At 50.6% G+C, this 138,975-nt stretch overlaps 9 protein-coding genes and 1 long non-coding RNA gene across 34 annotated transcripts in view; 7 read left to right on the top strand and 3 right to left on the bottom strand.

The window, feature by feature from the left end:
* LOC111860875 (rap1 GTPase-activating protein 2) overlaps positions 1–3,525 on the top strand; it is a 41,125-nt gene extending 37,600 nt beyond the window's left edge. For 9 of the 12 annotated variants that reach the window (XM_023845026.2, XM_023844997.2, XM_023844977.2 and 6 more), the window contains 8 exons: positions 273–395; positions 536–648; positions 745–843; positions 924–1,053; positions 1,174–1,270; positions 1,365–1,435; positions 1,828–1,866; positions 2,019–3,525. In XM_023845026.2, coding sequence (XP_023700794.1) covers positions 273–395; positions 536–648; positions 745–843; positions 924–1,053; positions 1,174–1,270; positions 1,365–1,435; positions 1,828–1,836 — 642 coding nt within the window. In that variant the 3' untranslated portion in view covers positions 1,837–1,866; positions 2,019–3,525. The remainder of the gene's footprint in view (positions 1–272; positions 396–535; positions 649–744; positions 844–923; positions 1,054–1,173; positions 1,271–1,364; positions 1,436–1,827; positions 1,867–2,018) is intronic. The other 3 variants (XR_002842113.2, XR_002842111.2, XM_023844986.2) reach the window with 3 other exon arrangements.
* Positions 3,526–4,186: 661 nt separating this feature from the next.
* Positions 4,187–12,077, top strand: ncbp3 (nuclear cap binding subunit 3). The gene is made up of 13 exons (XM_072701271.1): positions 4,187–4,433; positions 4,968–5,033; positions 5,314–5,419; positions 5,555–5,680; positions 6,663–6,797; positions 7,010–7,173; positions 7,449–7,557; positions 9,508–9,607; positions 9,690–9,799; positions 9,997–10,429; positions 10,619–10,785; positions 11,080–11,268; positions 11,473–12,077. Exons 1-13 carry the CDS (start codon positions 4,245–4,247, stop codon positions 11,727–11,729), a joined length of 2,151 nt encoding a protein of 716 aa, XP_072557372.1. The 5' UTR covers positions 4,187–4,244; the 3' UTR covers positions 11,730–12,077.
* Positions 12,078–13,242: 1,165 nt separating this feature from the next.
* Positions 13,243–17,646, bottom strand: LOC111861007 (uncharacterized). 2 transcript variants are annotated; one of them, XM_023845259.2, is made up of 5 exons: positions 17,512–17,646; positions 16,079–16,411; positions 15,460–15,618; positions 15,207–15,235; positions 13,243–13,871 (listed from the first exon to the last, which is right to left on the bottom strand). In XM_023845259.2, exons 1-5 carry the CDS (start codon positions 17,561–17,563, stop codon positions 13,725–13,727), a joined length of 720 nt encoding a protein of 239 aa, XP_023701027.2. In that variant the 5' UTR covers positions 17,564–17,646; the 3' UTR covers positions 13,243–13,724. The 2 variants fall into 2 exon arrangements, with proteins under 2 accessions (XP_023701027.2, XP_023701036.2); XM_023845268.2 differs by lacking the exon at positions 16,079–16,411.
* A 142-nt stretch (positions 17,647–17,788) lies between these two features.
* slc6a4a (solute carrier family 6 member 4a) lies at positions 17,789–47,595 on the top strand. 6 transcript variants are annotated; one of them, XM_072701274.1, is made up of 15 exons: positions 17,851–17,927; positions 24,194–24,216; positions 36,109–36,678; positions 37,290–37,424; positions 37,824–38,046; positions 38,760–38,898; positions 39,007–39,141; positions 39,273–39,376; positions 39,533–39,660; positions 40,126–40,238; positions 44,171–44,302; positions 44,592–44,691; positions 44,777–44,877; positions 44,975–45,142; positions 45,913–47,595. In XM_072701274.1, exons 3-15 carry the CDS (start codon positions 36,318–36,320, stop codon positions 45,988–45,990), a joined length of 1,917 nt encoding a protein of 638 aa, XP_072557375.1. In that variant the 5' UTR covers positions 17,851–17,927; positions 24,194–24,216; positions 36,109–36,317; the 3' UTR covers positions 45,991–47,595. The 6 variants fall into 6 exon arrangements, with proteins under 6 accessions (XP_072557377.1, XP_072557375.1, XP_072557378.1 ...); XM_072701275.1 differs by lacking the exon at positions 17,851–17,927 and adding an exon at positions 19,532–19,546; XM_072701276.1 differs by lacking the exon at positions 24,194–24,216 and having other exon boundaries at positions 17,789–17,927.
* A 7,598-nt stretch (positions 47,596–55,193) lies between these two features.
* Positions 55,194–56,367, top strand: LOC111861030 (uncharacterized). Its single transcript, XR_002842156.2, has 2 exons — positions 55,194–55,382; positions 55,578–56,367. It is a non-coding gene; the product is annotated as an uncharacterized lncRNA (long non-coding RNA).
* Positions 56,368–61,087: 4,720 nt separating this feature from the next.
* LOC111861016 (uncharacterized) lies at positions 61,088–62,526 on the bottom strand. Of its 2 annotated transcripts, none has more exons than XM_023845285.2 (4): positions 62,371–62,526; positions 61,829–62,103; positions 61,401–61,718; positions 61,088–61,320 (listed from the first exon to the last, which is right to left on the bottom strand). In XM_023845285.2, the coding sequence occupies exons 2-4, from the start codon at positions 62,017–62,019 to the stop codon at positions 61,194–61,196; spliced, it is 636 nt and encodes a 211-aa protein (XP_023701053.1). In that variant the 5' UTR covers positions 62,020–62,103; positions 62,371–62,526; the 3' UTR covers positions 61,088–61,193. The 2 variants fall into 2 exon arrangements, with proteins under 2 accessions (XP_023701053.1, XP_023701044.1); XM_023845276.2 differs by having other exon boundaries at positions 61,829–62,012.
* Positions 62,527–64,457: 1,931 nt separating this feature from the next.
* Positions 64,458–86,487, top strand: LOC111860987 (uncharacterized). 3 transcript variants are annotated; one of them, XM_023845216.2, is made up of 15 exons: positions 64,458–64,651; positions 68,726–68,769; positions 78,992–79,104; positions 79,517–79,581; positions 79,665–79,786; positions 79,901–79,966; positions 81,167–81,232; positions 81,317–81,511; positions 82,198–82,291; positions 82,544–82,672; positions 82,771–82,817; positions 82,911–83,057; positions 83,148–83,348; positions 83,722–84,622; positions 84,858–86,487. In XM_023845216.2, exons 1-15 carry the CDS (start codon positions 64,589–64,591, stop codon positions 86,043–86,045), a joined length of 3,441 nt encoding a protein of 1,146 aa, XP_023700984.1. In that variant the 5' UTR covers positions 64,458–64,588; the 3' UTR covers positions 86,046–86,487. The 3 variants fall into 3 exon arrangements, with proteins under 3 accessions (XP_023700984.1, XP_023700993.1, XP_023700975.1); XM_023845225.2 differs by lacking the exon at positions 64,458–64,651 and adding an exon at positions 65,091–65,248; XM_023845207.2 differs by lacking the exons at positions 64,458–64,651; positions 68,726–68,769 and adding an exon at positions 74,650–75,415.
* A 256-nt stretch (positions 86,488–86,743) lies between these two features.
* Positions 86,744–92,943, top strand: LOC111861000 (coronin-6-like). 2 transcript variants are annotated; one of them, XM_023845248.2, is made up of 11 exons: positions 86,744–87,070; positions 87,974–88,235; positions 89,661–89,783; positions 90,197–90,326; positions 90,545–90,723; positions 90,811–90,930; positions 91,299–91,403; positions 91,587–91,732; positions 91,808–91,865; positions 92,196–92,435; positions 92,564–92,943. In XM_023845248.2, exons 2-11 carry the CDS (start codon positions 88,038–88,040, stop codon positions 92,684–92,686), a joined length of 1,422 nt encoding a protein of 473 aa, XP_023701016.1. In that variant the 5' UTR covers positions 86,744–87,070; positions 87,974–88,037; the 3' UTR covers positions 92,687–92,943. The 2 variants fall into 2 exon arrangements, with proteins under 2 accessions (XP_023701016.1, XP_023701006.1); XM_023845238.2 differs by having other exon boundaries at positions 86,745–86,975.
* Positions 92,944–93,857: 914 nt separating this feature from the next.
* ankrd13b (ankyrin repeat domain 13B) lies at positions 93,858–111,697 on the bottom strand. Of its 2 annotated transcripts, none has more exons than XM_023844183.2 (15): positions 111,240–111,697; positions 102,864–102,999; positions 102,655–102,779; positions 101,311–101,356; positions 100,666–100,809; positions 100,171–100,405; positions 99,447–99,513; positions 98,761–98,842; positions 98,550–98,614; positions 98,317–98,450; positions 97,807–97,964; positions 96,184–96,357; positions 95,918–96,078; positions 95,767–95,843; positions 93,858–95,502 (listed from the first exon to the last, which is right to left on the bottom strand). In XM_023844183.2, the coding sequence occupies exons 1-15, from the start codon at positions 111,348–111,350 to the stop codon at positions 95,307–95,309; spliced, it is 1,911 nt and encodes a 636-aa protein (XP_023699951.1). In that variant the 5' UTR covers positions 111,351–111,697; the 3' UTR covers positions 93,858–95,306. The 2 variants fall into 2 exon arrangements, with proteins under 2 accessions (XP_023699951.1, XP_023699957.1); XM_023844189.2 differs by having other exon boundaries at positions 95,316–95,502; positions 95,760–95,843.
* Positions 111,698–112,376: 679 nt separating this feature from the next.
* git1 (G protein-coupled receptor kinase interacting ArfGAP 1) lies at positions 112,377–138,032 on the top strand. Of its 3 annotated transcripts, XM_072701549.1 has the most exons (21): positions 112,377–112,975; positions 118,679–118,812; positions 119,000–119,112; positions 120,848–120,953; positions 121,271–121,357; positions 121,737–121,867; positions 122,321–122,415; positions 122,667–122,709; positions 123,267–123,293; positions 123,821–123,869; positions 124,263–124,335; positions 124,689–124,786; positions 125,844–125,955; positions 126,073–126,200; positions 126,573–126,725; positions 127,367–127,636; positions 135,453–135,533; positions 135,709–135,785; positions 135,873–136,049; positions 137,600–137,663; positions 137,778–138,032. In XM_072701549.1, exons 1-21 carry the CDS (start codon positions 112,924–112,926, stop codon positions 138,003–138,005), a joined length of 2,298 nt encoding a protein of 765 aa, XP_072557650.1. In that variant the 5' UTR covers positions 112,377–112,923; the 3' UTR covers positions 138,006–138,032. The 3 variants fall into 3 exon arrangements, with proteins under 3 accessions (XP_072557650.1, XP_072557651.1, XP_072557652.1); XM_072701550.1 differs by lacking the exon at positions 123,267–123,293; XM_072701551.1 differs by lacking the exon at positions 127,367–127,636 and having other exon boundaries at positions 112,379–112,975.
* Positions 138,033–138,975: the final 943 nt, after the last annotated feature.

The following is a 138,975-nucleotide window of genomic DNA, read 5'->3' as shown; positions in this document are numbered from 1 at the left end:
ATCATGGCCGAGGAGATCAAAGTCTTGTGCTTCCTGCTTTAGATGCCCAGCTCACATGGTCCTGTACGAGCTAAACTGGCAGGTGGAAGATGGATGGACGGTTCTGATAGTTTGACATGTTTATGATGGTCGTTAAATGCTCATTAAAATTTTTACCCAAGAGGCAAAATATTTTTTCTTTCTGTCCATCACTTAACAGTGCAGTGTTTATAGAATGGTGAGTCACTTTACCCATAATCCTCTTCTCTGTCCCATTTCCCCTCCCTACCCAGAGAGCCATGCGGGTTCGTAGCCACTCCATGGAGACAGTGGCGGTGTCCCATCGCCACCGGGGCCCAGGCCTCGGAAGCGGGGTGCCACAGAACAGCATGGAGTGCACAAAAAGCACGTACACGGTGAGGCGGGGGGGGTGGCAGAGCAGGGCACAATGGGCCTACTTCTGGACTGAAGTTTGCTCAGGTGCTTTAGAGCTCGCAGGAATGGGTGCATCAGCAGATTGGTGAGACTCCGCCCTCCCCATCTTTTCCATATCCAGCCCCCTGTGATGTCGGCCAAGTCCCCACTAAGGAGCCCAGTAAAACGGAAGTCGGGGCTGTTCCCGCGCCTACACTCCAGCTCAGAGAGCCAGGCGGACAGGCATGCCCGCGGGTGGGTCCGTCACACCAGCATCTTCAAGGCGTTTCAAACCCAGTTCCCTGTGCTTGGCAGTATTTCAGTGCTGAGCAGCTCCATTTGTTTCCATAGTGACCAGAAGAGCTCAGACAGCAGCCCCATGTCACAGGAAGTGAGGTCAGATACCCTGTCTAACCCCAGCTCTCCAGAGATCTGCCCCAATAAGGAGAGGTGAATAGCCGTGTGTGAGTAATGAGCGAGTGACGTAGACGTGTCAGGGCTGAACAGTGGCCACGCTCCTCACCCCACAGGCCTCCAGGCAAGCTGAAGGACTGCATGGGCCGGACGAACATCTCCCGCTCTTCCAGCAGTACCAGCAGCTTCAGCAGCGCTGCCGGGGAGGGCGAGGTCCTCGATGAGCTGGACAGCAGCAGTGCAGGGGTGGGTTTGGCCTGGGGAGGAGCTTAACACTAGCTCTGAGGTGGGCGTGGCCTGGTGGCGATTATTAATAGCATCAGACACGGTTAATAACAAAAAGTACTGCCCCCCGCCCTCCCCCAGAGCAGCCAACCCTCCATGGCTTCTTCATCTGTGTACAGCCCCTGCCTCGTTGTGGACGGCCTGGTGGCACCAGCCATCATGTGCCGCAGCCCCACAGGTAACTCCACCCCCCCCCCCCCGACGCCAGCACACAGCAGTGACACGGCGGACAGGACTCCACTGATGATCATATGATCTTCTCTCCCTGAAAGATGCAAAGAGTAAGATGTCGCCGAGGTCCAACTTAAAGTTTCGCTTTGACAAGCTGAGCCACTCTACAGCAGTGAGTACAGACATGGAGTCTGTGTATGTGTGTCTGTCTCTGTGGGTCAGATATACATTACATTGTGGGGACCAAATCTCTCCTGGATGTTGCGGGGACCATTTTTTCTGTCCCCACAAGCAGAAATTCAGTTTTATAAAAATCTTTGACTGCATTCAAAAACAAATGCCAAAAGTCTTGTATTTTATTTGGTTACTTATGGTTAAGGTTAGGGCTGGGTAGGGATTAAAGTTGTCATTGTTGGGATTAGGGTTTTGCCCATAGAAATTAATGGATGGTCCCCACAAAGCACAGGTGTGGTTGTGTCTGAGTGTCTCTGTGTGTCTGTGTAGACTCTATACTGCAGCTCAGTACAAGACCATTTATTTAACTGATTTCACTTCATCCTCTAGGGACACTAGGGCACTTATGTACAAAAGGCAGAGTTGCTGGTAAGTCAGATCTTCTTCCCGTCCACGCTGTCTTTGCGCGGTCTGGTCCTGTGGTCTCCTTTGACACTCCTCGCTGTCCTGTGATTGTGACAGCTCCCCTGCTGTTCAGACTCAGCTTCAGTACACTGTCTCCATTTTCTTCACTGTCCCAGGCAGCTGGTGAGAATGGGGTGATGTCATACTAGAGGAGACCACTTCAGAAGCTGGAAGCACTGAAGAAGGAACTCTTAAGGTTAATGTAATTATCGCACTGTTCTCAACCAAGAACAGAAGAGGATCATCGTCCAAAATGTTTAGAAAGATATTGCGCGTCGGCAATGAAGCCATTGCCACAAATTTACTTGGCATTACCAATTTGGCTATGATTGTCCAAAACAATCTGACATGACATTGCCAAGTGAAAGAGCAACAGCAAGCAGTTAAAGACTTAATTAGATAATGCTCCAGTAGTCAGCTCTGCATTTTGTCAACCTAAGCTTCCTCTAGTTTCGTCTCTTAGTAACGTCTCAGATTTTGTGTAGCCTTGAATTCTTTGTGGTCTCATTGAACTTTTAGCTTTTAGCTGCTGCGACGATGTTCAGAGACAGTAGAGTGATGCGGTTGGAAATGTAACAAGCACAGAACCAGTCTCATTTCAGATCACACCAAAGACTTACAGAAATGACGGGGCGGGGGCTCAGTGTTAGGCCAGGTCTCCTATCAGCACAATCAGAACCTCAAATAGACTCCAGCTCATTCCTATCTCACAATCACGCTCTGTCTGATGCTCAGGGACATTGCTTCTTAATGGCCTAACTCTGGTCATTAAAACAAACACTATCTCCGTACATCACTTATAAAAGGAAACTCCCTGCAAAGTGCCATTAAAATGCCTTGAAACTTTATCCCTTGCTGCCGCTAATGTTGTTCCGCGTAAGTTCGGCCGCCATTGGCTTCACCCTGCGAAATGGCATGCAGCTATATGAACAATAAAGTGCAGTTCCTAGAGCTCCAGGTCCATCTAGTGGCCGCCAGTGCAAATTACACTAAAATGTAAACTGATGGGGAAAAAAGTTACGTCATTTAACATTCATTAAAAATTATCAGAATGAATGCATACCTGTAACATCTAAGCACGATTACATACGCGTATGATATTCAGTTATTTTAAAGAGATCGTATATATGAAAGTCAGTATACCTCAAATCTAGACAATTAAATTAAACAGCACATATACAGAAGGGACACTTTATGTTAAAGATGGCCGCAAACCATTTTTGTTTCTCATGTTGTATGTTACATAACATTTGTAATAACACCGTTCACTCTTTAGCGAGCTGTCCCAGTTGTCAAGAGGAAAATATAATTTTATTCAAAATCAGTGTGTGACCAAAATGAAACATGCTACTGTTGTATGAATAGAATGTAAGCACAGTTTCCAGGTCTTGGTTGGCGATGCAGAAATCTCATGCTGTCCTACAGAGAAAGTCCTTCTGCCTGCATTGTGTGTATAAAGAATATATTTATTGCTATTTTAGCTTATTTCCTTTTATGTTGTAATGTTAAAATGTAATTACAGAGTAAAAATTAATTTAAATAGAAAGGTAATGTAAATGTATATTTGGCTATGTAATGTGCAATGGAAATTTTACTACAAATAAAATGTTGTATTTTGTGTGAGCTTTTCTCTATTTTTCTTCTTCTGGCTCTGAACAGGGTTTCAGTGCAAAAGAATGTGAAAGAATATATGTCTAGTTATTTCATAGCTAAACATTTTGGGCCCCATGAAAGCATATCATAGTGGCCCCCCAACCCAGAACAATCCAGTTATGTTCCACATTGTTTAGAGACCTTAGAGACCCTGTCACTCAGACGCCCCTGAAATCCGAACTGCACCTCCAACACTCTGCACCTTTGCAAAGGCCGTTTGTTGTCACCCTAGCTAAAATAACAGATTATCATTATGTCTGCATCAGATACATGCGTTAACACATAAGGTAAACAAGATGCCGTTTTTTTGCCCCCGCCCCCGCGAGCAAACATCAAACTCTCCTTATGTATTTCAAAGTGTTCCATGTACCAGAACAGGAGTTTAATCTTGGTTAGTACAGTGATATCTAATGATATCATGTATAGTGCTTTCTTTATGTTTTAACCCTAGTAGAAATTACTATCTGTCATTCTTTCCTATTATAGCCAGTACGGCGATGTTTCCTTCTTTACCTGAGTTTTTGTAAAATCAGACGCACCGTCCAACTGAGAATGGCGCGCTGGGTATCACGCTACAACGGCGCGGCCTGCACCTGCGAGTGTCGCCGTTAGGCGGCGCTGTGCTTCCAGCTACAGATCACGCGCTCCGGCCTGCCGCGAGTCTGTGCGGAGCGGAGCGCAGCCAAGACATGGCGGCCGTACGCAGCTTGCGCGTTTCCGTGAAGCCGGAGGCCGCCTCCGATCGCCCGGATTCGGATTCCGACTCCGATTCTGAGCGAGATGCTCGCGAACCGGAGCCCATGGAGGTGGAGGAAGGGGAAATCGAGACTGAGAGTGAGGCCGTTCCGGTTCGGCGGGCCCTGAAAGAGTTCATGCCGGTAAGTTAGGCCTGGCTTCTTCCCTGCCCTCCTGGGTGAGCGGATCACGACGGCGCCATCAGCCCGGACGTGGAGGTGCTGGTTAGCCGCATGCTAAGCCTGGCTGTTAGCATGCTATCCGGCTAGCCTCCAGTCCCCCATTCATTGCTATGAGGGTAACGCTAGCCGGGCGCCGGGACGTCCTGCGATCAGTCTGCGTTCAGATCTGCCCTAATCCGTGACAAGCAATTAGTTAGCGACCAACTGCACGCGAGCTAGAGCTATAACCCGAGTTTAGCCGTTATCTACCAACGGACGCGCGTAGGTTGGTAGTTGGCGCTAGCTGCTGCGGGGTTGCGGGCTGCAGCACCGGCCGGTTTGAAGCGTCCCCGCGGGTCGCGCAGGCTGCTGCCATCTAACCGGCAAGCTGTCTGATGAGACAGTAAAGCAGTACCGGCTCGTCACGATGCCATGTTCTGTGGCCATGCTTGGCCTTGTTACGTTTTTATTTTCTCAATGGCATGACCGAATCCAAGCGTCCGTATGTTCTGCTAGGATCCCAGGAGGCGGTACGCAAACAAAGCCGGGACCTTCATCACGGGCATCGACGTTACATCTAAGGTAAGCTGACAAAACGGAGACCTTAAATGACACCAAATATCTACATTTCTTGTGTATTCAGTCAGTTCTCCAGGTGTTTGCACACCATTAAAAGCTCAGACAGGATGTTAAAACACCTGTTACTACAACTAGTGGTTTGGTACTTTGCTGGAGCAAACCTGTCGGACTTGGTGGCTTGGGTTTGCAAAACCTGGGAAGTGCTGTTATGGCAGGGTGAACTGGGCACCAGCGGTGGACTGTACTGGTATGCTGTTGAGGGGGGGTCTCTGTGTGGCCACAGGAGGCTGTGGAGAAGAAGGAGCAGCGGGCCAGGCGCTTTCACTTCCGTGCTGAGGTCAACCTGGCCCAGAGGACTGTGGTACTGGACAGGGACATGATGAAGAAAGGTAGGTCTGAGCATGGCTGATGGCAGATGGCGGGTTTCCAAAGGACGGTGGATATTGCGCTTCTGCTGTGACTGCATGGCTCGACGCTGGTGATTCCAGTTCTGACTTGCTGTCCTTTGCCCCCCTCCCATGCAGCCATCCCCAAGCTGCGGCCCGAAGCTCTGCATGTCTGCGGGGTGGACGAGATGAGCACCCAGGACATTTTTGGGTATTTCAAGGAGTACCCGCCAGCTCACATCGAGTGGATCGACGACACGTCCTGTGAGTTCCCCCTGGCGTCGTTCCTGTGCCGTCGCCATCCTTACTGAGCTCTGGTACTGAGACGGGACAGAACCAGAAGGATCTGGCAGGGTCTCAGTCAGCTGAAAGACAGACAGGTATCCATGGAAGTGGGTAACCTTTTAGGGATGGTCCTACAGACCCATCTGTGCTGGGTGTCCTTCAGCTTCAGTAGGTGACGTTAAACTTTGTGCTTAATGGTTATTATTTATACGTTTATCAGGGTTCCTCTGCAGTATGGTAAAAATATGCAGTTTGATTTTGCCGTTTTCCAGTTCTGGTATGGAAAAAGGAAGGACAATATGGAAATATTTTGACGTTTCCAGACTATTGCAAAAAAATTGTCCCACCGTGCGTTCTAAAGAAATCAGAATTTGCTTATGTATGTTATTACTGAAATCGTCAGTGTCAGCACTGAATGCGTATCGGGGATGGATTAGAGCGGTGTCCCGAACCAAGGAGTCACAGTGTCTGTGGGGTTTGCGCTTGGTTTATCTCCAGCAAGGAATACTGGTGTTTACAATGCTCATAATTGAGGAAGGCATGTTTACACCAGCTAGCATCGCCTGTCCCAGAATCGTAGTTGGAGAATGTTCTGTCCTGTGTCCCTCGGTGTGGGAGCGACCTCTAAAAACCCCAGGGAGAGCTAGCGATCTTTGGGCGTCGTCCCTGCCCTTCCCTGCCCTATGTTCCCTCATTTCCACTAACATTTTGTTAGTGCTATTATGCTAATTGACTTCTATCTCTGAATGTTTTGTCTGTTTTTTTTTTTTTTTTGCAGTTAAAGTCTAAGCAGAACATGTTTAAAATACATAAATAAAAATGTGTGTTCTTACATCCTTGACTCTAATACATGGTCAGTGGTTGCAGTTAGCTGGGATATCGCTGCCCCTTTAAGAAGTCAGGGGATGGAGGTGATGTCACTGCACCAGTGTTCTGCCTTTTGACGGTGCATGTCTCCTAGGCAACGTGGTCTGGCTGGATGACAACACTTCAACCCGAGCCCTTATCAACATCAGCCGCATGCCAGACCCCGAAGCTCCGCCCACGGTAACGGCCAGCTCCCCGGATGGCCACCAGCCAGCCCAAGAGCGCAGGGGTAAGTGCTGAGCCTGAACTTAAGTGAAAATTCCATGGAAACTGCTTGTCAAGTTAGTGTTGAGGTCCTCAGCCTGACCTGCTCCAGTGAGACATAGTTGATCGTCATAGTGAAGGGCATGGTGGAACCCGGCTTTTTTACTGCAAACCTCCACCCCCTCTCTACCAATCGAGGTCTCTTTTTGGATCGTTTTCAAAAGAATGTTCTTTCAGCACGAGGAGAACGAGACTCCGATGACGAGGAGGATGAGGAGGAAGGAGAGGTGGATGACGAAAATGAGGCGGCTAAGGAAGGGAAAAGTGTTGAGGAGAAAGCTGGCGAGAACAAAGGCGACGAGGACCAGGCGGGGACAAATGCCGAATCTGACAGTGTGCAGGTACGGACAGCAGGGGGCGCACTGAGCTGCTGCTGTGCCCCCAGAGAGGCCGGGGGCTGCTTCATTGATGCTACACTGTGCTGTATGAGGACACGAGAGCTTTGGGATGGCAGTAAACATCTTGTCCTTTACCTGCCATAGTCATTCTCTGTCCTTCTCACATAACTACCTAAACTAGCACTGTGTTGACTAACCACTCGGCACTTTCTAGCAGGGCACACTGGCTGCTTTCCAGCGGTGTACTTACTTCCTATCTGTGTGACCTCCCACCCCAGTCGGACCCTCTGTCACAGGCAGAGAAAGAGTCGCTCCTCCGTAATGACCTTCGTCCAGCGATCCGGCCGTTTGCTGGGAAGAAGCTCTTCCTGAGGTTTGCCACTCACGGTGAGTTCTGCGGGCAGGATAGTAGCCAGGGTTCATGGGCCCTGAATCCATGCAACACTAACTGTAGCGTGTGCCATTCTAATACCCTCAATATTTGTTCAATATTTAACACCTCCTGTCTCCTGCTTTCTCTAGTCACACACCTTCTAGTGGACAAATATGTCAATGTTGTGAATAAATGCTAGGAATGGGAGGTTGTAATGTGCAATGTGTACGTGTGCAGTACCACTTAAATGCAGTGGTGGGCAAGATTCTGCTAACCCACTAACCCCTAATAAGTGATAACTCTTGTTAGCAGATTAGCGTCTCCGTTAACTTTGAAAACTGTTAGCAGACGAATTAGCTTCTGCAAAATTTATTTCTGCTAACTGTAAATCCGCTAACATTTTTTGTAGGTAAACAAAGTTTAACAGTAAAAAATGTCTGTAACCCTTAAAATCATACTTATTTATTCCTATCTGTTGCAAGCATGTCTGCAAGAGTCTATCTGACACGCTGTTGGCCGACTACATTTAAACACAAGATGTGATTGGATGATAACTTGTTGGATTTAAGGTAGTCTGGGCCATTTATACTGGCGTACCCTGAACTAAGTGGAGAACAGGGGCCTGTATCACAAAACTGGATTTCTTGCTGGATAACTTGTTGGATTTAAGGTACCCTAGTTTAAATGGACTTGATCTTTGTTCACTTTCATTTAACCCAGAGTGCCTTAAATCCAACAAGCTATTTCACTAAGCAAGAAATCCTGCTTCATGATAGTGCTCCGGTTGTGTTTTCCGGGTTCTGATTGATAGAGCTATAGACCAATAAATGCTGCGTTCCATTTACCTCAGGGGTCAGAACTCAAAACTGGGAGTGAGTAACGTCACATTCGAGTTAACCGTGTTCCAGTACAGTCAGAAAGCCATTTAGCAATACCAGGGACCTGTTTCAAAAAGCAAGTTTTCATTCTTATCCAGATAATTTGCCAGATTTAATTTACTTACATTTAGCCCAGACTTACAGACTTACTTTAAATCTGACAAGTTGTCTGGCTAAGCAAGAAATTCTACTTTGAAACCCCCCGTAGTTTTAGTCCGGCTAATTGTTAGCCATTGTTAGCAATATCAGTTGATGAAAACACATTACGTGGGATTTTGCACATAACACTGCAGCAACACGTCCATAGACAGCACAAATAAATAATGAGCCACAAATAAAATGCAAGTGCTGATAAAACTAAAACTACTGCTTTAACTTCTGTTGATAAAGAGCGGAGCCATCTTGGATTCTGAGCTTGGGGTTGTGTCGATTCCTCCGAGTTCAGAATTCTGACTTTAGGGGGCGTTCTAGTTGAAATTTCCAACTAGGAACTCGGAATTTACGTGTTACGAGTTCAAATGGAACGTAGCAAAAGAGCGGAGACCCTCCTTCCTAGTTCTGGGTAAATGGTGCCATGTTTGTAGTCCCCAAGAGGCTTCACTGAGGGCAAAATGACAGCATGGGCCAGTCGTGGAGTAGGACCTCCGACAAAAGTGCTTATATCTCGCAAAAGGGAATATAATGGAAAGAAAATTTCAATGCTGCTCTATTACAGACTCTACAAAATCCAACAATACCCATGTGGGTAAATCCTAAATACCCCCAGGTAATCACTCCAGCCCTGCTGAACAGGTTAGAATTTCAGCTCTCTAGGTATGTTTTATGGTTTTCAGAGCCAAAAACCAAGCTGAAGCTAAATTCATATAAAAAAGTTAGCAGTTATCGTTTTTTTAAAGTGGTTTATCGGTTTAGCATTATCGAATTAAACTTTGGAGTTGGTGCATTAGCGGTTATCGAAGCTAACTTTTCAGTTAGCTGGCATTTAAATTTTTTTAGAGCGCTACACATCTAACTGCTGAGTGTTTTTACTCCCAACCAGTGAAAACGAGTTCTGAGAGTCATGTGACCTCTTTCTGTTATGTCCAGACGATAAGAAGGAGCTCGGAGCGGCCAGGCGCAGCCGTTACTACATGAAGTACGGGAACCCCAATTACGGCGGCATGAAGGGCATTCTGAGCAACTCCTGGTGAGATGCCGCCAGAACCACACGGCGCTCGTCTGTCCACAAAGATGGCCGCACGCTGACACCCACCCCCTCCTCTGTGCAGGAAGCGCAGGTTTCACACTCGCAAAATGCAGAGGGACGTCCTGAGGACCAAGAAGCCACTGATTGGAGACAGTATGGGCCACACACCCCCCTACACACACCGGCACTCGGGTGGGTACCAGCCAGAGAAGCTGTAGTACAATGCCAGTCACAGTATTGTTCCTACAGTAACTACTTACCTGGTTAGGTTTAAAATCACATGCTGTGCTGTTGGGTAACTAAGTCTCCAAAATCCACGCAAAATCTGGGTCTTAATCTTTTGCATATTTCCTGGTGTGTTGCATATTTAACATATTTTCTGTGGTCAGACCTGGTGAACTTACCTGAGGAACCAATTGAGGAAGAGGAGGAAGAGGAAGAAGATGGTGAGGAAGACATGGACTCGGATGACCGAGTTGTGGAGTACTGGGGGGAGAAGGAGAGCGAGCGCGACAGGGACAGGGAGAAGGACAGGGACAGGGAGAAGGACAGGGAGAAGGACAGGGACAGGGAGGAGGACAGGGAGGAGGACAGGGACAGGGAGGAGGACAGGGAGAGGGAGAAGGACAGGGACAGGGAGGAGGAGAGGGAGAAGGACAGGGGCAGGGGCCCACGTAAGCCTGCCCCGGCATCCGGATCATCCGACTCAGACGAGATGGATTACGACCTGGAGCTGAAGATGATCTCCACTCCGTCGCCCAAAAAGAGCATGAAGATGACCATGTATGCTGACGAGGTGGAGTCCAACCTCAAGAGCCTGCGGTGAGCCGTGACCTCGGGCTCACTGCCTTTCCCGTGACGTCCTGACTGTCCTCGGTCCTCATCACCTGAAATCGCTGTGTATCAGTCTGCTTGTTAGAGTCTCTTGGTCTTTGTTAATGGAGGTGGCTGGTGCCCTCAGCATGTTATCTGGTGCAGGGGACCTTTTGAACGTTGCTCTGTGTCGCTCAGGAGCTCCACACGTGCGGACAGTCTGTCCGGCTCCAGCCTGAGGAACCGGATTGGACCGGGGAGCGGGACCAAGGCAGAGAAGGTGACGGACGTCAGGCAACTGCTGGAGGAGAAACGCCAGGGCTTGTCCCAACAGCGCCCCCCGGTGGCGTCCAGCGGCAAGACAGGTTGGTGTGCGGCTGAAAAGAGCTGCTGTAATCAGATCTGGGATTATACAGCTTAAACCTGCTCATTCGTAGTTGAAAGTTCCTCCTTAAGACTGAGACGACCCTGTCCAATAGGAAAGAGGATCAGTATGCCTGTGGGCTCCATCAGCTGAGGATTAATGTCATTCAGGGACCTCAGCCAGTTCCCTGGTGATTCTTGTTTCAGCGTGATCGCCCCCACAGGCCTTCGTCCCAGTGCTTTCTGTGTCTTCATGTCTGTGATCCTCATCCATCTCCCTCATCTCCTGTGTCCAGATGTGAGGCAGAGGTTGGGAAAGAGGCCACACTCCCCGGAGAGTCGCCGCTCGCCCTCGCCCTCCCGTGCCCCCCAGAGGGACCCCCCTCCACGCCGGGAGCCCCTCACGGACGTCCGCAGCCGGCTGGGCGTGCCCAAACGTGAGCCGGTTCGGCAGCACTCCGAAACGACCAAGGACAGCAAGTCGGGTAAGGAGAGCTGTGTCACCTGGAAATGCCCCTCACCATACATGAGCTCCCCACCTTCGCCCCCACTTCCCCCATGATCACATGTGGGGGACATTAGTGGGCTTTCCTTTCGTGTGGTTCCCTGACTGGCCTCAGCGATATTTGCTGCCTGATGTGCCTCTGCGTATTACAAATGGTGTACAACGTCTCTCACCCCCCAAACAGGAGGCCTGTGGAGTCGACTGGGCACTTTGCCAAAAGACAGAGAGCCCGAAAGGAAGGAGGAGGCAGGCCGGCGTGGGCGGAGCGGCAGGCAGGGCGAGGAGGACGAGGAGGACTCTGACCTGCAGAAGGTGTGGGGCGCCATGATCAAGGAAAAGGAGGAGCAGTCTCACAAGAAGAAGAGCCGCCTGGACAGCCTCCCCTCCTTGCAGATAGAGATCAGCCGTGAGAGCAGCAACAGCTCAGACAGCGAGTCCTGAAGGGGGCGCCACACGCCCGGCGCATTGGGCCCACCGGCCTCCACACGGCTCTCCTCCTCAGCTTCAGACTGCCTGCTGTCGCTCTGTGGCGAGCGCCCCCTGCTGGAGGAATGTGCCTGTAAATAATACGACTCTTTCTGACAAAGCCAGAGAACTACTGGCGTAAATGTACCTGAAAGACGTCATTTTTTTTCTCTTTGTTTTTTGAAACGAAAGATCAGGATGGGGAACTTTCTTTTTAAAATTCTCCGTTATGAAAGTGTGCTAAGGGTGTCTGTGTGAGACGGGGACGCATCGTGCTCTGAATGTGCCCCGGTAACCTTTTTTTATAAAGTGTTGTCACGTTAATGAGCGTCTTGTTTGTTCAGCCTGTGAACATGATCTTCACACAGCCGCTCATGTCCAGTTCTGTGTCTGAGGAAGCTCTCTGTTTAGTGTCGCTCACGAAGCCATTGGCACGGATCTCGTTTCCCTTTCCTCTGTCTGGCTGTGCGTTCTCGACATGGAGACGCCCACACCCGGGCACTGTCTCCAGCCCAGTGGGAGTGTGGGTAATGACCAGGGTCCCACCACAGTGTGTGTGTGGTCTGTGTGTGCGTGCGTGCGTGTGTCTGTGTGTGCGTGCGTGCGTGTGTCTGTGTGTGTGTGTGTCTGTGCGTGTGTGTGTGTCTGTGTCTGCATGCTTCTGCGTGCATGCAAACTGCTCCTTTCCAATGCTGGTATTTTATATTGATGCGATGGAGGGATAGTGGCACAGCTAGTAAGATGTAAATGTTCTTGCCCCCCAAAAAAAATAATAAATTCCACCTTTTTATCGGTGGAGATGTTAAGAGAAAATCAATCGCAGTGTACCCTGACCTGTCTCTGCGCACTGAGTGCAGTGTGAAAACTGGCCTTAGTAGTGGTTTTAAAGTGGTGTAGCAAATGCCGATTGGTCAGAAGTGTGCCTCTCCAAGCTGCTCGTCTGCATCGTGGTGTATAATGGCGGTGAGGTGAGAGACAGAAGCCGTTACTTCAGGATCCGCCATCTTCGTCCCCGAGGTTCCCGGGTCCTGCCGATGTCCACCTGGTTTTACTCGAATGCCAGGCAGTCATGGTCTCTGCTATCACTGGTGCCCCCTTTCTCACATTGTCTTTGGTGTAACCCTGCTGTTACACTTATAAGGACCTTCCAGTAACATTCATTGTGATTGGATTGGACCAAGAGTTACGACCAGTTCTTTCACTTGATGGGACAGAGTCGGTTGGTTTGTCACACCCAGCCACGCATTTGGGTTAATTTTATCACTTAATTGCGAATTTTGTTTAGAGGATTCATTCCCTGTCCCCTTTTGCAGCTGTTGTCTTACAGGGTATGTTCATAATCTTACAAAACAGTATAATGGAAGGACCCAGATTTTGATCAGAAATCTGCAGTTTGTAATTGAATGTCCTTGACTAGCACTGTTAGGCATTTATCACACCAGTGCAATGAAAAGCATGTAACCCTTAGAAATGCATAGAAAAAATGGAATGGTGGACATCTTTGTTTATTTTACATTCACCATGGCATCGTGCAGAGTGAGTTACAGCTAGAGTTTTCTTTTGATGAAGAAACGTGGCTGAATTCTGGATCCTCATCAACACATCAGATAGGCAGCCTACAGGTCCCATACAGTCTGTGCTGTGGAGTCCATTCCTGCTGTTCCAGGCTCCCAGTACTTCCTGTTCAGTCACCCAATCACAGTCCATTCCTGCTGTTCCAGGCTCCCAGTACTTCCTGTTCAGTCACCCAATCACACTCCATTCCTGCTGTTCCAGGCTCCTAGTACTTCCTGTTCAGTCACCCAATCACACTCCATTCCTGCTGTTCCAGGCTCCCAGTACTTCCTGTTCAGTCACCCAATCACAGTCCATTCCTGCTGTTCCAGGCTCCCAGTACTTCCTGTTCAGTCACCCAATCACAGTCCATTCATGCTCTTGCAGGTTCTCGGTACTTCCTGTTCAGCCACTCAATTACAGGACCTCCTTTTTTAGCTGAGGCATGTGGGACTGTCTCAGTGGGAATTGCAGGGAGGAATATACCGTAGGAGGTGCTCTCTCTTGGTGTTCCTGTCTGGCTGCAGTCCTACCGCTGTCCAGCAGAACGGAGGTGTAGACCACCTGAAACAGCAGACAGACCTGTCACAGGGTAGGGACTTTCATGAATGTGTCGCAGTGTTTCTCAATACCAAGACCACAAAGGCCATACTTGTGGTCTTGGCAAATCCGGTCTTGCTAACTTGCCTCCCAAGAATGAACTTGGGGAGAAATGAATTACAGGATTGGTCTTGATTGGCATGGATGCAACCAATATATCCTTGTTATTTAAGGCGGGGCAAGAACGACATCTGGGGATTTTTACCATAATCTGTACTTCTGTTCTTGAGTATTGTAACTGGTGTTTAGCAGTGCAAGATGACCATTGCCGGGTTTGCTGTGTGCTCCAGCTTATACCCTCTCAACCCCGCACAGGGCAGCACAAGACTCAGATACACACTGATCTGGATGCCAGCAGCTTGGGCAATGTAGACAACATATGTCCTAGCGCAGGGGTGGCCAGTCTTACTGCAGTGGGCCGGTGTGTGTGCAGGTTTTTGGGGTAACCTTTAGGTCAGCTGTTCAAACCCAGGTGTGAGGACTCTTCAGCCAATCAATCCTCCAATTATCAATGTAATTAGGGAGTTGTAGCGAACATCTGCATACACAGCGGCCCTTTCAGCATAAGATTGCCCAACCCCTGTCCTGCCACCATGCCTTTAGTCCAGGGGTGCCAAATTATTTTTCGCCAAGGGCCAAATTTCATCAGGATCAGAAAACCAAGGGTCACCACCCTCAGTAATATCGGCAACTAAACTGTGGTTGAAATCCTGTGCATATTTCACCCCAAGGTCATGCAGAGTCGGGTTATGAGCCCATAACGCTGGAAGGGAAGTGACTAGGGTGACCACCTAATCCATGTCAGGAGGGACACTATGAGCTACTTCAGCTTTTACGAACTACTTTAAAGCTGAAAGGGTTCTGTGCTCTGCTAAAATGTTTGGTTAGTTCCTAGATTGAAAGACTCATCCAGCTGTTTCGCATTAACATTACTGACACATATGCATGATTATAGGAGACTGACCAATCAGCATACGGCAAGAACCCAGTGCTTAAGTGAAATCCTGGTCCTTTTAATTGAAATGTATGAAATGGTAGTTTACAAATCCTGTTGTAGCTCATAGTGTCCCTCCTGACATGGATTAGGTGGTCACCCTAGAAGTGACTGTCACCCACTGACACAGTCCCCTTCCACCCGCGACTTGACCTGTAGTTATTCTGGTGGAGAAATCATTAACAGGTGATTATTGTTACAGAAGTAGAGTGTTTTAGCTTTTTCAGGCTGTTACCCCCTGAAAAGCTTGCATTACCCCCCGAATAAATACCCCTGTGTCTCCAGGAAGCCGGGAGCTCCCTTACCTCTCCCTTCAGGTGAGCCGTCCCGGGTGCTGAAACAGGACAGCCAGAAGTGTCAGTATCATCTGTGCATTTACAATCTGCTCCTCTTTGTCTGTTTATAAGCAATGTCAGTTTGATGCTCAATCAGCAGACGAGTCCCCATATATGACACCTCTAGTCAGAGTGCTGGGCCAGGAACCCACTTCAATAACCCTTTTTGTTAAAACATGAGCGAGTTTAGCTCCAGATGAGTGTGGCAAAGGACTACGGACACCTGTGACATCTGGAGGCTGCTCTTCCGGAAGGTTCCTTGGGTGACAGGACTTCCTACAGGCAGGGCTCGGGAAACAGGTGAGCACCAGGATGAGAAGGATGTAGACACAGACCCCGAGGTACACGGCTACCCTGGACCGCACCTTCTCCCCTGCCACTGCTGAGAAGAGGTAGCTAGAGTTAACAGGGGGACATGCTGGATGTACCAACATTAAATATGTCCTAGTGTTTCCCAACCCAGTCCTCAGGGACCTCCAGTCAGTCCATGATTTTGGTCCCTCCCAGCTCCCTGCCAAACTGTTTGCATTTTGGGAGCTGGGATGGAGGTCCCCAAAGACCAGGATGTGAAATACTGATATATAAAATACACAAGCATTGCATTTTTGATCTTCCCCAGGACAGCAGCTGGCCTAAACATTCACAGTAAAATATGGCCAGCAGGGGGCATTATGGTTAAGGAACTGAACCCAGTCTGTCAGGTGAAACCACTGCAGATTTATACAGTAAATGAACTGAAGTTTATTCATCCCACATAACCTCCTACCAAATGCCACTCCGTCGGTGTCCCTCATCAGCAGCACAAGCAGACCTTTTGTGAGAAGGAGAGAAGCCTTACCTACCATCAGTGATATGCAGGGTTGTCACATGACCATTCATGGTTTGTGTACTCATCTTGACTCTGCACTGGTATAGCCCTGCATCTGACAGGTTGGTGTTGAGGATCTCGAGAAAGAGCATGGTAATGTTTGCTGAAAGGGTGCTGTTGTAAAGTTCGTGTCTGGGGGTGGGCTGTAGGACAACGAATGACTTGAGAATCCGCCCCCAGCCCCCACTCCAGTGGGCTTCCCCACAATGTTCGACAATACACTGCATCTTAGCTTTGGCACCCTCTGTTACGTTGAGTGTCGTTCGACTGCCTTTCACAGAAGGTTGGCAGGGATCAGCCTCACAGCCTGGTGGACAAATTGACATACATCAGACAGATCTGCCTCCCTCAGACTTCAGGCCTGCAGGCTGCAGCTGGCTGTGTATCCTGGTCTGGGTCTTCCAGGTTCACACATAAATAGCTGACCAGCCAGCGATCCAGAACAAAAGTGTCACTGCATTTGAAGAGAGCTGCTTTGATTTCAAATTCTTACACTTATTAAACAAACTAGTGGGCTCCAAGTTTCAATGTAAAAAAATCTGTCCAGTGCCTAGAGGGCTTACAGAGGAAGGAAGGAACTTTCGAAACAATGGTATGGTCTGCGTGTGGATGCCAGAGGTCTGCATGTCAAAGAGAAGTGGGGTAGCAGTGAAAGGAGGCAATGAGTCAGATTCCGGCAGGAAAAACCCAAACTTACTTTTCCTTATAGTACATACCGCATAATTTTGATTTTACCATAATGTAATTAATACTTTTCCTTAATCAATATTCCACTGTGACTCGTGAAGTTGGTTATACAACCCAGGAGGAATTGGGACAGTATAGAGAATGCAAATTGAAAAAGAAAGCAGAGATTTCTAAATGTTCCTTGACTTGTATTTCATTACAGACAGATATTTCATGGTTTGTCTGGTCAGCTTTATTTTACTGGTAAATACACATCAATTCCTTTCATTCAGGCCTGCAACACATTCCAAAAAAAGGTGGGATGGCAGTATTTAGGGCTGGGGGGGGGGGGGGGCAAAAAATAAGCAGAGGATCAAAAAACGCTTTTCCTCAAAGAAAAGAGATGTTTAGATGTTGCCCCATCTATGGTGCATAACATAATTAAAAGAGGAATCTCAAGGAATCTGGAGGAATTTCATAAAGGACAAGGGTCCTACATAATGAACCATAATTCATCTATAATTGACAAAAGCACACGTACTCAAGATAACTGACAAACCTTTGTCAAGCACCACAATACACGGTTACATCCACAACGTTAAGGAATCTTGTTTTGGGGTGAGACGTCTCTCTTTTTTTGGAAGAAATGGATGTTATGTGCTCCAGACCACAGAAGAAAAGGAGCAACATCAAGTCCAAGAGCCAGGGAGTGCGTTGTAATCGAGGCTTTCGTGGTCTTACCTGGAGTACAGATGATGATAAACAGGAGCACCAGAGCGCCTCCGATCTCCATGTGCTTTCCGGTTCTCAGCTCCTTCAGCTTTATTCTACACTTGCGGACTGCTGACAAATCCCGTTCACAGGTGAACGACAGAAAACTGGTCCGTAACGGATGACGATACTTATGTAGTAAGTGTGGAGACTGTTATTATCGTTGCCGTATTCTGAAAAGCCCACTGACTTGTGTCCATTCTCAGCTTCTCTGCCAAAAACGAGAAAACAACTGTCTGGTTTCCCAACTGCTGTAACAAAGGAAGGAAATAAGCACTTTTTATTCACTCATTTGAACTTCCCCAGTTTGCACAGTTTAAATGCTTCATTACGAAAATGTTTTGAGGAAGCTGATAATTCGATATCATGGAAAAGCACAAAGATAAGTAAGTATTATATATATAAAGTCTCATAATTTTAGTTTGTTTCACCCTACCACATTTCATACTCTTGGGTAAAATGATTTTAAAAAATCGATAATATAATATAATTTTTTAAATAATAATTTTCACCTTTATTTTCCACTTTGTCTGTTGAGAAATGTTTTAATGCTTATTTGTGATTTCATAATTTAAAAACTAATATTATCAAAACACATTACAATCTTCTAAAATGTAAGAATTATTTTTTCTCAGTGTTATTTAGACATTTGGTTGAAACCGTAGGAATGAAGTAACGCATCGAATCAGGGAGTTCATTTATAAAAGTGTTCGCATATTCTTGCGGACGAATTTATGTACGTACGAAAACTCAAATGATCATATACGAACAAAAGTGAGAGGTGGGTTTCTCGAAACCTTCTTAACGCTACTTCGTTCCTAAGTTTTCGTAAGGTGTTCCCCAAAACGTCCTTAGATAAGTATACCTTCCATAAGAGATGCTTTCGTAAGGTTGGTCCGAAGCACTCTTAGGCGTATCACTTAACGATGTCGTCAGCTCACACCGGTAGTGGCCCCCACTCTTCGGACCGCACACCTCTGAAGCCAGAAATTTAACATCTCAAGCTGTTAATCAGTTTGTACTCTAATAATATAGCAGTTGCAATTGGTCAATAACAATACAACATTAACATGAGTGTTTTCATACGAAGAATAGAATTGTAGGCCCCTACATTACGATGGATGTATGTTATTGAACATATAATTGCCTTTTAATGATATTTTCCAAAATGACATCAGCCGGCAAACAATTAGGGGTGAAATGGGTAGGAGTCAATAAAAAGGTGTATAAATTATTGATTTTTCTTACACATTTGCACATCATGGCTACCGTTATACCACACTCTATCTTTTTAATAACTTTTCCCTGTCAATTGGAAGCTCACATCACACAGTCATGCTCTTATTTCTTAACTCATTTCAGGCGGTAACACAACATTTATTTGGGCTATCCTGCCATCGCTCGTCTCAATGTCAATACACACATAGTGCATTACAGGTGTTTAACCCTTAAGCAGCCTCTTGAGAGATAGTTTGCACACTTCAGTTGCACTGCTATAGAAAGCATTTATTGCCCCACCACAAACCATAAGAACATAAGAAATTTACAAACAAGAGGAGGGTTTTAGCTTGCACTACACTAACAGGAAGACTATTCTCGCCGTGTAAAGTTCTTAAATCCAGCTTAAAATGTTCTCCTGCTAATTTCTACCTATGGCTACGAATTCTAGTATTTAAACTAATGTTGAAGTAACTATTTGGCTGAACAGCATCCAGACCTGTTAGAATCTTATATACGTGGATCATGTCCCCCCTTAGTCTCCTTTGCTCGAGGCTGAACAGATTCAGCTCAGCTAACCTCCTCCTTCTCCTCCTAAAAAAATCCAATTATGTTTCAATTTTGAAATAGTTTTAGAGCCGTGTAAATCGTTTACATCCCCCTTCACCGCGGCCATCGTTGATCTTTGACCGTCGTAGATGAAGTTGCCATTGCACCATGGGAACATTAGAGGGCGCTACAGGATCACAGGACGACGCGCAAAACCTCCCCAATGGGTCGCTGTGAGGTCCGTGTGCGAGAATAAGTAGGAAAAATTATTGTTACGTGTCAGCAAGTGGTGTTCGTTTATAATAATGTTAAACTTTAATGCTCAAATGGTTTACATTCGTTTATGGCAATAATTGAGAAAATTAAACTCAATTATGTTTTCAGTAGGTTTATACATATTTGCAATTGTTTAAACAAACTTTTAGTAGGCCTTTGTTGTGCTCTTGATTTTGCTGTAGGCCTGTTTTGTGTCGGGTCTGTAAATGATTCTGGTTGAGTCTCGTATGCGGCGTAAACGGTTTAACATTAGTTTTTGTAAATCGCTGATATTTAGCTGCATAACTTAGGCTTTTTAGAAAAATAATCTTAGTATAGAACCTTTAAATGTTTCTATAGAACGCGTCACGTTCTATATTAAATATATTAAACGTATTCCGTTTTAGTTGCTAACATCTAGAATTGACACGGGCCTACATCTATATTTATCTTCAAATACTAAAGAAAATTAAAGTGTAAAGATAACTGGGACATGAATCACATTTCTTGGTTCCCTGATTATTAACTTCCATATTATTGCTGTATACCCATTTATTTACGAAGCCATGCGATCCTTATTAATTTCATGTATTATGTAGTCTCGGTGTACAAAGGCTGTGATTAATTATACTTGATACAGAACTGAAGCCGTTCTTTTTAAATATTTTCTCTCTCTCACTCACTAATGTTAGAAATGCTGAACAGATGGGTCTAAGCAGAAGTTCAAATGGCACAAAAGAACAGATGGGAACATTTATACATTATACAACATTCGGTTTATTGTCTTTTATCTGTTTATTTTGTGAGACGCTCGAGTTGGCATTGAGAAACTGGACATACATGAAACCATAGGACACTTCTAAAGTAGCCGGGTCGGTCGTACTTTGTTTGGATAAAACAAACCTTGTTCACTGAATGAGTCTCCAGTGCTGTTGGTGTCGCGGTGCTGGCACAGGCGAGGGCGCAAGGCGCAGTGTAAATGCGCAGTTAATAATGAGGCTGGCGACAGGTTGCGATATTGTGTCCCCATTGTGAGCCAGCGACAGCAGCCGAGAGGGGCGGTGTGTGTGCATTTCTCCCAGCCGATGACAGATTGTTCCACAAACAAGATCTTTATCGAAGCAAGTCTGACACTAAACGTTGAAAGCAGCTTCGCCCGAGGCGTATAATAATGCCCGCCGATCTTCCAGAGGGGCGATGGCGCCGAAGGTGGTTCCGCTACCCGTGCTCCGGGTCCCGGCATCTGCGCTGTGGATCCGTGTGCGGAGTGCAGTGCTCTCCCCATCTGCTCGCCTAACCACCCATTCTCCCCCAGTTTTCTCTGCACATGCTGGATTCTTTTGGACATTTTTGTATGCCCACCTGGTTTTGACTTGTTTTTTTTTCCTGTTCGGCAAAGGTTATACAATGAGGAAGGTGTTTGGAGGCTATGTGCCAGGTTTCTCTAGTCCATGCAGGGCAGAGACCCTCAAGGTCTCCCGTCCCTCAGACTTTATGGCAATTAAATGAGTCATTCTTAAAAGGAGGTCAGGTCTTTGAGAACCCAACCCTCAGTACACTCAGGTTATATGTATCTGTGCTACTGTGAGGAGTGCTTATGTAAATTCAGGTAGATCTTATGAGACAATGGTAGCAGGACCAGGGGGGTATCTGTGTGCATGTGTGCAGGAGTGGGAGGTGTGTGCTTGCGTACTTCTGCCTGCTATCTTTCTTGTATGTTCCTGCGTAAGAAAGGCCCAGCCTTGTCCCTTTGTCAAACTGTGGGACATCAGGTCGAGTCAGGGGGGGGGCGGTTTGATACTGAGCACGGTGCCTGCGTAGTGTCACTTGGCTCTTGTTTGCAGGCCTGGCTGCAGAGCTGCTGCTCACGTGTCTGACGAGGCTTTTGTGAAGATCAAAGTGCCTTTTGTATTTCAGGTGGCCCCTGCTCTGCGTCTCCTGATGTTAAACACAGACTCCGTTACATGTTAACCGGCACGTTCGTCTGTTTTCCAGTGCGGTTCAGTCCCGTCATTGGCGCTGATTGAAGCTCTGTGTCTCTGTTTGCGCTGTAAGCTGCTCATACAGCCTCGGAGCCGGATGGCTCGCTCAGAGAGCGGTTACTGTTGGTGTGCTGAAAGTCCTGGGCTCAAGCCTGTGTCTGTCGTGTAGTTTTGGGGAGTGGAGTACAGCTCTCTGTGTTTGCAAATGGGAGGCTGTTGTTTCAAATCCCGTGATTGGCAAAATAGTCATATTGTCGTTGAGCCCTTGAGCAATATATTTAATGAATAATAATAAATAATGAAGTATCATTTCATTTCAGTGTGCTGTTCTAATGTTCCTCCTCCTATGAGTGCATAGGTGTTTGTCTGTGTGCTCAGTACCGTTTCCCTGCATCCCGAGACAAAGTTTGAATCATTTGACGAGTTTTCATACTCGTACGCCGCTGTCAGACGGCTGGCCTGTACGTTTATTTGTCATGAGGTGCTCAGTGCCAGTGATCCAGGAATGAAAAGGAATTTGTTTTGTGTTTTCGGTGAAACATAAATTCCAGAAAACCACTGTTTGTGCTATGATTGAGCGAGGAGCAAAAACACACAAACCCGTGTCACAGCAGCCCATGTGGCTCGGGCAAACGGAAAGGGGGGGCTTGCGCCCAGCTCCGGTGCACTCAGCGGCCTCATTTAATAACTGTGCAATTAGGCAGCCTGTCATCTGCTCCCAGGGCACGCTTAGCAAAGTCTCTTCTTCAGAAGCTTGACATGTGACCGAAATGGTTGCTGGTTCAAGACCCGACAGCGTCCCTGCTGGGACAGCCGCGAGAAGAGGTCCTTCCCTGTTTCAGTGAGAATGCCCAGCTGTAAGCGTGACTAGACGGGTGAGACTCTTTGGGTGAGACACCTTCAGTGACACACTAAGCACATCATAACCTCCGGGGATTCCTTCTTAATCAGTGATTGGGGTGAGATGGTAAGAAAAAAACAATGGCAGGTAAAATATTTTCCTGATTGACGTCCATCCATCTGCCCTTTCTGCCATGTGCGAATACCACTGTTTCTCCTGCATTGAGATTTCATTTCCTTTTTAAACATTTAATATCAGTCTCTGTTTTTCTGTCTGGCTCCCAAATCATCCAGTGACCTGGCTTCCAAGCACCGAGTGCCAATCTTAGACGGTCAGATAATTCAAAGCTGGTGGAATGAAAATCAGATGGATACGCCCTGTGCTTTACAAACACCCCTACCCTGTCTGGGGGCAGCTACTGCGCTGAATGCTGCTGGTTGTTCACTTATCCTGCTCTCTGCCAGAGGGTAGCCCAACTTAGGACCAGATGTGCCAGGGAGCCGTACGGGGAGGGGAGCCAGACTGGGCCGCGACGCGGGAGCCGTACGGGGAGGGGAGCCAGACTGGGCCGCGACATAAGAGCTGTACGGGGAGGGGAGCCAGACTGGGCCGCGACGCGGGAGCCGTACGGGGAGGGGAGCCAGACTGGGCCGCGACGCGGGAGCCGTACGGGGAGGGGAGCCAGACTGGGCCGCGACGCGGGAGCCGTACGGGAGGGGTGCCAGACTGGGCCGCGACGCTGGAGCCGTACGGGGAGGGGAGCCAGACTGGGCCGCGACGCTGGAGCCGTACGGGGAGGGGAGCCAGACTGGGCCGCGACGCGGGAGCCGTACGGGGAGGGGAGCCAGACTGGGCCGCGACGCTGGAGCCGTACGGGGAGGGGAGCCAGACTGGGCCGTGATGCGGGAGCCGTACGGGGAGGGGAGCCAGACTGGGGAGGAAAACAATAGGCTGGAATTGTGGGATTATCGTATGCCTGTTTTTATAGCGAATTGCCCATTCCACAGGGTTCTCCTGTCTGATGTCAGCTGGTTCCAGTTTTTTTTTAGGAATCTTTTCCAGTGGAGAGCTGGGATGCTCAGTTGTCTTTGCATAGGAGTGTGGTATACAGTATATTTACCCTGTGAAGTGGGATTGGTCTGTGTGTGTGTGTGTGTGTCTGTGTCTGTCTCTGTGGCCACAGAGGCAAGGCTGCAGCCTTCTTTGTGTGAATGGGGTGTGTGTGGCGCTGGGCTGGGTAAACATCAGGTGGGGGGGACAGGCGCGCTGTTTGCTCCACGCTGTGGGGCGGCGAGGCCCTGAAGGCAAACCGGGAGCGTGGCTGGGGGGACAGGGCGCGCCTCGACATGCGTCAGTGCGCTAGCGAGAAACACGACAGGGAAGCGGAGCGCTTTGGTCAGTCACACCCACTGCCGGCGGGGCGGCTGCTCAGCTTTACCAGCATGGTGTGACCCTTTCAAAGACTCATCATTCAAAGGTTAGCAGTTTGAGTCCCAGGTTAACGAGCTACTTAAGCTGTACTGCTGTGATGAAATGCCTTTATAAATGGGGGAAAAATGAAGTTGGTATGAGTGTAAGAAGCATCTCAGGAGTTAAGTAATGTAACAAAATTTGTTTCTGAAAACTGGAAAAGGACGTGAGGCGGAGGTGGAAGGCGAGCCAATGTCCTGCGTGAGATGGACGGCCGCCATCCCCGGGGGGGCAACTAGCCATGAGTTGGTCTCATACCGCCTGCTCTGTCTGCTTAAAGCCCCCAGTCCCCTCACACATTGCCTTTCTCTGTTTTTGCATGTGTTCCTGAGAACAGAAAGGAGGGCTGTGAGAATAAAGGTGAGCTTTCCCGGCTGCCCCCCTGTCTTCTGTGATGTACACCCAGTGTCGGCACCAGAGCAAATCAGACGACCAGGCCAGAGATTTTCAAAGGAGAGTACTGGGGGAGGGTGGCAGACCATGCTAATATGCTGATCTTATTTTAGCCTCTTTGCATGATCTTTTTTTTCGGGGGGTGGGAGAGAGGCAGTCATTTGAGGGTGCTAGTCCCCCCATGAGATTGTGTTCACCTAGTCTCTCTCTGCCTCTGTTTGCCACAATCTGTTCTCTGCTCCCCTTCTGTGGTCCTTATCTATAATCCCCTTCTCTGCTCAATATTTATGCTCCCCTTTCCTGCTCCCCATCTCTGCTCCCCTTCTCGGCTCAATATTTCTGCTCCCCTCCCCTGCACCCCATCCCTTTTCTTCTTTTCTGCTCCTTATCTCTGGTCCCTTTCCCTGCTCCCCTTTTCTGCACCCCATCCCTTTTCCCCTTCCCTGCACCTCCTCTCTTTTCACCTTTTCTGCTCTCCGTCTCTGCTCCCTGCCTCTGCTCCCTTTCCCTGCTCCCCTTCCCTGCACCCATCCCTTTTCCCCTTTTCTGCTCCCCTTCCCTGCACCCCGTCTTTTCCTCCTCTCCCCCTTTTCACTCCTGCTTGTATAATTCAGTTTGTTTACAAGGATTTATTTTTCCTTTCCTGTTTTGTCAGCCTAATTCATAACGTGATTAATTGTGCTGCACTTTTAGCTGTTTATACTTGACTTCTGGTTGGAAGGCTTTTTTTGCCCTCCCCCCCAGACACTGCGGGTGTCACTAGTTTATGTCCTTAGTTTATGTCCTTGCAAACACACATTGATTCCTTCTACAGAATTAGACTGTCTCCCCTACGTTTTTGCAAAAATCCCCCCCCCCCCACACATGACTGTCCCGTGCTCCGGCCTGCATTCCTGTATGGATTACCATGGCACATCTAGTCCCTCTGGCTTGGAAGTAGGTAGGTGCAGGGGGACAGGATTTGGGGCTCTACCCCGGCTCTCTGAAGAGGCCTCACATCTGCACAAGAGTCAGCTGGAAAATGCTGTTTACATCCTCATTGAAACCATCAAATTAGGATGACTAATGACCTTTTGCTCAAGATAGATTGGAAGCAGGTTTTGCATCTGAGAACATTTGTGGCCACCACATTGAAGAATGGGTTGTGTTTGTGAATGACCGGTCCACACAGGACTAGGAGGCGATTTTCATGTCACCATAGTAGGAAGGTACCTTTTATTCTTTCTTTTCAATAATGTGTCCCTTATGATGCGTGTCTCAGGTTCGTAGTGAATACAGAACTTCTCGCTAATCTTGCTCTCTGTCAGCACCAATCCCTCTCTGCCTTTTCGGCATAAATGTTCACCCTTCATCATCTTGTCTGGCCCCAAACCCTTTACCAAACCCTAGGGTGACAAAAGAGACGAGCCTCACGGCATATATCTTGACAGCAAAATGGAGTTCTCTGCCTTTTTGGCTTTACATATATGTATCTGAGCTCTTCCTGACAGTGTTATAACTTCACCCTCCACAAGAACTCCCCCCCCCCCCAGTACTCTAGTTCAAAAAGAAAAAACAAACAACTCTCAGTTCCAGCTTTGTTGCTTTTTTTCTGCCTCCCACATGGTGGCAGTCTTGAGTCTCCTTCCCTGTGACATAACCTCTCAAAAATGCCCCTTGTGTCACCCTTTGGGTGTTCTCCTCTTCTGTGGAGTTAATCTTCCCATCACCCGGAGTCCTGAGACTGAGTTCTCCAAGGACAGCCGGACATAGACATCAGTCTGTAGATACTTGAGAACAATGAGGGTAAAAGCGTCTTATCATTGCCGGCGTCCTGCAGGAGGTGGCCAAATCCTTCAGGCTGTTTTCCTAAAAATAAGTAATTTCTTCTGTTTTAACTTCCCCATCTGAAATGTGGATGTTGTTCGCTCCGTTGAGACCCCGACATTGAGTTGGTCAGCCTGACAGCTGAACTCCTCTACATTGAATTTAGGGAACTGGTCCGTGTCTTCTTGTGGGTAAGTCATGAGTGGTCCATCACAATGTTGTGCTTCTTGTTCTCACACAACTAGCGGGTAGCACATGACCTGTGATCAATGGATTCACTTCCGTCTGTTGGCATTCATTTCCTTGGATGGCAATGAGAATGGCAGAGCGTACACATTTTAAAAAGGGGGCTGTAATGCGTTTCACAGGCCTGGGAGGGAGGGTGCATATGTGACTTGTTGAGTGAGAGTCTATCGGTTGAGGAGGTTATCTGGGAAGGTGCAAACAGACACATTGGGCAGACAGGGAGGGGTCCTTCCCCTCCCTCTGGAATAATAACTCCCAAAAACAAGGTGTTGATCGAGAACAACTTCCTAGAAGTGCAGAGGGTAATTTTTCTGCTGTTCTGTGGAATGTAATCGCCAGATTGCAGTATTACTGGTTTGTTTAAGGGTCTGTTTTTAGTTTAAGACTCAGATGGAGTTAGTCTACATGTTTTGGGGGCCATATGCAACATTTATGAGAATAACAAAATCATCCACACAGCGTATGCAGATTGTTCCAGAACATTCGCAGGCATCATTAAAACATGTAAATGCATGATTCTGCAAGAACATGTGGCGTGGAGCTGCAGCACCAGCGGGGAGCCTTCCTGTGTCCACCTGACCTCCAGTAGTTACATCTTGCTCTTCAGGACATGCTGGTCTTTATATGTTCTTCGGGATTTCGTCCCAGTCTTTTTTTTCCACATTCCCCTCCATATTTTGCCAAACCACATCTGTGTTTATCAACATCACTTGATTAGATTTTTTTTCATTCCAACAAACTCATTCCTTTAGATTACAACGTGCTGCCTCTGTAATTCGTGGGTGTAAACTCTGGACTGTTCCATGTTGATTTCCGATGGCTTCTAAATGAGTTTAGTCTCTCCATGTGATTTTTGGCTAAGTCCTTGTGGGAGCCACATGGGTGGGCTCAACGCTTGTGTCTGGCCCTCTGGTGGACCTCCACAGGACAGAGGGGAGAAGGACTGCTTTGTGAGCAGTGGGATCTGGCTGCTTTAATGAGAAAGGAAATGTCCTTTCACCTATATTACCTACACTGACCCCTATAGAAATGACTCACTATGGACCCTCATGCTTGCCAGTCATTGACCATTGTGGTTTCGGTTACTGTTGCATTCTGGCATTTACTATTCATCCCCCACTGCCATACCTTGTTAACACTGTTGAGAATCCTGTCTTGCAGACGGAATGGCTGTGGACAGGAAGTGGACAAGCTTGATGTGAGTCCCAGTGTGGGTTACTAGAAGGCTCGGGAAAAGCCACTTTGAGGGCTGTAAGATGTTTTGTTGTCATGGACCTCCTCAAGGCCAGGACTGCTCCTGCACTGGGTGTCTCCGTGGAAAGCCTATCAGAGCACTCTGTTACTCACTGAGCCTAATAAAGTCCTACTTCAGGCTTCTCACTGTATGAGACAGGCAGCTCAGGCTGGAACTCTCTGTCATTCATGGGCAGAAATTATGGGGGGGGTTGTTGTAAACCCCCAATAATCAAAACTGGCCAATACAATCACCCTCCAATAACCATATCATCATGACGAAGGGGTAGAAATCTCAATACCTACCCCCCACACCCCAATGTTCCACCCAAAATTGCAGCCTTACTCACATGCCCTGTTCCTTCTCATATGTGGGTAGGAAATTGAACATGTGTGTTTATTGTTCACTAAACTAATTTCTGAGCTCAAAACTTGTATGTGTTCTTTTTAAGAATTTAAAACATTTGCCCACCCCCTCCCCCTCCATAATCCCCATCTACGGGAGAGACTGAGCCTGATAGGTGTTTGCTAGGGATTTCAGTGAAGTAGCCCACTAAGAGTTGCCCTTCTTTGGTGCAGTTACACACTAAGACATGCCCTGCATCAGTGAAGTTGCCCACTAGGACATGTCCTTCTTCAGTGAAGTTACCCACTAAGACATGGCCTTCCTCAGTGAAAATACCCACTAAGACATGGCCTTCCTCAGTGAAAATACCCACTAAGACATGGCCTTCCTCAGTGAAAATACCCACTAAGACATGGCCTTCCTCAGTGAAAATACCCACTAAGACATGGCCTTCCTCAGTGAAAATACCCACTAATACATGCCCTTCCTCAGTGAAAATACCCACTAAGACAAGCCCTTCTTCAGTGAAGTTACCCACAGAGACATGCCCTTCTTCAGTGAAGCTACCCACTAAGACATGCCCTTCTTCAGTGAAGCTACCTACTAAGACATGCCCTTCTTCAGTGAAGTTACCCACTAAGACATGCCCTTCTTCGGTGACGCTACCCACTAAGACATGCCCTTCTTCGGTGAAGTTACCCACTAAGACATGCCCTTCTTCGGTGAAGTTACCCACTAAGACACGCCCTTCTTTAGTGAAGTTACCCTCCAAGACATGCCCTTCTTTAGTGAAGTTACCCTCCAAGACATGCCCTTCTTTAGTGAAGTTACCCTCCAAGACATGCCCTTCTTCAGTGAAGCTACCCACTAAGACATGCCCTTCTTCAGTGAAGCTACCCACTAAGACATGCCCTTCTTCAGTGAAGCTACCCACTAAGACATGCCCTTCTTCAGTGAAGCTACCCACTAAGACATGCCCTTCAGTGAAGCTACCCACTAAGACATGCCCTTCTCCAGTGAAGTTACCCTCCAAGACATGCCCTTCTTCAGTGAAGTTACCCACAAAGACATGCCTTTTCTTCAGTGAAATTACCCACTAAGACATGCCCTTCTTCAGTGAAGCTACCCACTATGACATGCCCTTCCTCAGTGAAGCTACCCACTAAGACATGCCCTTCTTCAGTGAAGTTACCCACTAAGACATGCCGTTCTTCAGTGACGCTACCCACTAAGACATGCCCTTCTTCAGTGAAGCTACCCACTAAGACATGCCCTTCTTCAGTGAAGCTACCCACTAAGACATGCCCTTCTTTAGTGAAGCTACCCACTAAGACACGCCCTTCTTTAGTGAAGTTACTTGCTAAGATGTGTTTCCATAAACATTTCAATATTACCAACATCAAAATCAGAGAAAGAAAAAATAAAAATGTAGTAGCATAGTTTTTGGGAAGATGGCAGTGTGGTAGTGAGATCACAGATCATGATAAGGACATGCAGAAGGTTTAATCTCTTTAATTATAGTCACTGGCAGCTTCTTAAGATTTCCTCCAGCAACTTAAGATCTTAATCGCCCCATCAGCAGTAGGTCCTCATTCTATCCCAGAGTGCCCCACTTTCCCTCGACACTGTACCCCACTAACCAGCTGTCCCATTGAATAGCTTGACAACACTGAGCATCACATGAGACAAAACAGGGCTGGAGCGCCCTCTACCAGACCTGGTGGGAAGGGCAACCACTCAATTAGTGTGACAAGCTCGGGTCGACTTAATGTGGGCAAATCTGCCTTTGACCGATTTTGCAAATAAACCCAAGAAGAAACATCCATCTTTCTCTCGATGATGTTAATTTTGGTACAAAGCTACCAGGTTGCTACTCTAATTAGTCTAAGTCTCCATGCCTCTTCAATTTTGAGAGAGAGAGAGGGGTAAGGAGCACACTGATACAGCTTGTTGCTGTAGCCACCAGACGACGAATGATCTCAGGGATGAGAACCCAAGAGCAGTGCTGAGGTATCACCTGCCTCAAATGGAATGGAACAGTGTGAAGTTTTTTTCCAGTGGCTGGAGTGCCAATCCAGCATCAATTTTGGGTTCCTCCTTTTCTTTATGACAGATCTGCACCTCCAGTTCTAAGTCTACCTGGTGGTGCCTCCTGACCAGCATTCTGGGTCATAGTGATGTGATTATTTGTAAGACCTCCTGTTCCTGCTCTGCTTAGGGGAACTCCAGTTCTGGACACATAGTCCCTGGAGATTATGTGGCATGACTGACCCCTACATTCATTTAGCTTATCCATCTCCAGCCAAACTCAGTCAAACCTAATACAGCCCCAATCCCCAAAGCAGTCTGCTCTCCACAGGATGAGGGTCACGTCTCACAATCCTGGGGCAATAGGAGCCACAGAGTCATGCTGAGCAAGATAATCTGAAAGTCACCTGTGTCAGTTACTATGAAGACCCGCCCTATGAGGCTGTTATCAGCCTGTGTATCTGGGGTGCATGAAGAGTAGGCCATACGTCCTCAGTCTTTCTGTGAGCAGGACTCTGTGTGGAGGGCATATCTTAGTGGGCAATTTCCCAATGGGTAATTTCACTGAGGAAGGGCAGGTCTTAGTGGGCAACTTCACTGAAGAAGGGCATGTCTTAGTGGGTATTTTCACTGAAGAAGGGCATGTCTTAGTAGGTATTTTCACTGAAGAAGGGCATGTCTTAGTGGGTATTTTCACTGAAGAAGGGCATGTCTTAGTGGGTATTTTCACTGAAGAAGGGCATGTCTTAGTGGGTATTTTCACTGAGGAAGGGCATGTCTTACTGGGTATTTTCACTGAAGAAGGGCATGTCTTAGTGGGTATTTTCACTGAAGAAGGGCATGTCTTAGTGGGTATTTTCACTGAGGAAGGGCATGTCTTAGTGGGTAAAGTCACCTGTGTCAGTTACTATGAAGACCCACCCTATGAGGCTGTTATCAGCCTGTGTGTCTGGGGTGCATGAAGAGTAGGCCATACGTCCTCAGTCTTTCTGTGAGCAGGACTCTGTGTGGAGGGCATATCTTAGTGGGCAATTTCCCAATGGGTAATTTCACTGAGGAAGGGCAGGTCTTAGTGGGCAACTAGGTATTTTCACTGAAGAAGGGCATGTCTTAGTGGGTATTTTCACTGAGGAAGGGCATGTCTTACTGGGTATTTTCACTGAAGAAGGGCATGTCTTAGTGGGTATTTTCACTGAAGAAGGGCATGTCTTAGTGGGTATTTTCACTGAAGAAGGGCATGTCTTAGTGGGTATTTTCACTGAGGAAGGGCATGTCTTAGTGGGTAAAGTCACCTGTGTCAGTTACTATGAAGACCCGCCCTATGAGGCTGTTATCAGCCTGTGTGTCTGGGGTGCATGAAGAGTAGGCCATACGTCCTCAGTCTTTCTGTGAGCAGGACTCTGTGTGGAGGGCATATCTTAGTGGGCAATTTCCCAATGGGTAATTTCACTGAGGAAGGGCAGGTCTTAGTGGGCAACTTCACTGAAGAAGGGCATGTCTTAGTGGGTATTTACACTGAAGAAGGGCATGTCTTAGTGGGTATTTTCACTGAGGAAGGGCATGTCTTAGTGGGTATTTTCACTGAGGAAGGGCATGTCTTAGTCAGTAACTCCATGGAAGAAGGACATATGTAAGTCATTAACTCCACTGAAGAGGGGTACATCTAACTGGGTAACTGCCTTGAAGTAAGATTCTTCTAAGTGGATAATTGCATGGTAGAAGGGCACATTCTAATGGAGAAAACACACAGTGCTTAGTGGTTACCGTAATGGCTGCTTGTGGGCCTGGGTTGGAATGTCCTACTCGCGTGAACCTCCCTAAAAAAAAACACACAAAATGCCACAAGTAAACACTAATACTCTAACTTCCAGGGGAGGACAGAAAATCCAGCTTTCGGAAGTTAAACTTTCTGAGAGTTTGCATGTCTCCAGGAATTACATTTGCTGCGTAACTGACACCTTGATCTGAAGCATCTGACAAATTCAAGTGGATATTTTACTGGAGTGAAAAAAAGTATTTGCTTTCAGGTTACTGCTTCTGGATTTGTCTCTCCATTTGAACCTGCAACTACAGACTTCCAATAAATAAGTTTCTTGTAATACTTCAGGGCTAATGTTTCCATATCCTGGAATGGCATCATTCATCTTGAGATTACAGTTAAGCTCAGCTGAGTAGCCTTGTGGTTAAGACCCTGAGGATACAGGAAACCAACCTAAGCGTGTGGTAAAGCTTCCTTTATTCACACAACATTAACTGGCCTCTGGAATTAGGGCTTCCTGTCCTGCCTTTCAGTGGTATTGGGGTCTCTGGACTCACAAGCAGAGAAACTCAGTGCCACGAAGGGGTGACTGAGCCACATCATGCCTAGTACAGTCTATACCAGGGGTGACTGAGCCATGTTATGCCTGGTACAGTCTATACTGGGAGTGACTGAGCCCAGTTATGCCTGGTACAGTTTATACCTGGGATGTCCAAGTCACATCATGCCTGGTACAGTCTATACCAGGGGTGACTGAGCCACATCATGCCTGGTACAGTCTATACCAGGGGTGACATGCCTAATGCAGTCTATATCGGGAGTAACTGAGCCACGTCATGCCTGGTACAATCTATTCCGGGGCTGACTGAGCCACATCATGCCTAATACAGTCAATACTGGGAGTGACTGAGCCACATCATGCCTGGTACAGTCTATACCGGGAGTGACTGAATCACGTCATGCCTGGTACAGTCTATACTGAGAGTGACTGAGCCACATCATGCCTGGTGCAGTCTATATCGGGAGTGACTGAGCCAGGTCATGCCTGGTATAGTCTTTACCGGGATGACTGAGTCACATCATGCCTGGTACAGTCAATACCGGGAGTGACCGAGCCAGGTCACACCTGGTTCAGTATATACCAAGTGTGACTGGGCACAAATATAATTGTATTTGAAATACTTTTGTGAATTGGGCCAGTGGTGAGCACGGCGTTGCCTCTGTGCTTCCCTGGTCACGAGTAGCGAAGGAGAAGGAAATGGGAGCACAAAGCTGGGAGTGAAAGTGACGTGAGTGGGGGGGTGGCTGTGTGTGAGAGGGAGGTGGAGAGAGAGGGAGGGAGCGGGAGATCAAGTGAGAGAGAGAGAGTGTGTGAGTGTATTAAACTCCAGCAGGGGTAGGGGGGCAGTGACAGTGTCAGTTTTCTTCTCATTGAGACCCTGGTAAGTACCCCCCCGGCAGACACCCTCGCAGCAGTGAGCTCCTGCACGGTAGGCAGCCTTCTCCCGCACGTGCGAGTGCCAGTGCCAGTGTGAGAGTGCGCGGTTGCCAGTGTGAGAGTGCGCGGGTGCAAGCTTGCCTGTATTGTGTGACATCGCCGGGCCATGCAGCGTTTCGGGGGGCATTAGGGTTATACAGGAATGGCATACTGACTGACTGCTGGTGTGTAAACTGTGGGGTCTGTGCAGATTGATTGCTGAAGTTGTCTTGTTGATAGAAGCTAATTGATTGAGTTCTGTGCCATGAGGTCTGGGGTCTTTTTGGAGGGGTGCTGGACGCTGGACAGACGGTCTGCTTGCTCACCCCTGCGTTTCTTAGCCCTTCTCCGGCGTCCGATTCTCCCCTGCCCACCATGCCGGAAAACTTTGAAATTGCTGTCCGTGAACAGCTGTCTTTACGAGATGCAAAGACACATTGCTGTTAAAAAAAAAAACGCATCAGACCCAGCCCAGAGACCCCCCCCCCCCGGCCTGTGGAGAGCAATAACCTTGAGGAGACTTGTGCCATAACTTAATGGAGCTCCGTAATCTGCTTTGGTCTGCCCCACTTGTGGGTCAGTGCTGTGTCACTGGCTGCGGGCTGCTAATCTTCCGAACTGACAGCGACGTCTGAGTGGGAGACTTTCAGAAGCCACTGGGATCTGCACAAGTGACTCGGGTGCCATTTAAGGCATAGATACAAGCCTGATTAATTTAATGTGTTTAATAATGTGATGTGTGACGGCTGGAGGTCGCATGCTGCTGGATGTGAGCCCGGATTTGTGAAGATTGCAGTTTGGTTTCCGTACCTGATCCATCTTTCAATTCACACTTGAAACCCATAAAAATTGTACGAAACAAGAAGTAAACTTTCTCGCCTTCATCTGCACAAGTCTGCATTTAGGTTCATGCTGCTGAAACTTTGCACATTAGGTGGCGCTCTTCACCTCTCCCAGGGTAGCGCCCCGTTTGCCCCACAGTGCATCCGCGCGCAGCTCTGATGGGGCTTTGTGGTGTGTCGCACAGCGAGGGATGTCACTCATCACCTTGGCCTCACTTCAATTATTGATGAGCGACATGGCAGGCCGGGTGTTTGAGGTGCAGTCGGATGCAGCCGCCCCCAAACACAAAATCGCAGCCGCTTTGCCGTCACAGAACGACCGCGGGATGTGAATGTGACCTGAATGGGTGTTACCAGTGGTGTCACCAGTGTCACCAGTGGCGTGTCTGTGGCCAGGGAAGCTGACCAGCAGCGCCCGAGGGCTCACACAAGACAACCAAAAGAAAGACGTATCAGACAATTAAAATTTACTCTACTGAGTAAAGCTCATTTTTGCCTTTTTAAAGAGTGATTAAATTTTTTATACTTCATTCGTCACTTGAAGATACAAGTACGCAGATATTCTCCATGCCTCTGGTTATATAACTGCAAGTAGTAAAACTTCACTTGCCGATACCCTCATTAAACATAAAATATATGCATGTTTATGGCATAAAATATAAATGTACATACAAGCTGTTATCAATTTAGTGATTACCCAAATAAAGTTATTGCTATTTTTAAAATGCATCCATTAAATGGTTAGCTGTTTTTGCACCGAGGCTGTTTATTGATGTAAATAATTAAAAAGTAACCTGAATCATACATTTTTGTGGGTCTCACTTGATAATTATCAGTTACTGCAGGTCCTTAATGAAATGATACAAGGACCATAATGAAATTTATATTGCTCATTAAAGCTCGTCGCTTTAACTGCTGAAGTGAAGTAAAAGCTTAAATCTGCAGGTATAAACCTCACTGTGGGTGACGAGCGCATAGCAGACGCACCACTGGAAATGAACCAACAAGATGGTTATAATCTTTAATGAAGTCTGGCCATCAAAACATTGCATCATTCCATCTCTGGTCCTTCGACCACGGTTGTGCTCAGGATATTAAAATGTTTGAAGCCATCCTGGTTACCAGTGAACAAAAATCATATCCTCTGTTTCCCAATCATTACCCCTCCCACTCCGCCCCACCGTCAGCATCTGAGGGAATATACCTTTGTTGTCTTCACTGTATATCTATTTGCTTTTTTAATCTCTCTTTCCTGCCCCCCCCCCCCGGAGGCAGGTTCCTCTCCCGCCTTTCTCCCTCCCTCCCTCTCTCTGTCTGTCTTAAGCTGATTGTTTCCATATGAATGGAATGTTGCCGGATCATTCTGCAGGGTTCTGAGTCTGTGACACGGCTTTCTGTACGGCCACACGGCCCGCTCCCCGTTTACGGGCCCCGGTGACACCCCAGCACTTTGTTTTCACGCCTGATGTCACTGGCCAGAATGAGATGAGTTAAGAAAAACCAGTTCCATGTTTTTTTGATGGGCCACAACCTGAAAGTTATCTATCAGGAAACAGAAAAAACATTGCATTCCTGAAGCTATCAGGATACCGCCTTCCTCCTGGCTCCAATGGACCCTCACCCTTCATCCTGTTACGGCCTTTTCAGGTCTTACCGTAGCTTGTTTTTCCTCATAACCAGTTAATTTATATTCTGTTTACCATTCAAATTTGTTTGGGGTGATACATGGCCACAGGCATCACAACAAACAAGCAAGTCAAGGAAACAAAAATGATTAAATCTGTTCCAGCAGGACCCCCCAGGTCTAGGGGCTCAGCTTTATGTGGAGTATGCTGGGATGTTAGTCTTGCTGTTCCCCACTTGTTCATCACTGTTAACTGACTGTTGCAGGCATGCTTCCTGTTATGACAAGGCCTTAATGTCTCAGTACTAATTCACTGATGGTTTATTAATATTCTGATATTTCAGGGGTGCCGTAAATGTATTTATCAATAAACATATGAAGTTAAACTTGTATAGGAGTGGCTTTGGATGAAGGGGTCTCTTGGGCACTGTGAAGCGGATTGACATTGGTGATGGGTGTGCAGGAGTGACCCCTAGTATGCTTTGTGTGTCTCTGCAGTGTGAGAGGTGGAGTCAGCCTGCCCCCAGCCAAGCCATTCAAACACAAGGGATTCCTCCATCTCACCCCAAAAAGTCACAGGCATCCAGGCCTCCATCTTGGGCTCTTGGCACAACCGCCCACGCCCTCTTCCCCTGATGGGCACCACCGTGGCCGCCAGATTTCCACAACTGCTGCTCACATCACAGCTGTAACGAACCACCGAAACCATGGAGATGAAGCAGCCAATGATGACACAGGAGGAGTGCAAGACAGAGGGCGGGGGCCATGAGGAGGCGCAGGAAAACGGCCGGCTTATGGCGGATGGTGTAGCAGAGAAAGGGCCAAAGGCCAGCCCGCAGTCAGGGCAGGTCTCCAACGGCTACCCTGCTTCCTCACCCCAGAGCCCTACTGAGGCCTGTACCGGCAGTGGGGGGGCTCCCAGAACCCTGGTGGTCCAGCAGACTAGCTTAGAGCTCCCCCGTGAGACCTGGAGCAAGAAGATGGACTTTCTGCTCTCAGTGGTTGGGTATGCTGTAGACCTGGGCAACGTGTGGCGTTTCCCCTACATCTGCTACCAGAATGGAGGAGGTGAGGGAGGAGGCAGCACTCAGTTGGTCAGTTACACTCACAGTCAGTCAGTCGGTTGGTCACAGTCAATCAGAAATTCACAGTTAGTCATAATCAGTCACAGTCAGTCTCAGCACAGTCACAGTTACAATCACGGTCAGTCACAGTCAGTCAGTCGGTTAGTTACAGTCAGTCACAGTCAGTCGGTCACAGTCAGCCAGTCTATCACATTCAATCATAGACAGTCAATCACAGACAGTCACATACAGTCAGGCAATCACATTCGATTACAGTCAGTCTGTCAGAGTCAGTCAGTGTCAGATAGTCACAGTCAGTCAATCAGTCAGTCAGTTACAGTCAGTCACAGACAGTTAGGTGATGACATTCAATCAAAGTCAGACTGTCAGAGTCAGTGACAGACAGTCGTCATAGTCAGTCAGTCAATGACATTCAATTACAGTCAAATTCAGTCAGTCACAGATGGTCGATCACATTCAATTAGAGTCAGTCAGTCAGTCATAGTCAGTCAGTCAATCATATTCAATCAGTCACAGTCCGTTAGCTCATGTTCCTATCACTGTCCCATTCACTTACTCAGCAGGCTTTCATTTTTAAACTCCCTTGTTCTCCAGGTGCATTTCTGCTGCCCTATCTGCTGATGGCGGTGTTTGGCGGGGTGCCCCTGTTCTACATGGAGCTGGCATTGGGCCAGTTTCACCGAAGTGGCTGCATCTCAATCTGGAGGCAGATCTGCCCCATCTTCAAAGGTATGATGTGCAGCTCCATGGCTGTCATCCACCTAAAGGCCCCCATACCCAACCCAGCTAGACTTCCTCCCTTTGTTATGAAATTGTCACATTTGCTTGTCAAAATGCCAGCTGGATCCAAGCTAGCGATGGACAAAATAATGCTTCATGAACCATTTGCAGAATTTTTGACCCCACTAGATGGTGCTCTTGGTTTGCTTTGAGGCATGCTTTGAACCGTTTTTTTTTTTTTAACATGCAGCGCCATCTAGGGGGGACAAAAATAAAAGCTAATCGTTTATGAAGCGTCATTTTGTCCATCACTAGTCCAAGCGACTCCCACAAAATGCCATTCCGGTGAAATTCTTGGCTTAGAATTGCAAAAGCATGACGTGACCCCCCCTGCCTCCCTCTTCACAGGAATCGGATTCGCCATCTGCATCATCGCCCTCTACATCGCTTTCTACTACAACACCATCATGGCCTGGGCGCTCTACTACCTGCTATCGTCCTTCAGCTCCATGCTGCCCTGGAGCACATGTGGCAATGCCTGGAACACCGCCAACTGCACCCGCTACACCTTCACCGACCGCAACGTCAGCTGGAGCGACCACTCCATCTCCCCTGCCGAGGAGTTCTATACGTAAGTGCATGTAAGTGAGAGGAGTGTTAGTGCAGTGAAGATAGAAGGGGGGGGGGGGGCAGTCAGGCAGAAGCTCCAGGGATCACCATGACGAAAAGGACGAAAACAGCTTCGTCCCGCAAGAGCAGAGCTGATGGCTTGTCCTTCAGCAAGGCACTTAATCTCAATGGCTCCAGCTCCAGATAACGTCAGTGAGGATGGATGGATTTGACAGCTGTATGCATTTCTGGATGATATCATCCAACGAACGAATATGCAAATCAGAGACATAAGCGCAGGCGAGGGGGCAGGCTGTCAGCCGCACCGTTGCACGCCGGCACATCAAAGGCCGGCCTGCCCTATCATCCCTCCGTTTCGCCGTTCTGCTCGCGAGACGCTTGTACTTATCAGCTGGACTTCGAGAGGCATTTCCAGCTTTGTGGAGGTTTATCCTTTGTTCTTAGTTTTCGTCACTGCTCAAAGGCCTTCGCTCTGTCCATCTTGCTGTGTGTTCTTATCCTTCACACCGTGTATAAGCTCTGATTTCTCGCTCAGTTCCCTGCCTCGCTGCAATGAATTGTCTTGTTTGGTGACATCATCCGCACCCTCTCCCCACCTACCCACCTCTCTGTCAGTAGCTGCTTTCTTTGTTAAGCCCCTCCCCTGTAGCCATGGCTCCTCCCACTAACTCAGCCACTCCCTCTCTCGTGGTACCCTTCTCGTCTCTCATCTAGGAGACAGGTGCTGCAGGTCCACCTCTCCTCAGGACTGCACCAGTTGGGCGCAGTCAGCTGGCAGCTGGCACTCTGTCTGCTGTTCATCTTCACCGTGGTCTACTTTAGTATCTGGAAGGGGGTCAAAACCTCAGGCAAGGTGGGCTACACATGTGGAGGGGCGGGGCCTGTAATGGGGGTGGAGTTATTGAACTGGGGGCAGGGCTGGCACCCTTCAGCAGTGGTAAGGCCTATCGGTCTCCCTCAGGTCGTGTGGGTGACGGCCACCCTGCCGTATGTGGTGCTCGTGCTGCTACTCATTCGAGGGGCCACCCTGCCCGGTGCCTGGAGGGGCGTGGTCTACTACCTGAAGCCTGATTGGAAGAAGCTCCTTAGTACCACGGTGAATAATTGAAGGGACTGTGAAGACTTATGTCCATCTCAGTCTCATTACAGTCAGATTAATAGCTAAACGTGTCTGTCTTTCTGCTGGCCCACACTTTGAAGTCACTGCCATATGCTCCTGTGCCTCAGGTCTGGATAGATGCAGCAGCACAGATCTTCTTCTCGCTGGGACCTGGCTTTGGAGTCCTCCTAGCCTACGCCAGCTACAACCCCTTCCACAACAACTGCTACAAGTGAGATGGATTCGCTTGCTAGTGGCATTAAAACACATCCAGAATCAAGCTGACATTTTCTGAGTGGACATAAAGTGATTTGTAATTGAGTGGTTCTGTCGCTCTCTCTTTCTGTACCCCCCCCCCACCCCCACCCATTCTCTCTCTCTCTCTCAGGGACGCTTTGGTAACCAGCTCCATTAACTGTCTGACCAGTTTCCTGTCTGGGTTTGTGATCTTCACAGTGCTGGGTTACATGGCGGAGATGCGCAACCAAGGCGTGGATCATGTAGCCAAGGACGCAGGTGAGGAACATGAGCTCAGTCAGACACACGGCCGAGCGGGGGAGCACAGTCAGACACACAGCTGAGCGCAGGAGCACAGTCAGACACACAGCTGAGCGCAGGAGCACAGTCAGACACACAGCTGAGCGCAGGAGCACAGTCAGACACACAGCTGAGCGCAGGAGCACAGTCAGACACACAGCTGAGCGCAGGAGCACAGTCAGACACACAGCCGAGTGCAGATCAGTCAGACACACAGCCGTGCACAGATCAGTCAGACACACAGCCGAGCGCAGGAACACAGTCAGACAGTCAGACAGCTCAAAACATATTTTGTGGAGTTTTCAAAATTTGAAAATGCATCTGGGGCCCTTTAAAGCCGACCTGGAATTGTAATCAGTCCACGAAGGACTGCTGCTGTGTGCTTCCCTTTGACCTTGTTCCTCCTCGTACCTCCCCCATGGTCTGTTCCTGGCCTCCCCACAGGCCCCAGTCTGCTCTTCATCATCTATGCCGAGGCCATCGCTAACATGCCTGCCGCCACCTTCTTCGCCATCATCTTCTTCCTCATGATCATCATGCTCGGACTGGACAGCACGGTCAGTCTCCCTCAGAGCACTTACTCGGCACTCGCTCACAATGACGCCAGCTTAAGGTTAACGCTGGCTAACGCTCCTGCTTAGAAATGTTTCTACACGGAGTAGCAGAAAATTTAGCATAGGGTGTGTGAGGCAGCTGTGGTGTTCCATTATGCTCGTGAAGATGTTGTAGATACATTTACACAATATTCACCCAGATAAAACGAAAGTCTGTTTGGATTTGGGATGCTCTGCTTTGGGTCTGACTGGAAACTCAAATCAGAATACGCTGAATTAAGTCTCTATAAGGGAACAGAAGCTGTACCCCGTAGTCTGGGGTGGGGCCTGGGGGGGTGGGGGGCTCCTTTTTTTAATATTTCTTCCAGGGCCTAAATCGGCTGATTCGGCTCCTTCACAGACCCCCGCTGGAAACTCCATCCCAGAAAAAAATTCTGAATATAAAGGAATCTTTCAGCTGTGTTCCAGTCCAATCAAATAAAATGAAAAGTAAGACTGAGCCTCTGGTTCTGAGAGGCCGGGGTCTACTTTGGGCTTTATCTCCTCCATGAAGCCCACGCTGAGCGTTCCTCTCCTACATCTCTCTGGCTTTTTGGCCCTTCTCCCCCGCCGTCCCCCGCCCGCCGCCTCCCCCGCCTCCCGCCACCTTTGTACAGTCTGCCGTTATTGACACTTTCTTAGCTAGGCTGATATCTGGCGTGTGGGGCGCTGGCTCCTCGTGTGCCTGTGATACGGGCTAATTCGCCCTCCTTTACGATTGCGCCGGCCTGCGCACTTTCATTACCGCCCCTTTATTAGCTGCCTGCCTGCGCGCTGCGCGGCCAGCTGGACTGACACTCCTTATCAGCAGAGCCGCTCTCGCCGCTTCTCTGTTATTGTCCTCCGCTTTTATCAGCTGTCATATACGCTCAGACCTGCATGACAATAAATGGCCACTGTTTGCCCCCTTTCTGAAAACACTCTATTTCTGCCCTCTCTCTCTCTCTCTTTCTCTCTCTCTTTCTCTCTCTCTCGGGCTGTTGGAAGACCCTGTACAAGCCTCCCATAGAGAAGCACACAGCTGATGTGCAGTGGAGGATCATACATGGGGTTGTGGCCACAAATTGTGGAGCATATTGATCCCTATGTGGTGGGGGACGTACTGATCCCTCCGTGGTGGCGGACGTACTGATCCCTCCGTGGTGGGGGAGTTACTGATCCCTCCGTGGTGGGGGACGTACTGATCCCTCCGTGGTGGGGGAGTTACTGATCCCTCCGTGGTGGGGGAGTTACTGATCCCTCCGTGGTGGGGGAGTTACTGATCCCTCCGTGGTGGGGGACGTACTGATCCCTCCGTGGTGGCGGACGTACTGATCCCTCCGTGGTGGGGGACTTACTGATCCCTCCGTGGTGAGGGACGTACTGATCCCTATGTGGTGGGGGACGTACTGATCCCTCCGTGGTGGCGGACGTACTGATCCCTCCGTGGTGGCGGACGTACTGATCCCTCCGTGGTGGCGGACGTACTGATCCCTATGTGGTGGGGGAGTTACTGATCCCTCCGTGGTGAGGGACGTACTGATCCCTCCGTGGTGGCGGACGTACTGATCCCTATGTGGTGGGGGAGTTACTGATCCCTCCGTGGTGAGGGAGTTACTGATCCCTCCGTGGTGGCGGACGTACTGATCCCTCCGCGGTGGGGGAGTTACTGATCCCTCCGCGGTGGGGGACGTACTGATCCCTCCGTGGTGGGGGAGTTACTGATCCCTCCGTGGTGGGGGAGTTACTGATCCCTCCGTGGTGGGGGACGTACTGATCCCTCCGTGGTGGGGACGTACTGATCCCTCCGTGGTGGCGGACGTACTGATCCCTCCGTGGTGGGGGACGTACTGATCCCTCCGTGGTGGGGGACGTACTGATCCCTATGTGGTGGGGGACGTACTGATCCCTCCGTGGTGGCGGACGTACTGATCCCTCCGTGGTGGGGGAGTTACTGATCCCTTCGTGGTGGGGGAGTTACTGATCCCTCCGTGGTGGGGGACGTACTGATCCCTCCGTGGTGGCGGACGTACTGATCCCTCCGCGGTGGGGGAGTTACTGATCCCTCCGCGGTGGGGGACGTACTGATCCCTCCGTGGTGGGGGAGTTACTGATCCCTCCGTGGTGGGGGAGTTACTGATCCCTCCGTGGTGGGGGACGTACTGATCCCTCCGTGGTGGGGACGTACTGATCCCTCCGTGGTGGCGGACGTACTGATCCCTCCGTGGTGGGGGACGTACTGATCCCTCCGTGGTGGGGGACGTACTGATCCCTATGTGGTGGGGGACGTACTGATCCCTCCGTGGTGGCGGACGTACTGATCCCTCCGTGGTGGCGGACGTACTGATCCCTTCGTGGTGGGGGAGTTACTGATCCCTCCGTGGTGAGGGAGTTACTGATCCCTCCGTGGTGGCGGACGTACTGATCCCTCCGCGGTGGGGGAGTTACTGATCCCTCCGCGGTGGGGGACGTACTGATCCCTCCGTGGTGGGGGAGTTACTGATCCCTCCGTGGTGGGGGAGTTACTGATCCCTCCGTGGTGGGGGACGTACTGATCCCTCCGTGGTGGGGACGTACTGATCCCTCCGTGGTGGCGGACGTACTGATCCCTCCGTGGTGGGGGACGTACTGATCCCTCCGTGGTGGGGGACGTACTGATCCCTATGTGGTGGGGGACGTACTGATCCCTCCGTGGTGGCGGACGTACTGATCCCTCCGTGGTGGGGGAGTTACTGATCCCTTCGTGGTGGGGGAGTTACTGATCCCTCCGTGGTGGGGGACGTACTGATCCCTCCGTGGTGGCGGACGTACTGATCCCTTCGTGGTGGCGGACGTACTGATCCCTATGTGGTGGGGGAGTTACTGATCCCTCCGTGGTGGGGGACGTACTGATCCCTCCGTGGTGGGGGACGTACTGATCCCTATGTGGAGGGGGACGTACTGATCCCTCCGTGGTGGCGGACGTACTGATCCCTCCGTGGTGGGGGAGTTACTGATCCCTCCGTGGTGGGGGACGTACTGATCCTTCCTTGGTGGGGGACGTACTGATCCCTCCGTGGTGGGGGACGTTACTGATCCCTCCGTGGTGGGGGAGTTACTGATCCCTCCGTGGTGGGTGACGTACTGATCCCTATGTGGTGGGGGACGTACTGATCCCTCCGTGGTGGGGGAGTTACTGATCCCTCCGTGGTGGGGGACGTACTGATCCCTCCGCGGTGGGGGAGTTACTGATCCCTCCGTGGTGGGGGACGTACTGATCCCTCCGTGGTGGGGGACGTACTGATCCCTCCGCGGTGGGGGAGTTACTGATCCCTCCGTGGTGGGGGACATACTGATCCCTCCGTGGTGGGGGCCGCCCGATCTGTGGGCAGGATGAAACCTTGGCACATGTATTTTTGAGGTGCGCGCGGCATGTTCCAGCAGCTGGAAGTGCGGTTTGGAGCAGATTTCTCTGATGTATTGTTTATTTATGGTCCAAGATACAAGGCGCGTGAGAAGGGCTAGTCGTGCATGTTGAACCACAGGCCAAGCTTGCGATTCGGCCGTCTAGGAAAAATAAGCTGAGAGGGGCTGGGTCGATGGATCCTGAGTTTGTACTGGTGGGGCTGGTGTGGCTGGTGGCAATGAGGCTCTGGGTGGAGTTTACATACTCCTGACCCATACCTTGCAGGATTTCTCGACTGTGTTGGGACAAGGAGCGGTGTTGTGTAATGATCAGGGCCTAGTGTTAAAAGTGTGACAGTGCGTGACTTTTGTGGCTTTGTGCGATGTGTTAAATTTACATTTATATATATATATATATATGTGTGTGTGTGTTTTTTACTGCCATTGTTTGTGCTTTTATGTTAATAAAGAGTTTTTAAAGGTGAAAGTCTCTCACTCTCTCCCCATCTCCACTTCTCCTTTCTTCTGCCCAGTTTGCCGGACTGGAGGGCGTGATCACGGCGCTGCTTGATGAGTTTCCGCAGGTACTGGCCAAGCGGCGGGAGTGGGCCGTGCTGGGTCTGGTGTGCATCTGCTACCTGGGGGCCCTCTCCACCCTCACATACGTGAGTCTCCCCTCACCTCTGTCCTGCTTCTGCAGGACCACTAGAGGGCATAGTGGCTGAGGAACACAGCCAGATGAGGCCAGCATTTTTGCAGGTTCTCATCCTTGAGGCATCCAGTGTTACATGTGATGCGTTAATCAGCCAGTTAATGCCCTCTCTCTCTTCCGATCAGCCAGTTAATGCCCTCTCTCTCTTCCAATCAGCTTGTTAATGCCCTCTCTCTCTTCCGATCAGCCTGTTAATGCCCTCTCTCCCTTTTTCCTGCATTTTTCCTACCTCCCACCTCCAGGGCGGCGCCTTCGTGGTGAAGTTGTTTGAGGAGTATGCCACTGGCCCTGCTGTCATCACCGTGGTCTTCCTGGAGGTCATCGCAGTGTCCTGGTTCTACGGTAGACATTCCGTGCTCCCAGATGTAATGCCTGAGACATTCTTTATTTGTGCCTAATGTTCACTTCTGGGCATGTGTCCTGGCAGGAACCTCGCGGTTCTGCAGCGATATCCAGATGATGCTGGGCTTCTCTCCAAGCTGGTTCTGGAGGGTGTGTTGGATGATCATCTGCCCCTGCTTCTTGCTGGTGAGCGGCACGCTGGCGTGACTTGGGGGCAGATCTCTGTAAGATCTCCATAGAGTCTCTATAAGGCTAACGAGACCCCCCCCACCACCACCCCCAGTTTATCATCGGCAGCTTCCTGGCCTTCCCGCCCGAGGTGAAGCTGTTTCACTATCTCTACCCGGCCTGGACCACGGTGCTGGGATACTGCATTGGCGTCTCCTCCTTCATCTGTGTGCCCTCCTACATGGTCTACCACCTGCTCATCACGCCAGGCCCCTTCAAACAGGTGTGTGCAGAGCTCCCCCCCCCCCCCCATGTCGGGCACGTGCACACCCCCATGCACTGACGTGGAAGCTTCCAGATGCGTAGCTGCATTTCCCGACACCTACATGCGTTAACAGGTAGTGTCTGTAGATTCATTCATGCTACACGGATCGGCGGCAGCCGTGACGGCGAGGCCGTGCCGTGAAAAGCCTGCAGTGAATGACATCAATTCCCAGCATGAACGCACATGCCCCCAGCCCCCACATCGCACCTGTCCCCGGCTCCATCTCCTCCCAGAAGGCCTTTGTTCACTCAGAGCCTCTGCTGCTGAAAGTGGCTGTCAGTGGGTGTCCAGGTGTCATGTGAAACCTGACTGTCCTGCCCGCATGTCGGGACCAAGGCCAGACCAGGGCCCGTTCACAGTGACTGCAACGGTGACAGTGATAGCGCCGGGGCTTTGGTGACCCAACCTTTGTGTTGTGGTGACTTTAAAATGCGAATGATGCCAGTTTCGGTCAGGCGGCCTGCATGACACTTGTTGCGTTACCATTGACTGTCCAGCAGAATTTGCTTATGAATATGTCTATTTAAAAAAATTAGAAATACACATTGTCGTTAGCACACTGAAGAAGGTATTACGCTGAAACGCATCTGTGTGGAGACGTTGGTTAATAAACCAGCCTCTTTGTTCATTGATACATTCTTTTCTATGCTGTGATTAGGAGTGAAGCCCGTTTTACAGTATTTTATCAATGTCCTCAGTTTTACCCTGAATACCTCTGTCCCCCACAGCGTCTCCTGAAGAGCATCACCCCAGAGGTCGGGGCAGCGGGGGGGCCACATAGAGACATCGTCACCAACGCGGTCTGACCAGGACGGCGTCTGACCCTCTACTGGACATTTGCCGGAACTGCAGGAAGGGCACACCCGCCCCCCTCATGACCACCCTCAACGTTCTGCAGTTTCTCTCTTACCTTCCAGATGTGGACAATTTCGACGTCCAGCTGGCTGTATAGTGAAGGTGGGATCTGGGCCAAAGATGCCGTTGTTTCTACATTTTTTTATTAATATTATGTATTTTTCGTTATGTAATATTGTCACGCATTTTGTGGCCTAAACCAGACCAATCAGGCACAACAGCTCTGAGTAAACACCTGATGTTTATATATACTCAAAATATATTGTATAACTGTGACATTTTTACTGTTTAGTCCTGTAACTTTTCAGTGAAGTGTGTCCGTTGATGTCTGTCCGTACGTTTTACTGGAAGTGAACGTCACAGCACACTTCAGAGCTTTCACAATCATAGTGAATCACTCAGATATATTTTTTTAATTCATCTGTTTTGCAGCTACGCATTTTTTTATTTACGGACACGAATGGTAGCACTTTTGCATACGACCTCCACTGTTACCTGTTCTGTCACTTAAGTCTTCATGATAAAAGGCATAAGAACCAGTTTGTGGGCCGGAGGTCTGGGCCGGAGCCCCTGGATGAGACTCTTTTCCAGTGGAGGTCCCGTCAACTGGAAGGAAAGCTCCAGTGGGTTGAATTTGTGTGTGCGTGTGCGTGCGTGTTTCTGTGTGTGTGTACTTTAGCGGATGAAAAGTTGTATATCAGGAAAATTCATGTACCAGATTATATGTACAAAATATATATGTATGTCTAGATTATATGTCTAGTCTATTCCAATATAAGATGTGTATTTATTTAAAAATATCACCACTGCTGTAATTAATTTGATATATTCTGTACCGAAATGTACTCGTTCGTCACATTTATCGTGGAGCGACACGTGTAACATGAGTATATTTTTATTGCAAACTTGCGCTGACTGTTCACATTTATGCCAGATTCAGGTATATTAACAAACTCCTGCTCTGCATATGAGCACCAAAAAAAGAAAAAGGTGTTGAAGCGTCAGTATGCACAAGGCGTGTGTGTGTGTGTGTGCTCAGTGCGTGCTCAGTATGCACAGCGTGTTTGCACGTGTGTTTAGTGCGTGCTCAGTATGCACAGCGTATGTGTGCATGCTCAGTATGCACAGGGTGTGTGTGTGTGTGTGCAAGTTCTGCAAGGGGCCCGCGTGGCGTGTGTGAACCGTAGATCCACGTGCTGGTGTCTGTCTCCGTCCCGTCTGTCCGTGTGAGTGCCATCTGTGCACCCCTCTGTCTGAACATGTGTTCCCTGTGTGCAGAAACTAACAATCCGGATCAGGAAAAATACATAGATAAATATATACATATATATAGATTGATATATAGATAGATATATGCAGTGTGTCAGTGTGTCTCTGTATGACTCTGCTTTCATTACAGGCCCCTCTGCCTCCTCACTGGTGTCTTATATCCTGTGAAATACAGAGTAAACTGTACATTTTAAGCATATGATCTGTGTCAGTCTGTTAAAGGTTGTATATCCATGTAAAGGAGAAAACTACATATAAATGAAGAGAAATAAAAAGGAATATCAATGGATGCTGAATCTGCCTCCACTGTGGACATGCGGTTTGTGAGCCTTGTGGCCCCCTGACCCCTGGTGGCAAAGGTGAGAATCAGGGCCCTGTGCTCTAGGCTCAGACCAGGTGGGCAACACAGGGGTTAAGAAGCTGGGCCAGACTTATCTTAACTCTCAAGGAGAACATTTGAGGTGTTCATTGCTCATTGTTTCCAGAAGACAGTTGACTGATTCAGTGAATAATTTCACCCATCCATTGAATTTGGATATGCTGCGGTAAGGACTTACATCATTTCTCTTAGCTCAAACTGTTGTACAATCACTAACACCTGAATCTGCAACCTGCTAGTTAGTTGGTCTCCTTAACCTCCTTTTTACCTGATATGACAGGTTAAGAAATGTAGCAGCTAGCCTGCCCGTCCTGTCCGTCTTCTGTGCCCATCGAACACTAAACACAAATGCACCCTGCAGTCTCCATTGACCTGATCTCTGTGTAGCAGGGACTCTGCTCGCCATCCTCTTCCTCATCGCCTTCCTCTTCGTCATCCTTCCTCCTCACCCCCTTCGCCAGCCCCTTGCCATCTTCTTCCTCGTCTTCATCCCCCTCATCTTCATAATCTTCCTCATCATCAACAATGCTCTTTTACCTTCTCACCTCCCACTGATCCTTCACATCCTTCACTCCACTCCTGCTGGTGCAAACATTCTATTAAATTTTATCACTGCCTTAATATCAGATTTAACGATTTAATTACATCAAATAATATACTTGACTGTCATTACATTGTAAGAAATTACTTCAGCCAATACTTTTTGGAAAAAGTTTGCATTTAGTTCTGACTTCAGTAATGTCAGAGTAAGTGAACATACATAACGGCATTTGAACCTGTAACCTGAAAGCTGGAATTCTTGGTGAGCCGGATAACTTATCAGATTTAAGGTACCCCAGTTTAAATGGACTTTATCTCTGCTCACTTACATTTACCCCAGACTACCTTAAATCTAACAAGTTATCTGGCAATGCAAGAAACCCTGCTTCACCATACGGGGCCCAGCTGTCACATGGCAGCCTCATTTCTGGTTGGCTGAATCAAGCACACTCCTGAATTTCAGTGGGTACAGTATGTGTAAGGGTCAGGCTGAATGGACGACTCGGGTTCACACGTCACTCTGGAGCGATGTTGGGTGTGTAACCATGCAGCAATAATAATAATACGTTTCAGAACTCCACAAAATGAAGGCCCCCACCTGTGAAGCATGCCCCCCCCCCATCCAGCACAGTACAAGGGGCCCAGGGGGTGACGCTTTAAAGAGGATCTGATGCAACATGATGTGGAAATCTTTAGCAGAGGTTATGAGAAGTCACAGACACTCACAGCTAGACACTCACAGCTAGACACTCACAGAGCAGCATGTCACAGGCCTGGGGATTCCTGCAGACGTTACGGAAGGGCAAACATGCCAGGCCCCTTAGTCACAGGGCGGTTGGACATATCATTCTATAAAGGTCATTTTAAGGTTTTTTTAAGGTTCAATTGCACAGATAATCCAACCTAAAATACTGAAGTCATCTTGTGACCACATCCATGATTTCATCATGAGGTTTAATCTACATCTTTGACCTGACCTATGGGGGATGCTGTATGATTTTGGGAGGTGGCCTGGGGGTCATGAAGCGGGAGGACAAAGAACAATCAGCACTGAGGACAGTCAGCCAGGGAAATCTGCAGGAGGCCCAGGGAATTATGGGTAAAATGGGGGCCTTTGTGCTGTATATGCTGCTGTGCCATAAAAGGCCATCTGCTACAGTAAACGTTCAGAGGTATAAAGCAGAATGCGTTTGCATTCTGTGACTTTTAATAAGCACTCCTCTATATGTGGCTTCACTCGCCCTGGGTCGAGAGAGGGTTTGTCCTCAGGGCTACAAAGTCATGTGGTTTTGTAAACTGGCACCTCTAACAATTTCTGAAATTGTATGTAGTGTGTGTCGCCTGCTGGGGACTGTCACCCTGTCACTCTGCACACACCTCTGTACACATATCTGCACCCTACTCCAAACAGCAGCACACACCCTGCTCTTGTCTGACTGACCTGCTGCATGTCGCTGTGTCACTTTCCTATGGGGCCGCTATCCTGTGCGATGGTAACTTCCTGTTCTCTCAGCTTATCACACATCATCTATAGCAGTGGTTTTCAACCTGTGGGCCGCGGCCCCCTAGTGGGCCGCGACGGTATTGCAGGGGGGCCGCCAATTATTATTAATAGAAATTGTAATATTGTTAATATAATAAAAAATGTCTAGTCAAAATCAAATAAATCATAATTTGATATATAATGAAATAAATTACCAGTTTATTCAATAAAGACAATTAACAGCCTTGCTTCCGAGTACTTAGTTAACCCGACACAAAAAGCGGGATCGTTTAAATTCTTTTGCAGTGGGCCGCGGAAACATATGTGTTTGGCTGTGTGGGCCGTGAGTTAAAAAAGGTTGGGAACCACTGATCTATAGTAAAGGCCTTGCTGCCCCTACCCCACGTCCCTCGGCCCCATTGTTTGCTGTAATCATGGCTCTTCTGTTCCTCACACTGCTCCATAATCATGGTTCCTCTGCTCCTCACACTGCTCCATAATCTTGGCTCTCCTGCTCCTCACACTGCTCTGTAATCACAGCTCCTCTGCTCCTCACACTGCTCCGTAATCACGGCTCCTCTGCTCCTCACACTGCTCAGCAATCACGGCTCCTCTGCTCCTCACACTGCTCTGTAATCACGGCTCCTCTGCTCCTCACACAGCTCTGTAATCACTGGTCCTCTGCTCCTCACACAGCTCCATAATCACAGCTCCTCTGCTCCTCACACTGCTGCGTAATCACGGCTCCTCTGCTCCTCACACTGCTCAGCAATCACGATTCCTCTGCTCCTCACACAGCTCCATAATCATGGTTCCTCTGCTCCTCACACCGCTCCGTAATTACGGCTCCTCACACCACTCCGTAATCACGGCTCCTCTGCTCCTCATATCGCTCCATAATCATGGCTCCTCTGCTCCTCACGCTGCTCCGTAATCATGGCTCCTCTGCTCCTCACACTGCTCAGTAATCATGGCTCCTCTGCTCCTCACGCTGCTCAGTAATCACGGCTCTTTTGCTCCTCACATCGCTCTGTAATCACTGGTCCTCTGCTCCTCACACAGCTCCATAATTATGGTTCCTCTGCTCCACTCCGTAATCACGGTTACTCACACCGCTCTGTAATCACGGCTCCTCACACCACGCCGTAATCATGGCTCCTCTGCTCCTCACACTGCTGCGTAATCACGGCTGCTCTGCTCCTCACACTGCTCAGCAATCACGGCTCCTCTGCTCCTCACACAGCTCCATAATCATGGTTCCTCTGCTCCTCACACCGCTCCGTAATTACGGCTCCTCACACCACTCCGTAATCACGGCTCCTCTGCTCCTCATATCGCTCCGTAATCATGGCTCCTCTGCTCCTCACGCTGCTCCGTAATCATGGCTCCTCTGCTCCTCACACTGCTCAGTAATCATGGCTCCTCTGCTCCTCACGCTGCTCAGTAATCACGGCTTGTCTGACTGACCTGCTGCATGTCGCTGTGTCACTTTCCTATGGGGCCGCTATCCTGTGCGATGGTAACTTCCTGTTCTCTCAGCTTATCACACATCATCTATAGTAAAGGCCTTGCTGCCCCTACCCCACGTCCCTCGGCCCCATTGTTTGCTGTAATCATGGCTCTTCTGTTCCTCACACTGCTCCATAATCATGGTTCCTCTGCTCCTCACACTGCTCCATAATCTTGGCTCTCCTGCTCCTCACACTGCTCCGTAATCACAGCTCCTCTGCTCCTCACACTGCTCCGTAATCACGGCTCCTCTGCTCCTCACACTGCTCAGCAATCACGGCTCCTCTGCTCCTCACACTGCTCTGTAATCACGGCTCCTCTGCTCCTCACACAGCTCTGTAATCACTGGTCCTCTGCTCCTCACACAGCTCCATAATCACAGCTCCTCTGCTCCTCACACTGCTGCGTAATCACGGCTCCTCTGCTCCTCACACTGCTCAGCAATCACAGTTCCTCTGCTCCTCACACAGCTCCATAATCATGGTTCCTCTGCTCCTCACACCGCTCCGTAATTACGGCTCCTCACACCACTCCGTAATCACGGCTCCTCTGCTCCTCATATCTCTCTGTAATCATGGCTCCTCTGCTCCTCACGCTGCTCCGTAATCATGGCTCCTCTGCTCCTCACACTGCTCAGTAATCATGGCTCCTCTGCTCCTCACGCTGCTCAGTAATCACGGCTCTTTTGCTCCTCACATCGCTCTGTAATCACTGGTCCTCTGCTCCTCACACAGCTCCATAATTATGGTTCCTCTGCTCCACTCCGTAATCACGGTTACTCACACCGCTCTGTAATCACGGCTCCTCACACCACGCCGTAATCATGGCTCCTCTGCTCCTCACACTGCTGCGTAATCACGGCTGCTCTGCTCCTCACACTGCTCAGCAATCACGGCTCCTCTGCTCCTCACACAGCTCCATAATCATGGTTCCTCTGCTCCTCACACCGCTCCGTAATTACGGCTCCTCACACCACTCCGTAATCACGGCTCCTCTGCTCCTCATATCGCTCCGTAATCATGGCTCCTCTGCTCCTCACGCTGCTCCGTAATCATGGCTCCTCTGCTCCTCACACTGCTCAGTAATCACGGCTCCTCTGCTCCTCACACTGCTCAGCAATCACGGCTCCTCTGCTCCTCACACTGCTCTGTAATCACGGCTCCTCTGCTCCTCACACAGCTCTGTAATCACTGGTCCTCTGCTCCTCACACAGCTCCATAATCACAGCTCCTCTGCTCCTCACACTGCTGCGTAATCACGGCTCCTCTGCTCCTCACACTGCTCAGCAATCACGGTTCCTCTGCTCCTCACACAGCTCCATAATCATGGTTCCTCTGCTCCTCACACCGCTACGTAATTACGGCTCCTCACACCACTCCGTAATCACGGCTCCTCTGCTCCTCATATCTCTCTGTAATCATGGCTCCTCTGCTCCTCACGCTGCTCCGTAATCATGGCTCCTCTGCTCCTCACACTGCTCAGTAATCATGGCTCCTCTGCTCCTCACGCTGCTCAGTAATCACGGCTCTTTTGCTCCTCACATCGCTCTGTAATCACTGGTCCTCTGCTCCTCACACAACTCCATAATTATGGTTCCTCTGCTCCACTCCGTAAACACGGTTACTCACACCGCTCTGTAATCACGGCTCCTCACACCACGCCCTAATCATGGCTCCTCTGCTCCTCACACTGCTCCATAATCATGGCTCCTCTGCTCCTCACACTGCTCCATAATCATGGCTCCTCTGCTCCTCACACTGCTCCATAATCATGGCTCCTCTGCTCCTCACGCTACTCAGTAATCACGACTCCTCTGCTTCTCACACCTCTTTGCATCAGAAGTTTCTTCTGCTCACGTCCCACAGTTTGTTATACCAGAAAAATCTTAAGAGCCTTTAAGTGGCTCAGTAATAATTCATCAGTGCAGGGGGTGCATTATCCTCTGTGGCCAGCGTGTGCTGCAACATGCATGTCGTGGGCAAACCTGACCTCTTCCTCTCTGCATGTTTCACAATGATGACCATGTGAAAATTACATGTGTATTTAATCCTGCCAAACCTGTTAATTCTTTTGCCAGGTGTGAACCCCCCACCCCCAGCTGTTACCACTTTTTACATTTTCACTAATTCTCTGTTACTCCTGCATTTCCCATGTCATGATCTCCCCTGCCACTGATCTACCATGCAATCCCATGTCTCCTGTAGATCTCCTTCTGATATGTCAAAGCTCTGAAGACAGGAAATGAAACCCCCACGCCCCCCTGCCAGAAGCAGACCCCCCCCCCCCCCGCTAGCGCTGGCTGCCTTTATCAGAGCGGCCTGCTCCTCACTGTCTGTGCACGGCTAATGAACTCATTTTGCACAGAGAGAATACTGCTTATCTCCACAGACACCTCCACCCCCAGTTCTTCGTGCCCCCCCCCCCTTACTCTCTCATCCACAGTCAATATTATTGTTTCCAGAATGCTGTGAGATTCCCATATCTACTTTTTCATTAAAGGCCAGCGCTCAAAGAGACAGCGGCTGAGAGGCTCGGGCGGGGGGAGCTGAGCAGCGATATGGAGACAAGCAGAGCGGGGAGGATAAGATGATGGCCAGCCATGGTTCCCCGTGTCTTCCTGGGGAAAGCCTGTACTGCTGACGGATAGTGCACTATGGGGAAACAACATTTTTAAAAAGTAAAGACAAAAGTAATAAGGCCAACTTTTATCAAAGAAATAACCATCTAAGAAATTACTGCTGACAATTTTATCTTAAGCTTTATATAAAGTAGGAGATCATTTTGTATTTCTAACTTTCTTACGGAAGTCCCAACTCATTATCAAAAATACGGTACAGCGGCTCTGTGATTAAGATCATTTAGTATTTGGCGCCATCCAGCGTCTGACAAGAGATAATGCGTGATATATTAGAAGCGCAGATGAATGGTTTTGCACCCAGGGACGGATTATGGGTTGTGTGGGCCCCTGGGCAAAACGTTCGCGAGGGCCCCCACCCCCACCACCACCACCACAACCACCACAACCACCACAATTCAAGGGCCCTTGGCAGCCAAACGCCCTCCCTCCATGTTTCCATCAGAGACCCTATAGGGTCAGGGGCCCTTGTAGGCAGAGTATCAAAGAATGTAGGCCCTCTAAAATAGACAAACGAAAATACATTGTTGATAAGCGTTGCAAATTGTTTTGGGATAGGGGCCCCACGGGCCCCCTGCACCCCAAGGGCCCCTGGGCAGCGGCCCCGCTGGCCCGGTCCGTAATCCGTCCCTGTTTGCACCCAAAACTTAAGTACACCGACATTCAGTGCCAGTCCCAGCCGATGTGGGGCCCTAGACGAGCATCACCGCCGGTGCCCCCACACTCCGCGGCAAAGTGAAATTGGCCGGCAAATCGGCGCCACCTCAGAACCTGGCTATCTAGGCAGGCACCAGTGTTGCGTATATAGGTTTGACCGACCTCGCCGACATTATATCATAATATTATAACGTTTTGCTTCTGGACATGTTCTTTCTTGAAGTCGAACAAAACCACTTGCTTTGCCTATTGCGAAATAGAAAACCAAAACTAATATAGCACACCTGGATTAGCTATTAACCAAATTAAATTTCCAAGTTCTATCGTCTGCCTGGCATTTCTTAACAACATATTTCATATTTTAATTATTATACCCCGTGTCTACAAGGTAAGTGTAGTATAAGATCGATAAGTGTCTGTAAATCATGCCAATTTTCTCAGAAAATTCATCGTATGTGTGCGTGGGTGTGTTTGTGGCGGATTCGGGGGGTGCTTTAGGGAGAAATAGCCTACGCAGTAATAAAATCACGCACCCCAAAGCGTAGATCATGGGTATTCATGCATGATCAGCTTTCTTTTTAAAATTAATAGTTATCGGGGGCAAGTCCGCAATGTATTTTATCTTCAACAGGCGCAATAACATGCAAAAGGAAACTTGTCACATGCTGGTAATTAACTGCTGATGCGAATCTCGGGAATGGTCATATGACCGCGCGCCTTCTCGTCTCCTATGTTTTTTTTTATTTCGGTGATATTTCCCTTTTGTTATTATCCAGATACAGATCAAAATATTATCTGCGTCTGCGCTTGGACATAGACAATATGAAGTGGTCATTTAAAAGAGGGAGTTTGCTTGGACAACAGCAAATGGGTAAGAGACATGGCCTTTACGTGCGCTCCACTTCTTTAGTTAACTCTGGTTTAATTAAAAGAAATAAAGAATTATAATAACGACTGAGTAGGGTTTTATAGTTATGCATGGTACGCTTCGCAAAGTGAGCCGCGTGTTTTTGTGAGTCTTAAGGGTAAATTCGTACGCATGTTACACTTCGCGGTCTGTCCACAGGACTGACCGTGCCCACCTCCCTGATCCTGCTGCTGGTTGTCCTTATCCTGGCGGTCGTCGTTTATGCTCCACCGCGATGCTGCAGGAAAAGAAACCGGGTGGAGGAGCCACTGTGACTGACCCTGCCATCCTATAACTACCGTAATATTAATTAAGGTTCGGTCAATCGCTGATCAATAACGTTGAGACAAATTAATGAATCGTATGATAGGGAGGGGGTCGTGGAGGAAAGCGCTTCATCCATCTTTACATTACAAAGTTACCACCCAGTTAGTGAAATGTATGTAATTAATCGTCTGTCCAAGTCACCCTCCGTTTCAAAATGTTTGTTTTTGTGAACTATTACTGAAGCGGACATCCGCACCCTCTGACCGGTCCCTGTCCCGTGTATGCGGTAGCTGCTTCCTCTGCTGACGCTGCGCAGCTGCTACGATTCGTGTCCCAAGCCCAGAGTCCGGCTGCTGAGGTTGCAGAACGGGACTGCCAGATGCTGCATCCCAGCTGCATTTAGTCAGCCCTGTCTCTCTTTGCTCTGGAGCTACGCTGGAGAGATTTACCCTTCATAAGGGCGGACTTACCAAAAGGCAAGAATAGGCAGCCACCTGGGCCCCCAAAAACTAGGGGGCCATGAAGACAGAATTTCCTGAATTGAATTGAATTTCCTTGTCATTATGCACAGTAAAATGAGAGTCTATGTACAACTCCTCCATATACAATGATAAAAATAATACGATGAAAACTGTAAAAGTATACATTATGAAGACATAAATACATTGTACATATACATATAGTGCAAATGGTTCCTAAAATGGCTGCAGTGTTGTGGTTGTAGTACAAACTTGTTACATTTAAGGATATAACAATATGATCATTTAAATTACAGCAACGTGTGTTATTTGTATTTTTAGTGATAGTTTTCAGGGTAGTCAATATGGCCTCAATCCCAGCTGTTATGGACTATTCTACTTTGAGACTTTGCGCTGCCCAGCTTACCGGTTATTTCACTGCCAAGTGAGCTGGCATATAGTGGCATAACAGAAGAGGGAAATGATGCAGATGTACAAGACTAACATGACGTCTCCCGTATCTTTGATACTGTCCCGCTAGAATGGCCAACAAATTGTGAACGGACGTGATGAGAACACAAACAATCATATGCACAAATTCAAGACAAACCTTTTAGCAAAAGAGGGAACAGATAAACTTGACTGATCGCTCCTCCGGCACGATACCCCCTCGCCCCACCAGCAAATTTTACCAACAGCATTCCCGTCCCCACCCTGATCAGCAAGTTTTTCTGCTGGCCCCCCGCTCTTTGATTTTAATATTATTGATTCTCCATCGTTTTTAAACCCCTTGTTTCCCTTTCAACTCCCAAAAAATCTCCAATGGCCGACTTAGGGCCCCTCCTCCCATGTCAGCCTAAGGGCCCCCAGAGAAGTCAGTCTGCCCCTGACCCCTCGGGTCACATTGTACCTGCATCTTGTGGAGGTTCAATTAGGTGAAGTAGGGATCCCACTTCCAGTCCTGTAGAGCCAGTTTGTACAGTTCCCTGTTCAAACACAGCTGTTATACCTGCTAATTAGCTGAATAAGGTGTGATTGAGCAGGGAGATCGGCAAACTGTGTTGGATTTTGGCCTCCAACAGCAGAACTGGGGAACCCGGAGGTAAAGGGTGATTTTCTGCAGTGCCTGCACTCTGCCATACAGCCAGCAGGTGGCAGCATTCATCAATGTAATGGATACTGTGTCGCGTTATGGTCTTGGAAAGCTTGGCTACCCCCTGGAGCAATGGTAGCAAGAAAAATCACTGTGCAGCAAATGAAGCAGTTTTGCCTAAGTGTATATTCATAAATCCAGCGCCAGTATATTATACCCATGATGCAAAATGTCTCGGCCTCCATAATGTTTTGTGTGCACCTCTGTGCTAATCGTATTTCTTCATACACACCTTGTAAAGACCTGCTTTGTGTGGATAGAAGAGGTTCCCCTCCACAGGGTATGAAAGAGGCCAAATATGCTGACGCGCCTAATTGAAGCTTCTGCTTGGTGCGGTTCTCCTTTCAGCACATAGGGGGCATCCCCTAAAGTCCTGGCTGTGGGTCACAGTCAGAACCTGCCTTGCTTTTACAGGGCAAACACGTGCTAGCCCTCCCCATGCACCTCCCAATCCAGTGAGTGAGACGTTATGGTGATGTTTAATGAAGACAAAGAACAACAAGACAAGGAGCTGTGGGACATGGAGGCGCCAAGCAAGCATATACATGCAGTTAGCTTAGTGTCTCCCTGCCAACAAAAGCGTGTGACATCACCATCCTGCTCACTGTCACCTTTTCTTGTCGTCCAACCCAGGACTCCGCCTGTGTATAAAGCCCCAGTGATGTCATTTTATTTTCCTTCAGCTGCAGAATAGAGAAGATTAACTGGAGCGCTTTTAACATCCACCCCCCACCATCTTTCTAAGTGTCGCATGAAGACAAACCCAAACCCTTTCTTTCCCCTGCCTGCTGCCGTGTGAATGCTGTGCAGCCTGTGAGGTGGCGCTCTCTCCCTCCGCACCTCCTCCTGCCGTGTGAATGCTGTGCAGCCTGTGAGGTGGCGCTCTCTCCCTCCGCACCTCCTTCTGCCGTGTGAATGCTGTGCAGCCTGTGAGGTGGCGCTCTCTCCCTCCGCACCTCCTTCTGCCGTGTGAATGCTGTGCAGCCTGTGAGGTGGCGCTCTCTCCCTCCGCACCTCCTGCTGCCGTGTGAATGCTGAGCAGCCTGTGAGGTGGCGCTCTCTCCCTCCGCACCTCCTGCTGCCGTGTGAATGCTGAGCAGCCTGTGAGGTGACGCTCTCTCCCTCCGCACCTCCTTCTGCCGTGTGAATGCTGTGCAGCCTGTGAGGTGGCGCTCTCTCCCTCCGCACCTCCATCCGCCATTGCCTGCTCCATCCCACGCAGTGTCTCTCCCCTTCAGCCTCTCTGCCTGCCTCTCCTGGGATGCCAGGCTCTAGTGGCACAACCTGGTCCCTGACGCAGATGTCCGTCCTTCCAGCTCCCCTGAAGGCCACAGGCGTTTCTCCTCTGCTGCTATTTACTGAGGCAACAGTTTTTTATATACATGATTTCTTTATTATTGTTAAACTTATATGAAATGTTTCCATGGAGAACTGGCAGGTGTGTGTAGTTTGAGACGGAAATACTCATCCTGCGTAAGCGGTGAGTAGTGCTCACACTCTGGTTCTTCCTCCTTATTAGTTTCTTCTCCTCCTGCTCCTGTCTTTGCCCCTGCTCCACATTCTGCTCCCAATCCAGTCTTTGTTCCTGCTGCTGATTATCCTCCTGCTCCAGTCTCTACTCTTGCTCCACATTCTCCTTATGCTCCGGTCTTTGCTCCTGCTCCAGTTTCTCCTCCTGCTCCAGTCTTTTCTCCCATTCTGGTTTCTCCTCCTGCTCCACCCTTTGCTCCCACTCCACATTCTCCTCATGCTCCGGTCTTTGCTCCTGCTTCAGGTTCTCCTCCTGCTCCTGTCTTTGCTCCTGCTCCAGTTTCCACTCCCAGCTTATCCTCCTCCTGCTCGGATGTCTCCTCCCACTGATTCCCGTCTCCATTCTCCTATCGCCTCGCGCAGATCAATGGCTGGGTGGTACGAAAGATTCTGAAGGCTTCTGGAATAACATTGTTCAGGGAAAGCTGGTGAATGTGCAGCCATGTGGTCAGCTGGCTGGGGGCGGAGGCGAGGGGGACAGAGGCGCCAGGTTTGAGAAGTTCGCCCTGTCCATTCTACATACTATAACTGCAGGAAATTATCTACCACACTATCCTGTTGCCCTGTATTCATACACAGGAAATGATGATGTACAAAATATTTGAAAGGCTAAAGTTTCCTAGGATTCGCTCCTTCTCGCTCTCCTGCATATTCACTTACCGTTTCTTCGAGGGATCCTGCCACCTTCTGGAGTCGAGCCCTCCAGCACCCCTTGTGCTAAGTTTTGGGTTTCGATTTTGGAATGGCGGACTTCCTGTTTCTGCGCCAGCTGCTCTGTTTCCCCCGTTGATGCAGGGAGGCCTGACGTGTTTGGACTGTCGTAGTGGCAACCTGCGTGTCACCTTGGCTGGTGACGGGTGTCCCACACGCTGCCTGAGCTGCCTGTTGGGGGGAGGGTCACAGGGAGCAGCACGCAGGAGGACACAGGAGGGTGGGGATGGGAGGTGAAAAATGCAAGGTGTTCAGGATCTGAGGGGCTTTGCAGAGGGCAGCTAGCCAGACAAAGTCATATATTTAATGACAATACAGTCTACAGTGCACACGTTATTATCAGGAATATTTGCATGTTTTATGTTCTGTTATTTTCCCATAGAAAGGAAATTGGTATGCTGAGAAATATTGCTCTTGGATCCTGAGGTTCTGGATCTTGCTGGAGGAAATCTTTGCCTATTTCTCCATTATGGGAATTTTGGTATCCGCCCCCCCTCCCCAGTTTTGTTCAAACTTATTGGTTCTTTTGTAGATTGTTTTTCTAGTTCAGATCATGGCTGGGATTAAGATCACTGCCCCGGAATGTTGGTTTTGTGGTCAGTCTGGTGTATCTTTCCTTTTGGGTTAGCCGAGACTGACCGATATGAGAACAAGCTCCAGACTGTTGGAAAGGAAATAAGATGTTTGGCCAAAGTGTCTTGGTGCTTTGCTGGGCTACAAGATCCTATCTGCCTTGCAAGAGTGACCAAATGGAAGGCAAACTCCGAAGACACACACTGAAGGAGGCTTTCGTAATCCTTTGGACACGGCCTTCATTCTGAGTCCAAACAAAACAATGGTGGACGATCACAGAAAGCACAGTTTTGTCTCATCGGATGATAATAAAGTTTTGATGTGCCGTATTCTGCCGCTTCTTTGCTTTTCCTTGTAATTGTGGCTGACAATGGGCTGGAAGTGTGTGTGACTTCCTCTGCATACCCCTGAGAGAGCGGAAGCCACAATGGGTCACTCTGCCTTTCCCTGACTGCACACTTCAAAGCATAGTGTGTTGACGTCTGATGAATCTGATGTCCTAGGATGCTTGAAGATTACATACATTTTGAAGCCCAAAATGAGAAAATACTCATTTGGAACACAGCTGACTTCGTGGAAGGCTGTGAAGATCAAAATTCATCTACAAAATGTAGCTATTTGCCTTTTATCCAACATTTTGTTTACTGGAGCCTCTCTGTAAGGCAGAGGTTATATTACCCACAATGCCCTTGATGCCCTGCTCGTCAGAGATTGGTTCTGTTCATAACAATAATCAGCCAGATAGATGTGATAAGACTGTGGAGCAGAGTGACAGTCCCATCAGGTACAGTTTCCACTCCATGCCTAAATCCACGTGCTGTGCATAAACCTTTGGATGAGTGGCTTTAGCTCACGGGGCTCAGTTGGGACAGCATTCTTCAGCATGGCTGTCCTGTCCACAAAGCCCCGCCCACTGTCATCCCCTCTAATCCAAATCCCAGATAAACTGGCAGCCAGAGAAGAGACTGAGACGGGTATTCGTGCAACCCACACTATGTTTTATTGACGTCTGTTAACAGTGTGGAGATTCCTCTTTAAAATGCCTCTCCAGGGTGTGGCATCTTCAGCGTGGCGTCTGTCATGTCACATGGGGTGCTCTTTGTCAGGTGTCCCCGCTGTCGGTCCAGCTGTTCCCTGTGCTTCTCTGTGCAGACTGTGCTCCTCCAGCCTGTGTTCCTTCACCTGCTGCTGTAGCTGCGATACCCTGGAACTAAAAGCCAAACACATGGGGACATGGCAGCACAGTCCCAGGACAGTCAGACACACGCCAGCGGACCCGGCGTTCCCTACCTGCCGTCTCGCTCTCCACCCATCGATCTCTGCAGCTCCTGCACCGTGAGCTCCAAACCAAGGTGGTAATAGGGTCCAGCCGAGTGGCAATAGGGGGCGCCACAGAGATGGATGATCTGGCAGGAGCTCCATGGAGGAGGTGAGGTCCTCATCAGGTTATGGGCCAGGAAATTCAAAGGGTTGAAGCTGTGCTGGGGAGCTGCCTCGCTTTCCTCAGTCGCGCTCCCTCTTGCTACCTCCCCCCTTGCCTCTGCCTCTCTGAGAAGCTTCTCCAAGCAGGGAATCAGTGTTGGCAAAATGTTTTTCAGCAGGTAAACCCTGAAGATCCCAAGATGTGTGTGTGTGAATCTCCATGCTGCAGTTACCTCTTTGTGGGGGGTTTCACATAGTCTTCCAGCTTTTATGGACTGAAAATGCATATACAGTACCTGATCTCTTTATTCTCATCAGCATCCAGCCAATCACGTGCGAGTGCCACATCCCAGGCCTCTCTGATTGGTCTGGCTCCATGGCCACAGCCCTGGAGCTCCGTCTTCCTCTTCAGCTCCGACGGCTGTCCCTCAGTTGGCTGCTGCAGGCTGCAGTACCACTGGTCTCCACTAGAGTGAAGAGCTGCCATATTAATTTATTCTCAAACTGACAGCTGGAAGATGTGGGGTGGGGGTGCCTTCGAAGATGGGCTACGAATGAGTTGGGTATCAGTCTGTAAGAGATAAGCAGGAGCGTTTGCATACACTTACTAAGCAAAAGCGTAATTACACACAGCCAGAAGTTTAGTATTGTGCATAAGACATTGCTGGACAGCCAGTTGACTGTATTTTTAATGCCACAGCGTAGGAATAAAGTCTCGCTAGGGATGGCCAATGGACAAACAGTAGACAGTTCTGACACATCTAACAGCAGAGCTGCAGCCAGCGCTGTCGCCGTGGCGTCGATGTGTCTTGCAGCCCGGTGCGCTCAACTTGCTCACCTTTCTTTTGGCAAACCTTCATCCTCTTGGTTTGTCTTCACGCTGGATTCCAGACGTATCCCTCGCTCTGCGGTAGGATGCAGCAGGACAGGAAAATCGGAGGCGTCCTCACCCCTTGTTGTCCCTGGTGTGTTGTGGCGTCTGCTGGTTGCTAGGCGCCACTAACTATGTGGTGTGGAGCAGTAAATACAATCGGGCATGACAGTGTGTGTGTGTGTGTGTGCGGGGGGGGGGGGGGGGGGTGACATCAACTGAAACCTGATCTCAGACCGCAGCAGTGCCGCTGAGATGCCTAGTGCAGTGATATTTATCAACAGCTAGACTGTAATGCTTAGCCCAGAGGAAGCAGAGTGGCAATTTGAATGCTAGTGACAGATTTCTTATTCTTAATGGGCCCTGTGTAGATGCTGGAGGGTAACATAAGAGACCTGGAGTGAGCGGTAGAATCAGGGCTAATCAGCAAGCTGTCTGAGCTTCGCAGCCTAATGATGGAGGAGGCTCGTTTTCAGAGGCTCGGTGGTGGCAGCTCGCGTGACCGGCGCTCTGACATAATGCTCCTACCTCAGCGTCTCAGGCTTCTGTTACAGCTTTTGCAGTCAAAACACTGGATGGCAGTGCAAGAAAGTCTGATTTGCTTGGATTTAGAAGGCAAAGAAAGCCGAGATAAAGACACATTGTATAAAAGACTTGGGGGAAATCAGGAAATATTTGCCTGTATGCAGGAAAACTGTTTTCTCTCCGTCTCTTGTTTCCATTTTATATCCACACATACATCCAAACACTATTGTTAATGGTGATTGCAGTATTTGAGTTTACTTGTCAACTGTTCACTAACAATACTTTTTGTTGGTTACTTTGATTTAACTGTTATCTGTTTATTATTGTTAAATTGCTTTAGCAATGCAGCTCATTGTCAGGACAATCGACATCCACGATATAATGTGACGTAATGCACTAATTATAACAGCATCAACGGATGCCAATACGTAAAGCAGCATGCACAGTTCATGTGTAGAGTGTCCGGCCGCCTTTCTTTGCTTCTTCCTCCCTTTCTCACTCAAATAAAGAGGAAGTATGCAGCAGTGGAGGCCGTGCTGCACAGGAAGTGACATCTGAACCATATCCCACTTCCTGTCTTCACAGCTCTGCGGCTGTGCAGTCTGCACGATAAGAAACAAGCTGACGGCTACAGAACCAGAAACAGATAATGTGCTGAGAGGGTCGTTCTCACGCACTCGCACGCAAGCTGGCCAGACACCGACATCTGAAGGACACATAGTTCAGGACACAAAAAAATGTCTTGGTGTCATTTAGGTGACATTTTTTGTTTGCAATCTTTTTTACTTTTCCAAAATGCCTAATAATGTGAATAATGTTGAAAAGTGAATTTTGTGAATACGATGTCTGTAAATACCATACGTCACATGTGGAATTGGAGAACCTCATAAAGGACACGTTACTAACCTCACACTGAGATGGTGATCTCACACTGTCAGGGTTCTGAGTTTGAATGCTGCCCCCTGCTCTGTGTGTGTGCGGTTTGATTGCTCTCTCTCTCTGTTTGTGCTTATTTTCTTTGGATACCCTGGGTTTCTCCACTGGGCATCCTGTCAAGGGTGTACCCCAGCCCCATGCCCTGTGACGGACTGGCATCCCGTCCAAGGTATACCCCAGCCCTGTGACGGACTAGCATCCCCTTCAGGGTGCCCTGCGTTTTGTTTTCCTGCTTTCATGTTCCTGTGTTGGTTCCGTATCTGGATGTGCACAGCATGCAGTCGGAGCACACGGGGGATGTTCTTATAGCCCCGAGAAAAAGAAAATGCACGATTGCAGTATGAACAACAGAGCCGGAAAAACTCTGCTTTGGGTAAAATGTAAATGATGAAATATAATTGTTGAGAAGTTTATGGTAAGCCTTTATACAGGTATTGTTTTCATTTTGTGTCACTCGCGGAAATTAAGCAGAATATCTGACGGCATGTAAATGTAAAAAGCACACACGCGTCTTCCAGGTGTTCTTACATTTGCCTAATAACGTCCGCAGTCCTTGGGCGGCGCACACAGAGTTAAGGCCAGCCCGGGTTTGACAGCTGGCGGGCGATGCGCATGCGCGGCGGGAGGAGCCGTAGCAGCCCGCAGCCAAGCCGAGCCGCACGGTGCTATGTCAGTGCGCAAGCGGCAGCGGCTTCATCCCAGCTCACCGACTAGCGGACCCTGAATGGCCCTGGTTACCGTACAGCGCTCGCCCACCCCCAGCGCCACTTCCAGCCCCGCCGTCTCGGTGAGTCGCCGCTCTTTGGCCCCCCACCATCTGTTTTCTTCGCTGTTTGTCTTTTGAGTTCCTTTCTGCTGCTTTTCAGCCTCCTCGGAGCACTCATACGCCAAATTGTGTCCTACGGTTATGCGCCTGCGCATGCGTGCTGATTATTACATTAAATTGTGATAATGTGATTTTTATTTCTCCTGTAATTAAATTTGCGAGTGATGCATCCTGCAGGGATTTTGTTGTAGAATAATGTGCTGTAACGGACCGTACTTTGAGGCAGTTTCATGCTGATGTAGTTCTGCGTGGAGAAAGCGCAGCTGGCGACCCCGCGGAACTTAGACCCACGTGAAAGTGAAGGTACATTTCCATGCCTTTCCGAATAGCGGAACTGGAATTTTGGGCGTGAACGTCAGTAAATTAAGCCGCACGTTGTTTAATCTGTGCGCGCCGTGAAACCGGTGGTAATCGCCAGTCCGCACCCGGCGTTCTTGCTTCCCGGCCCCGTTTCGTTTACGTAGCGCCACTGCTTTCCTTAGCTCTGCTCTTTCATCTTTAATATTCTGATGGCCAGATGTCTCCGCTATGGCATCGCTGACCTCCACACGCGAGCCGGTAGGTGCCGCGACACTCAGCCATGCTGCCTGTATGAAACTCCCCAGCAGTGATGGTCCCGGGCTCGCTGCGGTGAGCAGATATAACCGCCTGCCTGTGAAACCTGCTCCTTGTCTTTTTCCACCGGATGAAACGTTTCCATCTATCATTTTCGAGCGTCCGCTTTAGGGATATTTATGACAGCCCCCAATATGACCTACACGGGTTTTTTGTAACTTCTTTTTATTATAACGGCTGTCACTTTAGGGCGGACTTTTTAAACGCAAATATAAAATGCTGGGGTGGGACGGGAAAGTGTTTCAGAAGTTGGCCGACGCCGATCGGACGTACAGCGCCCCCCGCATCCTTCTCTGCCGGCTGGCCCTTTGTTCTGTGGTTTGAGGGGGGGCACGGGGATCCCGCATCCGCGCGGTGTGGGGACAGGGGACAACAAGGGACAGCGCTGTCCTTTTTCCCTCAACATTTTCTTTGCTCAGTTTTTTTGTGTGAATTTTGTGAGTTTTGTGTGAATAACTTTGACAATGACTACTACTAAGTATGTGACGGCGAAAAAAGTGAGACAGTATAATTTTTTAGCTGTATGTAGTGTGCATATGAATAGGCGTACGTTATAGAGGGACGTCATTCATATGCATGAGCTGTTTAATGTTGCAGTCCAGCTCGGAGTAAACTGACTGATTTTTGTAGTGTTCCGACAAGGACATCAGCACTGAACCTGTCGTATCTTCAAAAAAATAGCACAGGTGTCTGGTTAGTAAGCTGCCTGTTTGTTCCTCTCTCTCTATTTCTTTTTTTTTGGGGGGGGTTAGTTATTCTGAAAGCCATTTAAAACCGAAAGAAGAACTTTATTTGTCCAACAGGACTTCCCAGAGGCAGGGGAAGTATTGACTGAACTCTGTACATTGTACTCAAATCCTCCTTCTTGCTGTGGAGTTGGGGGTATTGTGAGGGGGTGCCGATGTTTAACATTGTAGCCTACAGGATTGGGGGACCAGGAAGAGCTGCTGAATGGAGTGAGGGATACAGTAATCTTCCTGCATACCTTAGATTCCCACAAACTCCACTGATGTCTGGCAAACATACAACTTTACTCTGAAAAGAAAAACATGTTTTTCTATAGTGCAATTTTTCAAAGCTCAACAGTTGTTGCCATTCTCCTCTACGTGTTCTTGGGTGATAAATCGCTAGCTCACAAATGTTATTATAAAAGTATATGAAAAGAGATTAACTGAATTCAAAGAGCTAAGGGCTGAAGTTCATGCTTGGCTTGCACTATAAATCCTATATTATGATTTGTGACGTCAAACTCAGAAATTACATCTTATTTTTCATATTTCTACTGGGTTTGGGATTCCATCTGAAAATATGCATGGAATTTTGCAAATATTACGTCAGACAGTGTTCTGTTGTTGTACAAACGGCAGCTATGAACCAAAAAAGAATCAGGTTATGTAAGTGGATGAGCTTATTCCCCTTGGGGTCCTTAGAGGACCAGCTGCCTGGCATATGACCTTAACAAGGAGCCGACACAAGCTGTCTCATGAAATGCCTGGAGAAAAGATTTGCTTTTTATTTAAAATTTTTTGTTATAATGAGTTTGAATTGCTGAATCTGTGGGTCTGATTTGGTTAACAATGCAGTAGGTGTTTTGGATATTTCCCGTGAACTCTTTTCAACGTTAACCTAAAATTTGAATCTTCATAATACTGGTCACGGTGTATCTGCATACAGCCCCTGTGTTCCAATCACTGTGAGACCTGACCTTGCATTTCGGTGTCTCCATAGCCGGAAGTCAGTGTCTGACTGCGACAGGCGTCTCCATATTCACCCGGCAGCCTCTGTTCACTGGAGGCTGAATAAGTCAGGTGGAAGCCCCGAGTTGCTGCATCCAAACCCTGCCATCAGCCTGTGTCAGGAACGCTGAACATCTGACCAGACTCTCTTACTCCTGATGCGGGCCAATGTAGCGCAGAATCTGCCTAGTAGCACGTAGAATCTCTGCTCTCACTGGCTTAGGTGGAAGCTGCCCGCCCCAGCCAGTGTGCGCTGACGTGGTTGCCGTGGTGACCAGCTTGCACATGCTATATGCATGATAGCTTGGTGAATACGGGTAGCATGGTCAAGTGGTTTGGGAGGGGTGTGTTTCTGTCTGTGTTTATTTGCTCGGTCAGTCTTCAGTAATGGTCTGAGGTAATTTTATTGGAAAGTGTGTAAATTAAAAGCAGGCGGAGCACGAGTGAGAGAGGTTGTGTGGTTCCTGAGTCATCTTTTCCTTGCCATTATAAAAATGCTAACTTTTATTTCTGAGATAGCATAGTTCCACAACCAAAGTCGTTTATCTAATTGTTGAAATGCAGTGGGCTTGTTTAGCTCTGCTCTGGCCTCAGGTTTCAGCAAAAATCTGAGGGTACAGTGTGTGTGTGTGTGTGTGTGCACTCTGTGAGTTTGTGTATGTCAAATGTGTGTGTTTGTGTATGTTTGTATGTACAGTGCTCACAGAAAGTCTTGAGATACTTGCTTAATTCTGTAATAATGTTGGAAATTTGACAAGCAATGCTTTAATGGATCTGCACATATCTTCCACACAGACATTTTCTTTTAAGCGTCATACTTTTTTTTTTTTTGACTGACTCATTCAGTTCTGTTTTTGCCATTTTGCTATTAATTGCAATTATAATCATTGGCTCCCAAAGCACTTCTAAACCCAAGTGTTTGGTGTTTTATGTTATTGCAAAGGTGTTACTAATTAAAAAGCACCAACTGAGATTGCCTGGCAGTGAACTTTTTAACTTGGAACAGCCTCTTTTAGAGCTAGAATTTGGGATTCAATTTATTAGTACTTCTAATGAATGTTTTACTTTAAAAAATCCAGATGTTTGTAATGTGATATATACAGTATTTGTAAACAAATGAGGGAAGTAATGATTTTCATTATAAAACCAATACATTTGCAACATTTTTACTGAATTAAGCAAGCGTTCCAAGATTTTCTGTGAGCACTTTGTGTCTGTCTGTCTGTCTGTCTGTCTGTGTCTTCAGTGCAGTGATGCGTACACAGGCTGTGCAGCAGCAGGTGTCAGACAGGCTGAGGAACCTGCCTTGCAGGCTGGAACTGAAGCAGATACTTAAAGCCTCAGTGAGGTATATGGCCTTGAGATGAGGTGAGGCTGGCTTTGGGGTTAAAGTCAGCAATAAGGAAGCCAGCATGCCAACGCGGCTTGTCATTGTTTGCGTGTTTGTCTGTGCATGTGTGTCTGTCTGTCTGTGTGTTTGTGTGTGTGTGTGCGCGTCTGTGTGTGTGTGTGTGTGTGCGTGTCTGTGTGTGTGTGTGCGTCTGTCTGTCTGTGTGTTTGTGTGTGTGTGCGCGTCTGTGTTGTGTGTGTGTGTGTGTGTGTGTGTGTGTGTGTGTGTACATCACGTCTCTGAGCTCAGCTCTCTCTCTCTCTCTCTCTCTCTCTCTCTCTCTCTCCCTCCCAGGAGGTTGACAGTGGCGAGGAGGACCGCCGATCCCAGCCCCGGAGGTAAGCCTTCCTCACCAGCCCGGTCTGACCCAGGGGCCAGTAAAGACGTTAGCAAAGCTGTTGCAAAGTATAGTAGAGTCTCTAGCACCAGCACACAGCTGCACAGTACATTGCTCCCAGAGGGTTTATGTTCAGCAGTACACCGCGCATTTGTGCATTAAAATGAACATTGACTGAACATCCGATGCACTTATATTATTGGCCGCCAGGGGGTGCTGTCGACCACTGCTGAGCCGTCCACCGGCATGTGGCAGTAAAGATTTTTTTTTTTAATTTTAAAGATCCCACATTTACTGATTGCTACGGAGCCCCTAAGAGGTCAGGGTGGGAAAATATTTTTTATATAGTTTTGCGGTCCCACGTGCTAGTTTTCCAGATTTACTTACCGGCATATTTTAATTAGCATTAACAATGTTCACCTTCAACAGCCCAGCTGTCTTGCTTAAAGTCACTGGTGATGAATGGACACAGTGCAGGTATTAATAAACACATATAAAAACACATAATATTAAAGTTACATGCTGTACATTGTCCCCCATAGGTTAATGCTTAAAGCACACTTTACAGGATATGTCCATATTATCTAGGCTTATCCTTCCCATTGGGTTGCAACAAATACAAGTGGGCAAGTGTAGTGGGATTGCAAACCTATTTCAAAAAATATTTTCCCACGCTGACCTCTTAGGGGCTCCGTATTTTGCCATCACAATGTCTAATGCCGATGAAAATAGAGAAGCGACACGTTTCCTCACTAAGTGCAGTATGTTTAAAATTTAGTATCAATTTTACAAGTCCTTAGGAAATCTACCATAATGAACGTTAATGGCCTTTTCAACATGTTTTAACTTTATTCTTAAAAATCAATAAAAATTGGTTTAATACGTTTTCTGTGGTTTCCATTGTTAGTAAATACTGCAGGCGGTCTCGAAGTTGTGTCTCACTGAATCTTTACCAGCATTTATCCAAACATACTGACTCGTTTTCAAGCTTTGAATATGGTTACAAGATGTGACACCGGTATGTGTTTTCGAATTGATGTTACATATTTTCGCAGCAAGGCTGGGCCACCCGACGCGTATCTCTATTCGCTTGTCATTATGAAATACGACTGGGAGCAAACAGCACAAACGCAATTTGGTGCTCTTGGCAAAATGTTTGTATGCAAATAGAAACGATTGTTTAGTAACAGTCATTTAAACAGAACGTCCTGGAAAACTGACTAGTGGAGGCTGACATCGGCAGGTCACCTGTATTGGTCCTGTCCATCCTTCCATTTGCTGAGGGGGGGGGGGGGGGGGTGGTCCGGAGCCTATCACAAGGCAGGAAACAACCCAGGATCGCAGGACACACTCACACGCCATTCACTCACACCTACAAGCAATTTGTAACTTCAATTACCCAGGAGTACCCAGAGGAATCCCCTGCCGACACGGGGAGAGCATGCAAACTCCACACACAGGGACCCATGGTAGAGACTTGAACCCTGGTCCCAGAGGTGTGAGACCTCAGCACTAACCATTGCAGCACTGTGCCACCCTATAACAGTACCTCTAAACCATAAAACGTGCTTTTGTGGAGCACAAGTCTCATGGTCACTGGTCTTTCCTTTAAAAAAAAACACCCCCTGTGCTGCCCCAGAGCTGCGATAATGCAGTGCGCAGTGTGCCTGAGTGTGCGTGTGTGATTCTCCACTGGAGCTGGGCGCCAGTAGCAGATAGCAGAGGCATTATCTTCAACCATGACTCATGTTGCTGTTTGTATCCAGTCTGCGTCCGATGAAAATCTTTTTTTTTTTTTTCCAAAAAATGTGTTTTAGTGGTAAAAGGAAAAGCAACTTCTTGACTGCAAAACAGGAATTATAGTAATGCTGCATGTATCTGGCATGGCTGTTATTAACGTCACTGTGTCTGTCGGTCACCTCCGGCGTCACCTAGATTATCTAATCATGCGTGAGGGTGTGTGGCAGAAGTGCTTCGCTATTGCTCAACTTTACTGGATATCCCCACGCAGCTGTAATACATGTGGGTATGGATGGCTGCCTGTCATTCCTCGGGGGCAGGAGTGATGTCATTTCCTGTTGGACTGCAGTAAGCACACACATGTGCGTGAGAGTATTGTGAAGCGTATGAAGCAGGACCCCTCCGTCTCTGGCAGTGGGGCGACCTTGTGCCTTATGTAACATGGCACCAAAATTAACTGTGTTATGTGTATGTATGGGGGCAGGGGCCGGTATCTATTGGGGGGGGGGGGAGTGTGGGGACTCGTAGAGTGAGACCAGCTGTTTATTTTAGGTATGACCTGTTTTATTGTGCAGTTCAAGTCCTTGTTAGGAAACTGGTATTACCATGACAATCCCTGCACCACCCTGCCCCCCCCCCACACTCGGTGTGGCTGTCGTCTGCCCAGGCTCCTCTACTTATCTGCTCCATGAAAGCAGCGATCCAGACCGCCGGGCTCCCGGTGAGAACGTGGCAGACCGCACAGGGCCGAGTGGAATTCGCGACGGATGGAATGTACCACTCGAAATTTAGGGCGGAGAGGGAGGGCCGTGTCCCGGTGCACACACGTAGACACACGCACGCACATGCACGCACACACACGCATACGCTGGGTGCCTGACCTCTGATTCCATTCAGGAGCCAGCAGAGCAGGTTTTACAGGCCGTCACACAGATCCGCCGGTCTGGCTGCATCTGTACCCCTGGCATCCAGGTTAGACCTCCTCTCCCCTGCTAGGTGTGTGTGCGCCTGTACGGTGCAGTCTGGCTCCTGCCTAGACCTCCTCTCCCCTGCTAGGTGTGTGTGCGCCTGTATGGTGCAGTCTGGCTCCTGCCTAGACCTCCTCTCCCCTGCTAGGTGTGTGTGCGCCTGTGCGGTGCAGTCTGGCTCCTGCCTAGACCTCCTCTGCCCTGCTAGGTGTGTGTGCGCCTGTGCGGTGCAGTCTGGCTCCTGCCTAGACCTCCTCTCCCCTGCTAGGTGTGTGTGCGCCTGTGCGGTGCAGTCTGGCTCCTGCCTAGACCTCCTCTCCCCTGCTAGGTGTGTGTGCGCCTGTACGGTGCAGTCTGGCTCCTGCCTAGACCTCCTCTGCCCTGCTAGGTGTGTGTGCGCCTGTGCGGTGCAGTCTGGCTCCTGCCTAGACCTCCTCTCCCCTGCTAGGTGTGTGTGCGCCTGTGCGGTGCAGTCTGGCTCCTGCCTAGACCTCCTCTCCCCTGCTAGGTGTGTGTGCGCCTGTGCGGTGCAGTCTGGCTCCTGCCTAGACCTCCTCTCCCCTGCTAGGTGTGTGTGCGCCTGTGCGGTGCAGTCTGGCTCCTGCCTAGACCTCCTCTCCCCTGCTAGGTGTGTGTGCGCCTGTGCGGTGCAGTCTGGCTCCTGCCTCTCTCTGATTCATGTCCCCCTCTCGCTTGCTCGCCACTTCCTTCGTCTCCAGTTGCTTCCCTGCCAGTGTGTTTGGGGGGTGGCCCAGCGGATGATGCCATGTCAAACTTGTGGTTGCTGTAATCCACCACACACCCCCCCCCAGCACCACCACTATTGCCTGTGTATGGCAGTGCACAGGGACATGTGTCCCCGCCCAGCAGAGGCCTCATTGCGTTTGTCACAAGATTGTGTTTGGGGCCGTGGTCACATTTTGACCCCCCAGCCTCCTCCCCCCCCCCCCCCCGCCCCTCCAACCCGGAGAATGGGAAACAGCTGTCTCTCAGTGTAAGTTGAAAGTGTGCTGGGGGTAACTCAGGGAGGACTGAGAGGCACAACACCGTGTCTCAACCCTTCCCTCAAAAATCTTGCAACACTACCGGCATTGCAAAACGAGAATACATGCAGAAAAACCACAACAAGCACTGACGTAGAGAGTGATGAAACTCCTACAGACTGCTGAATGCAAAACGCAAGTCAAGATGAAACATGAGAGCGGCGAGCTGTGTTTATTCTGTGGTAGTCAGTATTAGCAGATCATGTGTGTTGTTATAAGACTAACTGACCATTATTGGTAACCGGAGTGTGTGACCAAAGAGTGTCAGGCTTTGGTGTCTGGTGCTATAAGAGAGGGCTACATCTAGTTATGGTTTTACACCTCTTCTGTGTCAGAAAGCTGCCATCCAGCAACCTGTATCATTTCGTCTGTTTTTTGTCTGCTTTCGCCCATTTTCGTCTGCTCTTGTTTTCATCTGCACTTGCCTGTTTTCATCTGCTTTCTCCCTTTTTCATCTGCCCAAGCCTATTTTCTGCTCTGATTGTGTGTGTTGTCTATGTCAGCATCAGCTCCCCTGAATCTGCAAGGCCCTGAGTTTTCTGGCTCTGTTTCCCAAAGGGGCCCCCCTCTTAAAGCCTATAGGAGGTACGTAACCTGATTTGCCCCAGTAATGCACCCAGTCACATTAAATGAGTTGAAACGCTGTAAAATCCCACCAGCTGAATGTGTGCCTGCCTGTCTGGGAGGGCGGCCAGTGTTTGCCGGGTCTCCAGGGGCAACGGAGCGAACATCCTCCATTTCTTTATTTATTTCTTTGGCTCAGTAATGAACTTCAGCTGGACCTGGTCCCGTGCCATCAATGTCACAAGTCACCTTTTTGAGGCCACCAAGCACCTCCGATGTACATCCTCCCGATTTTACAAGTTGAGCCTCTTCATCTGCAGGGTTCTGGCGGGGCTGGGGACGCGTCGCACTCGTTGGGAAGACGCCTCCCCACACAGTGGCAGGTCCACACACTTGCTTCTCCTGTCATTTCATCACATTCATTTGCCTGAGGCCATTCTCGGTTAAGCAGAATCCCAGAGCTGTCTGTGCAAAGTGGCTCCTGATTGGATGGCTCGTGGCAGGCCTATTGTTAGGCTGACGCAGGAGAGAAATCCTGTAGGTCTCTCTCTCTCTCTCTCTCTCTCTCACACACACACACACACACACTCAACATTGTCAGAAAACAAGGATCCTGGACTGCAGAGACATGCAGTTCCAGACTCGTGTTGCTGCAGTGTTTCATGCTGACAGACCCACAGCACGCGTGTCCCTGTCTGGCTTTGCCAGGTCCCAAGCCTGCTCCGGTGCTCCACCAACAGCACCAGGAAGTAAGTGGAGCCCAGTGGAAATCCAGTCTGGACTGGACTGGGGCCAGTGCGTCTGGCACTGGGTTGAGGGAACCCCGGCAAGCCTGTACACTGGATCACATAAAAATCCTGCGGTTAACCTGTGTGATACGTCAGACTGTGCCTTTGATCTCTGCTCTGCTTTATGAAAGGAAAACTAATCACCAAACTAGTTCTAAACAGTCTACCAGTAACATACTTTTCTTTAAATGTGTTAGAGGTGTGATGCACAGGTTTGTGCCTTGTAAATATCCTGTGCCTGTGTACGAGAGCCAGTCTGCTTCCTATCAGACGCTGAGCTGCTCTGTCTGGCGCCATCGGCCCATATTTCCCTTAAATGTGGGCCTTTAAGTGTTTAACATAGATTTGAATCCTGAATTTAAGTCCCGCTAAACGCTGGTGGATGTCTGCTGCTGAATTTACATCGGTACACTTTTCGACCCGCTTTCAGATACCTGCTCGATGCTCCCAGGATTTCATATTGGGGAGGTTTGTGTTTGAGTGTGTGTGAGGGACTGTTTATCACTTTGAGTGGATTTAAACTGGGTGCCAATTGAACGATGCAAGCAAATAAGCATTTGGTAATTACGCATTCCATGGAGGGAAAAAACCTTTATGTGCATAGCTCATGTTTCAGTCTGCCGTGTTGTTCATTTTATATAAAACATGAGCCAGTGGAGCTGAGCCACTGCTGCGGAGGGTGCGTCGTAGGGACTCTCAAACTTTGTGAGCGCTTCCCCTTCGTCGCTGCAAAGGAGCCGGCGGCGTCGTGTCTCTCCAGGCCCCTTGACCCTAGGCGGGTCCCCGCCAAAGCACATGTCTGCGGCTCCTCCCTCCCGCTTCGCCTTTACGCAGCAGATACAAGCGGCGCAGTCTGTCTCCGGGAAGGCATGTGAAGCCAGTGGAAAATACCGATCCGGTTTACCCAGCTGATTGTAAACGTGTTTATTTTATTTAAGGAAGATATAGCTAATTTTGGTGCCCTTAGTCTGTGCCTCCGTGTTGGCATTTACACTGCTACCCTGGGCAACTATATGTTGACACAGCAAACTGGAAATAGTTCGAGGTTTATACGTACGTTTTTTTTTCTTCTTGATAAGTCGAGTCGGATCCGCTGTTTCTCACCTCGGTTGACTTCGTCTCGTCTCTCTCTGTTTGAGTTGTTGTGGTTTATTTGGCAAGAAACCCGGATTGCCTTTAAAACGTGGATATAAAACAATTGATCGATACAGAATATCTTTATCGGATACATACTGTAGTGGGAAACTTTTTTTCAACGGGATTTAAACTGTTGTACATATAAATATAAGGCGGAGTTTTGCACCGGATCGCCGGCGTCCCCGGTCTCCCATTTTGCTGACTAGTCGCACTCCTCGGTCCATGAGAGATGACTGGTGCGGAGTGAGCAGAACCTCGTCTCGGGCCCCGGGCCCCATGACCCTGGGTGGCTTGACTGCTACGAGGCGCTCCGCGGCGGCGGGCTCCTTCTGCTCCTGCTGCGGGGCCAAGATGATGCCGTATTTCTGCGAGAACGCGGTGGTGTCTCACAGCCAGATCAACCAGATGTAAGTACCTCTATTCTGAGTACCGGGCACACGCTCAAAAACAAATCTCTTAGCTTAAATCTATTGACATTGAATCTACATTTAAAACATTAAAAGATCTTTCCTATAGCCTACAAACCCAAGTCAGAGTGCATTTAATTCGTGTGTGATTAGAAGAAATGAACAGCTGTACAGTACAGACGGGCACATGCGGCGTTGTTTTTATCGGCACCTGACAAAGTGTGTTTCTCTGCGGATGCTTTGCCCAGACTCGTGTTCCCTCCCGTACTGTATGCGGCTAAAATCCTGTGAAGTGTATCATCGTGGTATTTCTCGGACAGCGGATGTGATGGCGTTTAGCTGAACTTCCTCCCTGTTGGGAAAGAACGTGCGTGGGAGTCCGGCCGCGTGCCGGGAGATGGGAGGCGTCTGACTGGGAAGCTGGCATCCCATCCGAAATGCACGTCAGTCCGTTTAAACTAAATCCACTTATGCTCCCCGCCCCTTTGTCTTTGTTAGAGTTTTTTAATCTGTTGTACAGAATAATGAAAATCGGAGAATATTTGGCGACGTCTTATGATGTATTTTGTTGAGCGTGTGTTTTTAAATAAAGGTTTTTTTGAGACATTAAGTAAGCAGACCGCGAGGAACTTAGGTACGTATTGTATTACACAAACATTCAAGCAGACGAACCATTAAAGGTCAGCTGTTTACAGTGCCTGGTGCAGATTAACACGGGTGTTGCTGTCAGCATCACCGCGTCCCTGATCCGCTTAGTGTCTCCGCAGCGTGTGGCGCTGCCGTCTCTCAGCACGTTTCCTCCCGCAGTGACACTGGTCCAGAGACCTGTACCCGGGCTCGGTCCTTAATGGCGATGAGTCACTCCGTAACGAGCACCCAGAACATATGTCATGCAAGGTTTTCAGCCGCCCCCCCCCCCATACTCTGCCTCATTCCTTAATTAAATGATTGAATTGATTGTATGAGATTTATGCTCTTTCTAAAGTGTTGCTATCAATCGGTAAAACAAACCTTCAGTTTCTCAAGAGAATCTGAGGGGAGTCTAATCCTCTATGAATATTCTGCGGGGGTGTTGCTCTGTGGCCATTCACTGGTGTGTGCCCCCACCCTGGTCGCTTTCGTAAGAAATGTGCAAACTTCCTGGGTCGTCGTACACTTGGTTGATGGAACGTGAACTGGGCGTGGACTCCCCAGGGATCCTCTGACCTGCGTCATCGGGCAACTGCACCTGGTGGCCTGAGGCGTTCAGCCCGCTCCTGTGTCTGAGTTCCGCGTGCGATTACCCGGCTCGACTCTGAGCTGGAGGCCCAGCCTGGAAGTTTGAGGCACAACCTGCATGGTGTGCAAGCGCAGATGCTGAGTAAGGGTGTGTTTGTGTGTGTGTGTCCCTGCTGATCCAAGCATACCGATGGCCCTAATGAATTTACCAGTGTGTTTTATAGATTGCTAAGATCAAATCAGCACGCTCCAATTTTTTCCCACATACTTAAGCATTTTTTCCCCCTGAAGTCAGCCCTCCATGCCGGGTAGCAGGGATGGCAGGAATCAGCGCTCGCCGGAGTCTAAGGAGGGGAAGAAGCTCTAGGGAAAAATCAGAGTGGAGAGAAGGTTTCCGGAAAGGTGGAAGGTCTAAATACGGAACAGTCGCGCTCCTCGTAATTTGTGACGGGACGTAGCATAGCCGCAGGAAGTGTTACTCGGAAACCAACATTGTTTCCAGTGATTGAAGCTGGTCCAGTGCGGTAACAGTGGCACATATGAGTCTGAGAGCAGCATGTTTGTGTTGGACTGTGAAAGCGCTCGCCTCTCAGTCCAGCCTTGCTGTGTCCTCTCAAGTGCCAGTAGGTCACCCCTTTCCGTATTTCCTTGTCCGTGAATCTCCCTGGGAAATTCCCCCTCTCCTCCTGAGAATAGTCATATTTCTCTGATTGGCCAAGGAGCGTCTGGACCAGACCAATGAGCAGAAGTGGGGAGGGGGGGGTCTTGTTCTGTAGCAGCTTGTGAGGTCCTTGTAGGCTGAGGTTCTGGCCAGTAAGAGGCCAGTTCTGGTCATGGGTCCCTCTGGGTGTTTAATTTATCTCCCTCTGTTGGCCCCTGGGCCATTTTGAGTTTGTCATGAGTTGTCTCCCAGGGCGATATAATTCCACGCTCTTCGTTTCTGGTGACCACCCCCCCCCCCCCGACCTGCCCTACTTCCACTATATTTATCTTCTTTCCCTGTGGCTGACTAATATGGGCAGGAGCAGGTGGGGGTAGAGAGGTCCCACGTCTCTGCTAGTCAGTCTCGCCCCATCCATAGTGATGACTGAGTCTGTGCCCTAACAAGTCCCGTCTGTATATGATGCCAGTTTAACCTGTGGTGCGTCGGATTGGCCACATGTTGTCAGTCACTGCCTGCTTTAGACCAATGGGAGCCAGCAGATGGCCAGAGAAGGGGCAGTTGTCAGTGACCGCTCACTGTGATTTTCGAGATGGGGGATGCCTTTGCACGGCTGGGCTTTGGAGAGCTGAAAATGGGTCAGTAAAATAAAAACCTTGCTTGCCCCTTTACATCCAGGGATGACCTGGCCTTCTGTGTCAGTCATGGGATCCATTTCTTTGGGTCTTACCACCTGCTTGTTGTGCAGTCATACTGAAGCTGATTGTTAAACAATTATACAGTTCGGAAAGAGACCAGGAAATGAATGCAGAACAAAATACTGTCATGTTAAACCGGACCCCATCTTTATTAAACTAGCCGTCCACCATCTGTCAGTCATGACCTCTGAGTTTTAGGTGATCGTATAGAACAACAGGAAGTGGGGGAGAGGACAACAGGAAGTGGGGGCCAGGGTCGGGTTTTGGCACCGGGAAGGGGATTATGGTATTGTTGACTGTCCCCACTCTGGGTGTGACAGCTGTGGTTTGCAGCACTTCATATTGCCTCATTTCCTGAATGTGACTTCTGAGAAGTGGACCTTGCTGAGGATGCTGGACACCCTTCTTCTGGTTATTTGTTAGTTTTGCAATTTTTCATTCTCGGGCAGTACAGTGCCACTGGTAGCATGGGGAGGTGAAGGAGACCGACTGGAGACCTTCAGGGCGGGTTGTGCTGGCACCGGTCCGCAGTGGAAGGAGCTGCCAGAGGCACTGAGGTTTCTGGGTCAGCGCCACGAAGGGCCCTTCTGCTGTACCTTTGAGCCAGGTGCTTATCCCAAACGTCCTCTGGCTGCGTAAATGGAAAAATACGCAAGACGTGCAGGAAAAGCAGATGGATGGAGCAAATGAATGAAATAATATGGAGCAGTAAGCTTTGGCCCTGCATGTGTCACAGGGACGGATACTGGCAGGCTCTGTGTTGGAGGCGCGTGATGCAGCTTCGCCCTTGGGTTGGTCCTGGCTGTGGAGTGAGGCGGTGCTGTTATGCAGGTCTGTGTAGAAGGCTGTGGAATAGGGCCCCTCCCCCAGCAAATCGTGGTGTGCACCCTCCGTGGACCAGCTTTATGGGACAGAAACAGCCAGTGAGGATGGGGGGTGCAGGGCGGAATGGGGGGAGTGCTGATTTTCTCTGACTGTCCCCCGCCCCGCTTTTCTCAGCATCAGTGAGAGCTTCCTGACCGTAAAGGGTGCGGCCCTCTTCCTGCCCCGTGGACATGGCTCCTCCCCTTCCTCTGTGTCGCACATCACACAGCGCTGGAACAAACACACAGGTAACCATGCCGACGGCTAGTCGCGGTACAAGTACGCCGCTGTTGGGTATTTTAGTTCAGGCAGATTTTCATGTCAGCTATGACAGAAAGATTAGCAGTACAGGATACTGTCAGGGTGAACGTGTACAGTCAGCTTTCGCAGGGGTGTTACATTGAGTTGGATTGTAAGAACAGTCACTCTGGATGGCGCCTACTTGAGGAGCTTTCCGAATGGGTTACGCTTACCTAAGATGCTTTCTGATTGGATGGTGCATACCTGTGGAACTTTCTGATTGGGTGGTGCATACCTGAGGAGCTGTCTAATTGGGTGGGTGGCGCTTACTATAAGAGCTCTCTGATTGGGTGGGTGGCACTTGCCAGAGGAGCTCTCTGATTGGATGTCATTCTCACCGCCCCTTATGTGGTCCCTCAGGTGACCTCCAGCAGCACCTGCAAACCATGTTCACTCTGCTGCGTCCAGAGGACAGCATCCGCCTGGTAAGTCACCCCCCGCAGCGTTTGCCGAGGTCGCTGCTGGCCTGGTCACATGCAGAAATGAGCTGTTATAATACCCCCCGCAGGCGGTGCGGCTGGAGAGCTCCCACCCCCAGTGCACGCGCTACATGGTGGTGGTGTCCACCAACGGCCGCCAGGACACCGAGGAGAGCGTGGTGCTGGGAATAGACTTCAGGTCCAGTGACAGGTCAGCTGGTCTGGGGGGGGGGTGCCTTATCTGGCAGCTGAGTGTGTATGTGGGTGTTATCTGAAGGCTGCGTGCGTGTGTGTCTCTTATCTAACGGCTGTGTGTGTCTTACAGCGCGTGTACTATTGGCTTGGTGCTGCCCCTGTGGAGCGACACGCTAATTCACCTGGATGGAGACGGGTAAGTAATCATCCCTGTCAATCTCTCTGTCTGCCTGCCAGCCTACCTGTGGCAGTGTGTATTTCACTGTGTGTGTGTGTGTGTGTGTGTGTGTGTCTCTGCGTCTCTGACAGTCTGCCAGTGTTTTTGTCTCTGTCTTCCAGTGTGTCTGTCTGCTATTGTCTTTCTGTGTCCCTGGCCCTGTTCACATCTGGTATTGACATGCGTCCTGGGTGTTCCGATCACAAGTGGACAGCAGTAATTACCAGTGTGAACGCACCCAAAACACATTGAAAACGCACTGAGATCCGATTGCACAAGCCAAATTTGGAGGTGGTCTGGGACGCATATGGCCACATTCTTATAACAGTGTGAATGTGTCCCGCATTGAAGGACTTCCTGTTCGGCTGACGTCCACGTGTGACCAGAAGTACGTACGCATTAAACGTGCAAACAGTATTTAACACGTGATTTTTCAGAATGTATGTCAGTGCAGGATGGGCCGGTGTGTAGTAAACTGCATTGGGTACAACAACATCACCAAAAAAATAAGTTTGAATCTACTGGGAAGTTGATTTCATATCGGACTGTCGCAACCTACATATAAAGAGTGACCCCCTGGACTTCGAGGAACCTGGGGCAGGGATGGGGCAGGACAGGGTGGAGACTTTCTGATCATTGTAATTCAATCATCTTCCTTATCACCCTAGAGGTGCCGACTGGAACCCCCATTCTCTCCCTGGCTTCCCCCCTGATCATTAATAGCTAACACTGTCTGTATTCACACGATCAACCAAGAACATTGGGACATCTTTACTACTTTTCCTTACAGCGTCAGGTGTGAAAGGGCGTGTTTAACGCTGTCCGCTTGCGATCGCTTCACCCAGGACACGCGTTAAGGTCAGGTGTGAAAGGGCGTGTTTAACGCTGTCCGCTTGCGATCGCTTCACCCAGGACGCGCGTTAAGGTCAGGTGTGAAAGGGCGTGTTTAACGCTGTCCGCTTGCGATCGCTTCACCCAGGATGCGCGTTAAGGTCAGGTGTGAAAGGGCGTGTTTAACGCTGTCCGCTTGCGATCGCTTCACCCAGGACGCGTGTTAAGGTCAGGTGTGAAAGGGCGTGTTTAACGCTGTCCGCTTGCGATCGCTTCACCCAGGACGCGCGTTAAGGTCAGGTGTGAAGGGAACGGAGCCTCTGACACTCTGCCCTCTTTCTCTTACAGGGGTTTCAGTGTGTCCACAGTCAACAGAGTCCACATCTTCAAGCCTGTATCAGTGCAGGCCATGTGGTGAGCTTATCACCCTGCCCCTGTTCCTCTACCCCCACGTCCTCCCCAGCGCCCTCATAGAACCCGCATGCCCCCTGTCCTCAGGTCCGCGCTGCAGTCCCTCCACAAGGCCTGCGAGGTGGCTCGCTGCCACAACTACTACCCAGGCAGCCTGTTCCTCACCTGGCTCAGCTACTACCAGAGTCGCGTGGCCTCGGAGCAGACCTGCATCAACGAGTGGAACGCCATGCAGGACCTGCAGTCGCACCGTGCCGACTCGCCCGTGCTCTTCACCTACGTGTGAGTGACCGCCCACCGAGGGTCTAAATGTAGCAGCACTGATTTACTGATGGGGGGGGAGGACAGGCAGGGGCAGGTGGTTGGGGGGGTCGCTCTTAGAGAGAGTGTCAGAGACGGCATGTAGGGCGCTGAAGTTATATTTACTAGAGAGAAAGTCCGAGTCCTGCTGCCAGGGAGTGACATGGGGACAGAATGGATTCTGGGCCCCCACTTTGGAGTGAAAAGTTCTGTCAGAATATTGTACGGAATATCATAGGCTGGGTGGAAGAGAGGAAGTACAGGGAGGAATGTGGAGTGAAGGACAGTGTTTTAGGAGCTGTGCAGGGGGGACCTTACCTTACCGTGCTGGGGGACCTTACCTTACCGTGCTGGGGGACCTTACCTTACCGTGCTGGGGCTCCTTACCTTACCGTGCTGGGGCTCCTTACCTTACCGTGCTGGGGCACCTTACCTTACCGTGCTGGGGCTCCTTACCTTACTGTGCTGGGGCACCTTACTGTGCTCTACATGCTGCCGTTCCCTTGTTCCTGCTCGTGTGGCTTTCTCACACACAGCTGTCTCAGTAGTGTAACTCGGCTCAGGAAGTGTTTATCTAAGTGTCACTGTGGTTAGGGGTGTGGTCGTTTGGGAGTGCACAGGGTGTAAATATGTAAATATATTGATAAGGCAGTGTGACTGGTCTGCAGGCCAACGGAACGTGAACGTACTGAGAGGCTCATCAAGATGAGGCTGAGAGAGATCATGATGCAGAAAGACCTGGAGAATGTCACCTCCAAGGAGGTGGGTTTGGCTCCACCCCTGTTCCCCGCCAGCCCCTCCCCGAGGCCTTGTCCTCTTCCTTGCTGCATATCTCCTCACACTCATGGTTGGGTTAGCAGAGTCACAGGTTCAAAACCCCCCTCCCTGAGACTTCCACTTTCCTTCATTGACTGATCTGCCCCCTGCTGCCCAGATACTGAATTCACAGGCATTATTTTAATGATGAGTTAATGTGCTCTCCCACTGGCTAAACCTGCCCGTCCCCCCCCCCAGATCCGCACTGAGCTGGAGATGCAGATGGTCTGTAACCTGCGTGAATTTAAGGAGTTCATTGACAACGAGATGATCGTCATCCTGGGCCAGATGGACAGCCCCACGGAGATCTTTGACCACGTTTACCTGGTATCTGCACCATGCGCTTCCCCCCCCCCGCCCCCCCCAGCATTCATTGGTGTCTGCAGGGACCGTCATGAATGCTGTCCTCTCTCCCGTTTGAACAGGGCTCCGAGTGGAACGCTTCCAATCTCGAGGAGCTTCAGAACAGTGGGTTAGTGAGCCGCCCCCCCCGCCACCATGTGGCTCTTCCTCTATGCATGTGGACCTGCTGCGGTTAAACACCCCCCCCCTTTCCCCCCCACAGAGTGAGGTACATCCTGAACGTGACTCGGGAGATTGATAACTTCTTCCCCGGCCTCTTTGAGTACCACAACATCCGCGTGTACGATGAGGAGGCCACCAACCTGCTGGAATACTGGAATGACACCTACAAGTTCATCTCCAAGGCCAAGTGCGTCCATCTGTCCACATGCCTGCTTGTCAATGCCCCCCCCCCCCCCCCACGCGTCATACCCCTAACACCCTCCTGTACGCACCTTAGGAAAGCGGGGGCCAAGTGCCTGGTGCACTGTAAGATGGGCGTTAGCCGCTCGGCCTCCACGGTGATCGCTTACGCCATGAAGGAGCACGGCTGGGACCTGGAACGCGCCTTCCACCACGTCAAGGAGCGCCGCGCCGTGGCCAAGCCCAACCCCTCCTTCATGCGGCAGCTGGAGGAGTACCAGGGCATCCTGCTGGCCAGGTGGGGGTGCTAATCGCCTCGCTTTTCTGTCGATCCCTCTCTCCCTCCGTCTCTCCCACACATTCCCTCTCCTCATCTTTCAGTTTCCATAGAGATGTCACAGATGCTTCTGGTCATGTGCTGTCAGTGGCTCCGGATTGTTGCGTGGGGCCCCACCCCCTACAGTATATTTGCCTCCACTCCTGGGTTTTTGTTTCCTCCGTTTTGTTCTGGCTTTTCCCGCTGTAACTTAGCTCTGCTGTGGCTGGTTTTTTTTGCATCCCTGATGCTGGTAAAGTGCTGTGTGACAGCTGTGTACAGGAGTGCCGTGAGGAGTGACACCCTCGCCGTTCCGGCTTTAAAGGACTTTGCTTCTCCCGTTTTCATTATGCAGCAAACAGCGGCACAACCAGCTGTGGCGCTCCCACTCGGACAGCGACCTCTCGGCGACACCACAGCGCCCCCGCAGGGTGCCCAGCAACAACAACAACGCTCTGCCCTCGCTGCCGCACTTCCTGGGGATGGCCGTGCTGCAGGCGCTGGCCGGGGAGGCCGCAGGGACCGTGGCGCCGGCAGACGAGAGCGAGCCCCCTGTCACGGGCAGCTCATCCGAGTCTAACAGCTTTGGCGGATCTGTGGGGACCCCATCCTCGCCGCCACTGGAGCGGCAGAAAGACCCCCTATGGCTTCCTCCGGCAAGTCCGCCTGAAGACGGGACAGGCGGCTCATCGCCGACACCCAACCCAGTGCTGCCTCTGCCTGTCCCTGGTCCTGCTGTTGAGCCGAAACTGGAAACCTCAGAACTGCAAATGGCGGCTGCCAGTCGGTCGCAGCCATCCACATATGTGCCTGAACAAAACTCAGAACCTCTTCCTGCATTTGAGCCTGAGCCTGCAGTTTCCCAAACCTCAGCCATAAGACCCAGCAAGTTGCTCATACCACAGTCTAAGGGCGAGCAGAATGGCAGCCCATCATCTGCTGGGACGCCCATGACAGTCAGCCCTCTTGGCTCGTCAGGGGGCAGTTTGCTCTTGGGTCCTCAGATCAGTGATGACAATAACAACCCCAGTGACACAGGTCTCACCGATGTCCCGGGGTCCTCCCACCTCAGTACGGATAGCATCGACTTCTTTAGTGCCCGGGAGAAGTTTCTTAGCCTGTCTCAGGATTCTCAGGCCTGCCTGCTAGCCGAACAGGCATCTCCCCGGACAGCTCATGCTAAAAGCCTCAGCCAGGACATGCAGCCTCTGCTGGAGGACCTCAACGGCATGCCAGGCCCCGAGAAGCAAGGCACGGTGAGCAATACTGGCAACCCTCGTGTTCTTTCCACTTTATTAGCAGTCAGAGGGTTACTGTGAGACAGTGCCACCTGCTGGAGAACACGAGTTTGCAGAATGTGTCTGAGTACAAGTTTAGTGTTGAGGTGTGTAATAATGCTTGCGCAGTTGTCCACTTGTGGCTGCTTTATGTCACCTTGTGTTAGAGGTTTAATCTGTGTCTGTGTTCCCCTTCTCCTCCCTGGCCCCCTAGCCTGAAGACGGCAGGGAATTTGCTTCTGAGATTAGTCCTGCCCCCTCAAGACCTCAGAAGGAGAATGGCGTCTCTGTTCGCCACATTGTCACTGAACTGGAGTCTGTGTCCTACACTGTGTCCCCTGTCAGCCAGCTGGGGCCCCGGGGCCCCCCTCAAGGGGAGGAGCCAGAGGTGGCAGGATGCCAGTCACCTTCCTCACATTCAGATTCCCCTTCCTTGCAGCCTCCTGATTTGCTGTCGGGTTCAGTGCGCCGTGCCACCAAACAGCTCGAGCAGAAACTGAAGCAGGAGCTGCATCCTTCTGGGCCATGCCTGCCCACCTCCCCCACGGCGATGGGGAGTGGCTCTGTCCCTGTCCCACAGGAGAAGGGGTGCAAAAATGGAGCATTTGTATGTCAGCGTGCAGGAATCCCTGACCTATATGCCTCCCATCAGCCCAACGTCACCGTGGATGGCCTGCTAGACTCAGAGCCGCTTCAGCTGACACTGCGCTTGGCAGGTGCGACGGAGCAGGAGACCAACACGGACGGCGAATTGGAGGAGACGCCCTGGCAGGCAGACCGACTGACGTGCAGCATCCAGGACCTGAAGAAGATCCAGGAGACACTGCGGGAGCTGCAGGCCTTCCTGCATGAGGCTGGAGAGTCAGGAGGCGTGGCCAAAGCCAACCCGGAAGTGCCTGATAGAGGGGAGGCGGAGCCTGACACAGACACCCTCCAGCTGAGAGCGGTGGAGCTGGAGGCCCGGATCCGGCAGGCAAGCCTGACCCCCCCGTCCTTGATGAAGCGCTCGGCCTCTCTGGCCGAACTGGATCGCCTGGAACTCTCCACCAATGACCTGAGCAACTGGGACCGCTGCTCTCCTCCAGCCCCTCCCAGCCCTTCACAGCCCCCGCTGGCTCCTGCGCCGCATGCCTGTCTCCACCCCACCCCGGACGATGCCTCCAAGAAGCAGTGTGTCCTGCTGCTGTGGCCCGACCCAGTGGTCTCTCTCAGGACTGAAGGTTCCCAGAACCCAGACCCTGATCCTGACAGCCCTCATTCGCCCCCCAACAGAGAAAGGGGCGGGGCACAGGATGCGTGCGTGGCAGTGCGGCTGCCACATGGCAGGACCCACCCCCTGCGGCGGCCCAGGAGGGCCGCGGACAAAAAGCGAGCAGCGGTGTTTGTGTACAACACCATGTGACCCATGTCATGTGACCCACCTCATGGCTCTAGTAATCGTGAAAGTGTATGGCCCACCTTCTGGAACGCTTAAGACAATCGTTCCCTGGGTTGTTAGACTGTCTGGTGGATGGGTGGGGGGGGGGGGGGGAGGTTTGCTGTGGGTCAGACAGATGTGTGTTGTGTGTTTTAGTCTGCATGTGTGAGATGCCAGTAGGTCTGCACTGTGGCAGTTACAAAAGAGAGAAAATCAGAAATGGGCGTGGTTTCTCAAAATGTGCACTTTACTCTGTGTTTTATGTGTTTTTTTTACATGGGGGACTTTTTAATACAGTCAGGGATAGCTTGTGTGTCTTATGTATGTAATGTACAGAAATGTCAGGTGTTCCGATTTTTATTTTAAAAGCTTTTTCTTTTTTTATTGTGCTTACACTGTGACTATTAAAGATCTAAAATTAAATAAATCTGGAATAATATTTATTTATAGTTTTAAGTTTGAAGTCCGCAAACTTCGCGTCACTCGGTGGCCACAAGGGGGCAGAAAAGCCGTGGCGTCTTGAGCACGTGCAAAATCGCGAGTCACGAACCCGGCTACTTTAAGTGCCTAATTTAAAACTTGGCAAGTATTCAAAAGCTTAGTAATTTTGCTTCGTGTGAAATTGTGGTCTTAAGCATACCATTGCCTTATAGCGTGCCCTATCCTTTGACAAGAACATATTTTCTCCATTACCAGCCGCAGTTGTAATTTGTTATTGGTCCCTATATTTTGATTAATTTCTCGGTGCGCTATCTGGCGTTCCCCGAGAGAGGTGGCTGAGATGGAAACCAACACCGAAGAGCTGCGTCTAAAATAAACGAAGTCGCACAGCCAGACGTACGCTCCTCCCCGCTGCCTTCACTCCATTCTGCGGCTCCGTCGGGCACCAGAGCGTTAAAAGCGCCGGGAGAGACGGTAATCTGGGGCTTCCGAGGGGGAGTAAATACCATTTAAGACTGAATAACCAAATAGTAATAAAATCAGCTAAAACGTGACTGGGACCCATCGAGGTCAGTTCGCCCATTTGCGGCTCCTATAACGATACATTTAGCAATGCTATACTTCTAAAGTGCACCGTGACTTTTGCAAGCGGTTTTGCATGACTTAAATTGTTTCATATTATCTTTAGCAAGTCGGGCACAGTCGAGATTGTTTATAGGCGTATTAAGGAGGAAAAGCAAGAAATTTCTTTGTTTTGACAAGAAAAACTTAGGGTTGGTCAGGCCTGATCCGGCGACGTCGCTGGCGAGCAGCGGAGAGACGGATCAGATCAGTATTCCTATATTAGGCAAGTGACCTGGGTGTCACTGTGTCTCTGTTTGGAAGAGAGCAGCCCGAGCTGTCAGTAACCGCCGAAGGGAAGGAAAGGGGCTGTGGCTCCAGCGATCAGTCGCGCGCTGCCCAACTGGATCTCAGAACCGCGGACCGGTATTTCCAACCCGAGTCATGTGGTCCTATGCCGGTGTTCTGTCATAAAATACTACCTATCGAGCCGTGCTATCGAGCCTTTCCGCGCATGTGCAGTTTCACCGTCTTGGGATTAGGGTTAGGTTTTAGGGGTTAGGGTTAAGGTAAGGAGTTTGGGGGGATTAGGGTTAGGGTAAGAGTTAGGTTTAGGGCTGTCGATTAGCACTACAGTAGCATTTTTCGACAAAGGCAGCATATATCGACATAACACCTGTCTGGGATCTAATCCGTTCGAATGATTAAGTGGTCCAGTCCTTTGGGGCATAAATAAATGGCTCGGGGGTGCAGTAGTCTAATGCAATGAAATGCATGAAGTTCTCCTGACCTCGTGACTGAAACTGGATTTTGTTGGCGGGGATTGTTATTTTTGAGAAATGGTGCATTTTGCCCATGCCTTTTTCAGTGAAACCCAAAATGCTCGATAAAACATCCTTCTGCCCTTCAAGGTCAGTTACATAACTCCGGTCAGACTTGGATCTTCGAGTCTCTCCCCCCGCCCCTCCTGTGGCGATGAGTCGCAAGGTAGTCCGCCAGAGCAAGTTCCGCCACGTCTTTGGCCAGGCGGTCAAACCAGAACAGGGCTACGATGACATCCGCATCTCCAAGGCAACGTGGGACAGTGCTTTCTGCGCGGTCAACCCCAAGTTCCTTGCTATCATCGTGGAGTCCAGCGGTGGGGGGGCTGTGCTAGTCCTACCCCTCTCTAAGGTGGGTTGGTGGTGTGGCTTGCAGCTGCCCATGTGTGTGGCGCTGACTCCTGCTTACCCCACCGTGTGACATGGTGACCTCACAGCATAAGGATGACATCAGACCTCTGCTTGGCGACACAAAGATGGCTCACACACTTACATTGCCTGTTTCAGCTGACACTTTCACTATAATGCTTTCATCGGAGTGGTGGGCTGTCTGAGCAATGCCACTTTAACATGGTCAGAGAGCCCCTTACTATGTTCTGCAAGGGAGGGTGGGGGGGAGGCCCCTGGGATTCAGCCTGGGTCAGCCCGTGCATTAAAGCACTCCTCCCTGTGACTGTTTGGGTATGTTACTGTCATTGATAGTATATTTTACTGGGTATTGAGTTATTCCCATAAATATTAATAATGTTTAATAAGTTAGCCCCATAAGTGTTGGTGTATGTTACGGTAGATTAGGGTCACTGCTGGGAACTTCGACAGACTTGTGGCTGTTAGTATATATAGATCAGATTAAGTTGTCGTCTTCCTGCCTTGGGGAGGGACAGCGGTGCGGGGATCTCTCCAGGGGTCCCAGATGACCTTCATTACTGCCCGAGCAGTTTGAGCTTCATGCCTCTCTGAAGGCTGTTTTTTTTTTATCTGAAGCAGGATAAATCCGGAGAAAAACTGATGTGAGAAGCTTCCAAAGCACATCGATGTCACACTAAAGCGGCAGAATGCTGCGCTGCCAGGGCTGTCTCAGAGCCGGGGGGGCCTCCACTACCCTCGAGCTGCGGGTGACTCTGATGATTAATCGGTCCCCGTGCCAGGGGCCCGATCGGTTAAATGTGATATCGGTCTCCATCACCCAGATATGCAGGAGCAGAATGATTAACTGGTACCATGCCAGAGCAGGCGATGCCTTAATTAATTATTAGCTAATCAGAAGGCTCCGTGGGAGCTATGCTTACTGTCCTGGATAACCGCACGTTCCGCAAAGCGAAAGTTCTCTGAACGTTCCGGGTGGGGCGTGCACCTTAAACGCTCATGTGGACTTATAGGCTGTTGGTCTCAAATGCAGGGAGGTTCATATCTGATCTTAAAATCCCTTGATGGCTCAGTGCCTCACCAGCAGAAAGAACAAAAACTCATTTTTTCATCACCTTCTCGCTTAGCTATTAATAAATAAATCTGCGGGGGGGGAGGGGGGGTGGGCTTAGACAGAGACGCATCCCCCCAGGGTAGGATGACAAAGAGGCAGGGATGGAGGTGCAGTTACTGCATGTTAACAGGCAAAGGGAACATGGGACGCGTGACCCGCACAGCCACTGTCATCATGTGCATGGCTATATAGCGCCTTTCCTGCCAGAATGACTCTAAATATGGGGCTTCAACATTATGTGTTGGTCTGGGGGGGGGGGCCTCTCTGGGGGACACACTGTCACTGTCACTCTTACAGACTGGCCGCCTGGACAAGAACTACCCTCTGGTGACGGGACACACCGGTCCTGTGCTGGACATCGATTGGTGTCCTCACGATGACAACATCCTGGCCAGCGGCTCAGAGGACTGCACCGCCATGGTGAGGGGGGGGCAGGGGTCCTGACAGCAGCTCTGGCCCTAAGTGACATCATTGTTTTGTCTGTTCGTTGGTAGGTATGGGGCGAAATGGATCATTACATTACATCACAGTTAGCCTTCATGCACCATTGGTGCCGCTTTGTCAAGCATTAATACAGCTAAATCAAAGGTCTAACAGACGTTCACTTTTGTGATTTGATTCTGCATCTTATGATGTCACATCCAGTCCCCTTTAAACTTAATTACTCAATGCTACTCAAGGTGTGAGGAGGGTTAAGGAAGGGGGCTGTAAGGATCGGGGGGTGGGGGGTCCTGCATTGGCTGTTGAGTGTTTTGTGGCAATTTGGGTAAATGCTGCTTGGACAGCAGAGATGTGCCGCTGACTGTGGCGGTCGTCATGCTGGTCATACGTAGGTATGGCAGATCCCAGAGCACGGCCCCTCACGCCCCATCTCAGAGCCCATCCTTACCCTGGACGGTCACTCCAAGCGGGTCTGCATCGTTAGCTGGCATCCCACGGCCCGGAACATTCTCCTCACTGCTGGTGGGTCACCGCCACCTACCCGTAGACATACCCCTTCCCGCTGCTGTCTACCCATCTGTACATACGCATGCTACCCACGCTGCCCCCTGCTGTGACAGCAGCCCTCAGCACTCGCCGTTGTCCCGCAGCGACACCTACAGGATAAATGTGTTATACAGCTATGCCATCAGTTGGAGGGCCGTGTGTCAGGGCCAGTAAAAGCTGTCCGTCTGGTCTAGGAAATGACAACCTGATCATCATCTGGAACGTGGGCACGGGGGAGCCTGTGATCGCTATGGACGACCATCCCGACATCATCTACAGCGTGAGCTGGAACCGGAACGGAAGCCTCTTCTGCACCACCTGTAAGGACCGCCGGCTGCGTGTATGCGACCCCCGCAGGCAGGAGGTGGTAGCGGTGAGTAATCCGCATACGGTGCAGTCCCTCTGTCCCTGAAATGTCACTCCCTCCTGCCTGAGATGTGGCCCCTCCGTTTCTCCGTAGGAGCGGCTGGCCCCACACGACGGCATCCGGCCAATGAGAGCCATCTTCACGCGTGAAGGGAACATCTTCACCACAGGCTTCACTCGCATGAGCCAGCGAGAGCTGGGACTGTGGGATCCGGTAAGGCGCTCACGTCAGAACACACTCACATGCCAGGTGTGATACTGCACACGTGTGTGAGAGCTGGTGTGTGTTGCTGTGTGTTACTGCACACGTGTGTGAGAGCTGGTGTGTGTTGCTGTGTGTTACTGCACATGTGTGTGGGAGCTGGTGGGTGCTGCTGTGTGTCCTGGGGTGTGACCGTGACACACGCCAGCTCTCACACACATGTGCGCAGTGACACACAGCAATACACACCAGCTGTCACACACACATGTGTGCAGTGACACACAGCAGCACACGCCAGCTCTCACACGTGTGCAGTAACACACAGCAACACATGTCCCTGACGCTGCCCCCTCCCTGCCCCCCCCCCTCGTACCCCACAGACCAGCTTTGAGGAGCCCATCGCTCTGCAGGAGATGGACACCAGTAACGGGGTGCTGCTGCCTTTCTACGATCCTGACACCAACATTGTGTACCTGTGCGGAAAGGTGACCCGGCTCAGCCCCGCCCATGACCCCACCCCCCCCAGTCTTCCATCACTTCTGTCCTCTTAATTTACAATCAACCCTCTTACTGAAGGACGTGACAGCAGAGCCCTCCTCAGAACCTTAAACGAGCAACCTTACAAACATCAAATGGGTATAAATGTCCATGTGTCCCCCCACCGGCAGGGCGACAGCAGCATCCGCTACTTCGAGATCACAGACGAGCCCCCCCACGTTCATTACCTCAGCACCTTCAGCAGCAAGGAGCCCCAGCGGGGGATGGGTTTTATGCCCAAGCGGGGCGTGGACGTCAGCAAGTGCGAGATCGCCAGGTGGGGGCACATCCCGGCCGTGTGTGTGAGAGAAAGAGAGAGAGGGCATGTGTGACACTCTCCTCTCCCCCCCAGGCTGTACAAGCTCCACGAGAGGAGGTGTGAGCCCATCGTGATGACCGTGCCCAGGAAGGTCAGCTGCATACCTTCCTCTTCCCCCACCCCTGTTCCTGTTCCTCCCACCCACGTCTAACTTTGTCTTCCCCATCGTTTCATGCAAACTTCCTGTCAAGCCCAAAGATGCAAACACTGCTTCTGTAGAAGTTAATGATGCTTTGCACCTCGAACCCAGACCCACAGTAGTGTATCCCTGTGTTTAGGGCTTAGGCCACTCGGCTGCTTAATTGACTGATAACCCCCAACCCCCCCGTTTGAATTTTCATCAAAAATGCTGCAGTGAGATTGAGGTGTCTAGTAATGTTCCTTGTGAATAATGTGCCCCCCCACACCTCATTGTGGGCAGTCGGACCTCTTCCAAGACGACCTGTACCCGGACACTGCTGGCCTGGAGTCGGCGCTGGAGGCTGAGGACTGGCTGGGGGGGCGTGATGAGGACCCCGTGCTGGTGTCCCTGCGGGACGGCTACATCCCTCCCAAGAGCCGGGAGCTGAAGGTGGCCAAGAAGAACGTGCTGGAATCACGGCCGGCGCCACGGAGAAGCATGTCAGCCTGCGAGACCGGCAGCAGTGGGGGCAGCGTGTCGGTGAGCCAGCAGGGTCTCAGACACCTTTGGCGTTCGGGGCCCTTAGAGGTTCAGGGCCCTCAGGGTTTTGGGGCCCCCACTCATTAGCCTCCACCTTTCTTGACTGACCTACTCCCACCCTCCTTTAGACTCAACTGATGGAGAAGCTTCTAGAAGAGGTTCAAAGCCTGCGAGCCACGGTGCTGGCACAGGAGAAGCGCATCTGTGACTTGGAGAACCGGCTCTCCAAACTCACCAACGGCATGCCCTAGGCTGCCCCCCTCCCCGACCCACCCCCCACCACATGCACTGTCCAGACATCCCCACCCACTCCTGTGACCAGTAAAGAGTTGCAAGCCCCCAGCTCAGGACAGAAAAAGACACTTAAAACCAAAGGAACAGTGTGATGTAAATACAACTTAGAATTGAAGCAAAAAGATTGAAAAGCTAATCAAATACCACTAAAAACCTACATGCCCTGCCCATACAGAGACGCCAATGGTAATTAAAAACAGCTTTTTATAATTTACTGGTTGTCTGTCCTGTTATGGGAGGAGGGCAGTGGATCGTAGCGATGCAGCCTGATGCATGTGTGGACCTTGGTCCAGTGTCTCCCATGGACATCACCTGCTCTCTCTCTCTCTCCCCCTCTCTCTTTCCCTCCCTCTCTGTCTCCCTCACACTCTCTCTCCCACGTCCATGCGGTCGTTCCATAGAGGGTCTCAGTTCACGTCGCTCCGCTCGCTCACCTCATCCTTTCTGTCCTTCCCTAGGGCTGAAAAGCAAAAGGCCGTGTTGTTTAAGTAGCTTCCGGATGGAGGAAATTAAATTTCCCTCCATGGGCTGTAGCGGGGGGGGGGGACGACACAGTGGGGGAACGCTGTCTGTGTGCTTCTTAGAGAACCTCCGCTCCCAGCCTCTGTCTCTACAGTCGTACACATCAGTTTTTTCCCTTAAGGATTGTGTTTCTGCTTTCTGCTCTAATATGTCGGGAGTTTTGGCGGGGGGTGGGGGGGCTGTAATTGTATTTGCTGAAGTTGACTCATTCAGTCTGTGGAAACACCCACCGCGGATTGGTGATTCATACTGGAGCAAACGGGAATACAGTTTCACCCCCCAAACATGGATCCCAGAGAGAAAGTTCCGGCAAATCAATAGTCACCTGCTCATTGCTGACTGCAGACCCTGGAAATCTTTTATGCACACACACACATGCACACACACACACACACACATATTCACACGTATGCACACACACAAATGTACACAAATGCACAAACACACACATATGTACAAACACATGCACATTTACACACGTGTACATATTCACGCGCACGTATGCACACACACACGCACACACACACGTACACACATGTGCATACATACACGAAAACACATAGCAGATCAAACCAGGAAGCAGAACATTCTTAAGCTACCAGGGCATCATTTTTACTGCCAGTTTATTAGTTTATTTCACTTTCTAACACGTCCGCACGGCATCCAAAACTGCAGTGTTTTCAACACTATTATTTTCTGTGGAAAGAAATTTTATTTAAAAAAAGTAACTGGTTCAAACACACTTTAAGAAAGAACATAAACAGACCGACAGACAATGGTAGTGAGTAATTGCTGATTAGTTTCTGGAATTTTCCGTGAGGCCCGGATCATCGTGACACCGCTATGGAGGCTGGGCCCCCTTGATGGCCTTGGATCCACCCGAGCTGATGACACACGGTCTCTTCGTTCATTTGGCTCATTAAAATTTCATTGTGTAGCTTCCAGTAGCCATTTTGACTCCACCCCCAGCCCATCCAGAAAACAAAATTTCAAGCCCCCCATGTGGTAGTGTGCTCTGTGTCGTGATGTCATACGAATGTAGCCACCGTCATGTTGCCATTGTTCATTGTTTGATTTGTATAACTATGTCTGTGGGACGCACTGGATAGGAGAACTGCCTCAGACCAGTGTAAGGCCTGCGCACACCCACCTGGCAGCTACGATCTCGTCAGGTTTGTTCAAAGGTTCAAGAGCAGACCACTCCTGAGCCTTTTTATTTTACCTATATATCCGTTTAATTTCCCACAAATGTGCAAGATGTGTTTGAACATGTGGGGTTTACTGTGTGTTGCTGTGAAATGAATTAGGTCAAATGTAAGCCGACAGATTATTGGCCAAAGTCTGCTTGGAACGCACAGGGAATTATGGGATATTTGACACTGCTGCCATTTTTCAGTAATATTCTCTGCCAATACGACTGCCAGTGTTTACGAAGAAGCCAAATCCACCAAGTATTCATTCGCGTAACAATCATAACAGCTATACGAGTACGATCTCGTTACAGTGCTATTAAGTTCTGTGCAAATGAAAACGTCAGTAACCGACCTATTAAAAAACAAAGTGAGAGAGGGCATTACCGTCCCTCCCATAGCTACCCCGTTAGTGAGAACCAATCGGTGACAGATATTATCTTTGTGCCATTAACGTTGCCTGCTTGTTAGGCCTGTATGTGCAGAGCAGCTTTGTTTCATACCCACCAGCTCACACACACACATACACACACACTCTTGTACAGCTAGCACCGCCCTGGTGGTCATTTGGGAAAGTACATAAAGAGGTTTTTGTTGTAAACTTGTTTGGCGGGTGCAGTGTGTGGGGGGGGCGAGGTGTATGTGAGTGTGAATCTGGGGGTAAGTTTGCTGGCATTGGTCATCCTGCTGAGCTGATACCTGGGTCGGGGGGGGGGGGGGGGGGACTGGTGGGGATGGGAAGGCAGTTGGGGTAAAAGAGTCAGGCATTCAGCCAATGGCTTCTACAATTATTGGAAGAACCTCTTCTGTCACCTCCTCCTCCTCCTCCTCCGCCCATCCCATCTCGGTCCCGCTTCATCACGCCTCACTTCTCCATGAGCGACAGCTGGATGATACGCTGAAGCTCCTCCTCCTCCTGCCGCCGGCAGTGCTCTGCCTCCTCCTGCTCGCGGGCCGAAAGCTCCATGGCCAGCCGCAGCTGCTCATCGTAGCTGCGGGGCGGCTTATTGGTCAGTGTGCTGTGGGGGCTGGCCATGGGGCGGGGCTTGTGCTGTGGGGTCCTGGGTGAAAGAGGCACACAGGGACATTCTGAGCTTGGGTGTCGAGGAAGGTGGCAGACGCACGGCAGACTGGTGAGGGGAGTGAAAATACTAGTTAAGCATTTTAAAGACGTTGGGTACAGGGTTAAAAAAAGCTGAGATGGTATCCTAGCAACGGACAGGAGGCTGGTGGGATGCTTTTTGGGTGCCATGCTGTTAATTCTGGGGGTCCCCATTGTATGATGCGCTCATAGGAGAGAGAGGCGGAGAATACTGACTGCGAACCTTTCGCTGCGTATTGGGTCACATGACAGGGGGTGCGTCCCGGGCTTGCTGTTGGTCAGAGCCTCCCAGATGGTCACCTGTGCATGGGGGCAGGGTTAGACAGCACGGAAAGCCCACACAGCCGGCCCCCCCTGCACTAGGCCCCACCCACCTGGTCATACTCAGACCCTGCCTCTAGCAGGCTCTGCTGGATGGCGAATTGCAAGAGGTCATCCTCTTCCTCCTCTTCATCACGTTGGTTGCTGCCCAGCATGCTGTAGCCCCGTGGGGCGTCAAACACACATGGCGGAATCTCGCCTGCGCGGCAGGACGCTGCGGGGGGTACGTGGGGGGGCGTTTGGCACAGCAGTAAGCGTTTACCGCGGATCCATACTAACTGCTTAATGAAGCCAGAGGATTGGCTGTAATGCTGCTCACCCGTGGAGCTAGAGCTGGAGACGCTGGAGGAGTCACTGCTGGGTGAGGGGGTGTCTGTCCTGTCCCTCTGACCGCTGCCCTCCCCCTCCACACCACCGGGACCCCCGCCCTCCTCACAGCCATTCAGGTTGCCGAAAGTAATGCGTGCATTCAGGATATGGTAGATGGGAATCTCTGAGAAGGAAAGGGGGCACATTTCTACACATCATGGCTAGACACAGATGACAGTGTGACATCTGAAGATGAAGCTTCCCTGGGCCACACCCACAGCACCTCTCACCCGAGACCCCACCTCCCTGGGCCACACCCACAGCGTCTCTCAACCGAGACCCCACCTCCCTGGGCCACACCCACAGCGTCTCTCACCCGACACCCCACCTCCCTGGGCCACACCCACAGCACCTCTCACCCGAGACCCCACCTCCCTGGGCCACACCCACAGCACCTCTCACCCGAGACCCCACCTCCCTGGGCCACACCCACAGCACCTCTCACCCGAGACCCCACCTCCCTGGGCCACACCCACAGCCTCTCTCACCCGACACCCCACCTCCCTGGGCCACACCCACAGCGTCTCTCACCCGAGACCCCACCTCCTTGGGCCACACCCACAGCACCTCTCACCCGAGACCCCACCTCCCTGGGCCACACCCACAGCGTCTCTCACCCGACACCCCACCTCCCTGGGCCACACCCACAGCACCTCTCACCCGAGACCCCACCTCCCTGGGCCACACCCACAGCACCTCTCACCCGAGACCCCACCTCCCTGGGCCACACCCACAGCACCTCTCACCCGAGACCCCACCTCCCTGGGCCACACCCACAGCATCTCTCACCCGACACCCCACCTCCCTGGGCCACACCCACAGCGTCTCTCACCCGACACCCCACCTCCCTGGGCCACACCCACAGCGTCTCTCAATCGAGACCCCACCTCCCTGGGCCACACCCACAGCGTCTCTCAATCGAGACCCCACCTCCCTGGGCCACACCCACAGCGTCTCTCACCCGACACCCCACCTCCCTGGGCCACACCCACAGCGTCTCTCACCCGAGACCCCACCTCCTTGGGCCACACCCACAGCGTCTCTCATCTAAGATCCCACGTCCCTGGGCCACACCCACAGCGTCTATCACCCGACACCCCATCTCCCTGGGCCACACCCACAGCGTCTCTCACCCGAGACCCAACCTCCCTGGGCCACACCCACAGCGTCTATCACCCGACACCCCATCTCCCTGGGCCACACCCACAGCACCTCTCACCCGAGACCCAACCTCCCTGGGCCACACCCACAGCGTCTCTCACCCGACACCCCACCTCTCTGGGCCACACCCACAGCACCTCTCACCCGAGACCCAACCTCCCTGGGCCACACCCACAGCGTCTATCACCCGAGACCCCACCTCCCTGGGCCACACCCACAGCACCTCTCACCCGAGACCCCACCTCCCTGGGCCACACCCACAGCGTCTCTCACCCGAGATCCCACCTCCCTGGGCCACACCCACAGCACCTATCCTAGGCCACACCCCCAATACTAAGCCAAACTCCCTTCCTTGAGTCACACCTCCATCCAGGGCCACACCCCCTGCTCTACAGTCCCTGGCTGCACTCACCGATCTTGATGGGGAAGCCAGGCGGGAGGCGAAGCGTGATGAACTCCCTCAGCTTAGCGAAAAGGGCGTTGGAGATAGCCATGAGGTCGATGATGGGAGCGACCTGCTCTGCCAGGGACAGTGGGTGGGACTCACACAGCCACAGCTTGGCCTTGAACCTGCGGCCAAGTAACAAAGTCACATGCTAGGCATCCATTTAGTATCGCATACTATATACAGAGTGACAATGGGGCCTGGATTCATTATATTTACATTATTATTATTAGTCCTTATGTCTTCCTTTCACTGATAAGTCTAAGTAGGTTATAATGGTATATAGACCTGAATATCATTCAGTTATATTTAAATATTATACAAATAATATAAATGTACAATATCCATTATGGGATCAAACCCCACACACAGAGCAAGGTTAGGATTTGAACCCCACACACAGAGTCAGTAATGAGAAATGCTTATGCAGTGTGACACATGCAGCAGCGCCAGGGGTGGGGGGCGGGGCGTTAGGACCTCTGCGTCTTTGTGGTGAGCTGGCAGGGGGGGCTGATGTCACGGGGACCAAGGGCCAGTCCCGGGTTGAAGTACTCCTCCGCTGTGAGGGCCATGGGGTTGCTGGGGTGGCTGGACATCTGAGTCACCAGGGTCTGCGGGTGGGACAGGTAGAGAGGGGGTGGGTGTGGCTGGGCCCTGGGGGGCATGGTGACAGAGCAGCTGGGAGGCGTCTGCGACACCCACCCACTCACCCCGTTGTTGGAGCCTACGTGCTGCTCAGCGATGCCCAGGAACGACTGGAGGGGAGTCTTGCTGCCTAAGGGAGGAACAAGCCAATAACACAGAAGCTAAACAAGCAATGGGCCCTGTACTGTGACCAACAGGGGGCATAGTAGATGCCAAACACTTGGTGCTACTGAACACAGAAGAGCTACAGTGCGCCAAGGAAATGGTTACACCTACTCCTGGGTTTAGCTTTGTGAGGCTCTGCAAGATGGTCTGTCCTGGTTCGGGTGATCAGCTCCACATTGGAGGCCCCGTACACCTGAGCAGCAGAGAAACAAGTGACCTTTGTAAAGGAGGCTGGCTGATGATTGTTTCTGGCTGGCCTGGTGTTTGCTGGAAATGTGTGAACTGTGGAAAAATGGAAGTCACACCAGTTTTGGAGAAGCTGGTCTATGATTTTTTTTCAGGATTCTGCTTGTGCACCTCAGCTAGTCTATATTTTGTCAGTATTTTGCCAGTGTCCGCCCAGCTGGTCTGTGTTTTGTTAGTACTCTGCCAGTGTCTGCCCAGCTTGTATTTGCTCTGTATTTTGTCAGTATTTTGCCAGTGTCCAGCCAGCTGGTCTGTGTTTTGTCAGTATTTTGCCAGTGTCCGCCCAGCTGGTCTGTGTTTTGACAGTACTCTGCCAATCTCCGCCCAGCTGGTCTGTGTTTTGTCAGGATTCTGCCAGTGTCCGTCCAGGTGGTCTGTGTTTTGTCAGTGCTCTGCCAATCTCCACCCAGCTGGTCTGTGTTTTGTCAGGATTCTGCCAATCTCCACCCAGCTGGTCTGTGTTTTGTCAGGATTCTGCCAGTGTCCACCCAGCTAGTGCTATGATCACACAGACATAATGCTGTGCAGGGTGCAGCCGCACTGTGGCCTACCTTGGTTTCATAGCCGTTCACAATTTCAGTTTTCTCACTGCGCCAGCCCAGTATCCCCGTCTTATTCCTGAGAGGCAGAGCAGATGGATGACAGGTTGGGTCACTGAACTGAGGATTGGCAAGTTACCATCAGGAGAAGGCAGCTGAAGTGCTGACAGAGCCCTGAAAGAGCAGGGTGGTGTTCTGCAGTCACTCTAAGCCCCTCCCTCCACATCGACCTCCCATGGCCCCCCTCCCACTCCTCCTCCCTCAGCCATACACTGTGAGGCTGCAGTTGACATCAATCCTTCGCGACCGTGATTTCATACCCTGACATCAAACTCCTGAATACTGGCAGCTGGCTGAGGGTTCTGTCACAACGCGCCATCCCCGTCACCGCAAGCCGTCCTTGTCACAGCTTGGGCCGGCTGAGGACCCATCCGCAGGTTCAAACCCCTGTTGCAGCCCCCAATACTGGACTGTGTTCCTTTGACAGAGCTGTGATTATGTAACCTCTCCTCTCTCCATCTACCGTCTCTTTCTCATCCTTCTCTGCTGCCTCTTTAACTCTCTACATTGGTTTTTTACCTCCTCCCCCCACATGTGTACTGTATAGCTAACATTATATTTTATTACAGCTAACAAGCAAAACAAAACTGAGAAAGAAATATTTTTTGTTGTGTTGATTTTTTTCGAAATGGATGTCCTCACAAGACCGCTGAATGCGTCCACACACACCTCTCACCTCTCAAAGGACACGTTCCTGGTGTCCAGCTGTGTCGTGACGACGGGTGCGGAGAGCCGAGCTGCCACCTGTTCCTCGGTGGGCTCCGGCACCCCCTGGAGGCCAAGGTCGTTACTGCCACGCTGGGACCCGGTGGGCGGCGAGGACTGGGGCGACGACACAGAGGACATGCGGAGTGTCTCGCAGAAGACCAGCTGCCTGTCATGGTCCACCTCCATCACCACAGCACTGGAGTCTGGCCAGGGACAAGGATGAGAGGATCAAGTGGAGAAACAGATAAGAGAACGATATTATCATATGCAATTTTCTTAATTAGTCTCTCAGGAGAAAGTGAGAATAATATACAAATTTTAAAGAAGAAGAAAGTGGGGGTGTCATCCTGTGGTATTGCTGTGGTGAGGGGGGAGATGGGGAGAAATGATCACTGGTAGTAAAGAGAGAGGAAAGGAAGAGGCCACTTTGAGCTGAGCCTCTGCCGCTGATCATGGCCCTCACCTTGACCCCGGAAAATGAAGCTGCGGTTTCCTCTCTGCCAGGTCATGTGATCAAAGCCCATGAGTGTGGTGTCCACACGCAGGCATTGGCCGCTTTTCCACACGCGGTAGGTGTCACTGGGACAGATCCGGGAGACCAGGGGCACTGCAGGGGAGGCAGAAGCACATGGGACAGGGCTAAGGGGCAAGAAGGGTGGGGCTAAGGGCCTAGAAGGGCAGGGCTAAAAGGCAGGAAGGGCGGGGTTAAGGGGCTGGAAGGGTGGGGCTAAGGGGGGCAGGAAGGGCGGGGTTAAGGGGCTGGAAGGGTGGGGCTAAGGGGGGCAGGAAGGGCGGGGTTAAGGGGCTGGAAGGGTGGGGCTAAGGGGGGCAGGAAGGGTGGGGTTAAGGGGCTGGAAGGGTGGGGCTAATGGGGGCAGGAAGGGCGGGGTTAAGGGACTGGAAGGGCAGGGCTAAGGGGGCAGGAAGGTTGGGGCACCAACACTGAAAAATTCTCATCAAAAGTCATTATTCAGTGTATAATTAATTATTGATTCCCTGGAATTCTCCAGTGCTTCTGGGAAGGGAAGCTAGCCAGTGGCGCTAACACGATCAGGGAGGGGCACCGGTCAGTCTGGGTGGCGGAGGGGGGGTAGGGGGGCAGACATACCCCAGCTGGTGAACTCCCATTTCATCTCCACATAGAAATCCTGAGCCTGCAGGAAGGGAGCGGGGGATGGGAGATGAGAACACACTGGTTAGAGGACAGGAGCTGAGGGGAGATGTGGGAGCACAGTCATAAGGGGTGAAGGAGTACAGGTGCTGGGTAAACAGCAACCAGCTCCCAAAAAGCCCCAAGAGGGCTGAAAAGCATTCTGCTGCAGGGGAACATGCCACACTCTAGTCCTTCATTGGCTTCCTGCAGACAGTGTAAATAATGCCAGTGGGAACATGAGTGAATAAAATGGACAAGGCTTACATCAGCTAGACATACATGAAGTGTCCTGACCATGTTGTTTGTCCTGACTGTGATGTGTCTCCTGACCGTGATGTGTTTAATTTCCATGATGTGTGTCATTGCTGTAATGTGTGTCGGGGGCAGGGCCCCCATAATGTGGGAGAAACAGCAAGAGTTTTATGGGCCCAGACACTAGCGGGGGCTCATTTGGTAGCATTTCTCAGGGGCGCAGCCATGTCTTTATGCAGCCCTGAGGTGTGGTAAGAGGATGACAGAGGCAGAGAGGTAATGAGGTCATGTGATTGGGGCCCAGGAACCCAGAACACGATTTGACTGCAGGAAGAGCCCTGAGTCAGTGATTGTAAGAGGATCAGCTTCGTCTAGCAAGACTACCGGGTTCAGAAGATTAGCACCTATAAGCTATGTCACCTGCGGATTTCCAGGTTTTATCCAAATGCTTTAGTCAAATTCTGATTACTGTGTGCAGCTACGTGAATGACCAGTGCTGTCTGTTTCCCTGATGTCACTCACCGGTCGGCTGAATCAGTGTGATCCCACAGGGAAGTGACCTGTGAATCTTCCTCATACAGCAACAAAGCCTGCCTTTTTTGGATCGGGTGTTAATCTGAACTTACTTCCGCCCTGACAGCCCTTTCTGGTGTTACTGGCACAAGCTGGCAAGGGTGACGACGAGCACAGTGCAGCAAAATCGTGCAGCAGAAGGGAGGCTCAGAAGGGAGGCGCAGAAGGGAGGTCAAGCTGGGATCGATGCCTGCTGATCACAGCGATAAGAATCTCCTTGATGTGGTTTTTGCATTCAGTGGGGGTGGGTTGTTTTTGAGGGGTACCACTACGTTCCCCAGCCCAGGTGTCAGTGTGGGCACAATGTCCCGAGTCAGATGGACCTGTCTTGGCTAGTAGAAAGGCTAATCTGAAGCTAATCTGAGTGCTTCCAGTAATGTTGTGCAATAGCAGAGAAATGCCACTCTGGATGGAGCATGGGAAGCCTTGCCTTGGGTGTGACCTCTCAGCTATGCTTATTGTCTTTAGTCTCACCTGGCGCAGCCTGTCCAGCAGCAGAGGGATGCCAGCCAATCGCTTCACAGCTCGCTGGTGGTCACGGTAACGTAGCACGAGGCGTACCAGCTCTGGATCCCTGGTGCATATCGCTTCCTGGAGCACTAAGAGGGAGATGGGGAGGGGGGGCTCTCATCAGCTGTTTTTTCCCTGGTCTCATTTCACGCACCCCCTTGCCCCCCACGCACCTGTCCAGCCGTTGCTGTTTTCCTTGCTGACGTTGGCGCCATGCTGCAGCAGCACTTGGGCGCATTCCAGGTGTCCCAGGGTGACAGCCAGGTGCAGAGGGGTGCGTCCCCTGGGGTCCGGCGCCTCTACCTCCACCTGGCCGCAGATTGTAATTACGGCAGTAATTAGCCTCCGGCTCCAGCTGGCTAACAGCTAACCGCTTTACACAGTCTGTGCATCTGGACCTCCTCCTGGAGCCGGTGGGGGTGGCCAGAGGACGATGGGGTACAACCAGCCAGCTTCTGGCTTCCTGTGCAGTCTCTCAATCGCTGAAGGGGACCCTTCAGCCCCCCCCCCCCCCCCCACTACACACACACACACAGCTGACGAGGTGTGAGACAGAGGAGAAGAGAAATAACAGAGAGACAAGGGAAGAGGCGTGTGCGGAAACATCACACCCTCACATGACTGGAGCTGAGGGCCGTTATCTGAGGCCTGAGGCCACACCAGCTGTGTGTGTGTGTGTGTGTGTGTGTGTGTGTGTGCTTGCACACTAGTCCGACCCAAACCTGAAACCCAACACCCCACAACACGAATTCTCCAAACCCTTTACACTTATGTCTGCTTTAAAAACAGCACTTCCATGTATTATCGGTTGGAGTTAGGAATGGCTATTTACATTATCACGAGAGTCACATGGGTGTCCCCAAAACAATGGCGGCTCAAATGTACAGTATATGTGGATCAAAACAAGATGTGGGGTAATTATCATAAAGATAAACCAATGTAAAATGCATCCACCCGTCTCCCAGCCTGCCCACACGCGGCCCCGCGCTCCGTCTCCCTCTCCAGCTGTCGCTTGCTTGGCCCCTTCCTCCTGCTCCTTGTCTTGTGATGTGATCAGTGCTCCTGCGTCTCTGTGCCCCAGAGACCCAGCAGAAGTGGGACCCCCAGCTTCCGCTCCTGCGCCCCATCTCACACTTACGCACGCTCCCTCATGTGACCAACCATTTTTACACGAAGGAGCAGCTGAGCTGATTTGAGCTTTGTAGGCCCAAAATAGCAATATCAGCAAATCAGCAACAGCACCACCTAATACTGGGGGGGGGGGGGAGTATGGTACAGTCGGGACGCAGGACTAAATGAAGACAGATGTAACTGGACCTTGGTAGTGTGTGTCAGGTGCTGCAGTGATGCTGCTGTCCTGTTGTGTTTGTGTTTATCTGTATAGAAAAATGACGTGAGACCATGATACCCCCCCCCCATCCCCCCCCAGAACCTCAGGCTTCCCAAAGGTCTCCCACTCCCTGTGAGGCACACAGGTAATTAACAAGCACCTCGTTAACGAAGCACAGCACTCGTTGGCAACCTCTTCAGATCCTACTCCCGTGGGTGTGGGGGCGAGGGGAGGCAGGATGGGGGGGGGGGGAGGGGGGAGTGTGAAAAACAGTGAGATCCACTGGGGGGATTTGAGATGGATGAGGTGAAGGAGAGGGTGCAGAGGAGTAAGGCAATGGATTGCTATAGCAACCAAGGCAGAGGAGGAGGAGAAGGAGGAGGTGGAGGAGGTACAGAGTCAGGACAGTCTCACACTGTTATGGAGGGACTGCCTTGTACACACAGTACAGGCCCAGTTAGAGCTGCAGCTTCTGGTTCTGGACTGGCACCTGGGCCAAAGCAGTTGTGTCACCAAACACAGTGCCTCACTGGGCACCACTCAGCCTCCCAGGGGTAAGAGGGAGGAGAACTGAGAAGGGGGGGGGCAGGAAACAGGCACCTGGAACCCCCCGTGGACCTAAGACGATGGAAAACAATGTGATTTTTTATTTTTTTTTGGAGGGGGGGGGGGACTCAGGACAAGAAAATTAAACAATCGGCATGATGTTCCCAGAAATCCAGTGAATGTCTGCTTTACATGTGCACATACATACATACATACATACATGTTTGAATGAAAATCTTTGTGGGGACTGTCCATTTATTTCTATTGAAGAAACCCTAATCTCAACAATGACAACTGGGTAAAAATGGTTAAAATGTCCCCACAGTGTAGTATATAAATAGCCCACACACACACACACACACATGCACACTGGTTCGAATGGACCAAAACTTTACCAGTACACAAAATGACCTGAGCACACTAGAGTCTTGCCCGCACACACACGCCTGAACACGGCCACACCCTGCCTGCACACACACGCCTGAACATGGCCACACCCTGCCTGCACACACACACCTGAACATGGCCACACCCTGCCTGCACACACACACCTGAACATGGCCACACTCTGCCTGCACACACACCTCTGAATATGGCCACACCCTGCCTGCACACACACCCCTGAACACGGCCACACCCTGCCTGCACACACACCCCTGAACACGGCCACACCCTGCCTGCACACACACCTCTGAATATGGCCACACCCTGCCTGCACACACACCCCTGAACACGGCCACACCCTGCCTGCACACACACCCCTGAACACGGCCACACCCTGCCTGCACACACACCCCTGAATATGGCCACACCCTGCCTGCACACACACCCCTGAACATGGCCACACCCTGCCTGCACACACACCCCTGAACATGGCCACACCCTGCTTGCACACACACCCCTGAACACGGCCACACCCTGCCTGCACACACACTCCTGAACACGGCCAGACTCTGCCTACACACCCCAGAACACGGCCACACCCTGCTTGCACACACACTCCTGAACACGGCCAGACCCTGCCTGCACACACACTCCTGAACACGGCCACACCCTGCCTGCACACACACTCCTGAACACGGCCACACCCTGCCTGCCTACACCCCCCTGAATACGGCCACACCCTGCCTGCACACACACTCCTGAACACGGCCACACCCTGCCTGCACACACACTCCTGAACACGGCCACACCCTGCCTGCACACACACTCCTGAACACGGCCACACCCTGCCTGCCTACACCCCCCTGAACACGGCCACACCCTGCCTGCACACACGCACCAGAGCACGCCCACACCATGCACCACCCCCTTACACACACTGCTAACCCAGACCATCCTCAATGCACTCAAACTGCAACCCAATTGCTCCTTTACATAAGCTTCCCCCCACTCACTCAGAAAGCCATCACTGGTGTTCTGGAACCTCTTGGGAATATGTGATGTGAACAGCCATAGGAACGCAGTATCTGCCCATGCCACGCCCCCCTACCCTCCCCCCCCCCCCCCGAATCCACCTCCCTCTGAGGCGCTGCATTATTGATCATCTCTGTCTTGATGCGCTCTGGCTGTGCTGCTTAATGCGCCCAGGCAGCCACTTATGCCGCCATCAATCTTTCATTGAGGGCCCAGCACGTAAACGCATGTGTATATGCATCCAGACATGCGACGTACATGCATGAAAGAGATGAATATAATATAAAAGGGCAATCTGCAGTATCCCATCACGGTCACACTCTGCGCTTATTACCGCTGCTGTAAAACATAATGAGTTGACTTTGGAGCCGATGAACGGCGCCTTTTTGTGGCGACCGCATCAATCACAGCAACGTCGCATCCCACCATGCGCCAGGACTGCAGAAGCACAAGCCTCCATGACTTTCGCTGGCATCCCGATTTCAGGGCAGACGCGTTTGAGGATGCAACAGAGAATGTGTCAAAAAAAAATGAAAACGGTCTCTAGCCCGACCCCCAGCACGACGATGTCAGGGAAGCATCTTGCCCATCTGGAGCGCAGGGCCTACCCACAAACGTCCTTAACGTGGACATTGAAACTCCTCATGCTTTTGGGTCGAGTTTCAGTATATGAGTAATTATATGGGCAGGAAAATGAATTGCACCGGCTGTGATATGCACCGTCCTTACCACCCCAGTTTAGTGCTGATACTGTGTTCAGTAAGTCCGTGACGTCCAGCACGCATTTAGTCACAAGGTAAGTTGTTTTTTTATTTTCCGTCCAATCCAGTTTCTGTGCCTACATTCAGGGCAGCGGGGGTCCAGAGCCTATCCCGGAAACAACAGGCACGAGGCAGGGAGCGACCCAGTATGGGGTGCCATCCCATTGCAGGGCACACACAGACACACAGACACACACACTCACACACACCATTCACACCTATGGACAGTTTGCCAACCCCAATTCAACTTAACATCTTTTTGGACTGTGGGGGGCGAGACGGATTTGGTATTTTTAGCCTATTATTTTAGAAGACTTTATTTCAGTTCAATTTTACTTTAAATTTCAGTTTAAGGGGGTCTCCAGGCAGTTTCTCTTTTTTCATTTAAGTTTTTCATAGTGTTTTTCTTTCGTTAATTATGTAACCGTCTGCGCACCAGACCACGCACACGGCTGCCTTTTCATGCCCTGAATGACATTCAGCCCGACAACGCAAACCTTGTCCTCCATGTAACTAAATTCACATATGAGATTTATTTCAAATGTTCACAACCTCTGCCACGTCCCCGACAAGGAAAACAATTTTCCTTATCATTTTCATTTGGTTTCCAACTGAAAGTTTTAACGTTTTTCATCAACGATTTTATTGTAACCTACAAATGACATATTTAATAATTTCTTTGGTATTAGTTTTTGTCACCAGTAAAACTGGCCCTAATCAGCAACATGTTCCACCCAGTCCTTGGTGACACTGTTGCCACCCCAGTCTGAGAGACACCTGCTTGCTCTCTTATCCACCGGGAGGACAGGCTTTAAGCAGTTTATTATTATTGTTTAATTATGTGGGAGCATGACTCAGGACTGCCAGAGAGAATGTTCTTGAGTTCTGTCCTAAATGAAGACGACTCCATCGTGCCTGTCAGGCAGGGAGAGCTCGCAGGCAGTGACTCTGCTGGTAAAAAAGGCATCTCGAGTTGCAAAAATACCTATTTATATAACACGGATGGCAGGGCAGAGGGAAGCGAGCGGGATGGCTGTCCACAAGAAAAAGCACACAGACTCAAGCGTTACTTCTGCCCTAATATGTTCACCATGCCAGACAACTTTAGCTGCTTTGCCAAAGGTCTGTACTTGTCCAAACAAAAAAAATTTGATATGTCAGCAATTAGATGCTCAAAGAAAGTAAACGTTAAGGTCATCAATGAAGATGCTCTTTATTTAAATCCATAAGCACAAATAGATTTTAAAGATGGATGAGTCATGGATATCCATTAAATTATGTATTACGATTTAAGCTTGCTTGCTATATTTACATAATATTTCTGTGTCGTCTTATTGATGTGATTAAGAGAGAGCTTACAGGGTGCTGTTATTTTTGCTGTCTTTAACAGTAATGCAATCATTCCCCAGCACATAAGTGTCAGACTGTGTTGCTCCTTTGCTGTCTGGGGGATCTGCTGTGAGATTAGAGCTCCTCACACCATATCTGTCTCTCTCACTTACAGACCAAAAGTGGGATGAAGTTAGCAGTAACCCCCCCCCCCCCCTTTCCTCAACTAAATGTGTAACCATTCTCTATGGCCTCCCCACTGATAGATACTGGAACAATTAGTGTAGGCATTCAGATCAGGGGGGGGGGGGGCACGGGGAGGCTGGGAGCTGAGGAGAGTGGGAGAGGGATGGAGGGAGAGAGGAGGAGAAGGATGGAGGGAGAGAGGAATGGAGGGAGAGAGGAGGAGAGGGGGAGAAGGATGGAGGGAGAGAGTAGGGGAGGTAGAGAGGGATGGGGAAGAGAGGAGGAGGGGGCTGAAGGATAGAGGGGGAGAAGGACAGAGGGATGAGGGAAAGAGGGGGAGAGGAGGGAAGGGTGGAAGGAAAGAGGGATGGAGGGAGAGAAGAAGAGAGGAGGAGGTGGAAAGAGGGATTGAGGGAGAGAGGAAAAGAGGGAGAGTGGGATGATGGAGAGAGAGAGAAGGAGAGAGAGAGAGAGAGAGAGAGAGAGGGACCTCCCTCAGGGGTTGGGACTGGAAGTGAATAGGAGTTTTCAGACAGTGGTAGATGAGTGAGAGGCAGGAGGCAGTGAGGGGTTACAGTGGTGGGGGGGTTCTACAAACATTCCAGACCCGGGGACACCGTCTTCACACTAGCCTGACCATACAGGTCAGAGCCAAGGAAAAAACAGGAGTCTGCTTAATAGCTCTTTAATTTTCAGAACAAGTCAGCCTGTAATGGCATCTGGAAAATGCAGTGGGCCTCACCCCGCCCAGGCCCATGCGCCCACAGGTGCTCACCCCATGCACGTGCTGCGTCTGCTGTCTGCGCCTCACCTCGCTGTCGCTGGCAGCAGTGGCTGCACATCACACGTCCGCCCTGAAATCACGGCTGACACAGGCATGGCGACCTGCACATGAGCACTGCACTCCCTCTATTCTCCATACCGTCTCTTTGCTCATAGTCCTGCCCCTCTGCCCTTGTACTGACACCCAGCACCTCCCGCTGGCATGGCAACACCACCCCCACTCACCAGCCCCAAACAAACCCAATGCCAGCTGAGGCAATCCCATGTTCACACTGGAGAAGAGCCCCCCCCGTCTATCACTGTATCTGTGTCTCTCCCTGGCCAGCGTGAGTCCATGACTCCGGTGTCACAGTCGCATAAATCAGACAAAGTGTGAATCTTGCATTGCAATAATCAAAAGGACTGCTGATTGATCAGTGTGCCAGGCGGCAGGGGGGCTGGGCTGGGAGCTGCACATTGTCCCATGCCGTCCTGCGCTGCGCTGTGGAAATCCATCCTTATCTCTGTCTCTCGGCCTTGCATGCATGTTCCTGCCAGATGGATCTGATGTTTGGTTTCATCAGTGTGCAGTCACTGAGGCAGAAAGTCAAAAATACGCCTGGTTTCCCCACAGACATGTAAGCGACCCGCTCCAGGAATTCCCAGACGGTCCTGTGCATGACCTCATTATGGTATTTAGTCAAATCAGCAAACTGCATCCTGCCCTGAAACGTGCAGCAGCACAGGACCGGTGAGAGCCCGGGGGATCCTGAGGGCCCCCACACCAGGACAGCATTTCAGACAGCGCACTGCTTTTTCAATGCTCAGCCTTTGTTCTCTAAGTGCAGATTCCAGTATATGACATAGGGATCCCACTGCTAGCCCATATGATGAACCAGACCGGCTGATGCACCAAAAACAGGAACAATGGTATGATAATATCTTATCAGGGGTCTCTGATCACCTGCTCTTTTGTTAATGGCTGGCTATTTAACTGCCGATCTAAAATCAGTCACATGGGACCTGAGCATGTTTCACATTAGCGATTTTACTGGCGAGTTGATGCATAGTCACTGTATGCTCAGGCTTTGAAATGTGTGTGTTTTAAATTAACCCCTAGGTAATACTGTGCAGGGAGCATAGCTACCAGTATACAAAATATTTTAAATGTTATAATTGACTAGTATGGTCCCTCTGTACATCAATACTCACGCTTTTTCCGGTCATCTTCAGCGCATTCAGTGTAACTCTTCCTGCGTCTCTGCTCCATCTGGTTCTGATTACTATCTCTGATTACGCGTCTGCCCTCCTTTAAAAGTGTCTCTATCGCATTAGCGTGAGTTTCTGTACCTAACCCAATTTTTAAGCTTTGGAAAGGCAGTATGTCCAAAGAAAAATATATTGGTTGGGTTTGCCTGAGTTATCACACGGTCGTAAGTGAATCACCCTGTAGGCGCACCTTTCTTACGCCGTATTCTCTATTGTAATTCAGTGTTTCACTCAGTATGGATTGGCTCCTCTGCGCAAATAACCAAGTGCATGCAAAATACAGCAAAACGGTACAGTAAAGTGCACTAAGTCGCCCACATGGTCTCATGTTTGTCTCCTACTGTTTTCCATCTTCGTTTTTCCTCTCTCTCGGTGGAAATAAGAGACACTCCGCTCCACTGAACCCACCACACAGCGTACAGCCGCAGCGCCGACTCGCAGTTACTGTAACTAAACCGCAGTCAAATGACAAACATGTACGTCTGTAGGAAATGATTAATTAATTTTATGCAGGACATTGATATTAAATATTACACAGACAGAATAAATAAATTAATTAATACATTTAACATAGGGGTAGCTGCTTATACTGTGATCAGTATGAATATGAGAATATTGGCGTCAAATACTTAGAGAATAAAGAGAAACAGCCTTCCCTTGGCTACATGTAAAAGCAACACCATATCTATACCACGGGTATATAATATCCCACACCACCAGATACACACGTGAGCATATAAGCAGTAACACGATGCATTATCTTGCTAATGTGTTCATATTGTTACACCCATAAGTGTATCTGCAAAATATCACGCTGCCTGAGCGTAAGGCTGGAGCCGGCGGCGCACGATCTCCACACGGACAGCCCCACCGGCATGCTTGATCGGCAGCAAGAACCCAGCCCTGTCGTGCCGAGCCCGGCCCTCCCACGGCCCCGCGGCTCCCCTCACCTGCTCGCTGGCTGACAGCTCCTTCTCCAACTGCCGGTGTTTGTTGTGCCAGACCAGGTAGTGAAGAGGATAACGGCTCTTTTCAGGAGTTTTCTTTGCAGAAATCATCATAAGTGCATAGTTCGCTGCTCTCCAACCTGTTTTTCGTTTCCAATCCGTTCGTCACGGTTATTTTTTAACGGAGAGTTTTGTTTGTGGAACAATTACTAATCGCTGGTCATTTTTATTCCCATTATCGTGGCAACTGCCACCAAAAATAGCACGATTCCCGCATTAGTAAAATATAAACAATAAAAATACGTCCACTGACAGAAGCTTCAGCTACTGAATAAATGCGGATTTGCTATAGTTTATTATATTTTAAAATCCAGTATATGTTGCCATCTGAATGGTGCTCTTTCCTTTTTATCTTGTGATTCTACCTTCCTCTTTCTCTGCCTCCCTGTCCCCTCCTCTTCTTTTCGTTCGCACTCCTCCCTCCCTCACTCTCTCTACCTCTCCCCCTCCTCTCTTCAGCCAGAATAAACTAACGAGCTCAGCTCCCTGTCTTATCCCCCGCCCGCATGGCTGCCTGTCAGCGAGGCAGATGCTGGGAGATGCTTAAGACGAGGCGCAGGCTCCTATAGCAAGATGAATAATGACAAAAGGACCTTGATGCGTGTGTCAAATCACGCCCAGTTACATAGGCTTATAGCATACGAACAACACATAATGAAAGTAGGGTAATATATAGGCCTATGGTGTGTGCCATTTGTCTGTTATCACAATAGAAATCAGTGCATGCTCATTACAATAGAATTGGCCCTGATATATGTAGGTCTATATTTTATTCACACATACTTGCATACTTTTTTATTCACACATACTTGCGTATTGTAAGCATAAATATAATCCATCCATCTTATAATCGCTTATCCTGTTCCGTCGGGGGATACAAATATTACATTTAAGAGCATCGACGTACAGTATTGATGTTTCCCCCAAACGTCACGGGATTTTATCCATCTGAAATAAACTGACAGCTCGAGTAAAGTGTCCCAGGCAGATGTTGCCAGTTCAGGGCGTGTATAGCGCCTTGACGTGCGGATGCTCCGGACGAGAAAAGACGGAAAGGAAGCGTTTTATGGTGAATGCTGGAGTGACCTCATAGCGTTCCGTACTCTCTCTCCCCCCAAGGCACCGCTAGAGAAAGGGAGAGAGAGGGAGAGAGAGACGACGAGGCAGAGGGGAAAGGCTAGGGCTCAAAAAACCCCTATGCTGTATTTAATGTGTAGTGTGCAGGATATAAATAAAAGCTGGAGTAGCGACATTGATCGCTCCCCATGCCACGCTTCCCTTTTCGCTGGAGCAATGAAGATATTAGGATAACAAAGCCTGCTAAAATAGTACCCATTGTCATTCACCGTGGGTAGCCACCTAGCTGTGTCGTGGTTCCGGTTCCACACTATTTTTTCCCACTTGCAGTAAAACGTAGTTAGTCTAGGACGATCGGAAGGATTGTCGCAGCCGGGGATCGGGACGGGGACAGGGGGCGAGGCAAAGCGGCGAGGGCCGGGAGACTTCCGGGGGTTCAGGGCGGCATCAAGGGAGCCGCGGACGTCGCTCTTGGGAAGGACGGGCATCGTCAGCATCCAGGCTCAGCCGGGGGACACGGGCTTAATTTAGGGGGGGGGCGATTATCAACATGTCCAGAAAAGTGCAGAGGACCGAAGTCTGCGCCGACTGCAGTGCCCCAGGTAGGGAACAAACTGCGAAATGAAGCGCTGTTGGGGCGGGGAGGAGGAGGAGGAGGGGGTGGGGGTAAGACAGACTCCCGGGGTCGGCGGCGGGGAGGAGGTATGGAAAAACGGCGCATTATGCCGATATCCCGGATTCCCGAAGCAGGAAAATGGCCGGTGGCTCCTAGTGCGAGGGCCTCAAGGTCTCGTATTTATTTGTGCTTATGTTTTGCTTTTCTGTCAAAGCCGGTCGTTAAATTGTCTTGGTAGTATTTCACCCGACGTCCCATAATAACAACATTAATGGAAAATTCCTGCACATGAGAACACTTAACGAAGAAACCCAATGGGATGCTCTCAGTCCGGTGAGCAGATAGCTAGTAAGCTAACGTTAGCTAAGATAAGCTAGCAGTTTATGTTTTTTTATCTGTGTCACTTTCTGTGCAAGGTAGCAGATAGCCACTCCATGCTGGATTAAAGCACTTTCTTTTCTGTACATTATGTACTGTATGCGTATGGCTGTTTTGCTCACGCCTTACACTCCAGTCCTTTCATATTGAACAAGCTCATTTTTAGCTTGCTTGCTAGCTGCTGTGATTTTAGCAGGGAGGATCCACTCCTTAAGACAGTCAGAATCATTCGTTTTACATGTTAGAAAATCATGACTTAATTGTGAATTTGTCACACCGAGGGACACCATACTTAGAACATTTATCAAAGCTGTGTTTAAAATGTCACTATGTCTGCTTGTACTTTATCATATAAATTTTGTAATTGAGATCCGTGAGATGAATATTTGTGTGCTGTGTACTGGCATAAGGTCCATAGTTACTCGTACTTTAAATAGATCTTTTGTAGCTGTAGACTGAAAAGCACTGGAGAAATGTGCAACTCCCACTTAAGTCATATTGGTGTCCAATTAAAATACTACGTAATATGGCTGTAAGAAGGGTAGCACAGTGTGTGTGTGTGTGTGTGTGTGTGTGTGTGTGTGTGTGGCAGGGGTCTCTCTGTCGGTGACCCAAAGAACACTTGATCGGTGGACGCCAGTTGAACAGCCCTCAGACATCAATGAGACTTCAGTTGAACAAACACTAAGTGCATCAGCAGGGGGCCTGGTCTGGATGCCACTGCAAGATGGAGTGTCCAGCCAAGAAAGGCTGCTGGCAGGATGAAGTATAAGGTGCACAGAGTTAAGTGAGGCTGAGCTGGTGGCCAGCAGTCCAGCCCCCGTCCACAGGGAGACAGCCTGATTAAAAAGCACCTTTTCCTTGGATAATGGGAGGAAAAGTGCAAATGTACCATGCAGAGTAATGCCTGCCTTTTCATTTGCTTGAAATGTGACGCGATGCCATCCTGCATTCAGTGCTGGTTTCACTTTGGTGTCACATCATCCCATTCATTAGGTAAATGGTTGCATTCATTCAACTCCATGGCTCACAACAGAAGTGGAGGTCCCAGACCGGTACCTCCCAAGCCCCACCCTGAATTTAACGACCGGGCCCAAGGGAGGAGAGCAATGGAAGTGAGCACATCTGTGTGAGGTCAAGGTGTGTCCAACTGTGCTGTTTAGGGGGAGTGACCCTGATTCTGTCTTTGGTGTCTGTGGAGATTGTTAAAGGCTGACAGATCGGTGTGCAATTTTGGATCTGGCTAGGGGGATTCTGTATCGTGTGTGTGTGTGTGTGTGTGTGTGTGTTTGTTTGTGCGTGTACATGTGTGCGTGCAGAGAGTAGGAGCTGCCCCACACAGTCGCTGTGTGTGTGTGTGTGTGTGTGTGTGTGTGTGTGTGTGTGTGTGTGTGTGTGTGTGTGTGTGGCTGGCTGGCTGTCTGTCTGTCTGTCAGTCAGTCTGTGTGTGCACACATACATGTGTTTGTGTGTTTGTGTGTGTGTGTGTGTGTGTGTGTGTGTGAGAGAGAGAGGGAGAGAGTGAATGAAACAGTCTCTGACACTCCTGGTGTTATGGAACTTAGCTGAGAGATGCAGATGGGTAGGTTTTTAGTGATGTGGAAAGAATTACAAGTTTTTTTCAAAAAAAAAAAAAAAAACACTGAATTAAAAGAAGCTGCGGTCGTGAATCTGACTGCTGTCTCCTCTTCAGCTAGAGCTGCCAGCCAGGCAGAGCTAGTACTTGTGCAGAGATAGTCTCCCCTGGGCTGCAGCAGAATGGTGAGCCAGAGAACAGCTCACTTAGTGTGCTGGCCTCTCGCGCGCGCAGACAGTACCTACCTCTCACCATGACTGTTTTGATCCTAATCAGTGTTTCGTCTGCAGATTTTTAAGTTAGTGTGTCACAGTGTTTGAAGAATGTGCGTGTGACAGGAGGGTCTGTTATCAGACAGGGACCACTATTTGTCAGGCGGTTTTCCAGGAGTGATGCCGTTTCATCCGTGTCACAGTTCTTTCTCACAATGTGTCACAGTTCTTTCCCACCCAAACCCTGGACCCGTTCGGCCCGGCTCAGCCCGGCCTGGCTCCCAGCCAACCAGCACCAACCTATGGCCCGTTTCTCAGAACAGAAATTTGGTTCTTTTTGATTATTCATCAGCTGACCCATAAATATACTGCAAAGGGGAAAAGATGAGGTTTTCCACTGTTCTGGTGTTTAAAGATTTATTGCAAATGGAGCTCCTTCTTTTGCCTGTGACAAGTTATCTAGAATAGTATATCACAGAGCATTCCCTGGTAGTAATACTATCACCTTCAGTGAGTGCATCACATCTCTGATGAGATTGTTTTACGACAGACATTAATACACAATTATTGTTATTCATGTGCTCTCCAGTGGTGTATTTGGTTGTTCAGTCCATATATTTTTTCCCTGTATGATAATATAATTTGAGGCTGCATTATTACGATAAATTTGCTCCTTTTTGCTTTCCTGCCAGCACAAACATACCTTCAGCAAGTCTCCATGACAAATATGGAAATAATGTTTGGTTATTGATGATGCTGTAGGTTAAACCTGCTTCTACGCTCAGAAATCTCGGAGTACCGTTTGTCCCATCACTGAACTTTGATCAGCATATCGAGTCCCACACCAAAACTGCATTTTTCCCACCTCCGTAATATCGCTCGCCTTTGGCCTCTTCTCTCTCATAATGATGCACAGACTGTGATCCATGCTTTCATCATGTCCTGTGCTGATTATTATAATCTCCTTCTCTTTGGTCTTCTTGCTACATCTTTACTAAAGCTTTACTAAAGAACTCTGCTGTAACACTCCTCACCCGTAGTAGGCGCTCTACTCGCATCACCCCCATTCTCTCACAGCTGCACTGCTTACCAGTTCAGTCCCGTATCAAACTCAAAATCCTGCAAAGCACTACATAGCCTTCGACCCCCTTCCCGCAGGAATCTTCTGACCCCTTACTCTACCTCTCGCTCTCTCTGGTCATCCAGCTGTAGTCTACTCCTTGTGTAGAATACAATCAAATTCAGGAATTCTCTAACTCAGTCTCTCTGTGGCCGGGCTTCATTCTCGACTTTTGAATCCAACTTAAAGACCTTCCTGTTTGATGAACATTTCTCTTCCCGTCTTAGATGCTTGTGTGTGTGTGTGTGTGTTGTGTTGTGTTGTGTTGTGTTTTTTTTTCTTTTCCTCCTTGGAAAGCCACCTTGGGATTGTGAAAGGTGTTAAGTAAATCTAATTAATTATAATATACAAAATAATAACAACAACAACAACATTAATAACATCATTATAAATGTCAAGAATTGGGAAATCGGCCAGATTATGTCCTGAATTTGGTCAGAATTTGAGTAAATTGAACTGAAGATGGTATGTAAGTTGGCTGAGAGCTGCCGTTAAATGTGGCTGTGTGTGGGGCGTTAGGACACGGACTCGTTGTATCTTTTTGTCAGAGGCATGTGGGAGCGTGATTTTGCAGCAGTGTTGCCTTGTCACCCCGCGACATTGACCTAGCTGCTGTTCCTCCCATCAAGACGCTCTCCCTGCGGCTTTGAGGGCAGCTGGTACTGCTGGCTCGGTCCCTGGGCCCCGACCCGGTACACTCAAGCCGGGCTGTCCTTAGCCACATGCATTAATTCATATGGGTCTATTCCAAACGTGATGTTTACATCTGCATGAATGAGGACCAGGCGGTGAGGCCGTTTCTGAAGGGCCATTCAAGTAATTCCATAGTGATTGTTCGCCATTGTTTTAAATGGTGTTTTAGTGATTTTAGAATGTATGTACAGCAGAGTAATACCGCCATTCCCCTGTGCTGATGATGCTGTGAGTGTTGCAGAGTTTTGTTGATGGCTGTGATTGAAGGCCTGACTGACAGACAGGTGTATATGAAATATGTGATTTATTTGTGATGGAAGCTTTAATCGACACCCATGGAAATGTTGTGTAACAGTCACTGAAGGCTGTACTTTAAAACCTCTGCTTAGTCGCAGGGTGTGTGTGTGTGTGTGTGAGAGAGTGATCTGGCTAGGGGGTCATCTGCCCGCCTGCCAGTGAAGGGGATCTGGGTGTTTAGACTGTCTGCTGTTCTGTTTTCAGACACCGACCATGGCTAGGCGGTATTTTTACATCAGTGATTTAAATTTAAAGGTCCCGTCACATAGCAGTTAAGCTAACCTGCATCTTGTAACCTGCGTCTGCATGTTTTAATTGTGTGAAACCTTTTAATGTAATGTGGGATAATTTAAATCCAGATCTGAACTCCTTCTGTGTATAATAAAACGCGACCTGTTCCATATATGTCTCTGTGTCAGGCAGAGGGGGGTGAGCTGTTGCTACGAAGGACCCGAGACTGTAACATGTGAACGGAGAGCTTAGATTTCATCCAGTGTCCCAAATCGGTAGACAACCTAAGGATCCGTAGCCCTCTTGGGTGTGGTGTGGTTTCTTTTGTGGGTGTGGCATGATGGTACCCTGCTGGATTTCTCTGATGGGCCGCTGGCCGTCGAGTCGTCAGCCATGTTGGGGAGATGTTTTTAGGGACTGATAGTGTTACTGTGCAGTAAAGGACTTTATTTTAACTCGCTTTCACACTGCTGTGAAACCTGTGACTTGGCTGGAACACTTTGGACAGGAAGCCCTGGTATAAACAAAGTAATTATTTAATGCTTCAGCCAAAATCGGCTATAAAGGCTCAGTGTCTGGGATGCGAGACTCAACTTGCGGTGCTGATAAGGCCTCGCATTAGATCAGGAGAAGCATCTCAGGCCACTTACTATACTCACCCTCTCTCTCTGTCTCTCTCTCCCCTCTCCCCCATCCCTCATCCCTCTCTCCCTCATCTGTCTGTACCTCTCCCTCTCTCTCTCCTACTATCCCTCTCCCAATCCCTCCCTCCCCATCCCTCTCTTCTCCCATCCCTCCTTCTCTCTCCCCCATCCCTCTCTCCCCCATCCCTTCCCCTCTCTCCCCCATCCCTTCCTCTCTTCTCCCATCCCTCCTTCTCTCCCCCATCCCTCTCTCCCTCATCCCTTCCCCTCTCTCCCCATCCCTTCCTCTCTTCTCCCATCCTTCCTTCTCTCTCCCCCCATCCCTCTCTCCATCATCCCTTCCCCTCTCTCCCCCATCCCTTCCTCTCTTCTCCCATCCCTCCTTCTCTCTCCCCCATCCCCCTCTCCCTCATCCCTTCCCCTCTCTCCCCCATCCCTTCCTCTCTTCTCCCATCCCTCCTTCTCTCCCCCATCCCTCTCTCCCTCTCTCTCGCTCCCTCTCTCCCCCCATCCCTCTCTCTGTTGCCTGTGCTGTCAGATCCGGGCTGGAGCAGCATTAACCGGGGGGTGTTTATCTGCGATGAGTGCTGCTCCGTGCACCGCAGCCTGGGCAGGCACATCTCTATCGTCAAGCACCTGCGCCACAGCGGCTGGCCCCCGGCACTGCTGCAGGTACGAGTTCACTGGGGGGGGGGGGGGGGGGGGCTTGTCATCCTACATCGTGGCATGGGTGGGGCACGGCACTGGTAATGCTGAGTGGGAGAGAAAACTGAAGTTATTGAGCATTTAGCCAGTGGAGGGGCGTGTGCAATGGCCAGCAGGGCGGTGCCAGTGAACCCAAAATTGCCCTGTGTTGCAGATGGTGCAAACCCTGGCCAGCAATGGGGCAAATTCCATCTGGGAGCACTCACTGCTGGACCCAGCGCAGGTGCAGAGTGGCCGGCGGAAGCCCAACCCACAGGATAAAGTGCAGTGAGTATCTCCAAAAGACCCTTCTGTTCCTCCCACAGGGTGTCACGCAGGAAGTGTGCACCCTGGTTCACAGACACTATTATTTTCACATAATTTACTAGTACAAAATGTTATACTTTTAAAGGACAGCACATTAATATAAAAATTTCAGGTTAAGTAGCTTGAGTCCTCACCTTGTCTTGCACCTGAGGCGTGGTGTAGTAGCCTGGCTGCCGTGCTGCATGTCCTCCGCTCTGTCACACATGCTGTCAGCAGGGTCTGCGGTATGCCTCACAGTACTGTACTGCCGTGTGTGAGAGGGCCGTCCTGCTGTGGCCTCACAGTACTGTACTGCCGTGTGTGAGAGGGCCGTCCTGCTGTGGCCTCACAGTACTGTACTGCCGTGTGTGAGAGGGCCGTCCTGCTGTGGCCTCACAGTACTGTACTGCCGTGTGTGAGAGGGCCGTCCTGCTGTGGCCTCACAGTACTGTACTGCCGTGTGTGAGAGGGCCGTCCTGCTGTGGCCTCACAGTACTGTACTGCCGTGTGTGAGAGGGCCGTCCTGCTGTGGCCTCACAGTACTGTACTGCCGTGTGTGAGAGGGCCGTCCTGCTGTGGCCTCACAGTACTGTACTGCCGTGTGTGAGGGGGCCGTCCTGCTGTGGCCTCACAGTACTGTACTGCCGTGTGTGAGAGGGCCGTCCTGCTGTGGCCTCACAGTACTGTACTGCTGTGTGTGAGAGGGCCGTCCTGCTGTGGCCTCACAGTACTGTACTGCCGTGTGTGAGGGGGCCGTCCTGCTGTGGCCTCACAGTACTGTACTGCCGTGTGTGAGGGGGCCGTCCTGCTGTGGCCTCACAGTACTGTACTGCCGTGTGTGAGAGGGCCGTCCTGCTGTGGCCTCACAGTACTGTACTGCCGTGTGTGAGAGGGCCGTCCTGCTGTGGCCTCACAGTACTGTACTGCCGTGTGTGAGAGGGCCGTCCTGCTGTGGCCTCACAGTACTGTACTGCCGTGTGTGAGAGGGCCGTCTTGCTGTGGCCCCACAGTACTGTACTGCCGTGTGTGAGAGGGCCGTCCTGCTGTGGCCCCCCAGCGCCTCTGCCTTTCTTCCAGTCATAATGAGCCCAGAGCAGGAGGGTTCATTAGAGGGGGACATCGCGTGACCTAGAATAGCGTGGAGGATGCACACCTGTTACACGCCTGACATTTCCACGCTCATTAACGCAGTGCCTCATTCCATAAAAGCTGCCCGGCCTCTTTAAGAAAATTGAAACTTTGAATATTATAAATATAGAAATGTAGCGTTATGTAAGCCGTGCAAAATCTTGGAAGGATTCTGTGTACACAGCATTTGGGCATTAATGGCTGCGTGTTTACGGTGCCGCTGTTTCTGAGAGTGCTGTTCCACCGAGGGCATTTAAATGAGATGCGCTGGAAACGAATGGGGCAATGTGATTAAACAAGGTTCTTAATTGTTTTATTTCAGATGTTTATCATGCAGAAATGTATTTATTTTGCTAAAGAGGAACTTGAATTATTGTCGCTCTTTTGAATGCGAAGTGAAAGTGAGGATTAATTAAATGTGGAAGTGTTTGCATGCGTGTATTTTAGGCATCCAAATGTCCCATTTCTGAGAATGCAGGCAGTGTGACCATGTCTGCGGCATGAGGGGAAGCCTCTCCACACACTGGGGCCTCCTCTTTCCTTTCTCTTCTCTTCCTCCATCTCTTCATCTCTCCCCATCTTTCCGTAGTCCCACCAAGTCAGAGTTCATTCGAGCAAAGTACCAGATGCTGGCCTTCGTCCACAAGCTTCCATGTCGCGATGATGACGGCGTGACTACCAAGGACCTCAGTAAGGTGAGGACATACATGCACACACACACACACACACATACACACACAAAAAACAGACACGCACATACACACATACACAAACACACACATACACACACACACCATCACACATGAATCTCTCTTTCCTATACATAAAGTCACACACGAGTCTCTCTCTCCTGTACACACACACACGAATCTCTCTCCTGTACACACACAAGTCATTTACACCAAGCGGCCCTGGTAGGGTGGGGGAGACATTGGCCCACCCTGCTCCCTGTACCTGCCCCCGTCGCGGTGCTGGGGGGTTTCTGACGGACATGATGCTTCTGCCCCTGCAGCAGCTGCACTCCAGTGTGCGGACCGGCAGCCTGGAGACCTGCCTACGGCTGCTTTCCCTCGGAGCGCAGGCCAACTTCTTTCACCCGGTGAGTCCAGCCCCGCCCCCATCCCCCACCCCCCCCAATATAAATGTCACAGTAGTGGACGCTGCGTACCTGATGCATGAAGGGATGGGGAACAGGAGCAGGTGTGAAACTTGTCTCACAGCACACTGTATCCTCGACGCCGTTTATACCATGAGGTGTTCTATGGTTCAGCTTCAGTGTCACCCCAGGGCACATGGGAAAGTGTGCACTTATTACCTTAATTATTAATAATAATTGTTATTTTGTCGGTTAACATTCAGTGTAATGCTGAGAAACCTTTACTGTTTCTCTTGTCACGCATGAGGTTTCATCCCAGGACTTAAGTGGTTTATTTACCTTTTTGTTACCTGAATGTTTCCCCCCCCCCTATGTGTCATAGGAGAAGGGCACCACCCCCCTGCACGTGGCCGCGAAGGCGGGTCAGGTGCTGCAGGCAGAGTTGCTGGTGGTATATGGGGCCGATCCTGGTGCCCCTGACATCAATGGCCGCACACCAATGGACTATGCCAGGTAGCCCCCTGGTGGTGGAGCTGATGTGGTGCAGTGTGTGTCCTCACACGGTACAGACTGGGCTGTGTATCTCCTCCTGAGCCTTTGAACGCATTCCGCCGCAGTTCTACACTGATTCTTCTGTTTGTACCACATTTAATGTACCATTTAAAACCCATTTGTACTGGCTCAGTTATGGTAAAATCCGACGGCAGAATGTGGTGCCTGACCTTGTATGTGATGTGTGGGCGTGGCCTTGAATGGGTGCGGTTAGGGTCACTTGGGTGTGGCCTAATGTGGGCGTGGCCCCAGGTTACCTGTTAGTGTCTGGGGAGTGGGCATGGCCTTGAATGGGTGTGGGTGGGGTCTTGTGTGGATGTGGGTGTGACCTAATGCGGTTCCGGCCTCATAGGTGACCTGTTTGTGGCGAGTGGGCCGTATGTGCTGTGAGATAACGGCGTTTCTGTGCCGCAGGCAGGCCGGCCAGGTGGAACTGGCCGAGCGGCTGGTGGAGTGTCAGTATGAACTCACCGATCGGCTGGCCTTCTATCTGTGTGGCCGACGCCCAGGTAAGTGCTCCCACGCTCTACCCCAGGTGGGCACCAGCAGTCCCAGTTCTCCCCAGTGCTGAAGCTCACCTGTATCAGTTATTAGGAGCAATGACATTTTCCCCCAGTTGCAGGAATGACTGGCCAACAGCAAAACGTTGTTGCAAACAGATCCCTCAATGGGAGTTTTTAGTGCAGATGCTCAGTACTGCTGCTGTGGCCATGGGGGGGTCCTCAGCCACACATTCTGAATGCTTCTGTTTGCCTTGTAGATCATAAAAATGGCCATTACATCATCCCACAGATGGCAGACAGGTAAGGGGGCTTGTGGGGCTGTGCTAGCTTCATAGCACCTCCGTGTGTTTGGTACGTGTGTGTGTGTGTGTGTGTGTGTGTGTGTGTGTGTGTGTGCGCGTGTGTGTGTGTGTGTGTGTGTGTGTGTGTGTGCGCGCGTACCTGTGATGTACTGTGTGTGCATGATGCTTTGCCCAGTTATTTATCATTTATATGGTCACGATATATGATTTAAAGAACAATAGTCTTCTTTTCAGTAAATATTCTTTTCAGCTCTGTAGTCGTGTATGGTTAATGTTTCTGTATTTCTGTAATTTGGCCTCCAGGTGGTGCCAAACTATATAGGTTAGTTGGTGTTAAAATCCAGGTGAACTCCAGGGTCACTGTGACTGACTTGTTACCTGGGTCTGTTCCTCTCGCTTGATCTCTGGCTGCCTCTCTCTCTTCCTCTCTGCCTTTCTGACTTTTTCTAACTTACTGTTTCTCCTCCTTTTTCTCTCTCTCCCTCTCTCCCTCTAACTCCCCCTCTCGCTCACTCGTTTTCTGTTCTCTCCATCTCGCTGCGCGGCTGGAGGCAGAGCTCGCCCTAAGTGCCCGACGCAGAGGTATCTCTCCTTCTTTTCATTGCTCACGCCACCCGGCAGGCCTCTGCTCCTCTCTCACACACTGCCTTCATTCCTGCATCTCCGTCCAGAGGTTCAAAGAGGAGCAGACTCACTTTCCCCGTTCTGACATTCCTTACCATGTAATTCAATACAGTCACGTAATTGATAGCAGTGGCATATTTGTCCATGTAATTGTTTAAATCAATTTGTGATATGGAATGATCTGCACACACATTTTCAGGGCTATTATGGGCTGGCTTCTCATCAGTTATAAGAGAGAATTGTCCAGTTCTGTGTAGAGTGTTTAGCGGCCCTGTGACACTGGGCAGGTGTTGGCAGGTGACAGTCACCTGAGTTTGTCCTTTGACCCCGCCCATCTCTCACGCTACACGGATTGTACCCGTAGACTCCACCCACCCTCGTGTGGCACTTTGACGTAAAGTTCTGAATTGTCATATTGCTCTGACACTCTGCCCCTGTCTCTCTACCCTGTGTGTGTGTCTGTGCGTGTTTGTGTCTTTATTCAGCCTGGACCTATCAGAACTGGCAAAGGCAGCCAAGAAGAAGCTCCAGGCGGTGAGTGTGCCATCCTGCAGAGGCGGGGTAGAGATCATGTCAACCCTGTCGTCCAGAGCAGGGGTGCGGGGGGGCTCTATGCATTTCAGAGAGTGCATTTTAATTAGCATGCAGTTAGCACCTCACTCACCGGCTAGGGTGACCTGCTATCAAAATCATCATCCTGATGAAGCTATTGGGAGCCAAAGCTGGAGCTGTGCAGGGAAACCCTGCATAAGAGCGGGTCGCGTCCCCCCTAGCGTAAGAGCGGGTCGCGTCCCCCCTAGCGTAAGAGCGGGTCGCGTCCCCCCTAGCGTATGAGCGGGTCGCGTCCTTCCGGCATAGGAGCGGGTTGCATCCCCCACATATGGGACCCCAGCACCCTGTGTGACTGCTCCTGTCTATGCACCACAGCTGAGCAACCGCTTGTTCGAGGAGCTGGCCATGGACGTGTACGACGAGGTGGACCGCCGGGAGAACGACGCAGGTGAGAGCGTGCCCCCCCCCCCGATGGCAGGGACGTCAACCTCTGCCTGCCCTCCTCGTCCTCCTTGTTCAGAGAGGGTGACCATGTGGTTTCCCCTCCCACTGTAAACACCTACGTGGCTTTGCGTAGAAATGGAGGGAGAGAGAGTGAGAGAAAGAGAGGAAGGAAGAGGGAGTGTTCCTGGCATTCTTTCATTCTCTCCTCTCTTCCCTTTAATTCTCCTTGCCAGACAGACACTTTACATCGTAAGCCTGTGTGTGTGTGTGTGTCCCCATTAGCATGAGTGCTGGGTGTGTTTTGAATGCATCTCCTGTCACCACAGTGATATACTCTGTTGATGTGTCCCCCCCCAGTGTGGCTGACGACCCAGAACCACAGCACTCTGGTGACTGAGCGCAGCGCTGTGCCCTTCTTACCAGTCAACCCCGAGTACTCTGCCACTCGTAACCAGGTATTCACCGGCACCACGAGACTGGGCATCGCGCCGGGTACCCAGGGGTGTTATGCACACACAGACAGAGGCGCGACTGGGCATCGCTCTGGGTACCAGGGGGTGTAACGCACACGCAGACAGGGGTGAGACCAGGCACTGCCCTGGGTACTTGAGGGTGTAGCGCACATGCAGACATGCAAAAAGGAGACACTGGGCACCACGCCGGGTACCCAGGGCTGTAACGCAGACACGCAGACAGGGGAGTGACCGGGCACCACGCCAAGTACCCAGGGGTCTAATGTACACGCAGACAGGGGTGTGACCAGTGCACCGTGCCCAGTATCAGGGGGTTTAACATACACGCAGACAGGGGCGTGACCGGGCTCTGCGCCCAGTACCTGGGGGGCTAATGTACACGCAGACACACAGGTAGACTCAGAGGAAAAGGGTAGGTCAGGAAAACTCAAGATGAGTGAGGAAGACAGTCGGGGGAGCTGTGAGAGTGACTCTCTAAAAATAGGTCTGGCAGTGGATTCGATGGCAGAGCGAGAGTGTGTGTGAGCCACTTTGGATTCAGATGGGGGGTGAAGAGAAGGAGGGAGATGTGGCCCCGGAGAGCTGGTTTGGCAGATCGCTCCTCCTCAGCCATGATTAGTCGATGCCAGTGTGCCGCTATCAGCTGTTCACACCAGGAGGCTCGTGGGAGGGGCAGCTCGTTATGGTTATCCCCATCGTTACTGTTATCCCCATCGTTACTGTTATAATTGATAGTCTGTTTTGTATGTGAGGGTGTTGAAGAGCAGGACCCCCCAGCCGCCTGAAGATGGGCCGAGGCCGGGATAGCTCAGCGTGCGTCGCGGAGCGGGTCTTAAACCCTTCCAGCAGACGTCTGCCTCTGTGCGAATGCAGAGCAATTTTCAGTGTGCAGATGTGTTTTTGGGAACTGGGTTACTATTTCTGCAGGGACAGCTACTCCGCGTCGGTCCGTCAGCCAGCCTCCTGTCCAGGGTCCGTGGGCCCCGCACCCCCTGTGTTGCCTGCCGCTCACCCTCGCTGCCACCATCTTCCCCCTCAGGGCCGTCAGAAGCTGGCACGCTTCAACGCACGGGAGTTTGCGACCCTCATCATCGACATCCTGAGCGATGCCAAGAGACGCCAGCAGGGGAAAGGACTCGCGAGCCCCGTGGGTGAGTGGGGGGGGGGGCTGCTCAGGGCCAGCATCAGTCCTGATGTCAGCGTGTTGTTACCGGGGGTGTTTGTGGGGTTCCTATAGTAACACAGCCCCCCCCATCCTTCGGCATTAGACCCGCTGGATCTCGTTCACGGCGACGACGACCAGCACGACTACGACAGCGTAGCGTCGGACGAGGACACAGACAGCGAGCTGACGACCCAGAATAACAGCGGTGCCCAGCGCAACAACCGCGCCAAGGTGCCGGGCTGAAGGGCCACAGGGCCCACACCCTCCTCCCAGCGTGTCCCAGAATGCTTTGCAGGGCTTCCACATGTTTCTGTGCTAACGTCGGCGTGATCCTAGGCCAAGGCAGGGGGGTATTTCTGTGGGTAAGGAGAGGGAAAAAGAAAGAGAAAGAGAGGACAATGTCTCAGTACTCCCACGAAATGGGCATCACTATATTTTAGTAGAAAGGAACGTATCCTCCCCTAGACCTCCTGCCCGCCGGGGCTGGGCCTGTTCTCACTCTGATCTAATCAAGCTCCACCCAGCTGATGTTATACCACCTCACCCTGAGAACAACAGAGCCGACGTGTCCCAATCTAACGACCCCCCCCCCTCGCCCCACAGAGCATGGACTCCTCTGACCTGTCGGACGGCCCCATCACGCTGCAGGAGTACCTGGAGGTGAAGAAGGCCTTGGCCTCCTCAGAGGCGAAGGTACAGCAGCTGATGAAGGTCAACAACAACCTGAGTGAGGAGCTGAGGCGTCTGCAGAAGGAGGTATGGCTCAGACGCCCCGTCAGACACAGAGGGAGCACATGCACTAGAACATGTGAACATGTGAATCTGAATTAGGATGGGCTGTGACAGCGTTAGCCTCCCTCCAGCCAGGGGTAAGTACAGTGTCAGGGAGCCGCTAGTGTATACGCCATGTTTTCTGTGTGTCTCGACGGCGTCATGCTGTCTGTGCCCCGTCTTCTTGTTGACTCCAGCATTGTCCTCCACATGGCATCTCTGTCATTCCCTGCGGCCACATGGTGCCGTTGTTCCCCAAGCACAGTCTTCCGGTCCGTTTGACGGTCACACCCCGGCGGACAGGCCCCTCTGGGCCGGGATGATCGCCTTGGTTTCTGTGCAGCACAATAAGACAGATCACCCACCTTAAATACCTGTTTCCCAGGGATGTGTGTCCTATTAATGTGTTACATCATTCTCCTGCTAGTTAGAGGCAAACTTAACTGTACTACCCTGTGTGAACTAAACCCTAATGCTGTCATTAGCTTCACCTGGCTGAGCCCTCTGTCTGTGCGTGTGTGTGTGTGTGTGTGTGTGTGTGTGTGCGTGCGTGCGTGTGTGTGTGTGCGTGTTCATTTCATCCTACAAATCCAGGTTGACCATCCCCTCGTCCCCCTCTCCTGTAGATCTCCAGGATGCAGATGGAGAACAGTGCAATGCGGGGGGGCCAGGAGGGAGGGGGCATGCTTCAGGGAGCGGGTGGCGGGCCGGGCCTTTGGCCCGGAGCAGTGGCTCGCGGGGCAGGGGATGTCAGCTTCAGTGCCTCTCCTGCCCCGGCCACGCACAGGAGGGACAGGCAGGCCATCTCCATGTACGAGCCCGGCGCGGCACCCCCCAAGGCCCTCTCCCCTGCCCTGGACCCCCTTGCCGGCCGCCTGCAGCCCCTGCACCCCAGTGTAAGTGTAAACCCCAACCCCTGCCGGAGGGTATGGCAATGGCGGAATGGCACAATGGCCGTCTTTCCCTCACTCCCCCAGTGCTTGTTCGCTGCTTTTAATCCTAAAGCGCTTGTTGCTCCTTAACCCCGCCTCCTCCTTTCCCCTAGGCACTCTTCCCTCCTCAACCCTGCCTCCTTCTTTCCCCTAGGTCAGGGGCGCCCAACTCCAGTCCTGGAGGGCCAGAACCCTGCACATTTTTGGGTTTCCCCTCATTTAACAAACCTGATTCAACTCCTTGTGCTAATTAACACACAGCTCTTGAGCTGAATCATTTATGGTGGAACAGGGAAAGAACTAAGCTACACAGGGCTCTGGCCCCCCAGGACTGGACTTGGGCACCCCTGCCCTAAGTACTCTTCCCTCCTTAACTCCACCTCCTCCTTTCCTCTAGGAACTCTTCCCTCCTTAACCCGCCTCCTCCTTTCCCCTAGGCACTCTTCCTTCCTTAACCCCGCCTCCTCCTTTCCCCTAGGCACTCTTCCTTCCTTAATCCCACCTCCTCCTTTCCCCTAGGCACTCTTCCCTCCTTAACCCCGCCTCCTCCTTTCCCCTAGGCACTCTTCCTTCCTTAACCCCGCCTCCTCCTTTCCCCTAGGCACTCTTCCTTCCTTAATCCCACCTCCTCCTTTCCCCTAGGCACTCTTCCTTCATTAACCCCGCCTCCTCCTTTCCCCTAGGCACTCTTCCTTCATTAACCCCGCCTCCTCCTTTCCCCTAGGCACTCTTCCTTCATTAACCCCGGCTCCTCCTTTCCCCTAAGGCACTCTTCCCTCCTTTACCCTGCCTCCTCCTTAACCCCGCCTCCTCCTTTCCCCTAGGCACTCTTCCCTCCTTTACCCTGCCTCCTCCTTTCCCCTAAGGAACTCTTCCCTCCTTAACCCCGCCTCCTCCTTTCCCCTAGGCACTCTTCCCTCCTTTACCCTGCCTCCTCCTTTCCCCTAAGGCACTCTTCCCTCCTTTACCCTGCCTCCTCCTTTCCCCTAAGGAACTCTTCCCTCCTTAACCCCGCCTCCTCCTTTCCCCTAGGCACTCTTCCCTCCTTAACCCCGCCTCCTCCTTTCCCCTAAGGAACTCTTCCCTCCTTAACCCCGCCTCCTCCTTTCCCCTAGGCACTCTTCCCTCCTTAACCCCGCCTCCTCCTTTCCCCTAGGCACTCTTCCCTCCTTAACCCCGCCTCCTCTTTTCCCCTAGGCACTCTTCCCTCCTTTACCCTGCCTCCTCCTTTCCCCTAAGGAACTCTTCCCTCCTTAACCCCGCCTCCTCCTTTCCCCTAGGCACTCTTCCCTCCTTTACCCTGCCTCCTCCTTTCCCCTAGGCACTCTTCCCTCCTTAACCCCGCCTCCTCCTTTCCCCTAAGGAACTCTTCCCTCCTTAACCCCGCCTCCTCCTTTCCCCTAAGGAACTCTTCCCTCCTTAACCCCGCCTCCTCCTTTCCCCTAGGCACTGTTCTCTGCCCGCTCCCAGCCTGTTTTCACTGGCAGCCAGTTCACCTTGATCACGCGCCTCGCTGTTTTGCTGCTTTGAGGCCACTATAGGGGGACAGGAACTAAAGTCACAGTCTGTCTTTTTCTATCTGTCGTGCTGCAGCACAGCCAATCACGTGCAGGCTGTAAGCAAACCACATACACCTGCTTGCCCTGCCAGGTGTTTTGCGGTCTGCATTGAATCCCTGTGTTCCATTCCGCGCTTGGTGTGTCCTGTTTGTTACATGCATTTGTCTGCGTGGCACTTTGTCTATATGGAGTGCAGTTTGCCCGTCAAACGTCTGTCCGTCTGTGGGTGTGGGGAGCAGGATACGGACGCCGTACAGCGTCATGCACCTTCATATAGCCGCCTGTCCCGCTCTCGCCACGGCCCCTTGCCAAGCTCCACCATTTATTGAGTAGGAATATAATGAAGTAATTTGTCTGCTTTTAACAACATTCAACCTGTACACGCATCTACCAAACTGAGTAGCAGTCGACAGGCTGATTTTTGGCTGGATAGATTGCTTAAAAACATACCAAACTCCACTTTTCTGGCTGACCGGAGAGGACTGACGGAAGCAGCTCGTGGCAGGCAGGTTTGGGAAGTCATCCATGTTTTCTTTTTGCTTTGTTGCTCATTTGCTGGTGCTGCTGGTTCACTATGCTGTTATAGGATCATAATCAACAACCCTGAACCAATCAGGACAGAGTATTTATCAAACAGTATATATTAATCTGTCTTCAGCAGGGGTGACCAATCTTACCGCAGTGGGCCGGTGTGTGTGCAGGTTTTTGGGGTAACCTTTAGGTCAGCTGTTCAGACCCAGGTGTGAGGACTCTTCAGCCAATCAGTCCTTTAATTAGTAATCTAATAAGGGAGTTGCAGTGAGAACCTGCAGACACAGCGGCCCTTTCTGGGTATGACTGCTCACCCCTGATCTACAGTATTGTAGATGGGTAATCAATAGACCTTATATTCTGATTGCCAAATTAAAGCTTACTCCAAAGTCTGATCCCGTACTACCTGCTATTCAATCCTGAGGCCACAAGGTGGCAGGCCTCAATGACTGTGTATAAGTCACAATCACAGCACCACTAGCAGCCATGAAACCTCCCACATTTGTTCATCTGGGCAGTCAACCCAAGGTCGTCTGACGTGCTGCCAGCTCGGAGCTGCAGTGTCCTGTCGGGCTGATAATTACTGCCGCCTCAGACGCTTACTGGCTGCCATTTTGGCCCGCTGTGGCTCATGGATTGAAGTGGGGGCGGTTTTTCCCAGAAGCGAAGCAGGCTCTGCCGTCTGGAGGCCTTCCATGCAACCATGCCCAAGTCTGTGTCCAGTCTGTGTCCTGTGATTCCGGCCTGGGCGTGGGAGTCAGCTCTCGGTTTACTGCTACTACATCAGAGCTCGGCTAGAACTGCCTGGCACTCTAGCTCCATTCTTGACCAGCAGATGTTGTAGTAGTTAAAGGACTTAACAAGATCCCACTAATGGACGGTTACTGAAGTGCCTGAACTGCAGGCATGGTCTGATGTCCAAGTCTGAGGAAATACCAACATGTTAGTGGTTAAAGTGTACAGTCACATGGTTCCTTTAGAAACATCTCCTTTTGCTTCCAGTGTAAGCAGACCGGCCCACCACAGCCTGGGCACACACCTCCACACCTACACTCACACCTCCACACCTACACTCACACCTCCACACCTACACTCACACCTCCACACATACCGACACCTCCACACCTACACTCACACCTCCACACCTACACTCACACCTCCACACCTACACTCACACCTCCACACCTACACTCACACCTCCACACCTACACTCACACCTCCACACATACCGACACCTCCACACCTACACTCACACCTCCACACCTACACTCACACCTCCACACCTACACTCACACCTCCACACCTACACTCACACCTCCACACATACCGACACCTCCACACCTACACTCACACCTCCACACCTACACTCACACCTCCACACCTACACTCACACCTCCACACCTACACTCACACCTCCACACCTACACTCACACCTCCACACATACCGACACCTCCACACCTACACTCACACCTCCACACCTACACTCACACCTCCACACCTACACTCACACCTCCACACCTACACTCACACCTCCACACCTACACTCACACCTCCACACCTACACTCACACCTCCACACATACCGACACCTCCACACATACCGACACCTCCACACCTACACTCACACCTCCACACCTACACTCACACCTCCACACCTACACTCACACCTCCACACATACCGACACCTCCACACCTACACTCACACCTCCACACCTACACTCACACCTCCACACATACCGACACCTCCACACATACCGACACCTCCACACCTACACTCACACCTCCACACCTACACTCACACCTCCACACCTACACTCACACCTCCACACCTACACTCACACCTCCACACATACCGACACCTCCACACCTACACTCACACCTCCACACCTACACTCACACCTCCACACCTACACTCACACCTCCACACCTACACTCACACCTCCACACCTACACTCACACCTCCACACATACCGACACCTCCACACCTACACTCACACCTCCACACATACCGACACCTCCACACCTACACTCACACCTCCACACCTACACTCACACCTCCACACCTACACTCACACCACCACACCTACACTCACACCTCCACACATACAGACACCTCCACGCATACCGACACCTCCACACCTACACTCACACCACCACACCTACACTCACACCACCACACCTACACTCACACCACCACACCTACACTCACACCACCACACCTACACTCACACCTCCACACCTACACTCACACCTCCACACATACCGACACCTCCACACCTACACTCACACCTCCACACCTACACTCACACCACCACACCTACACTCACACCTCCACACATACCGACACCTACACTCACACCTCCACACCTACACTCACACCTCCACACCTACACTCACACCTCCACACCTACACTCACACCTCCACACCTACACTCACACCTCCACACCTACACTCACACCTCCACACATACAGACACCTCCACACCTACACTCACACCTCCACACCTACACCGACACCTCCACACATACAGACACCTCCACACATACAGACACCTCCACACATACCGACACCTCCACACATACCGACACCTCCACACCTACACTCACACCTCCACACCTACACTCACACCTCCACACCTACACTCACACCTCCACACCTACACTCACACCTCCACACATACCGACACCTCCACACCTACACTCACACCTACACACACCTCCACACCTACACTCACACCTCCACACCTACACACACCTACACACACCTCCACACATACCGACACCTACACTCACACCTCCACACATACCGACACCTCCACACATACCGACACCTCCACACCTACACTCACACCTCCACACATACAGACACCTCCACACCTACACTCACACCTCCACACATACAGACACCTCCACACCTACACTCACACCTCCACACATACAGACACCTCCACACATACCGACACCTCCACACATACAGACACCTCCACACCTACACTCACACCTCCACACATACCGACACCTCCACACCTACACTCACACCTCCACACATACAGACACCTCCACACCTACAGACACCTCCACACCTACACTCACACCTCCACACACCTCCACACCTACACTCACACCTCCACACCTCCACACACCTCCACACCTACACTCACACCTCCACACCTACACACACCTCCACACCTACACTCACACCTCCACACATACAGACACCTCCACACCTACACTCACACCTACACACACCTCCACACCTACACTCACACCTCCACACCTACACACACCTCCACACCTACACTCACACCTCCACACATACAGACACCTCCACACATACCGACACCTACACTCACACCTCCACACATACCGACACCTCCACACCTACACTCACACCTACACACACCTCCACACCTACACTCACACCTCCACACCTACACACACCTCCACACCTACACTCACACCTCCACACATACAGACACCTCCACACATACCGACACCTACACTCACACCTCCACACATACCGACACCTCCACACCTACACTCACACCTCCACACCTACACTCACACCTCCACACCTACACTCACACCTCCACACCTACACTCACACCTCCACACCTACACTCACACCTCCACACCTACACTCACACCTCCACACCTACACTCACACCTCCACACCTACACTCACACCTCCACACCTACACTCACACCTCCACACCTACACTCACACCTCCACACCTACACTCACACCTCCACACCTACACTCACACCTCCACACCTACACTCACACCTCCACACCTACACTCACACCTCCACACCTACACTCACACCTCCACACCTACACTCACACCTCCACACCTACACTCACACCTCCACACCTACACTCACACCTCCACACATACCGACACCTACACTCACACCGACACCTCCACACCTACACTCACACCTCCACACATACAGACACCTCCACACCTACACTCACACCTCCACACCTACACTCACACCTCCACACATACAGACACCTCCACACCTACACTCACACCTCCACACCTACACTCACACCTCCACACATACAGACACCTCCACACCTACACTCACACCTCCACACCTACACTCACACCTCCACACATACAGACACCTCCACACCTACACTCACACCTCCACACCTACACTCACACCTCCACACATACAGACACCTCCACACCTACACTCACACCTCCACACCTACACTCACACCTCCACACCTACACTCACACCTCCACACCTACACTCACACCTCCACACCTACACTCACACCTCCACACATACAGACACCTCCACACCTACACTCACACCTCCACACCTACACTCACACCTCCACACATACAGACACCTCCACACCTACACTCACACCTCCACACCTACACTCACACCTCCACACATACAGACACCTCCACACCTACACTCACACCTCCACACCTACACTCACACCTCCACACATACAGACACCTCCACACCTACACTCACACCTCCACACCTACACTCACACCTCCACACATACAGACACCTCCACACCTACACTCACACCTCCACACCTACACTCACACCTCCACACATACAGACACCTCCACACCTACACTCACACCTCCACACATACAGACACCTCCACACATACCGACACCTCCACACATACCGACACCTCCACACCTACACTCACACCTCCACACATACAGACACCTCCACACCTACACTCACACCTCCACACCTACACTCACACCTCCACACCTACACTCACACCTCCACACCTACACTCACACCTCCACACCTACACTCACACCTCCACACATACAGACACCTCCACACCTACACTCACACCTCCACACCTACACTCACACCTCCACACATACAGACACCTCCACACCTACACTCACACCTCCACACATACAGACACCTCCACACCTACACTCACACCTCCACACATACCGACACCTCCACACCTACACTCACACCTCCACACATACAGACACCTCCACACCTACACTCACACCTCCACACCTACACTCACACCTCCACACCTACACTCACACCTCCACACCTACACTCACACCTCCACACCTACACTCACACCTCCACACATACAGACACCTCCACACCTACACTCACACCTACACTCACACCTCCACACACCTCCACACCTCCACACACCTCCACACCTACACTCACACCTCCACACCTACACTCACACCTCCACACCTACACTCACACCTCCACACCTACACTCACACCTCCACACCTACACTCACACCTCCACACCTACACTCACACCTCCACACCTACACTCACACCTCCACACATACCGACACCTCCACACCTACACTCACACCTCCACACCTACACTCACACCTCCACACATACAGACACCTCCACACCTACACTCACACCTCCACACCTACACTCACACCTCCACACATACAGACACCTCCACATTCACACCGTCACACTGACACACTCGAGAAGCACTGCTCTGATCTCGCTCTCAAAGGCAGCTTACCTGGCTGAAACACAACCCTGTGTAATTATTGGCTAGTTAGAGGCATCAGAGCCTGCCGCTTTAACTGGGATTGTTGGCCATTCAAAGTGGCCTCAGCTTGTCATCTGCTCATCTCCAAATCGTCGTCTTGTCTGCCCCTGCCTCCTGTGGCTCCACTCTGCAGGTGAGGAGGGGTGTGTCCACAGGCCCCGCCCCCTACAGCGGCCTGCAGCTCTCAGGATCGACTGAGGTGGGCCGCTACATGGTAAGACCCCACCCGCCACCCCCGCCCCATCCCTATCCCCCTGCCCCCCACTCATCTCCAGCACGGTGACACAAGGTGTGATGTAGCAAAGCCCAAAAACGGAGAGTGTGTAATGTGCTGCCTCAGTGCTGCCCCCCTGTGGTGACTCATTTTGTTCATGGTGCTGTGTCCCCAGGCCCCAAAAGGAGAGAAGCATACCAGTGGTACTGACAGCGACTATGACAACACCCAGACCTATGACCTGTCAGTCAGGTGGGGAGGGAGGCGAGCTTGGGGCTCTTTCCGTCATTCATGGGCAGGTCTTGTTACGTGCCCAGAGTGATGCTTGTGTGTGTGCAGTGCGGGCCGCAGCAGCGAGGATGAGGTCCGGGCCGAGCTGGAGGACGGGGCTTTCGGAGAGGCGGGTGAGCCGGACCCCACGCTGCCCTGCACCGAGGATGTCATCCTGAAGACGGAGCAGGTGACCAAGAACATCCAGGAGCTGCTGCGGGCCGCACAGGAGTTCAAGCATGACAGGTAGGAGGCCTGCTGCTCCACAATGTCCCACAATGCCCTACAATGCCCTGTAATGTCCCACAATGTCCCATAATTCCCCGTAATGTCACATAATGCCCCGTAATGTCACATAATGCCCCGTAATGTCACATAATGCCCTACAATGCCCCGTAATGTCCCACAATGCTCTACAATGCCCCGTAATGTCCCACAATGTCCCATAATGCCCCGTAATTTCATCTAATGCCCCACAATGTCATCTAATGCCCCACAATGTCCAGTAATGTCCCACAATGTCCCATAATGCCCCACAATGTCCCGTAATGTCCCATAATGCCCCACAATGTCCCGTAATGTCACACAATGCCCTGTAATGTCATCTAATGCCCCACAATGTCATCTAATGCGCCACAATGTCCAGTAATGTCCCATAATGCCCCATAATGCCCCACAATGTCCCATAATGCCCCACAATGCCCTTTAATGTCACATAATGCCCCACAATGTCCCGTAATGTCACATATGTTCTTATGTTCTTATGTATAATGCCCCACAATGCCCTTTAATGTCACATAATGCCCCACAATGTCCCGTAATGTCCCGTAATGCCCCACAATGTCCCATAATGCCCCACAATGTCCCACAATGTCCCGTAATGTTACATAATGCTCTTTCTCAGAGGGAATATTCACAGTCTGTAATGCTTCAGACGAGCCCTATCCAGAAGCTTCTATGGTGTAACTAACACAGTGGGATCGAAACCAAAATTCTGAGTTCATACAAGCTTTGGAAGCTCAGTATACTAAATCAATACTGTGAAACATTCCTGCTTAAGTATTACATTGCTTTGAAATAAATGGGCCTATTTATGAATGTAACCAACAGCAATAGCCTATTATATAGCTTTAACATTATCAGTGAAATACGCGTAAGTTAATTAAACTCCACCCAGTGCATAGATTGTGATATTAGTTTGGCTTCGGCTGCTGCAAACCCCCTGGACGATCCCCGTCATGTCAGGCTCATGTTGGTCTCTCTGCTGTCCGTCACTTAGCCTGACCTGCTTTTCATCACCATGGAAACAACGTGAAGTCACACGAAACATAACAACGCTACGTCACATCACTGTCATGTGTCTTATGTCAGTCATCACGCACACCCGCCGTCTTTACACTCCGTATGTAAGTCCGGCTGAGCGAGAGACAGACACTCCGCCAGGTTAGATGTGCTGCCCGCTCCAAGCAGCGCTTGCTTACAGGGGCTGTCGGCTCTGCCTTCACCCTCATGGTGTGTCACCCAGAAGCAGGCACTACGGTCAGCTTCCATGTCGGTAGTTTCTCCACGCAATGAGTGCGGTGCCACTGTGATCACGTCTGCTGCACTGTGTATATCGAAATGTGCAAAATGTTAGTCATACCAATATAATTATGGCAATGCGGTCTTGATTCTGGAACATGGAATGTCGTTATTCCACAGTAGCCAGTAACCTCCTAATGCAGTTGGTAGGAACTGGTAGGAAAGGATGATAGGACTGATCCCTGAATTCTGTGTCTGTGTTTGTGCCCGTCCAGCTTCGTGCCGTGCTCAGAGAAGATCCACTGCGCTGTGACTGAAATGGCCTCCCTTTTCCCCAAGGTAATGGCTGCCGTCTAGCCGTGTCCTTTGTCCTGCTGCCCTGGTCCTCCCAGCTCTTATTCCCAGCCTGCCCTCCACAGTTGTGGTATGTCTGACCTCTGACCTCCCTGGCAGCGGCCGGCGCTGGATGCGGTGCGCTGCTCCCTGCGCCTCCTGGCCGCCAGTGCGGCCCGCCTGCAGGGGGAGTGCCGGAAGGCGGCACCAGCCGAATCGTCAGCGGCCCCCACCGGCCCGCCTGTCGACTACCAGCTCCTCACCCAGCAAGTCATCCAGTGCGCCTATGATATCGCCAAGGCTGCCAAACAACTGGTTACCATCACCACCCGCGAGAAGAAGCAGTGAGTGGAGGATGGGAGAGGGGGGATGGGGGTGGGTGGGAGGGGAGGAAGCGAGAATGGGGGGAAAAGGGAGAGGAAGACAGATGTGGATGACAGATGCCACGGATCAGAGACGCCGTAGAGGATAAGTGAAGATGGACGGAGAAATGGACAGACTGGAGGCCAAATGGGAACATGTGAATGGTGCACGCATACAAGCCGGCTACACAGAGCCTTCCAATGGGAGACGAGGGAGGGGCGGGGACACTGCGCTATGGAAGCAGTGGATTGGCTCGATTCATCTTGCCAGACGTTAATGTCACTCCCTCTCATTGCAAGGATGTCCCACTGTACCCCAGCCCCCCGGCCCCCACCACCCTCCCCACCCGTCTGAAACACTATGACAGATACTTTGACTAAGGACCAGGCCGGGAATATGCCTGGAGCTGGGGTAGAGTGACTGTCTGCTCTCGCACTCAGTCCCCCTGGGCAGCCACTTGGAGTGGATTCCCTGGATGGCAGAGAAACTGCTAACGAGGCCCTTCTGGAACAGTTATATTCTTCATTGTGGAATTTAGGTGTTTGTTTGTCTGTCTGTCTCTGTCTCTCTGTCTCTGTCTGTCTGTCTTTTTTTTTTTTTTTTTCTTTCCTATTTTTGTATATGTACCTCTTGGGACAAAATTACTGATGGAAAAATACTTAAAACACTGGAATTATTATTGTTGCTATTATTTTTTTGTATTATTATTATTATTATTATTATTGTCTCGTCATTTTATATGATCTGTTTTGTTTCTCAGTTATTCCATGTACATTTCTTAGCCAGTCTAACAAGGGGAACTTTGAGTGCTAACGTGCTAAATGCCTGCCCTACCCTCCTCTCTGACTGGACTGGCCTGTGACCTCTGACCTGTCAGGGGATCCCCAGAGCTCAGCGTGACACCTCCAGGTTACACGTCAGCAGTCTAACAGTGGCCAAAAGCATGTTTTTTGTT

This window comes from Paramormyrops kingsleyae, chromosome 17 (assembly GCF_048594095.1).
Source record: "Paramormyrops kingsleyae isolate MSU_618 chromosome 17, PKINGS_0.4, whole genome shotgun sequence".
Classification (NCBI taxonomy): Eukaryota; Metazoa; Chordata; class Actinopteri; order Osteoglossiformes; family Mormyridae; genus Paramormyrops; species Paramormyrops kingsleyae.
The sequence above is the reverse complement of the archived record's forward strand: the minus strand, read 5'-3'. Positions and strand labels throughout refer to the sequence as shown.

Bases quoted from the DNA above. Each gene is read 5' to 3' on its own strand.
- ncbp3 (XM_072701271.1), top strand. From the start codon at position 4,245: ATGGCGGCCGTACGCAGCTTGCGCGTTTCCGTGAAGCCGGAGGCCGCC. The intron at 5,420-5,554 runs GTAGGTCTGAGC...CCTCCCATGCAG, and splicing joins CAGGGACATGATGAAGAAAG to CCATCCCCAAGCTGCGGCCC. The intron at 6,798-7,009 runs GTAAGTGCTGAG...ATGTTCTTTCAG, and splicing joins GCCAGCCCAAGAGCGCAGGG to CACGAGGAGAACGAGACTCC.
- LOC111861007 (XM_023845259.2), bottom strand. From the start codon at position 17,563: ATGGAGATCGGAGGCGCTCTGGTGCTCCTGTTTATCATCATCTGTACT. The intron at 15,619-16,078 runs GTAGGTAAGGCT...ACCTCTTCTCAG, and splicing joins AACCCTGCATATCACTGATG to CAGTGGCAGGGGAGAAGGTG. The intron at 13,872-15,206 runs GTAAGGGAGCTC...CTGCTGTTTCAG, and splicing joins CGGCTCACCTGAAGGGAGAG to GTGGTCTACACCTCCGTTCT.
- slc6a4a (XM_072701276.1), top strand. From the start codon at position 36,318: ATGGAGATGAAGCAGCCAATGATGACACAGGAGGAGTGCAAGACAGAG. The intron at 37,425-37,823 runs GTATGATGTGCA...CCCTCTTCACAG, and splicing joins GATCTGCCCCATCTTCAAAG to GAATCGGATTCGCCATCTGC. The intron at 39,661-40,125 runs GTGAGGAACATG...GCCTCCCCACAG, and splicing joins TCATGTAGCCAAGGACGCAG to GCCCCAGTCTGCTCTTCATC.
- LOC111861016 (XM_023845276.2), bottom strand. From the start codon at position 62,392: ATGAAGGTTTGCCAAAAGAAAG. The intron at 62,013-62,370 runs GTGAGCAAGTTG...TTAATATGGCAG, and splicing joins GAAGGTTTGCCAAAAGAAAG to CTCTTCACTCTAGTGGAGAC. The intron at 61,719-61,828 runs GTACTGTATATG...TGGGATCTTCAG, and splicing joins GATGAGAATAAAGAGATCAG to GGTTTACCTGCTGAAAAACA.
- LOC111860987 (XM_023845207.2), top strand. From the start codon at position 75,231: ATGAGAGATGACTGGTGCGGAGTGAGCAGAACCTCGTCTCGGGCCCCG. The intron at 81,233-81,316 runs GTGAGCTTATCA...CCCTGTCCTCAG, and splicing joins GTATCAGTGCAGGCCATGTG to GTCCGCGCTGCAGTCCCTCC. The intron at 82,673-82,770 runs GTATCTGCACCA...CCGTTTGAACAG, and splicing joins TCTTTGACCACGTTTACCTG to GGCTCCGAGTGGAACGCTTC.
- LOC111861000 (XM_023845248.2), top strand. From the start codon at position 88,038: ATGAGTCGCAAGGTAGTCCGCCAGAGCAAGTTCCGCCACGTCTTTGGC. The intron at 88,236-89,660 runs GTGGGTTGGTGG...TCACTCTTACAG, and splicing joins TAGTCCTACCCCTCTCTAAG to ACTGGCCGCCTGGACAAGAA. The intron at 91,733-91,807 runs GTGGGGGCACAT...TCTCCCCCCCAG, and splicing joins AGCAAGTGCGAGATCGCCAG to GCTGTACAAGCTCCACGAGA.
- ankrd13b (XM_023844183.2), bottom strand. From the start codon at position 111,350: ATGATGATTTCTGCAAAGAAAACTCCTGAAAAGAGCCGTTATCCTCTT. The intron at 103,000-111,239 runs GTGAGGGGAGCC...ATCTGCGGCCAG, and splicing joins AGCTGTCAGCCAGCGAGCAG to GTGGAGGTAGAGGCGCCGGA. The intron at 99,514-100,170 runs GTGAGAGGTGTG...TCTGCCTCTCAG, and splicing joins AGGAACGTGTCCTTTGAGAG to GAATAAGACGGGGATACTGG.
- git1 (XM_072701549.1), top strand. From the start codon at position 112,924: ATGTCCAGAAAAGTGCAGAGGACCGAAGTCTGCGCCGACTGCAGTGCC. The intron at 119,113-120,847 runs GTGAGTATCTCC...ATCTTTCCGTAG, and splicing joins AACCCACAGGATAAAGTGCA to TCCCACCAAGTCAGAGTTCA. The intron at 122,416-122,666 runs GTAAGTGCTCCC...TTTGCCTTGTAG, and splicing joins TCTGTGTGGCCGACGCCCAG to ATCATAAAAATGGCCATTAC.